This window comes from Motacilla alba, chromosome 3 (genome assembly GCF_015832195.1).
Source record: "Motacilla alba alba isolate MOTALB_02 chromosome 3, Motacilla_alba_V1.0_pri, whole genome shotgun sequence".
Lineage (NCBI taxonomy): Eukaryota > Metazoa > Chordata > Aves > Passeriformes > Motacillidae > Motacilla > Motacilla alba.
In genome coordinates this window covers 56,549,018-56,671,732 of record NC_052018.1, presented here as the reverse complement: position 1 = coordinate 56,671,732, position 122,715 = coordinate 56,549,018, and the positions used below count along the sequence as shown (strand labels likewise).

Here is a 122,715-nt window from a genome sequence, read left to right as displayed (position 1 = left end):
AAAGCATGGGCAGACTCCTGTCAAGTCCATTGTCTCTAAAATTCATTAATTTCTCCTATTACTGGAAGATATGTAAAGGAGATTTATCTCCCTCTATGATTCTAACTCACTGGTTTCAGTCATTTCTTACATATTTTCTTTTAGATGTTAACCCATTATTAATTTTAGATTTGTGATGGACACTTAGCTTCTCATACAAAGCCCTATTTCCTGTGTAGTCTTTTATTATCTTATTAAAATATTTTGTATTTTATATGCTTATAACCTTGCCCCTTTCAGGCCTTCTCCCAGAATTTAACTGACTGAATATTGTGAAATGGAATCAATCTCTTCTTTTTCCACTCTCCTACACACTTACTCTATTGCTGTGGTGGACTACTGTAGGCTAGCTACCAGAGCTTTTCATTTTCATCATATCTGTTTTACATCTTCAGGCCCTATGTCACTCCTTTCTGTATTAGTCAGTAGGAGGTGCCAAAATATTGGCAAGAAAAGTAATTTTTTCAGGCCAAACAGAATTAATCGCCTCCATTTCTGTGTCTTGCAACCCTTGTTACTCACTGCTGTTTAAGAGGTAGTCAAATTATGTTTGCAGTAAAGCTGTGTATACAAATACAGCAGTGCTCCTTCCTCTCTTCCTTGTGCCCACAAGGAAGGCCATTCCTTGTGCTGTCATTTAATTCCATGAAGTTACTCCTACATCACACTGTTAGCTTTTAAAGAAGTTTTCTGAATCTTAGAAACAAGACCTAGTGGTTGAATAGGAGATTACTATCACTTAGAAAACTCTAGGTAAGCCATCACTATGTTATTATGAAGTATTTGTTCCCAACAAAGTTTGGGTAGGAACTTTGAAAATGTGTTCACCAAATATTTTTTAGCAATAATTCTTCAAATTGCATATTTGCTTGCACTGTTTTTTCAGTGCTGGAAATAACTTCTGTGACGTGCAAAAATATTTCCCAAGGTATCTTATAAACGTCAATTGACAACATCAGCCAGCTTGTGGTTTGAGAGTTTAACCAGATAGGAAAAGGATAGTCAAAAATATTGAAAAAGCTTGTGCTCAGCTTCTTGAAGAGAGGGCACCTCAGCAGTACTGGGTGCTTACTTTTCTTTAGGGATTTGAGCCTTTATAGGGTTTACATGGCAAAATTAGCTGGAAAATCATCCTTGGTGGCTAATTGTAAAATGGAGATGGTTTAGTGGACCCATAAAGGAAGTGAGTAGAGCACCAGGTCTGTGGCTAGAGTGATATGCTGGGGGTGCTTGGCTTTGGGTCCTCTGCTGTGCAGTAACTACAAAGATAAATTGTGAAAATGAAATCAGCTTTGAAAGACAGGTGTCAAAGTGGAATTTTCTGTGCTTTCCTTTACTTCTCCCTTTAGTGAAGCCTGGTGAGTTATATAGAAAATGATACTTGGAAGACTCTTTCGTACATTTAGATACCCTGTTCTTTTTCTGTGCACTCTCTCACACGTGTAAAAGAAGCCATTAACTTTCACATTCACCCTTCCAGTGCTTTCATTACAGTCATTACTAATGACTGCACTTTCTGGACATGATGGTGTTTGTATCCCTATTCTTTAATGTTTTATTACTTCTGTTTTGTGCTTCCCATATGTTTCCGGGGAGAATTCCCTTCTTTCTTTTACTTGTCTTGTTTCTGCTTGCTCTTTCTGTGTATGCCAATTAATAATGAAGGCTCTGCCTGTGTTTCCCCTCCCTATGGCACAATGTGGTTTTCTCTAGCTCTCACTTTTTGTGAAAAGTAGGCCATCTACTGTTGCTTTCTAGTATGGATTACGGATTCCCCCAGCAAATGGCCATGCCATGCACATAGCTCCAGACTGGACTTCACAACTGCCTATTCTCCTGTTTATTAGCACTTCTTATTTTGCAGGCAGATTGTGATGTAATAGTTTCAATAGCAAACTGAAATCTTATTTCTTTTTTTCCTTCTTTTGAATAGTAACCAAAATAATTGGTTCATGTTCATCTGCCATAAACCAAGTTTTTTATTTTGTAATCTAGATAGTATTCAGTGTTCTGGTTTGCTAATCTAAAACTTTTCCTCAAATTAACATTTTTCATAGTTATACATCAAGCACCTTTCCTCTTTCCCATTCCACTAAAGTTAGAGGGCAAGAGATGATCACCTATTGATTTAGGCAGCTATTAGTGACAGTTTTTGTCAGTTTGGCACATCTTTGTTGTGGGAATTTTTTTGTTTTAGTTTGGGGTTTTTTTCTTTTCTTTTCCTTTTTTTTTATTTTCAGTGTGGTTTTGAACAGAAAAGTGACTTTAAAAATTGAATCTTGGTAGTACACATTCTCCATATGTCTTCTGAGTCATATCTGGATAGTACACTAATGAAAACAAGCTCCAGTGTTGTCAGCACTGTAAAACAAAAAGAGCCTTGAAAGGGGAGCTGGCCCATCATCTGCCTGTTGTACCATCAGGTCTGCATTTTGGTTCTGCATCTGATTCCTCAGCTATTTTTGGAGATGCTACAGAAACTGAGCATTGACAGTGCTCAACTTTTTATCAAACGTGAACTTGCTGTGGGGGCTATTGTTTGGACTTGATTTTGATGGGGATATTGTTGCTTGATTAGAATCACATGCAGCCAAATACAGCTTTTCTGGTCTGTACTTTTAGGTCAAAGTTGAATATTTCTTCCTTTCCTTCCTATGAAAACTGACCGAGGGGCTTATCATACAACATTAATTTTGTGAAAAAAATTTCCTTTATTTAGTGACCTATTAGTCTTAGGTCTGCAATAAAATATTTACTGCTTGGTTCATTAAGAATAAAGCATGAGCATAATAATTTTATTATGGTCAGTTAATTTTTTGTTCACTTGCAATTAAATATTATTTATCAGTGTCTTGTCTCTTTTAACATTAAACTGTCATTAATTTTTTTTAATTTTAGTTTTAGATAAGTTGCAGTTTTCAGGGATGTTCCCTTTTATCAATTAGAAATATAAGGGATTGCAGTTCCTCTGGGGAGTGATTTTTTAAAAATCGACCTACTTTACATAAGCAAAATTACAGAACCATTTCATCTTCTTGAGTATCTGACTCTTTAAACTGGTCACTAACAGAGAGGCAACCTTCCGCTGGGTACAATTGCTGTGCAAAAGAAAAGGAAAAATAAAGTAGGTAAAGGCACCTTTAGTGCTTTGTGGTAGAAATATAAGACAAGTGGAGACAACTCACTTTTCTTTAACAAGACATTTAGGGAACCTGCTAAATTGCTGAGGGGTTCATATGAATAAATAAAGCATCTGTCCTTACTGATCCATCACTTGTCAGATGTTGTTTTAATTTGATGAAGAGGCCAATATCTGCTTATGGCCCTGCTCTCTGCTCAAATATAACTGCAGAGCAGGACTCAGCTCTTAGGGTGAGGCACTAGAACTCAGCAATGGCAACACACCAGCTAAGTGCCACCATGGCCATGCTGTGACAAATGACATTTCCATAGACGCGTAGGAGCTATCTGATTACACTGGAAGGGCCATTAAAATTAACCTCAGGTGCCCTAAATCTCAGTGTGGTAAGCTAACACACAGGCACAAATTTTCTCCTCCCAGGAGCCAGTGCCTTCTAGAGGTTGAGAATGAAGTTGAAGAAATTTACTCTGGGATAGAGGAAATCTAAGTCTAGAGGAATTTGGACAGAAATAAGAAACATTTTTAATATTTCCAGTAGAAATGGTTAAGTATTCAATGGCAATGCCTAAATGTTCCATCTCTAGTTTTCAGACTTAGTCAAGTGAACGTCATGAGCTTATCACAGGAGCTGCTTCTTCAGACTGCTTTGAACAGAGGCATAAATCCCATACTAGTTCATGCTGTTCAAATTAAATATATTTGACTGAAGCAAATATGTATTAAATCTATTTTTACTCTATCAGAGGTTGCTTTGGTGTCAAATCATGTGATTTTTTTTAACCTCAGATACCTCTTTGCAAGAAATACAGGTACTGTTTCTGTTTCTGTTAAATACACAGTTTCAGGTACTCCTGATAATAACAGACTTCAGCATTTTTTGTAGAAAAGTACTCACATGATTTCGCTGAAACATACTGTTTTTGCTCCTCACATAAATTCTCATCTAAATGTTTCAGAAACAGCTGGACATTGTCGACATGGTCTGTACAGCCTCTGTCTTCTGTAAGTAGGTAGGTCAATATATAGAGTTTCTTCTAGTGTCAGTCACTGGGATGGCAAGTGCTTCACTGTGAAGTCTGTTTTATTTAGCTGACATAACAGGAGCTGATCTGTACAGAACTGTGCCAAGGAAGGATCATCTTGTCTGCACATTTCTTCCAGTCTCTGCCTTTGCTTCAGGACATTGAGGGCTGGTGATAATGCACTAGAAATTATATCTTGCCAAAAAAGCTTTGAAACCTTGCCCTATAAACCCTGGCCTTCTTTTTGCCTTTTTTTTTTTTTTTTTTTTCTTTTCCAGTAATAGTTCCTCTGGAATTCCCCAGTAAGAAAACATACTCTTAACCTTCCTAGTGACATTTTAGTTGTACTTGACAATCACACAGTTCATAAGTGTTTTGGCTAATATTCTAGCCCAGCTGGCTATTTCTCTCCCTCTAGCGCACAAAGATTGATATCCACTCTGCTAGTCTCCCTCAGACAAAGCTGGTATTATCAGAAAATCACCTGGGTTTTTTTTACTGCCTTACTAAAGTGTCAGAATTCAGAGATTCTCATGCTTTTTTAATGTGCTGTAGGCCACTCTAGAAATAGTGAGGTTTTCAGCAGTTTCTGAAGGCCTCAGGGCCATCCTGTCTTCTATTTTCAGCTTCCTCTCCAGGTTTTAGGGATTACCCTAAACCTACAAAAAAAACATGCTTTTTTTGCTTGTAGCTAGCAATTCACTACTGTTTGAAAAGGCAGGCATGACTGTTTACTCTACTCTGCAAGGTACTGGTCAGGCAAATGTAATTCTGTTGTTTTTTGACTTTTTCAAAGTTCAATGGCGTGTAGAATTCCCTGACCCTCTTGTGTCTGTGCTTTCTTCCACACCATAAATATGTTAACATTTTTGTTTCTGTAACTGAATGACAGGTAGGGATATCCATAGTTATCAAATCTTTCCACAAGAATAGCTTTGGAGTAATTGACCCCAATACTGTATTAACAGAAATTTTTGTGTAAGGAACAAGTCACAAAAGCTTTGCATGATTTCGTATAAGAGAAGGAAGGAAGGAAGGAAGGAAGGAAGGAAGGAAGGAAGGAAGGAAGGAAGGAAGGAAGGAAGGAAGGAAGGAAGGAAGGAAGGAAGGAAGGAAGGAAGGAAGGAAGGAAGGAAGGAAGGAAGGGAGGGAGGGAAAGAAAGAAGGAAGGGAAAGAAAGAAAGAAAGAAAGAAAGAAAGAAAGAAAGAAAGAAAGAAAGAAAGAAAGAAAGAAAGAAAGAAAGAAAGAAAGAAAGAAAGAAAGAAAGAAAGAAAGAAAGAAAGAAAGAGAAGAGGACCATTTTACTTTTACATGGAAAGGACCAATACCATTCTTTCTGTTACAAAAAACATTTTCAGGCAACTTGCTACTCTACACAATTTTTTTAAAATGGGTATTGGAAAGGCCCCATCATTCTGTATTCCTTTCCTTTCTGATACAGATAAGTTGTCTGTGCAGAATGACCTCAGGGTTACTGTAGTCAGCAGTGAAACTCACAAAAGATTCATTTGTAGAGTAAGTGACTTCCACTGGTCTCATACCACACAACAGCACAAAGCCCACCAGCTACTTCCCTTTGGAGGAGGAAAATCCTCTCTACTTGCAGTTATCTTCTCCATGTTGAGAAATGAGATATGATCACTGCACCAGTGCTGCATCACTCTCCAGTTTTTCATCCTTCTTGACACTTTCAAGAGATCCACATTCTTCAGATGTTCCCTTTACTTTTGGATCAGCTGCATTGGTATGACACTACAGCTTAACAGACTGCAAACCTCTGTCAGTCCTGTGCGTGGGGTCTCAACCAACAGCCCCAGTGTGTTGTCTCCTCTGTAAACTGCCCTTTCCCTTCCAGTTTTCCTGCTGAGCTTCTGAGGGCAACACTGGCTTATTTTAGCTTGGACTGGTGATGAAGGTAATTGTATACTGGCTCTGACAATAGAAATACCAAGCCTGTTTTAAAGCTCCTGTGCTTGCCATGAAGTAGGAAACCTGCTTTCCAGGGTTCATCACACTTAGAGGCACAAGCAATAGAGCCTGAGAAAATGGCTCTGCATGCTCCTCCTGGGTGCCTTTTGTTCAGCACACAACTGAAAAATTACCCTTCTGTTATTACGATATATTTATGAAAATTTTTTTCTTAGGATTTTTTTGAGAAGTTGAGAGAGCTTTAGGAATAAATGTAGATAAATTATTATTTGCTGTGGTGGAATGCAACAGGTGCTTTCTTGATGGGTCGATGTTAGATGTTTCTACTTAATGACCAATCAAGGAAGCAGCTAGTTGAGACTTTTTGGGAATCACAATCTTTTGTAATATATTCTTTTCTATTTTTGTTTCACCTTCTGATGCATTTTTAAAATTTTTTTACTATAGCTTTAGTGTAGTTTTTTTAAATATAATATATATATCGTAATATAATAAACCAGCCTTCTGAAACATGGAGTCAAAATTTCTCAGTCTCTTCACAAGTCCTGCATGTCCAAAAAGACCACACCCTTCTTCTGTCATTTCCTACCTTTTGCATTTCTAGCACATCTGTGATCAAGATCATTCTCTAAGTACTGCCTATTGTTTTGATCATATGTGCTTGCTACACTTTTCTGTGTCCTTTTAGTAGCTGCAAATACTATACCTTGTTAAATGGCCAACTTCCTATTTCTTAGGATCATCTCAGTGGTGTTCCTTGAGTGCCAGTGGCATGTGACTAGAAAGCCATCCACCAATCCTTTTCAGAAATAACAATTACTAGGTTAGTCTAAAATTAAATTACTTTCACAGAGTTACATCTTAGCAAGCACTTTGCACTATCCTTTTGGCTCTGTTACCATCTCATAAAGCTTTATTTAGACATCAAGCTATAGCTAAGTTTCTTGGTACTTTCAAGGCTTTCATATTTTATTTTCTTTTTTTTCTTTCCTCCCTCCTTGATTAGGAAAGCTATGACTGGCAAACCAATATCCTCTTCCTACACTATTGCAAGCTGATATATCTTTTCCCTATATCTAACTCTCAGTATAAAAACTTGGTAGCTGCCTGGGAGAACTCATTCTATTTTGGCTATTCTGTAACTCCATCAGCATTTTAGTATTTCAGAGTACTAAGGCCAGACTTAGATTTTCATCTTTAGCAAAGTTAAGGTTGTTCAACTTGAAATCACACTATAAAGCAAGTGAAAACAGGGTAAAATGTGGCATAAAGCATGTTCTTTTTGTTCAGCCTGACTCATATTAATTTAGCTCTTACTATCCATTTGGAATAAAATTTATATGAATGGCACATTTCAATTATTTGTACTTCATCAGTTAAACTGAAAATGTTGTTTTAAAACTATATAGTTGTTCATACAGACAAATCTCACTTGAGATACACAAATAATACTATTTACTTTCATTTAAATTTCCTAGCTCCATACACTTCTTGATGTACTGAGTTAGTAAAACCTACAATCTGAAGCTCTTGGAGAAGTTACTAGATGATTATTAGAGATAATACATGTCTGACCTCAGGGTTTATTGATTAGCTGCTTCATTCCTGTATTGAGGTTTGGGCATACAAACAACAGTTTTTGTCCAGCTCTCTTAGACTGGCAAAGATGGAAAGTGAGGGTAAGAAATCAGTGAGAGGAAGTAAAAGTGTAAAGTAGTCTAAGGAACAGGTTGTTAGATATCAGTAGAAAAAGATGTGTACAAATATAAGTATATTCATCAATTTAGACAGAATTCAGACTTACTCAGATGCAACCCTGAATCTGGCTCTTGAACAGGCTCCTTGCATGTCATATTCCTGCTCCTGTTCATAGCAGAGTCAGGAGGACTTTTCTGTTCATCTACATGAGAAAAGGACAAAGCCCAGAACATAACCCATGAAGGTAGTCCCAGATGTAATGACTGCAAGAGCAATGGCCAGCAGAAATTCACACAGGTACAATTCCTCAGGTGCTCAGGTGTAATCATGGGGCTGCTGAGCTCACTTGCCAGAGCTTCAGAGAAAAGGACTGCACGCTGCAATTGATGTGCTGCATGATCCAAAGCATATAATCTATCTTCAGCAGGTCCAGCTTAAGGATGCTTACAAGGGTTAATAACATCTCTATTGTTTAGAGGACATTACAAAAGATAATCCATTAAAGTTCATCACAGTGACTAAAATTATTGTGATGTAAATCAAAGGGAAAGTTACTGAAGCAAAAGAACTCTGAGAGATATCCCTCTTTTAAAACACTTTTTTCCTGCTCCACTTCTTTTTTTTTTCCACGCTGTGGAAGTCAACAGAGACATTAATTTTTCTGATATTTACGATTTTTTATTACACAGTATTTAGGCAATTTTCTAAAAGGAAAGCAGTATTTATGCCTTTTTTTAAGGTCTTCCACATCTCTGGCCTGAGAAAGTTCAGCTTGGCTTCTTCTGTCAGATGCTAAGGTGTTTCATTCTGGAACACAATGCAACATGAAGGGTAATGGTACCACGGTCACCCATACAAGTGAGACCTGATTAAATGTTGTGGGACTTCTTCTTTCATCTGGATTATTCCAAACTATTTTTTTCCTTTAAATCTTAATCACCACAAATGCCTAAACTATTTGTGAGAAAAACTTCCTTGTTGATTTTTAATATTCTTATCTTTCTGTGGAGGCTTGAGAGATTTCAAAACACGGGGAGGACCTCTAACAAGGGCACATCTGATACATAAAAACAGCAAAGAAAACAAAGCAAACATGGAAATTTGCATGGAAATAATGTTCTTTTGAAACAGCAGAGACAAACATGCAGTGCCATAGTTGTCTCCTACTCTTACAAAACATCAGTGCTCAGAGCCTCCGTTACAAATGATAGTGGCAATATTAATGTGGGTCCTTATCTGAGACCTGCTGAAGTCAGTTAAAGGCCTTCCATTGATTGCAGGGTATATTAGATCAGGCCCTTTCAGGACATATTTTGGTCAACTCTTGTCCAACCGTTATTTCACATAGGAGAAACGGGGTTTATCTCTCTTCTGCACTCTGGGCTTCTATCAGCAGAGTGACATCCAAGTGAGGGATCCAAGCACCAGAAAAGTCCAGGCTGTCCCGGTGGTGAAGTTCAGAGGGTGTGGAAGTTTTTAAAGAGTCTCAACACGATGACACGTAAGAGAGAAAGGGACAGTGAAAATAAATCATAGAGCAAGACTGGAAGGCAAAGATGTAGAAAAGTATAAAAGCAGTTTTTTCTTCAGTTTTTTTACCAAAAATAGTCCAGTCATGTTAAGACGTGAACAGGTGGGAAAGTACAGCTTTGCAGCTTTAAAATTGTACATTGTTTTTCATCTGTAACACAAAAGGGAGGTTGAAAAAAGTGAAAAAACGTTCCAGCAGGTTTTGGAGCAGGAAGGAAATCATGCCAAATTATTGCTGATGTTCAGTCTTTACAGGTGTGCTTTCTTCTTCACCTTGATGGGAAATCCCCTCATTTAATCTCATACAATGTAGCAGAATGTCTGTAAGCAACTTCCTACCTGGTGTCCTTTTCTTCTGCTTTTCAAACCACAGAGAGGCAACAGGAATTAAGACCCTGCAGGTTATGGCATATGGATGAAATCGTATCAGCTTGCACAGCATCTCTGGCAGTGGGGCTCTCGAGGGATGGTGGCAGCTCTGTGCAAGCAAACACTTAGCAGAGCAGGAGCCAGCTTGAGCTATTTGCTATGGTTTGGTCTTCTTGCTCCCATACTTTCCCACTAAATTTTCTTTACAGGGTGCTGCATTTCAATAGGGAAGTGTTTGCCGTAGGTGTGACGAACATTTATTTTATATTATTTCAAAATAAAGACAATTCATGGGGAAAAAGACCTTTGAAATAGTATCCTACCATATCTTGTCACCATTATGTAAACAGAACTAGGTACTAATACCACTGCTGCACATTTTATAGTTCAAAAACCAAAATGACTAAAAATAAAAGGAAAGGACAAGCATGACCCAAATGTGTAATTTCTTTAAGATTGTCAGATTCTTTTAAAATATTGAAAAATCAGAAGACACTGTTAAAATACAAATATTTCCCAACATTTTAATTAATTTTTAAGTAGTTTGAATCTTATGACCATTATCTGCTTCCATATGTTATTTTTCTCATGGTATTTAATTTTTATTTAATTTGTATTTTAAGTTTTCAAAAACTTCTACATTAGTGCTACTATGATGTCTGTATTCTTTTAAACATTAGAGAGAAAAATAACATTTTGTGCTTCTGACATCATGTAGCAGAACCATTTCAATGTATACTCTTTTGATACAGTTGCTTTGATGTTTTTCCAGAAACCTTTTGGAAGTTTGGTTTTTTGTTTTTAATGAAACATATTGCAATATTTTGACACTTTGCCCTGAATTTGGAAATGCAGTTTCTTCTTACCTGGCACTAAGCTGATCATCAGCAGCATTCTTCTCAGTTTTCATGGAGTGCATATGAAATCAGATATTCTCAGATATTCTTCATGCTCATTCCCACCCTGACTGTAGAGCCATAAAACCAAGACTAGTTCTCTTCCCTGTTCACTCATCCAACCACCTGGGACTAGAGCTGAGACATTTTTCCCTTCCCGTAGGAGCACAGACTCTGGGACCCTGATAAACCTAGAGAGCTGGAAAAAAACCCCACAAAAACAACAGGGCCACATCTTATTCCACATCTCTTTTAGTAAGATACTGTCTTTTATTCTGGGTTTTTTGGTGATTTATTAGTACAAAGCACAGAATGGGCGATGAAAACATCTTGTATTAATTTTGCAAACATACCACAAGAAAATGTATACCTCAGAATATTTGAGGACAGTTCACATATTCATTGCTACTTCTGTATGTGCAACGAAAACATAAAGAATGGCACTGTAATTTAGAAAATGTGAATTGTTGAAGATATTATTATAAATAGAGATAAATATTCCATTAATTTTATTTTTAATCATTATTGGTTTTCACTGTTTTTTGCACTCAATAAAGTGTTATAAATTAAATATTTGAGTAAAGAAAATTAGGCAACAAGTTAGAGCAAGCCTTGAGGAAAGAAGTTTATTCATTACTTTTGATCAATTTCCATATCTTTAGATTTTTAGTGTGATGAGAGATATAATTAAACAATTTTCAACAAAGGCCTCATCCAAAACTTGTGAAAGGTACCAGCACAATTTCATTAGGATTAATTGGCAAGTTTCCTTCATTAGAAGGAGCAAGATTTTGAGCATGGTAACTTGCCTGAGTTTTGAAAATTCAAGCTACATGTTTCAAGATTAAAATTCCTGTTCACACAGGTACAGCCTGTAAAAAGTAATGAATGGAAAGTAGGGTGGAAATCTTGAAGTGCTTGTTCAATTAAACAAGGAAGAAATAATGTGAATCACTGACTTTTGTAATACTTTGGCAAGAAATTACAAAAATTATTTATAATTTCAATCTACACATTCTGTATATTGATATACTAAACTGATGTTCAGATTGAATATTATAAAAATAATTTTTCACTGAAAAAGTGGTCAGGCACTGGAATAAATTGCCCAGGGAGGTGGTGGAGTCACTATTTCTGCAAGTGTTCAAGAGGTGTCTGGATGTGGCACTTGGGGATATGGTGTTGGGGTGATTATGGTAATGCTGGGTTGATAGTTAAACTAGATGGTCTTGAATGTCTCTTCCAACCTTGAGCATTCAGTGACTCTGTAAACTGGCACGGCATTCTATATTTACTATTGCAGCTTTTTCTATTCATAGCATTAGCCAAAACCTCAAAGCCTAAAATAAATCTTGTCACATACTGAAAACAAAGTATATTTCAGAATATAACAGAATATTTCAGTTTGAAAAAAGAATCAAATATTTAAATTGTCCTGCTGATTTGTGATGAATCGAAGTGCTGGTATCTCAAATCTGCTCAGGGAGTGACACTGAGTTGCACATTGGTGGCTGCTTTCTGCAGTCACTTGCATGGCTTGCAAGTCCTTTGTCTTGAAGTCGGTGGAAATTTTGCCATTGAGTAAAATAGGATGACAGCTTAGACTTTTATTTTCTTTTGGATAAATATCTTTCCCAGCATTTCTCTTCAGCTCACCACCACCTTTTTTCTCTTGCATCCCCACATCTATCTCTTATTTTATATGGCTGCAGCCATTTCATCTCTGACAGACCGCTGTGGGCTCAGTCCAGCTGGTTATGTGCCACATGGACTTCTTGTGATCAAAGTGTCTCCATTTCAGCGAGAGCTGTCTAATTGCAATGCCTCTCACAGCCCCATCTCTCTGTAATCAAAATCTCATCTCAAAATGTTATGTGATTTCAAGCTGATTCTGACCAGCCAGGAGGAAGGAGAAAAGAGGAAGGACGTCGGTGCGGTTATGGTGTTAGCCAGAGCCTCTGGGGATGAAGGTGTATTTCCCTGTTCTGCCACAAATGGCTGTCGTGGCTTCAGGCAAATGACTTGAACTACTGCACAGGTCCCTAAAAGGTTGCTTAGGCAGCAGAATAATGCTTTAAAAGGCACAGTCCTGAAACCACTAATGGTGGTGGCCTAAGCTTCTGCATCTCTCTGCCTGTGTGAGAAGTGCCTCAGTGAGAACACGACTGAACAGTTTGGGACCTGGCTCATGCATGAGCTTGCCTGGCCAAAGAACTTTGGTGCTTCTCCACCTGCTCCTCCCACTGGGACAGGGCCTGGCTGGTGGATGTCCTTGCTCACATTCCATCTGAGCCTGCCCTGCGTGAGGGGACATGCAGGGCTTTCACTGCACCTCACAGTCACACCTTCCAAGGAAATGCCCTGCTCATCCCGCCCCACTTGCCGTGTGCTCAGGGAATGCAGAGCCTGGGTTTTCTCTCAGGTGGAAGCAAGCTGGGGATGCCTGGCAGGAGCTTTCAGTACCTGGTGCCAGACTCCAGCTGCTCACAAACTGAAACCTCATGTAACATCCAGCAGGTGGACATTGGGCCATCCACATCAACATGCCATGCAGTACATCCATGCCTTTTGGGCTACCCTACTTGCTCATGGAGATGCAAAAGTGGGAATTAAGAGCAGAGATGCTCCATGGCATCCTTTTTGTACCTTACTTCCCAGGGCTCTGCAACACACATCCCTACCCAGAAGGGAGGATTTCACACTCCTTTTAAGTTGGGTATTATCTTGCTCGAGTAAAAATTTCATTAAAAAAAGACATAAATAAATTCTCTCTTGGAACAAGAAATATTAGGCCAAATCCTCTGGTTAGTTAAAGGCATATAATAACCAAGATCCTGGGAGTTTTCTTCCTCTATCTTTGTAGAAAAGTCAGAGAACCTCTTAATCTGCCCCAATTTCCTTTACTAAAAGGCAGACAAATATTGTCCTCCATTATTTTAACAAAATGGTTTGGGAAGGATGGGAGTTCAACAACCTGTTTTCAGTGTCTTACAGACTTTTACATTTCCCTATTTTTTCTCAAGTGAACTCTTCCCCACACCTACTTTCTCACAGGTGTGAGAAACTGATGCACATTTGACCTCCTTTCTCCCTTCTGTTTGCACTCCACCACTGTCAGGTGATTAGTCTAACTTCTCCAAAACTGTCTTTCTGTCTATATTGTTAAAATCTATTCTTTTCATATCCTGAGACCAGGAGAGCCTGGTGGTAACTTGAAAAAAAAATTAAAATACAGACTTTCTTTCATTAAGTAAAAGGATGCATTTCAAGCCATGTTAATTAATCTTTGACAAAATCTGAAGGAAGCCAAGACAACTGAAGTTTTTAAGCCCCATTAGCCAGTGAGGAGGGGTGAATGATATTATGTGAGCTGGAAACACGCACAAAAAAGGCAAAAATGTTTTCAGTTTTTAAATCTTGTGCAATCAGTCTTTGAAGGAGATGAAAACTGGAGTAGAAATCTAGAATACTCCAATGACTGGTATCCAAGGGACAATGATTTTTCAGAAAGTTTGAGAAAGTTAAAAATCTAGGTACAGTTTCAACATACTAGTCAAAATAAGTACATTATATTCCTTGGGCACTCCTTGACTAGATGAGAAAGATTAAAGATTGGGCTTTTTCCTTGGTTTCAGGATTGTATCATGATGTATTGGATCTTGAATGAAATGAATCAAAACCAACTCTCAGTTTATTTTTCCCTTCTTCATCTTAGAGAAGACAAGGTCTGTATGTGGAGCACGTACCAGGTGCATACAAAAGCAATATATAGTTTCAGTATGAAAACTATCACCCCTGTGCCTCAGAATCCTGTAACATATGCATCACTTAATCTGGTGTATGTTATGATTGCCACTCTCAGGAGCATGACAGCATGAGAGTAATAAAAGCTGACTGTGTCCTTCAGTCAGTTTTGGATTTGGCCCTTGGTTGTCCTTTCTGAATTGAGCACTGGCTCACTCAAAATCCTTGTACAATCCACTTGGGGAAATCTTTTCTAAAAAGTCCCCCACATTTTGAGTTCTTCTTTTTTTTTAATGTAGCCTAAATTAGACACCTGCTGGTAAGTCTCTAAAGCCAGACAACCGTAAACAGAGGCATGCAAAGTCAGTGAATACTTTTCAGTCCCTTCAGCCTTACCTCTGTATGGCTGAATAATTTCTGGTGTGATTTGGGAGGCCCAGATGAGTTGTATCAGGGCTAAATTGTGAAGTTTATGTTTATATGTATAAAATTTGTTACGTTTGTTTGTTGAAGTTTTGGGGGGGTGTTTGGGTTTTTTTGTTGGTTTTGTTTTTGTTTTTGTTTTTTCCCAAAAAGCTGATCAAGATCTTCATACTGTAAAGACTAAAGATAAGTCCTCAGTCTACTTGCATACCTGTCTGTGCAATATGGCCTGCTTGACAAGATGTATCTCTCAACCGAAGATGAAAGCAATGTATATTCCATAACTTTAGGCACTTAAGACTGAGCTGAACCTCTCACTCCAGTGTTATTGCCAACAAGAAGACATGATTTGCAACTTAGTTCAAAAATGCAAAGGAAGGTATGAGGAGAAAGCACATCTGGTGGTGACCTTTTTACTGCTAAACCTATCTCTGTCACAAGGAATTAAAAGGATAATCAATAAACAAAACATTGAAAACTGAGAAATCCACAATAAAAAAGAATATGACTCATGAAAGGTATGATCTTGCTTTCCCTTATTGGTAAAAATGAATCACAACTGTGTGTGACAGCTAAGTGAAAAGAAGAACATCTGTAAATAGTGCTTTTTTTCCTACCTTTTATCCTGTTCTTGTACCTATGAAAAAGGTTGCTATGAAAAAGAAGTTATATTTTCTGAAGCAATATTCACAGAGGCAGAGTCTTCACAACACTCAGCCAGCTAACCTGGAAGTTAACCTAAGTTCACTCATTTTCTTCAGTTGCCCAAGCTTTTGGTCAAAGCAAATGAGATCAGTTTTTAAGGTTCAGCTCATCTGCCATTGAACTTAAAGCCAGTATTTTTGCTTTTTTGGGAAACTTCTGTACTCAGCTAAGATGGAGAGATGGTGTTTTTTCTGAGCAGACTTTTGAATCTTTGATTCTGAAACCTCGTGCTTGCAATTTTAGTTTGCTATGTTTGCATAATTTTTATGTTTGATCACATCTTCTTGTGTCTTAGTGCCTGTGAATAAGCTTGGCCTTTTCTCTGGGCAGTCTGTGACTGAAAAATAAAGAGAAGAAATAAGGGTGATTTGACTTTGAAGTTAACAAAAAGTATAGGTATGATTCAGTAACTAAAAGAAGTCCTGCCCCTGAACTTGACCTTAGCGGTTATTGGCCTTTGATATAAAATCCTGAGCGTATGATATATACCACTGTTCAATAAAAACAAAAGTAAAGCCAGTTCTATTGAATAATTGATTTTTTTTTTACAATAAAAGATGCCTTATAAACCAGAAAAATATATTTTTTTTAAATTCTTATAAACTCCCATAATACTCCCAGGTAAAATATTCAAAAACATGGATGGTTATATTAATATTTGAACAGGTAGAGTCAGATCCATGATCTCTTATAAATCGGACAAGCTTAGTTTTTCCAAGTAGTACTGCAGCCAGTTTTCCTTCACTGAGGATCAGTGCTACTGTAAATTAATGATGAAAATGTGGAGCTACTTCCAGAAGACTACTGCCACTAAAGTAAAAGTTTTACTAAAGTAAAAACAATTGCAGTTGTGAGATTATCGTTCAACCTGATCTTTAAATACTTCAGTCATTCTTCAAGAGAAGTGAGTAAAGTCTTCCAGAATCTGTCCAAAAGGCTTTTATCACCCATCTGCATACCACTACCTCCTGTATTATCTGAAGTGGTCTTTGAATCAGATCCATAGGTCCATTTATCAACTTCACAATACCACATGCCTCTTCAAAACCACCCAGCACAAGCAATATCCTTCCACCTCTGATTTAACAGGAGAACCAGAATGGATCCCAGGCTTGGCAATAGGGTTGAGAAGCAGAATACATCTAAAATGCAATAGAGATGTGACCAGAATGCTTTTAGGGGCCCATAGTATTAGCACAGGTGGTGAAGGCACCATCAGAAGTGTCCCCAGCTCGGAATAAACAAGTATTTCCTTTTTTTCCCTAGCCATGTAATATGTCATCTCTCTTCTGTACTGGGCAATTTCTACTGTGCTGTCCTATCACTATGGAAACATGAAATACAACTGGATTCAGTAGACTCAAGGCAGAATCACAGACACTTGAGATGCTGTTTTTGTTTGGTCAGAAATCTCTGATAAACAGATTTGAAACTAATTCAGCCAGCCTTATCTACCTGCTAAGTGACCACATCAAGATTCTGCTTCTCTCCAAGAACACCACATGGACAATGACAAACATTTACTGTGGTAGAAATACAGCCTTCTGCTTCTTCCTTCTGTGCTTCTTATGTCTATTACCTGTCAAAGAAATTAACTAGTTTGGTGTGAAGTGAGCCGTTCTTGACACACCCTTGTTGCTTTTTTTTTATTACATTATTATCTTTAAGGTTGTTGATGTGGATTGTTCAGTAATTCATTACAGTATTTTTATAGACTGATTGGTTTATGATGCTCGGCATCTTCACATCTTTCCTTCTCCCTTTGTAAAGACTTCTGCCTTTTCTCATTTAATAGAGCTTTCCTTGTCCTCCCCAGGTTCCCACATGCAATCACTAATATTTGGAAAAGTATCTTGGTTAGTTCCAAAATCAGCTAGTTTGGCTACATCAAACTTTTTCTTGTTTTGTCTAGGGTAAATTTCATCTATCTCTGTGGGCTAAAACATTAATTTAAATTTGTTCTTTAACCTGCTTTTTCTGTATTCTGCCTGGTACTCTTCTGTCCTTCTTAAAATATGTTTTTTTCCACATGTCTGATTGCAATGTATCTTTCATGTTTGTCTGCATATGAAGCCATGCTTGCTTGTTTCTTACATTATATAATGGATTTATACATTGTTTTTCTCCTCTCTAATACATTAATAGCTACTTTCTACTTCTTTCCCTTGAATTTTATGCCTCATGATAATTTAAATATATTTTCCATCTGAGATTTTTCTGATTTTTCCCCACTTGATCATACTTGGAAATAAAGCTTATAAAATAATATGCTTTTCAAGAGTGCTTGTTGTAGAAGTAGAAATCCTAATGTAAAGGCCAGGAAATACAAGTTTAAGTACTTAGCTTGCAAAATAAAGTTCCCAAAGAATGAGAATTAAAGCAACTGGGAAACAGACAGCAGTTGTTGTAGAAAGAGAAAATTACTTCTTCCTTTCACTCAAAGCTTAAAACCAGTAGCTGCCTATTATATGACCCCATGAACTAACTCAAATATATTGGATAAAATATTTGTAATATCAGGAAAATATGGAAAACCACGACTGATGTTATTAGGAAAATTGTGTCAGGATTATATAAATATTCTATTTTTAATATAACAATCAATACAGAAATTTTTTTTTCCTATAGAAGATTATATTTTAGGTTTGACGTACAGGTGCTGTAGCTGTATCATGAGATGTGTTGTGCTTATCATGTAACTGACCAAAAATCTTTGAAAAGTATCATATGTACTTCTCAAATAGCTTCTGTGAGTACACATTGTCCCTTGTATGGTCATGTATCTTTCTCTCTTCTGTTTAGAAGCCTAGACTTTTAGAAAGAGTCTGTGTTTTCTTTTAAAAGCTGCTGTGATATGCCTTTGAGCGTGTTTCCCACCTGTCACCACATCCTCTGTCTGTTCTCTGGAGATGCATGCTGACCTTCTTGCCTTTGGCCTCATGGAAATTTTTTTAAGTGTCCTGGAAGAAATAGAAGAGTTGGCTGAAGTAGATGGGTCTCATACAGCTGAGGGCAAAGATTAGCTATGAATTTCTGGGTGGTGTTCTGGCCACATTAACTTGAAATAGAGACTGAGTTTTTAGCATGTTTTTATTCATTACAGAATTTTCAAAACACTGAAGGACAGTTAGTGACTAGTCCCCAGTGAACATCAGTGAGGACTAGACACTCAACTCTCAGCTGCACCTCCCTTCTGCATCACTAACAGGGCTGGCAGAAAGCTAAATCAGGGAAGAGGCAGACTAAGGAGTGTTGGTGGGGTGAGTAGGAATAAGAAAGGGAGAGCAGCAACAGCAGAACGTACCCAGGTCTTCGGGTTAAAGGACTATTATATTGACAAGGATTGGCAATCAGCAATGGAATTATGGATGCAGGACAACACTTCTGTGTGGTTCTGAGAATAGAAGTGATTTTTTAAACAAAAGAGTATTTCATGTAATTGCAGGTTTCATGTGTTGAAATCAGTTGTTGCTTCATTTTGCAGAGGGTTTGCAGTGTGGCTGGTCAATTTGCAGATATATAGATATATAGCGATATATATATATATATATAGCTATATAGCTCTCTCTCTCTCTCTCTCTCTCTCTATATATATATATATATCTATATCTATCTATATATCTATATATCTATATATATATATCTCCTTGGGAATCCAAGTAGCTTTTCTCTGACTTCTAGTGTTATGTTTTAAATAGCACGATGGCTCTTACTATAATACAGCTTTATCATGTGCACTGTTTAAGGCTGCCAAAATAAATGGGGATGTAAAGGAAAGAGAGGGATGGTGGCTGACTGAGTAATGTTCAAACTGTCAAATTTCTCATGAACAAATTAGCTGATCCTAATCTAGTTGACATTGGGAAACCATCCAGGATTTTTTTTTTATTATTTAGGGTTTTTGATATGACTTTTTATTGGAACTGAAACCACTGCTTCCTTGGCTCTGACTACATCCTTCCTCTCCACAGAGTGCTTGGTACGGCAAGCAGAGAAAAGTCTTATTCTTATGCCTCCTGCCTGTGCACCAAGACAAAGGGTTTGAGGAATAGAATAAGAAAAAACTATTTGCTGAAGGCAGCCTGGAGAAGAAAGCCTATGGTAGGCTGATGCAGATGTGAGAATGCTAAAGCTTTGCAAGAAGGTTAGGCTAGAGCTGGGCCATTCCATCATATAAAAATAGTCACCATTTTGTCATGATCCTTCTGAAACTGGGCCTTTCCTTTCCCATCTACTTGGAATGTAGATGGGGATGTAGACTGTGATCCTCTTTTGTCCTTGAACATTTTGGAATAAAAACCCTGACAACAAATGCACAGAAGATAAGTTCTGTTGTAAAAGACTTCTGTTGTTATGCGGGTGAGCTGTGCCAGTTTTAAATTGTCATGGGAAATCTCTGGATGTGCATATGATATGCTTAAATGTGGTGCTTGGGAGAGCTCTTCAGAAGTCTGTTTTTCAAGTTTTGTTCCTGTTCCAGTTCCAGCAGGCTGGTTCACCAGCTCGGCTTTCTGGTTGAAGAATGAACAATTTGTTACTTAAATACCTTTGGGTTACAGATTAAAAGTGAGGTTTGGCTAAGTATCAGTGTGTGGTTGCTAGATGCTGGGGAACTAAAAGACGACAACCAGAGGGAAAAGAAGGAATCTCATGTCTTCTGTTCAGAAACAAAGACAGAGAGAAAAAAAAAACCCTTAAAAGTTGAAAATTAAGAGTTACAGCAACCACATGTTAGAGCTAATTGCCCGGACACTTTACGAAATTTGATTTCAGTGTGGGGGAACTTAATTTGCTCTTGGCAACAGGGTAGAATGCTTAATTCAACTTAACAAAAATACGTTTTTTGAAAGAGGAAACAAGACTGACAGAATTTTGGCATGTCAACAAAAAGCAAGAATACAAAAAGAAAAGGATTAGTGAAAAGAAGATCAAGAAAGGATCAAAAATATATTGGCTGGAGTCCAGGAAGCATTTGTTACATTTTATAAGCAAAGCTATTCTTCCGAAGTGTGTAGAGCAGAGGAACTAGCTGATCTTTACCTAAAGCGATATTGGCCACCCTGTGTGCTAATGAACAGATGTCCCCATAGGAATAAGAAAAGCGTTGATCTCTGTTCGGTAACCGAAATGGCATAAACTGCCAGGTCTACCTGCATTTTCCTAAATGGAAAATTCAGTAGGGACTTGGACATTTAGACTGATCTGTAAGTAAACAACACTGCCCATATGTTTAACATAATACAATAAAATGATTTGACATTTAGTAAAAGATTTCTTGTTTTTTTACTTCTATTTCTTGCAACATAAGGACCTGAGCCACTCCATAAAATGGTCAGCCTAACAGAAGGAGAATATTTTTTCCATGTGATGCTCAAGTGTACTGTGGCAAAATCAGTGCTGCAGGACAGCAAGAAAGTCAAAATATAGATTAATTAAAAGACAACAGTTAAATCAACACAGGATGTATTCATCAGGTGGTTTCAAATTGAGAGACCCCTCATTTGCTACTGGCCAATGCAGGCGTTGAATACCGAGCTAGATCAGTCTTAGGTGTCACCCAAACCAAATATTTTTACAGTCTACCCTTGCACTCCTAAAACCCGATTTTGTATCTGCCATATTTTTCTAACAAATTTGGGAAATTTACTCTTAGCTGCTATTTCCAGGTGAGGGTCGTTAACTAAATAAATAAGCATTTTGTTATGAAGTCAAACAGATTAGCTCAAGACAGGCTCAAATTGGTTCAGTTAGTAGTTAGCCTCTTCAATATTGCACTGAAAGGGACTAGGAGTATTCACAGGGTCAGCAATAATACAAGCAACAAATAATCCCAAACTTGATGTTTTTTTTCCAGTTGGTTGCAATCACTGATGTATGCCTTGAAGTAGAATAAAAATTCAGAGCAGAATTACTGGAAGAATTATCTGACTGTTGGTGCTGCCCACACAAAATTTTTATGTTACCTGTGCGTAATAAGATACAGAATGAACAGAGTAAAAAAATTCTTCCTGCGGTATAAACTAGGAAGGGTATAATTTATTTTATTCAAATAATTTCTCTGCAAAGCAGATTAAACTTGAATGACTTTCTAAAATTATTCAAAGCTATTTCAAGACTGTATTATGTCAATTTTCAGAAGTGCTGCCTGCAAAATTTTCTGAATACCTTGATACTTGTGGGACACATTTTTACCTTGCCTAAATTCAGTCAGCTGGGGAAAAAACACTTAGGACACAAGATTGTGGGAACTGTCAAGAGGACTAGTAATTGTAGTCCAGAGTCTTTCACTTCTAAACTGTGTCCACATGGACACTGCTAAGTGCATCAAATTACTTTGATTTAGCTAAATTCAAACGGCCCACAACTGTCTCTTTCTGCTATGGAAAAACTTTTTTTTGTTTTCAGTTTGTATTACCTCATTTGGAAAGGGATTCATGCTTGACTGGGAAGAACCTTCTCATACCTGACAGAAAGTTCAAGCTATTTTTATCTGAGCAGTGATACTGGTGTAAGCAAGCAACTCAACCTTCCTGTGTAAGTAAGGCAGGAATCACAACTCAAAAGCCATGGAAGTAACCAAGAGTCATTATCTGGTGGCATTCTGGTGGTCTGGTAGCATGGGTTCTGTTCCCTTGGTCCAGTTCCTGGGAGATGACCATCACCACCAGAATTCCAAGTAATTTACTTGGATCAAGTAGAGAGTCTGAGATAGAGCAGTCAAGATCAATTCTCTGCACTAGAAATGCCTTTCCAAGATATGAGGAGCAAGTCATGTAAGCAATCTTACTCTCCAGAGCCCACTGGTATGGCTGTTTAGAGGCTTAAAAAGAAGGAGAAAAATGAATGTTTTTGATATGAAAAGTTGCTCAAACTATTTATTCACAAGAGAAAAAAAAAGTTTTTGAAACAACTAGAGATTGTTATGATTGTTATCAGAATTTTAAAAATGGCAGTGAATCATCAGAAGTCACTTGCAGTGACTCATACTGTGGTCAAAACTTTCATATGTCAAACAGGTATTTTTCTCAAAGAATATCTTTTCATGTTTCTTTGTTTATATTCAGTTATTCAAGATATGTCTTTGTCTTTAGTCTTCCCCATGAGGCCATACTACGAACACATTCACTTCAGTCTGCCAGACTAGCTAATTGTGCAACGTTATGTTCTGTACCTCTTCTGGTTCATCTTTGGATCGGCAAAGACAACTCAACTCACCTTTGGACTATAGTATGTAGGTACACAACAAGAACTCTCTTGCTGATTCCTAGGGGATGGGTTGTTGGTTGTGTGGGCTTCTGCCCAAGTACTGAGAGCAGATTCTCTACCTCCTGCAATCTGGCCCTACATCCAGTGCCTACTGAATCCCACTCATGTTTGACTTCACTGAGCTTTGCACCTGGGTACTTTGCACTGGCTGCTACAGTAGCAGCCATATTGTTATTTGACAGTGCCCTCAATAACATCATCAGGATGATTTGTGTTGTTCGGAGCGATGCCAAGACACTTTTAGGAAGAAGGATGCAGTTGTGCTCCAGACTTCTTTCTGAGCTCCTGCCTTTACTAATCACCTGTGCAATGGCAGTTCTTAGAGATTCAAAAGCAATTGGTGGGTAGGATTTCACTGTCCTGTGATGCACTATTTACCATGCTACCATTCTACAATGCTACCTTCAGGATATACACCTAATCTTCACCCCATTCTCAATAACACCTGTTAATTATTCAGTAGAATTTTTTATTTTGACTGTACTCAGTCTCTGGGGAAGAGTCTTGCTGCTGATTTTAAACATTACTTTCCATTTGGCTTGAGTTTTAGTATTCTTTTCTGTATTGTGTCATGGCTGTCTTTGGAATTTTTCATTATTTTTACTATTAGTGAAGAATTGTACTGAATAAATGTGATATATTAATGTTATTCCTTATAGACACATTTGGAAGATGTGATCATATATAATGAAAGGACCAGAGCTTATCTGAATTCTTCATTAGAAATTAAAAAAAGCAATTTTTAAAAAAGCAATTTTAAAAGTTTTTGTATAAATTTTTAAAGAAATTAATTACTGATTAATTTTAATGGTGTTCATAGTATGGGTTCATGGAGAAAACTAAAGACAAAGAAATATCCTGAATGAATGAATATAAACAAAGAAACACAAGAAGGTATTATTTGAGAAAAATATGTGTTTAACATATGAAAACTCCGACCACAGGTAATGACTTCTTTTTTAGAGAAATTTATTGCTGGTTTGGTGATTTGGGGCGGCATATTCTTTACCAGTACAATACAATCTTTTACATGGGAGGCCCGATCCTTTATAAATGTTCAATTTAAAATCAAAAAATATTAAACCTGTAATGCAGTTTTGCCAGCAGTTGCCCCCACACCTCTCTCTCCAGGCATTTTTGGAGAAATCAAGGATTTGCCACAGGTGGAGTAAACGTGTCTTGGAAACGGTTCCTGGGGCACCCCAATGTTCCAGCTGGGCAGAGGAGTCAGGAGCACTGGCTAATCTGCAGCAGTGACCAGGCTGACTCCCACTGCCCTTGCTAATGCTAGTTTCGTTTACAGCTCTGTCCATTGTTCAACTCCCCAAAGCTTGCATAGAGTAGCACTTGAAGAATTGGCTGGACTTGAGGAAGCAATCATTTTTTTAGACTCCTCTTCTGGTATGGTAGGAAAAAAAACTGTGGAGGCTTGTAACAGTGTGGTCTATGGATGTGTTATCTCTGTTCTGGTGTTTGACAGGCTTTTGATGCTGTGATGACTCATAAAAAAAAAAAAAAAAAAGAGTTGGCAGAGAAGCCACGATGGGCCATGTGCCCCACTGGTGATAGCAATGAAAAAACAATGTCTTGGACTGAAAGTTTGTCTCAGCCTTTGTTTCAGAAGATACCTTTTGTTATCACTCTTTGCTTTGAAACAGATATTCGTACAATTAATTATGCTCAATTTTGGTCTTGTACTAATATATTAAAATACTTCTGTGACAGTTATTCTCTTTTAGTTGGATTTGAGATTTTTGTTAGTAGTCTAGAGAAAATTAATAATGCTAATCAAACTGAAATGATAATCAAACTTTCTGTGTGCTTAAACTACAAGTGCTGTAATTGTACATTGTATTTGTTTATGCAAAAAACATTTGAATGTTTAGAACTGATGCATATACATATAAACATATTCATTAGCTATTTTGTACACATACTAAATTGCATTTAAAGATGCATTTGGGGTATTTATTCATGCATATGGTCATTGAATATCTTGCTGCATGCTGAATATTTCTGATTGCAGGGAGGTTTTGTATTTGTAATTAATAGGTGGTTCCATAAGCAAAGAAATTGATGGCTTCCTACAGATTTGAATCTTTTGTGCCTTAGCCATTTTGACCTGTCTCAACAATAATTTTTTCATGGCTGACCTGTCAGGATTAATGTGCTCTGTGGTCAGACAGTGTGTGTAGGCTCATTAGACAACAAGGCAAATATTTATTGGAACTGCTGAGTTCTTCTTCCTTTTGCTTTTCTGCAGTATTAATGTATGATGGTATTCCACTAAGGAGTTCAATTCCAAGAAGCACTTAGGATCATAATTATCTTTGAGATACTTGCCACATTTTGAAATGTCTAGAAACTGGCTAGTGAAGCCAGAAGGTATGGGGCAGGAGACATGCAAAGGAAGAGATAGACCTCTTCACACAATCAAATGCTTCTCACCTTAGGAATTCAAGTTAAAAAAAAAAAGACGAGTAAAATTTATGATACTTCACTTACAGTATCTACTGTAACTTTTCAACAGCTCCAGGACAGAGTTTGCCCCAGATCTATGGTTACCCTGGAATCCATGTCCTGAAACTAGGTTCAACTGAAAAAGCAACAACTAAAACAACAAAATGTTGTATGGCTTTACTGTTGCAAACAAAACCTTCCAAATAAAGAGCAGTAAATCAAATATATTTTTTCACTTTTTTCTTGTTTCTAGTATTCAGGGTCTCTTAGCACCTGTTGACTGTCTCATTTCCCACAGTTTGTGTCATCATGTGATAACACCAGCTGAAGGGCTGCTTCTAAAACAACAACCACAAAGGCAGACTGTGGTTTTGAGAAAGGCACATTTTGCAGGAGGTGACATCCAACACTGTCATGATGCCACCTGCATCTATATTTGAAGTAGTCTCAAAAGTAATATGAATCATGTCTGACTTTGTGTAAGTGTCAGAGGTCCAGTTCAGAAATTTGAAAAGAAAATTAGCTGCTTTTATAAAGAAGTTGAAGCACTGAAGTCAATTACCTCCACTTGGACAATTTGAGGCCCTAACCATATCATCACATACCATGACTCCTACTCCTTAGCTCTTACCTAAATAAAACATCCCCAAACTCAAACACATCCCCATCCCACCTTGTGATCCCAGTAGCAGCTGTACCCACAGAAGGTCTTTTTGCTTGGAGTTGCCCCTTATTCAAGTAGAGTGAACATCTTCTTTCCTAAGACTTCACTCTCTGTCTTCAGACATATTGAGTGAAGCAGGAAGTGACACCTGCTACCTACCTGAGAAGAAAATTCACCACCCTTAGGGAAGACTTATGATTGGGCAGCAACAGTCAAAAACTCCCTCTTTCCTCCCCAAACAGCCAGACAAAACTAGGATGGTATCAGTAGGTGACTTTCAGTGTTCAAATATTTCAGCTAGAAAGGCTGGGTCTTTAACATCGCTGCTTTCTCCTAGAGGATATGATACCTTTTGAAAGAAAGGTACTGCCAGAAAGGCCCCCCAAGCCATGAGAAATACTAAAAAACAAACCCAACCAAAAGATGCATGATGACTATTTAAAAAATACTTTATATTATCCCCTCACATTAATGGGAACGATGAATGGCCTCCTCTGCCTACCTGAACCTGAGAAGAAATTCAATGCCATAAAACTTAACACTGTACTTGAATCCATACTGAACAGGCACTATGTGGTAGGCTTTGATATCCGCCCCCCCCACCATCACCTCATAGGTCAGAAACAAGTTTGATTCTAAGACAGCTTCAGAAAAAAACTGCACAGAGTTGTGACCAGAATAATTCAGATCAAAAAAATTCATTCTCCTGTAAATGCTCAGGATTTTCTCAAAATTCTCAAAATGCTTCTTTGTCATATTTTTACAATTACAGTGATCCTATGCTGAATTGCACCAGTTGTGAGTGTTTCCTCAGATGTTACTTTCCCTGGGATGGACAACACCTGTCCTCTTCCTCAGCAAGGCCAGTCAGGCCAGCTAGCTGCTAGCCTGCTTTTAAGGACAGCTACCACACCCCATATTTACTTGGGAGAATAAAGAGGAAACGAAATACACGAGAATTGGGATGCAGGTTGAAAAAGTGAGAATACACATCTTGGAGATCCTGAGGCTATGGTATATGTGCTATGTTTATTAGACTCAGTAGTTTATTACTCAGTAGTTTATTACTCAGTAATCAAGACAAATAGATGGGAGGAGTGGAGTATGTGGAGAGGTGGTGTTGCACAAATGGCAGAGAAGTAAACTGTAGATGAAGAAACCTAAGAGAGTGGCTGCAAGCTCAGATAAAGGTCACAGAGTTTTTCTTACACATGCAAGTAATACAGGTCAGAGCTCACATTCATGCACCCTTCTGCAGTTTCTGGTACTTCTACAGTTTTAGCACACTTTGATCCTTGACAACTAGCCCTACTGTCCCAGAAAATGTGTGAGTATTGCTAAGTGGACAACATGATATACAGACCTTGCCCATTAATTCTGGATAAAATAAATCTGGTTGGGATGGGGTGGTGGGGATTTTTGGATCTTGATTCAAGCCATGTCATGTGTCTTCCAGTCTGGTTTACCTATAAATGTAGTCCAAAAGACCTGCTGTAGAAAGGGAGCCAGAACAGAGTGGTCGGGGGCTGTTTGCTGCAGGCCTTGACCTCTTTTTCTGTCTTTCAAACATTTACTCAAGAGATCAGGATAAAACAGTACATCTAAAAGCCATGAATCAATTCAAATAAGAATTTCTTCAGGTAGTTTATGTAGGAAGCCAGGTTATGTGATAACATTAGACAATTCTTGATTTATAATCTTTAAAATTATCTGTATTCCTGGACAAGACAGGAAAGAATGTTTGTCAGAAAGGAACAATAAACTTGACAGAAACCAGGTAAATAATTTGTGTGAAGATGAAACCTGTCTCAAGGTTAAAGGTAGTTAGTTCCATTATTACTGAATGCTAGAACGAAGTTGTAAATCAGCAGGAACTTGTGTGTGGGTTATAAATGAACATAAAGTATTGTCTTCCAGCTCTCACTGCTGATACCAGGAAAAGCCTTACAGTCTTCTCTGGCTGTTGAAAGAAGCATAATGAAGTTCAGTATTTCTAGTTAAAACAAATCACTTTTTTTTTTTTTTTGTCATTATTTGTTGTCTTTTGCACATAGGCTGGAGGTTTCATTCACCTTCTTGTAAATGTTTTCTTGTCTTTGCAGAGATAAATGTTTCATTTTGGGATTTTTTAAGGGGAGACATTTTGATTTTTCAGAACCAGGTGGGGTTTTGAGAGCAGAGATGGAAATACTGAAATCAACTCATTTTTGTTTCTTAGTGGGAGGCCCACAGGAAAGAGCAAAAACTAGTTTCCTCAGCCCAGACAAGTTTAGCAAGATAGTGTGAGCTGAGAGCTCAGACACAGACACTGATCATCTGCAGGCCATGTATTTGATGAGCATAGAGCCCTTATTGTTGATAGTGTATAAATCCCCCCAGGAACTGTCACACTAATATTGCATAACCAACCACTTCATGCTCAGTAGAAAAAATTTACACTGATGAATGGGGGCACTCTTTGAGAAATATCATCATGTGAATTCTCATGTCCATGAATAAAACAATGAAAAAAAATATTGCATGTAGCTTTAAACAAACAAACAAACAAAATTATTTACTGATGGTGGCTTAGCTATAATCCTTTATCAGAAGGGACTGTCCTAATCATCCCTAAGGATGACTGCACCGTTAAGGTGATGGTGTTACACAGCTGCCTGCAGATCACCCACATTTGTGTGTGTGTGTCCCTGACAAACAGATCCCTGAAAGCCACACTTGCTTCTTCCCGTGATCCCTCTCCTATCACTGAGTCATGTCAACATTGTTGTTTTACCTCCAACCACTTTGCCACTTGAAAGGCTAAGTGTGGGCTTCACTTCTTGCTTTTCTGGGCTAAGTTTAGTTCATGAGAGGCTGCTGAAGTACAAACAGGTACCATGGAACTGGAGCTCACTGCAGTTGTTAAGGGTGAAGCCAAGGTTACTGACAAACAGCAGGAAATTGACAGCTGAAGTCACAAACACCATTAATATAAGAGCTTTGCAACATATGGGAATGTACCTGTAGCTGGTTGTACTCACAGAGGATGGATGGATGGATGGATGGATGGATGGATGGATGGATGGATGTACAACACGATCCCCAGAATAAGCGTGGCAGTACAGATTCCCTTGCTGCTCATGCCTTCCTTAACTCCTACCATCAAAAAGCCTAATAAAGAGTAGTTATAATCGAGCATTTGCACACTCTGGCAACTGAGAGCCACATTTTTAAGCACAAGCTTACTTTTCTTCACTCATCTGCTGATCTGTGGTTATACAAGTCTCTCCATACTTTGTTTTTCATTAGACATTTATCCCTCAAGTAAAGAGGACAAACAGAGTAAGCAACTATGTCTGTGCTGCAAAGAACTGGTAGAAATGATTAATTTTTTTAAAGTAATGAGTTAATCAATTTGCTTTTAAAAGGTTTTTAAAGATTTAGATTCTTTATTATTACAATTACCCCTTTTCCTTGAAGATCTGGTTGTGGGGAAAATGTGTACAGAAGAATCCATTATTCCCTTCTTGCCTGGGGCTGCAATTACAATGCTAGGCCAGATAGTACCTATTACCTACCTGCTTCCTGTTATTTTTGGAATGATCTTAAACAAGGTGAAAGTGCTTATTCAGGGTGCGGGAATAGGAAGGTTTTATTTCACTTATCCAAATATAAACTCTGTATTTAGCCAGTATTTTACATGACAAGCTAAGGACCAAAATCAATTCATCTTTATGTGAATCTTACAATAATGTCAAATAAATTGGATGAGACCCTGAAATAACAAAAATTACACATCCTGTGGGAATCTGCAGATGTTGCATTGTCGTTCTCAGCAAATGCTGTACACCATGTGGTAGTGCCTGCAAGCAGCTCTTTTTTTCATTTTCTAACCCTCACAAAGTATTTAGTGTTTACAGTCAAGGGTGTTATGTCTGTATTAGGCTCAGACTATAAATAGTCACATTGCTTATAACTGGAACAGATTGTTTGAGTATATTCATGAAATAAAACTTTTTACATCAAAGCAACACATTCACCTTTTCACCAGCTAAAACTTTCTCCTCAATACTGCTGATGCAGAGATCACATTTAAATTATATTGAAAATCGTCTGTGTTTTGCTTTTTGTTGCTGGTGCAAAGTACTATAAGAGACAAATTAAGCTTCCAGGGAGGAAGGACAAAATTAGAAATCTGTTTGGGTAAAACTGAATGTAGACCTAGTTTTACAGATTTTGCCCATGCTGAAAGAATTATATGCAGTAATTTTGACTTTCCTCCATTATAATTTTCCTTTCTTCATGTGTATATCTTTATTATGGCTATATTTTTGTCCTCCATTCTCAATTGATTGATTTCTCCCTGGCTATTTACAATAGTAAAACATCTCAACAAGATTTCAGTAGCTCACTTTGTGCCTTGGAAGCTTGGAACCAGTGTGGCTAACCATGGGTTCTTTAATTTACATCGGTAAGTAACACAGTTTTCTACTATTTCACATATAGCTTAGGATTCTTTTCAGAATGAGAGCATGATATAAAAGAGAAAAAAATCCTCTGGGTCTATACCTGAACAGAATTTTTTTTACGAAGATATGGTAGTTGCACACAGGTTATAAAGTGAAAGTTTTAAATCCTGTAAACCTAATGTTTAGTCACATTAAAGGTGTCTGCAGAGTAAAGCAATGATGCTCATTTGGACAACATTAATTTATTTCAGGAGCCTAAGAAGTCATGTAATGTGTACAATTGCAACTCTGTTGTAAGATTTACAAGTGGACTTCCAATTCCTTGACAGTGTTTTGACTGATCATAAATACATGTGTGTTTATTTTCATCTTTGAGATACCAATGTTTTACTGCTATTGCTCTTGTGTGTCATTTCTGGAGAAGAATCATGCTGTTCTCAGTTGGGTAAAAATACAGGAAAAAATACAGAAAATTGTTTTTCCAAACAGCCTACAGCCTGAGACAAACTTTTTTTTTTTTTTCTGGTTGAAGAACAGTGACTTTTCAACAAACAAGAAGTTTTCTTTAAAATTTCTAATCAATTGATTGCAAAATATCTCTTTTTCCCTCTTTGTTTTGAGAAGTGATGTTTTCTTGATGTACACTCAAATATAATATGTCAAGTCTGCTTTAAAATCCTGGAAATGGTCATGTCTTTATTGCAAGGTGAAGCGCTTATACAAGCACACAGTAGTTGCTAAGTCCCAGTATTTTTGTAAACTGGCAGGTTTCCTCACCTGCCAAGGAAAAAAACAAAAAACAGTACCATGCCCAGGCCTCTTTAATGCCCTTCCCTCCTGCACAGTTCATTACCTGAAATGCAAACCCTACCAAGCAGCAAAACACAAGATATTTCCCCTGACTAAGGTCCTTACAATCAGGAGTCCATGGACACAGCTCTGTTTCTTGGTCCTTAGCAGAACTCACTTGATGCCTTCCCCTTTGGTCAAATAAAGGCTCAGGACTGGCTGGTTCCAGTGCTCCTCTCCCACCTCCTCAGGCTCAAAGGGGCCCTTGGTTATTTGCCTCCTCTTTGTTATATTTCACTTTTTTAAAAATACAATCTTGTGTTTCCACAGATAACATCCATTGACATTTTCTCACTGCCTGAGAACATAGAGAAGAAATTTGCTATATCTATTATTATTATATTTTGTTGCTCAGCTCATGGTTTCCCTAGCAGTAATAGGATGTCTAATACAATTTATTCCACAGGAACCCAATGTAAAATTTCACGCTTTTGTTCTACCAAAATTCTCTTACTTGTATATTTTGTTGGCCTGGTTAGTGTCAATTTGATTCATGAAAGCAAATCCAATTATCTCTATTGACTTCCTAAAGGTTTGGACCAGGCCCCAAATGAACTTTTATAAAAAGATGACCAGTTTCTTGTAGTTATACAGTATTAGTAGTATTCTGCTGTAGCTTTTATTGGGAATGAAGTGTGGATTTCCTCATGACCACAGATGAACTGAAGTGAAGTAGGAATATTTTTCTGTTACTATTGCTAAGGATGCCCTTACTCATCCTGATAATAACATTTCCAATAATTCTAAACTTTCCTTTAACAGAATTATGTGATCAATACAGAGGGTTGGCATTGCTTCACAGCTGTAAATTATAATCTCAAATTTTTGAAATCCAGGAAATTACTGATGCATTTATCTAATGCTTCACCAGAATAAGGGTTTTGAGTGGCAGGTAGACATTTTGTTACTAAATTTACTGCTACAGGATTAAAATGTATTCTTAATTACATTTCACTTAATACACTTTTATACCTTGCAAAGTAGATGATAGTGACTTAATTCATTCACTCTAAATCCTGCAGAGTGTCAATTATTAAACACTGAATAGAAGAATTTCAGTAAGTCCTGAATATCCTACCATCAACTGAAGAAATGTGGATCTCCTTTGATGATTTCTATTAAATACTCCAGACTACAGGAATAGTTTATATCAAATAAAAGAGCTATTCCACAAGCTTTGAAGGGATGCAACGTGGATTCTTTTGCACTGTATCTCTTGTCCCCTAACTAATCTTCACAGCTGTAACCAGAATTGTCTCTATATCTCTGACCCATCACTGGGCCCACACTGTGAGTAATGCGAAATTCTGCATACACACAGAGCATGTAACATTCACTGGTTTACATGGTTTTTCATCTGAGGGAGCACTAATTTGAGTCCCCCTCTTGCATCTTGCCACTGAATTTATGATGATTAAATAGATGAGAATTGTTTTTTTAATAAACTTGGCTTCTATAAAAGTTTGCAAACCCCTCCCCCCCAAAAGCCTCCACAAAAATTACTAACGTAGAAGGGAAATAAAGTTCCAGCTTTATTTCCATGACTGAAGGGCAAAGAGAGACTCTATTGCTGCAGGATTTCCTCCATTCCAAGATGATGTAGTTGATATTGTAAGAGGTGTTAGACTGTGGTGTTAGACAGGTATTGTCTGCAGGAATGATTGGTGCAAGGTACCAGTATGAAGTATTGTGGGAAAATATTTTATCCATAGCAGAGAGACAGAAAGAACCACTGTGTCCTTGCATGGTTTAGGAAAAAAAAAAAACCAAACAAAAAACAACAACAACAACAAAAAAAACCCAAACAAAAAACCAACTGAATTTGGCTTACACCGCAATGCTGATGTGTCTTTCAGGGAATTCATTCAATGGATACAAACATAAAACACACATGGACTTCAACACAAAGATGAAGTCCACCACATCTGCAATCAGCAACAAAATGACATAAAACAATTATAATTTTAAGCACACTAAGCAAATATTTACATAGTTAGCCTGTCCCCAGAGACAGTTTAGAAAGTGAGAAAATATTCTTTTCTGATGAGGTTATTTTAGCGGTAGCATGATGTTTAATTAGAACAGCCACATCAGTTCAGCTTTGGACACCACTATTAAAATATTGATTCATAAGGCCTAAGCCATGTTTGCTTTTATAAAGCATAGATATGAAAATTGGGGAGATGAGTAAGAAATCTGTTAAACTGAAATCATGCTGTCACCCATGAGGTAGATGCTGCAGCACCCTAAGACCAAAAGCTGCTGTTCATAATGCTGCTGATCATAAAAGATGGTGTACAAACTTGGAAACTTTGGACTGGAAATTTTACTTTTTAATTGGTGTTTCTCCTTTACACTTTGTGGCTAATGTTTTCCTATTATCGAGGTCTTGCATATTTTAAGCACCCACCCAATTCTGTGGTATTATGTATTTTTTTTAAGGTCTGAGTGACAAGTACATTGATATAAGTGAATCATCATTTTGCAGGCATAAATTTTTATCAGATCGGTTTTCTAATAGATTTATACATTTAAGACAGGGCATCTGCCATTAAAGATTAGCTCCAGGAAGATATGACATTGTTCTAATAGCAAATGATATACTTTTATACTTTAAACATGTGAAACAAACTAGATAGTAAATGAGCATCTTGTTAAATAGTTTCTGGTTATCAGATAAGAAAAAAATGTAACTAAAAGGATATTATTGTGCAAGATTTCCATTCCCTGCTAGAGTCACTGCTTTGTGCTGCAGGACTGCATTTGACTCTAGGATACAACAAATATGATGACAAAGGAAAAATAAAAAGCAAAATAAAAGATCATCTGAAGTGTATTATATCCTGTGATTGCAGGATGAATTAGCAATACCTTCTGTGGGATTCTTCAGTGTGCAGTACATGAGAATCATTTGAGAGATAAAGAGGGACTTGATAATTTCTTGAAGAATCACCCTTTGAAAGTGAAATTTTTGGGGGGAGAGGAAACAAAAGACTTTAGTCAAAGACTGACATATAGTATCAGTCTGAATGAAGCCACATTTCTTATTCATCAAATTATGCTCCCTGACACACTTAATAACCCCATATAAATCTCCAACCTGATGCATCCCAGTTTTACAGATTCAATACTGAGTCTCATGTGGGAAGAAATGTGACTCAGAATAACCACGGAAGTAGTAGATTTCTGAGAGATGCAAGTACAGGGGGGTTCCCTGACTCAGTGGCCCAAAATATGTAGCTGGGTTTGTCAAAGGCAGGTCCCAAAAATGTAAAAGTGCAGAACACAGAAAAAATCAGAATAATTCTAACATAATTCTTAGATTTTAACAAGCTGTCTTCTTAACAATCTAAGTTAAGTTCTGTGCCTCCCAGAAGCATACATGTGTCAGCATTTGTTTTTTTATTTAAAGTCTATAAGAAGAGATCAGTAGTGGAATGTCCCAGTCAGATCTGTGTCATCATGAATTACTCTATACAGGAAAGCTATGGATTTCTCAAACTGTATGTAACTTCTTTACCCTGCTTTGATTTGCAGACTTGTGTAATGTCTCTCAAAAGACATGTTCCAAGATCTAAGTTCACTTTGGTGTTTTTTTTCCGACAGATGCAGTTAAAAAAGGTCTCACTGCTATTACTCAAAGCTTGATTGCATCTCTATGTTCAATCATTAAAGACAAATTGATGAAGTCACAGTTTATGGTAATAGCCAGGATCCATGACAAACTTTTGAAAATGATTGATAAATTGATGTATATAATCACACACAACAGAATGCTGCCTATATGCACTATAAATATAGGTATGTGTCATTATAAATTGCATTAGTGTGGACACGTGTATCATATTCAACCAAGTTATAATGACAGCCTTCTGTTTTGCCTCTTCCTTAGGTCTGCAGTTCCCTTAATTTATCCTGTCAATCACTTGAAACAAGAAAAGCAGATGGAATCTCTAACATTAAAATTTTCATAACTTGCATTATTTTATATAGACTTTAAATATTTACTGTGATTATGTTTAAGTACTCTTGTCATCTATACAAGGATGTAAACTGTTTGAATCTTGCCAATTTTTTTAGCCATGATCATTTATTTTGCTTATGAACTTTGTAGTCTAATTCTGTGCTGAATGAGAATTGTCTACTTTTATCAATTTAAAATTTGCCTTCTTTCAGTTTCAAGGAAATTGAGAAAAGCTGCTACTATGAGAAAAAAACCCCCAATGGTTATTTCTGAGCCACTCCTAGTATAAACTTTGGTCATGTTCCATTTTATACATCTTCTTGATAAGACAAACTCTTAATCCTTTTCATCTTTCTTCATATAAGATATTTCCCTGATGATTTTCATCCCTTATCTCTCTCTGTACCAAAAATAAACTCCATAGATCAACTAGAAGTGAATGCCATTCTGTTGTAATAAAATATCAGTTTTATTCAGGGGTAAAACCAATAGAAAATAGGTTTTCATTGAGTGCTTCACAGTGGCTTTAGCTACCATGCTCTTGGCAACCATGCTCGAATTTGAACTCCTGTCCCAGCTGTGTGGTTCAAGGCAGTTCTCCTCCTTGCAGAGACTGAACTTCCCTTTCTGGGCCAATATTTGGGTCGCTGCAGATGAGAAGCAGTCTGAGAGCCAGCAGGAAGGCAGCAGGGTGACAGGGGAATTTGGGATTGAAATCAAAGTGTTACAGAAAGTATAGATTCACTGAAAGCCACTGAAATATTTTATTTCTTATTGTAACAGGAAGTTTACATATTTGTGAGGAACACAAATGTGGTCGACTTGGCAGTGTTAGGTTTATGGTTGGATTGGACTCAATAATCTTAAAGGTCTTTTTTTAAATTTTAATGATTCTATGTTAAGCTATACAAATAAGTCACTTTTCCAGACTGAATTGCCATTACATTACTGTTTCCATCAGCTGCCACCTAACTTAGCTGTTAATAGATCCTGTTGAAACTGTGTAGTCTTGACTTAACATAAATCACTCATATGTGAAACTTGTTTTTCTGCACTGATCCATTCCCAAAGAAATAATAAATATATTTAACAAGCTCATTCATACTGTGTAAAATTGGAGACACTTGCTATTTACCATATGTACAAAATGATAATTTATTAATAGTCTTTGTTTTCTAATTTTTAAATCAGCTTCTGACTGCATGGCATCATTTTAGACAAAAACAGACATGCATTTACTGGCTGCATTTCTTTTGAACTAGTCAGATCATTTAGCAGCTGGAAATGTGTTGACTGACCTTGATAATGTCTATATTTTAGAACTCAACAGCAACACCTGCTAGTGTGGTAAAACATCTGGAATTATGCTGGTTTTTTTTCCTAGACCAGGCCTTGCTTGACTTTAGTTTAAAAGGACAATACAATATTGAAATAGACTGAATGTTTTGTAACCAAGACTACTAAACTACTAAAAAGCTTGGCTTCACTTTAAGAAGAAATAAAGTCATAAGAAAGACTTTCTACTTAGCTAAAATGAAATTATTAAGTATTTTATTAACTGATTCTTACAGTTACAAAAAAAATTCATAGTGCTGGGGCTGGGTGTGCCCAGCAGATTGCTGAAAAAAGAGAATTACCAGAAATGCTGCCACCTGGATTAAGACCAGTGATCTTAGTTCACTTCTTAAGGCACACACCTTAAAGTAATATATAATCTCAGTCGGCAGGAAGGAAATGAATGCCAGAAGTGACCTGGTTAGTCCTTCCTCAGTCAGAGTTGCTGGAGCCAGACTGACGAGGTTCTCTGATGGTGCTTTAATTGCTGCTGAAGGAATAATGTTTAGTTATAGAAGAATGTTTAGTTATTTAGTTCTGCTTTGCTATCAGAATACTTTTCATGAACTTTGCATTCAGACACAAGTAGCACTAACTGAGGTATAGCTAGGGCTTGAGGACTAAAGCTTATTATTTCTTGAACATCTTTCCCTAAACATTTACATATGTCTCAGAATTAAGAAAAGGCAAGGAATAATCACAGTATTTATGACTCTTTGAAGATACTAGTATAATATGAAATAATTTTGGTCCTGTAAAAAATTGTTGTCTTTGGGTTCTTTTTTCCTTATATCTTGTATGATATAACCTATTACACTTTAAATGAAGAAAAATTGCAACCTTTCAAGTTCACTGTTAATGCCATGGAAAGACTACATAGTATATAATCTCCTCCATTTGGCTTACCCTTACATTCACCTTTATATTGTTACAACTGTTATTTATTTTCCTGTTTTGAACTAATTTTGAAATCTTGAAAACAATGTTACATTTGACTATCAAGCAAATGAAATGAGCATCATATCTGTGGAGGTCACAGTCACTGAAAATCAAGAGAAGTAATGAAAAAAATTCAAACATGAAAAAATTATTATTTGATAAGCAGCTGGTAATTTGGTAATTTAGGTAAAAAGCATTAATAAGAATGATAAAAGAAATATCTTAGCAACACAATGATCAGGTGTGAGAAACGAGAACTGTCACTACCTGAAAGAAAAAAAAAAAAAAAAGCTAAATCTACATGATTAATATTTACTGGAGTTTTTAACATTTGAAGAATGGGATCGAAGTAATTTCAGAGGCTGGAAAGTGTGTCTTTTGCAAAGTAAAGCTGTTGGAGGCAGACTGGCAGGATGCTCTATGGTTGTAGTGATACAGTGTCTCAAGTTACTTCTCTGAAGGCTCAGAAAGCAGACGCTGGAATCCGGTTTTGAATTTAGAAGTGTGCTACACTGGCCATAGTAATAATGGGTGATAGCAAGTCCCCACTTTTCTATCTTTGACTCATGTCAAGAGATTGGGACAGATAAGGATTAGCACGACTACTGTCAAACCTCTGCTGCAGAGAACATTTGGGACACTAAAGGTCAACAGGACACCAGTATTGACCAGAAATCTTTGTTTCCAGTTCTGTTTTAATCCTAGCACCGCATGGAAGTCATTATATAGAGCCTAAGCCTGTTCAGCCACATGTGCTTCTCTGTAGAAATTAGTTAGAAATATGCAAATAATGTAAGGAAACAATCTTCAGCTTTGCATACTATTTGTATATGAACACAAACTTCTGGCTTATGGTTAATACTCCCTGCCTCTGGCAGTGACCAGAAAGCATGTGGAGTGGTTGATAGTGACAATTTTGGCACGTGAGCTAGGACAAGACAATAGTTAGGAGGCAGGTACAGAAGCAGGACATGTGTATTTGTAGGGATGTGTGCCTGTGTGCTGGGGTATCAGAGGACAATTGGAGCATGCAGGTATCTGGAAGGGGACTCAATTTCTGGTATTCTCAAGACTGGATGAAAAGATGGTAAATAAATTATTGAAGGTCTTAAAGATGAAGACACCTGACCTCAGAAATATTCAAGGTGTCATCTACCTAGCAGCTCCTGAGCCCACAGATGAATGCAGGTATCTGGGAAACAACTGGCTGGCAGATATGGAAACAGATTCTGTCAGAGCTGGAGTTCACGAACTGGAATCTCTGTCCCAACTCCCTTTCTCACCAGAGCTTAAGGTCTTGCCTGCTTGCCTTTCCCTGTCTGCCCCAGCAAGAGGAGCAGCTGCAGGAACATTCCTTGGTTATCCAAACCCTTGGCAGTGCAACTGCTCCTGCAGGCTGGAACTCAGCATTAGGAAGTGTCACAGTGATGTGCCAATGTAGTCAGATCAAGGCTCCATGGGGCCTTATACTTTGACAGTTTGCTTCTTAACACTGCCAACAGTAATGCTAATTATTACAGCTTGCATTTACCTACAGCAGCTCATTTAAGCCTCGCCACAAGTCAGTCCCTGGATTGCAATGGCTACTCGTCACCAAAGAGCCAAGTCACCTGGAGCTGTTTCCAATCCAGAACTGAGAAAGGCCTTGTACTTAATTTCAAAGCTTTTCAAACCCTGCTCCTGTGGTGCTGCACAGATCACAGACACTTACTTCAAGTGTGTTTAAATAAGCCTACCCTTAGTGAATTTAGGCTTATACAGAATGCTCCCTTTTCATCAATGATGCAACTGTTTTTACATGAGTGCAAGTAAAACTTTCCATTTTTATCTTGAATGAAACAGAATCAAACACTGATGGAAAATGGGCCATGTCCTATCCAGGTTTTCCTCATAACTCACAGTACTAAACAGACAGCTACTACAGACAGACTCCATGCTGCTAGACCCTGCGGAATAACAGCAACGTTTATTCAGCTTGGAAGAGGCCTCCAAGATCACGGACACCAAACTCCAGCGGATCTCCACCACGAGAGCCACACCTCAGCCCCGAGTGCCCCCTCCAAGCTTCCGCCCCCCGGGCCGCCTCAGCCGGGCCCGGCCCGAGGGCGGGGCGCGAGCGCCTCCGGGAGCCGCCCCCCGGCCCCGCGCGACCCGCCGGCCCGAGCCAGGCGGGACGGGCCGTGCGCATGCCCAGCAGCGCACCAGGGCGGAAGCGGCGCCCTGCGCGCCTGCGCGAGGGGGGATTCCGCCGGGCGCCGCCGTACTTCAACATGGCGACCTAGGCCGGCCGCGCCAGCGTCACCGCGGGCGGGCGGGCGAACGAGGCCGCCGTCGTCATGTCCCGGCACAGGAACGTCCGAGGATATAACTACGACGAAGGTAGTGGTTATGGCGAGCAGGCGCTGGTGGCAGAGCTGCGGAGCCCGCCGCAGCTGCCGATTCCTCCGGGCTCCCCCGGCCCGCGCCCCTGCCACCGGCCGGGCCTCCCGTCCCGGCGGCCGCGGGCAGGAGGGTGTGGCGGGGCTCGCGCGGCGGTAGGGGAGGGCCCGGGGGGCTGTCAGGGCCGGTGGGAGGGGAAAAGCCGCCCCCTCACCTCCCCTCGGCGTGGGTTGGACGGGGCTCCGGGCGAGGCCTCTCCCCGCCCCGTTCCCGGCCCGTTTCCCGCCCGAGTGGGGAGGGTCGGGCACACGTGGCCGCTCTGCCATCCAGGACCTCCTGCTGCTGCCGGGGGCTCCTGGGAGCTTCCGCACGGGGAGAAAGCGGCCTTGATACGTGGTCCAAGCCACTGCTGCGTTGCCTTGAGCTGCCCGAATTGACTCCGCTTTTTAGTAGCGGCACTGGCTTGAAAAAAGGCCCAATATGGTTGAGTCCATCCATCTTTCGTCTTGAAAAACTTAAAAATTTGTATTCACGGCCAAACTTTAGCAAAGTGTTAATAGATAGGAGTTAACAGCTGTTACTTGAGAAAGAAATGTAATTCTTAAAGATGGTGCATTTAGGGAATAATCTCTTTTTCAGGCGCCTGTCTCATTTTACTTACGCTTCTTGTCTGGAATGACGGAGTTCTTCCATAAGAACTTGTACCTGCAGTACTGCAGCTTTCTTTGTGCTGTGGCCCCATTAACTTACACAAACTGTAAATCAGGGTATTTCCTTTTTCCCTGAAAGTCCTTATTTTTGTTGGCTTGGGTTGTGGAGAAATGGACACACTTCAGTTCATACCAATATTTTAAAGAGCCCTTTGGTAGGAGAGCAGCAATTTTGTTGCTTCACTTAGTCAAATTATTTAAAAAATGCAAGAAATGCTTCAGCCTGCCCCTGCTCTTCTGTTGAGTGAAGAGACTACACGGTTTTTATGTATTATAGTAGTACAAATTGGGTTTTGCACTTTGATATTGGAATTTCTTGGAAGTTGTAAATTCATGTGAGCTGTGCTGCCTGTGTGTTCCCTCCTTGCAGTTCCTGCTAGTGTAAATTTACCTAATAGAGGCAAAATCCTGAACTGGATTGGGAATTTTGCTGCTTGATTTTTCATCCTCTAGAGACCATTATTCATCATAGATTGGTTAAAATGTTGATTTCAGCTGAGTCACTGGCTTTTGAGAAGTTGAGTGTGCAATCCATAGAGTTAATTCCAGTGTTGATACACTCATCAGACTCTCTTGTAATGAATTTACTGAGATACTCAGTAATTTGCTGTAGCTATTAAGTTGCTTTTTGCTATTGGAAAGATGACTGTGAGGTTAGGTGTCAGGTCTTTACCCTGGTAATGTTTCTTCTGTAGTCACACAGAATCATTTATGGCCCAAATGAAATAGGCTTTGTGTCTTCTTCTCTGTTACATGCAATATGGTTTTTTTATGCTGCATGTGGTTCTGTAATGCCCAAATATGAGTCACATTTCTAAGGTAAATATTTACAGTATTTTTTGGTTTCCTTTCATAGGAAGACTTCTGAGGCCCTGGATCTTCTGGTCTTTATTTGACCATGTTCCATTTTTTCCCCTCTCCTTTCTGAGATATTGTGATCATAACCAAATGTGATATTCCATCTGCAAATATCTTGACAATACAGCTGGAATGCTTCAGTAACTTCTACTCTGTTCTCTGTAATTTATGTAATTTTAAAATACTAATTTTTGTAGTCAGTGCATGCTGTGGTCTGTCTTTTACAATAATAAAGAATAGATGTTACTTGTGAAACTGCCAAGTGCAGTAGTGTTTTAATAATACTTTGTTACTTTTAAAAATGTATTTCATTATTACTTAGTGAAAATTACACTATTTTTATGATTGGCATAATTAAAAAATAAGGATTTGTTTTTGGAGAGAAAGGTGCATAACTTACTCTTTGTATTTCTTGGTACCTTTTTTTTTCCTGAGGAAACAATATTTTTATCTTTAATCAACTGTTTAAGATACTTGCTTTTTACCTAAAACAATTTTGCATATTCAAAGGGAATTGTGAATTGTTTTTCTTTGCCTTGCTTAATTTCATTTCATTTGAAAGGTGGATGGATGTGAGCATAAAATAATGAAGAAAGGTGAGAAATGCATAGGAGTGAGGTAGAAATGCTGATCCTGACTTGTTGGAGTAGAAGTTGTAATTGAACTGCCTCTCTGGGGTGAAGACTGAGAGGTCAAGCAAAAGTGCCATGGATAAAGATTTGTGGAATGTAAAAAGTTAGATTTAGTATGTGAGGGCCAAGGGGATGCTGAAGGAGGGGGTGTGAAGTATGGTAGCTCTTTGAAATTTTCAGCCTAATGAATAGACTATTAAATATTAAAATGTATTATTGTAAGAAAATTCTGAAATTCTGTTATTGGAACTTGGAAGGTTATTTCTCACCTAGGTAAATAAACAGAATCAAACTGTACTTCTGGAATACAGGAAATACATTATTTCATAAAATGTTGTGCCAAACATATGCTTTGAATTATAATATTATTTAGAAATTGTGCAGATTAATCTTGCTGTTTTTGCTTCATAGACTTTGAAGATGATGATGTGTATGGCCAATCAGTAGAAGATGATTATTGCATTTCTCCTTCAACAGGTTAGTTCAAATAATTATCAATTATTGTTCATTGATACCTGTTCTGATACTTATTTCTAAATTAAAACAAATTTTAAAAGCTAGTGGCACTTTTCAAAAGTGCCTAGTGGCCATAATCCTGTTACAGTCAGTTATGTAGTGTTAGGTATTGGCCATTTGAAAGTCCCATTAGACAGCTGGCCACATCTTGAGTCCTACATGTATATTATCCTAGATGGTTGGAACGTACTTGTTAATGTAAAAATCTGCTCTGTGGGAATGTGTTGATAATCTTGAAACATTTGGTGTCTTTTCCTGTGGTTAGTAGGATCTACCTGGGCTTAACAGTTGTTATTGTGCACCTGGTAGTTGATATCTTCTACTCACCTTTGAGTACATGTGGGACAGGGAGTCTCGTTGTGGGTTGCAGTGCTGGTCCTCTCATGCAAGATCCGGTGGAGCTACTCAGCCTTCCAGCATTTGCAGTGTTGCAAAGTAGGTTTAAAAACAGCAGTGGCTGTGTGCTCAGGTAAGGCATAATTGGAGTGGCTCAGCCCAGCTGAATCAGCCTGGCTGTAGAACCATTAAGTTGTGTTCTCCAGTCGAGTCTCTGGCAAGATTATCAATTTAGGGTTTCCCCAGATTTGGTGGCAGTGTTTCTAGAGCTGAGTAGGCCCTGGAAATAGTACAGCTGGTGTTGACATGAAGCTGTTCTACTGCAGGTAACTGGTTTGGATCTAATCCACTGTGACGTAGTGTGTGACCTCTGGCCACAGGAACTTGAGATAATTAGGTCCTTAAAACTCTGGTCCTCTCCCATGCTGTTGATTTCAGCGATGAAAATGTGCAAGGTGTACCTTTTGCTCAAGTATAGACTGATAAATGGCAAAATTAATTCCTGACTGTGCATAGTAATTTTCCTAAGAACTCTTTGTGTGGAAGCTCAATTATACAATCTACATCAGATTATTTTATAACAGTCTTAATAGTTGCTTCAGTTATGGTGATTGAATATGAAGTGGTGTGTATGCATTTGGGAAACAGTTGCTAGGAGTTGCCACTTCTGGATATACACCTGCTTTCAGTATGGATTTCAGAGCTGGGGAGAATATTACATGGCGTAAGGCAATTTGTTTACATTATGCTTTGCACATTTCTGAGGAAGTATAATGACTGGGGCTCTTGTTCAGCAAGGAGTTTTAGCTGTATATGCCTTAATGTTGCTAAATCAGAGTGAAACTATGCACTTGTTTAAAAGTTTTGTGTGAATATGTGTTTTTACTCATGGGCTGTATTTCTAATGAAATTCCAAGAAAGAAAGTATGTGTTCAACTCCATTAAATTCTTATCAGTAATTTAACAGTCACATACTTTAAAAGCCATGCTAATTTCATGCTAACTTTTTGAAACTCAAACTGAAAGTGGTTTAAAATTCAAATTCAAAAATGGTGTAAGGTTCTGAAGACATTAGGCCCTAGATTTGTATAGAAAATACTGTTTCTCAAACCTGGAATATAATCTTTTTTTGTAATGCTGAACTTTGCAGAATTACTGCATTCCATTCATACAAGGATATTGCCCAGCCTGTAGTTTCAATGTGGTGGCAACTTACTTACATTCTAACATGAGCTGGTGTATGCTGTGTGCAGTGCTCAGTTAGTGGTTATTACACAGTAGTGTCTCACCACCCCCTTGAAAGCACTGCAACAGTTCAGCATCCTAACTTATTTTACCTTTAGTTATGTTTTGCTTTTAAAGGAGGAAAAAGTGTGACTTTTTTTAATACTTTGTTTTATACCTAATGCAGCAGCTCAGTTTATTTACTCCAGACGAGACAAACCAGCCACGTTTGCTGAGCCATTAGAGGAAGAATATGGCTATGAAGGTACTGATGCTGCTGCTGATTGTTTTACACCCACTCATCAGTTGACTGAAGTTGATAGAGGTAATTATAGGAAACAGCTATCAGAATAATCTCTTGCATGAATTAAAGATTTACTAGAATAGTCTTAAATTAATGTTTCTTACTTGACTGACATTGCTCACAATTTTGCAATCTTGTTATAAAACAGTACCCTTCAGGGAGCTACCTTCAGTGGTCATTCTTCAAGTTCATAACTGCCTTTTGTGTACTACTTGTAACTTGGTTGCATACATTGAAATGTGTTCTGTTCTTAGTTTCTTACTAGAAATAATGAGATTTTATGTGGAGACATTAGAACAGCTGTACTGACAGCTCAAATCTTGACTCTTGAATATTAAAAACTGAGTATTAGTATTAGAATGATTTCTTTTTGCCGTGCATTCAAAATTTTAGCAATTAGCATTATTTAAGAGGTTTTCAAAGTCTTTCATTTCCTTGAAAGAATAGCCAGTATTCTGTACAATCTTTTCTTACAACCTTTTGAGTTCGTAAGACTTTTGTTTCCATTCAGTCTTGCAGCCATCAATTCCGTGTTACAAGCTGAGTTCTGAACTGAGTGGTTGGGGAAAAATACTTGCTTTTGTTTTTTAAACTTGCTGCCTAATTGCCTAATTACTTGCTTTGTGAAAAAGATTCATAAGTCTCTTTCCTAAGTATTAATAGTTAATATAGTTTTTAATGTTTTGGAAATAATCAGGGTTACTTTTTAAATGTTGAAAAGATCAGACTAAAGTGTCTTGAAATTTGGTACTTGAGAAAGTTGCAGAAAATTCAGAACAGTGAATTAGAAAGAATTTTGATTCCATGTCAAGTAAATTGGTAGAAGTTAAGCTAATGCTTAGAGATATGGTTAAATATGATACATTGGGGAATAATAGACATGTTTTTACAGCAGGAAATAAAGCTGTGGAGGGCCATTTGAAAGGATGAGCCAGTATAATGGTACATGTGATCTAGACAATGCCGTCCTCTGGCTTTGCAGAATGCTTTTGACAGACTCAATCAATTAGGACCTGGTATTGGAGCAGGAAGGAAAGTAACATTTTGGTCTAAAAAAAGAGGGAAAAGAAACCTCAAAAAATCCACTTGAACTGTGAAAACAGCAGAGGCTTTACAAGACCTATTATATTTGATACAGTATGTAGTGTTGGCCATTAATACAAAATTATTGATGTAGCCAGGGTGGCTGCAAAGAGTTTCACAAGGTTGTTCTTGTTGGGTATTAGATGGTAAAATGGCAACCAGCACATTGTGCAGGGCTCTGCCCACTCTTGTTTTGCAGGGCAAAACAAGATGTCTGGGGAAGATTCACTTGCTATTTGAATTACAGGTAAAGGGTGATAATATAAGTAACCTCATGGAGGTAGGAATTCTGTAGCATTGAATTCCCAAACTTCTTTAAATGTCTTCCAGGAAGTGTTCAAATAAAAATATGTAGCTATCTTCCTGTTCTTCAGTTCCTGTTTTCTAAAATCTGAACTGGCAGAAACCAGGATTTCAGGAAGATTTTCTTCTGCTCTTTAGTGTTTGTATGGCTTCCAGTGAGTGGCAACTTGGTGAATTTTCAGTCTCTAGTTGTGCAGCAAGTATCTTAGTAAAGGCTTATAGTAGTTGCAGAAATATACTTCAAAGAAAATTGATTTTATCAGCCAAAAAATATACTACGGTTTCAGAAAAGGTAAAATTACAGGTAGTTTGAAACCTGGCGTGTTGGTCCAAGTTTGATTTAATTCAGTTGTTAAGGCCTGAGGACCCTGAAAATGCTAGTTTACTTTGGGTGTTAATTGTAGCATCTGTAAATACGTAAAATGTGCTGCTCAGTGGGATTCTATGTTGACTTACTCTATTGCTTTGGATAATTTTAAGGTGATTATTTGTATTTCTTCTCTGCAGTGACGATAGTTATTTTACAACATTAACATATTTCAGTACGGAGACTTCCTAGATTAATAAATAGTCAGTAATATGTTCTTTATTACAATATCTGAAGTAGGTCAAATATCATGCAGGGTGTGGGAACAAAGTCTTTCAGGGCAGTAAATGAGATTGAAATTAATTTCTAAAGGTTTTAACCCTTACTGTAATATTTTTCTCTTCTGTTTGATAATTGGAGGTGTGGTGCTAGTGGTTAAGCCATTGAAGACATATTTTTGGGCAGCTTATAACAGTAATGTGTTTCTTTCAGCCCGTCTTAATTCATGCCTTGATCAAATGAGAGAAGTTTTGGCAGAGTCCATACCAGAACAAACAATGGTGCAAGCAGTACTGGATACTAAATTTGATGTACAAAAGGCTTTGGATCTTGTGCTTTCACAAGGCAGTAAGCAAAGTGTGAAGACCAAGAATAAGGATGCTGTGATTTTAGCAAAGACGACAAAAGGTATAATTATATTTAATTGCTTACATTCAAGGTGATTCATTTCTATCTACAGTTTAATTTGGGCTTTACAAACTGTGAAGACACTTATCATTGCAATAGTCATTTCTTGGAAAATGAAAGAAGACTGACTTACTATATGTGTGTTCTAAAACATTTCAAGGAAAGAGCTTTTCTTAAGCAAGAAGTCAAAATAACACCTCAGTGTCAGTTTAAATTCAAGCTGCGACCATCTGCAGTTCATGATAGATTTCTCATTTATAATATATGACTTAACTGAATTAATGCATGTCTTTAAATTTGGAAAGCATCTTTAAATTTGTAGTGCTTCTGTTGTTTATTTGGTTAACTGACATCTCCCATCCCTAGCATCTCCCTTTTTGGGTAGTGTCTATACAGTAACTTCTTAATTCTGCTTTATACTTAAATATTTGTAGTCTTTACTGGCATTCTCTGCTGATTCTTAAAGTTCTTTATGTATTTCAGTAGATACGTGTGATTAACATGTAGAACATTCCTTACCTTTGGATGACACTTAGTAATTAAATGCCTTTTCATGTTTCTTGATTTTTTTTTGTTGCTGCTGTCAACTTTAAAAATGGAATATTTCATTGTGACTGGACTTCCATCTGAAAATTATTGGCTATTGTAAGGTAAGGAGACTTACATTGTTGTCCAGAAATGTGTGATGATACAGACAGTTTCTCTTGTGCATTAGACAGTTTAGCTGACAACACCAGCAAACCTGGGTTTGGAAACTCGACAGCCAAAAGCGATTCAGCTCTTTATTCTTTACCTACAAATTTTGAAAAATCCAGTATACCTTCATGTGAAAGGAAAGGATTGAAATCCTCTTCACTTGTTCTGTCATCTGCATTCAGTGATGATTTGTCTAAAGGATCATTTTGTGCACCTGTGAATAAACAACCAGAGAAGCAGCTACCAGAAAGTACTAATGCAGTAAGTTTGGTTCCTGACAGTCAAGATGTTTACTCTAGCATAGGAAGTAACCCATTGAAGTGCAAGGAAACACAGGACTTGAAATCCTTGCTGATGCAAAATGTGGTTTGTGATTCTCTGAATCCTGAGCACAGCATTCCTCTTTTTTCCTCAAAAACTTCTGATTGTAATAGTAATGCAAATTTTTATAGTTCTCCATGTTTAGCAAGTGCTTTAGGAAACTTGGGTCTTGATAATGAAGTCAGTCATACTATAAATAAAAGGAATGAACTTCTTGAAAATTTTTCTTCACTTGCACAAAGTAGAAAGCAAGAAGGCCTCTCTTCAGACACGGCTGCTTTGCCAGTGTTAAGATCTGGAAGTACATCATTGGCTGACTTGCTTCAGGAGCACCAGGAAAGCAGTGCTAGCCACTGTTATTCTTTGGCTGATCTTTACACCCAGTCAACAGCAAGTCTCACAGATAGGAAGTTGGGAACCTCATCATTATCACAACTAGTAAGTCAACCCCAAACTTCAGGTGGGATGCCAGAGCTAACAGGATCTTTGTCTTCTCTAGCCCTTTCTGAAGTTTGTCCAGTAAAGGAGGTTGCGAATTTATCACTCTCAGATTTAATAGCAGAGACTATTGAAATAGATGAAACTCAGCAAAGGACGGACTTGCCCATGCACAATGTAATTGACTTGAGGCCCTCCCAAGGAACCAACATTGATTTAAGTGTCCTTGTAAAAAATGCAGGTGTATCTACAGAGAAGGGTGTGGTAGGACAGTCAAATATCTTAAGTCCTGAAACGAAACTTGTAAAAGAAAAACAAGGAAAATGTTCTGGTTTTGCCAAAACAAACAGAAAACCCAAAAAAGGGCAAAGTGGTCTTAAGAGGCACGATTTGTCCCTTTCATGGATAAAGGCACTGCGTGCAAGACCTTCAGCTTTTGCTTTAACCTTGTGCCTCCGTTATCCCCCAAAAGGGTACAAGCGGCGTACAGTTGGGATACATAAAACTTTCCTATACAGTAGACAAGTACAAGATGTAAAACCCAAGGAAACTGGTCCTACAATAGCCATAACACCATTTGACTTCACAACAGCATCTCCTGATGATATTGTAAAAGCTAACCAAAGAAAAGCTTTTACAAGACAGTAATGAGAAAAAAAAGGCAATCAGATATTGAATTGTATTTAAAGAATCAATATAGGACCTATTTATGATCCAGAGTTGATTTTTTTTTTATTATTTTTTAAATTGACATATTACAATTCTTGCTGATAGGTAGAAATTTGTATGTGAACTTTTAAAGTGCTGCACTGAATATCCTAATTTTTGCATAATTTTCACTGACAGTTTAACATTTTTAACTATTGGAAAGTCTTGAACTCTACTATACAGATACTGCATGTACAAAATTCTGTGAACACCATTAGACTTCTTGAAATATCACTTCAGGTGTTGAAGATACAGTTCATTGGGAAGAACAGTGAATTATTATTTTGTAAAGTAATTTACTTTTGCTATATTGTGTATAGTTGGGGAAGCAGGAACCTCAGTTTATATTGCAACTGTTTTATTAAATGTTCTTAAAGTTAGATTTTCTGATAATGGTATGTTATTAAACTGCCAGTAATGGATGTTTCCAGTCAATGTCATTATTCTATCTTTAAACTGATCACACTATTACAACAGAAATGCCTTTAGTTTTTAAAAGCCTCAAAAACCTCAGGTTTTGACAGTTCTGGTTGTGGTAGTACATGTGTAGTTTTTGATAGGACCAAATTTGTAGGGGAGCAAGCAATGATATTGTTGTTATGCCCCGTGACTCCAGTTAGCTATCAAAATGCGATATCCAGCATTTTAAACCAGCAATTTTATAGGTATGTACATGCTGCATGTGTTTCATAAGAAGTTTCCCTAGGATTCTATTGTTTATTCTCAAGCCTTTCAGAGAAGTGCTGAAGTTTCAGTACTTTCAGCTGTAGCATGAGAGTCTTTGCTTAATGGAAAAAAAAATAAGGCAAAGTCTAAGTGCTGTTTGTGTCTGCCTCTTGTCTTTTTTGATGAAAACTTCCTTCAGAAATGGAAATGCATTCTCTTCTGCTGTTTGTGCACATTGCTGTTACTTTAAGTCTTTCAATGAAAGATCCAAATCAGAACATTCTGAACTTACTATGGTGCCCTGTTATTCAAATTAGTAGCTGCATGTATATTTTAACTTTCCTTTTAGTACACATTATGACATCTAATACTTCCACTGTCATTGCCAGTATTTTAGATTCAGAACAGCAATAAGCTCAATAGAGATACTGCTGCAACTAGAAAAATGTGTGTTCATAAACTTAGGCTAAACTTGGCAGCTAGGATGAAACAGTAGATATGACTTTCATCTAGTTTTAATCCAATTTTTTTGAGCATGTTAGGTCAAAAAAAAAAAAAAGACAAAACCTTTAGATTTATTCCTGACTTGAGATTCCACTACGATATTGTTTCTAAATAAAATAAAACAAAACATGTTCCAGTTCTCTCAGGTACAAATGTAATGGCCTGTATATTTTGCTTGTTTGTCTAGTTGATGCATCTGTCACTTAGGACTAAGAGCATTGTGATCTTTGACCTTGTGAATGAAATTAATGTTTCTTACCCTAATTAATAAAAGTTTTATATAATGACAATGCTCCAGTGTTTATATTCCAATTGATGTGTTAATCTATCCCAACCTATTTGGAGTTCCTTTAAAGGATTAAATAATACAATCCAGTGTATATACTATGATCTGATAAGTTCATTAGCAGGAGCATAATTGATTTCCTGAGAATACTTTCTATAGAAGTCTGGTGGATACTGATTGTACTACCGATTGTTTTATTGATTAGTCATAATAGCAAATTCTACTGTGTCAAAAATATGAAGTGCTTTTCAGTGATCTCTTTCTCTGCAGTTAATCTGAGCTTTAACTTCCTCCTGCTTAAAAATCCAAGTCTGTTTTTCCTACTGACCAAAAGGTCCTGTTAGCAGAGTTTGTAATTAAAGCTCACTTTTCCCAAAATTGTGTGTATTTTTCTAGTAGAGAAATTCTAATTTTTCAACATAAAATATGAGTGCAAAGTTTGGCATTTTCATGCCTGTTATTTTTGTAGGTGGTTTTGCTTTCCCGCGTTTCAAATACTCCTGAAGACTTCATTAATGTCAGTAGAGATTTCTAATATGTGTGGGTCCTTTAAAATGGAATAGCTTTGCTTTCTCATCTACATATTTTCTTATTTTCTATGTCTAACTTCTCTTTGGTTCTGGTCTGTTTTCTCATTCCCCTCGCTACACTTATTTGAATAAAACTCCTTAGCGTTTGTTATAATTTTAGAGCATGAACTGGACATACAACTAAATATAGGTTCTGTGGATAACATTGGAACAAGTAGTAGGGGGCAAAAGAGCATGAGCATTGTATGTTTATCATGGATCTTACTGTGGGATTGTTACCTTAGTAAACAACTTTGGATCTTGTTAGGCAGCTAGATTTTCATATATAATTACTTTTTCATTGACATTTGATTCTGGTATTAGTGGTCATGAAGGAGCAGTATATGCTGTTCAGTGTGTAAACGGTAGGGGAGGGATTTTTCCTCAGTTTGCAATCCTGAATCCTGAAGTGAGCCTTGAATTAATATAGACCTACAGAATAAACATTGGAGAAGGTACCTAAGTGGTGGATTAACCTGAATTCTAATTAATTTTCAGCAGAGATTTCTTTTCATGCCTAGACATTTTTATAGTTTTGTTTTTCTAAACAAAAAGTATTGTGTCATTATATTTGCTTTTAAAATTAAACAGGTATTTTAATATTTTCCTTAATTATTCCTTTAATTATTTACTGAGAATGAGGTATGTGGTATCAAGGACAGGTTTAATTGTGTTAGAATACGGTATGTGGCATTTTTGTGTGACAACTGTGTTTGGCCTTTGCACTGAAGGATTTGTGCCTAATGAATGTTAGAATGCTAGTGAACTAAATCTTCCTGTTTTATGCTTGACACGACAAGCTTATTTTCTTAATTTATGTATATAATTCCCCCCCTCATTTTGCAGCTACTGTCTATCTTTGGCTAATATGGGTTAATTGTGTTACTTGTTTTGGAATTCACATATTAACATTGCAAAATACTTGTCTGTGTTTGCATATAAACAGAAAAAGATAATATTAAACTGCACAGACATACTACTACTGTGTACTCCTAAGGCATTTAGTACATCAAATCTATTTTGTGCATAATTTTTAAATGGCTGCTGACTATTTTTAATACAAAATTGACTTCTGGATGTTGCTTCATGTATGTAAATAAAATGCATATTATTAAAGGACTGAGTTAATTACAACTTCTTGTTAACTTTCCTGATAGAAATAGAGTTGAATGTTCTGTAATGTATATATCTGTTGTGGAAACAGACTCCAGTTCTTGTCCAGGTTTGCATGGGCATTCTTTTCACAGAAGATTCCTTTGGAGAAAGTAAGACAAAATCTATTTGGACAGTTCTCAAGATCTTGAGTTTCACATGCAGCAAACTGCTTGAATTTCTAGAACTGTTGCACAATAGTATTTCAAAATGTTATTTCTAAGAGACTAATTGGTGCAGGGACATAGTCTTTGTAGTCTTGTGTTTTGCCCTATTTCCTTACTGTGCCATTCAAAACCATTTTTCTCTATTCAACAATTTCTGAAAATCTGCACTTATGCAAATTAATACTGCAAAAATGAATATCTGGACAAAAGATTTGTATGATGATTGGATATGGCTTGTCTTTTTATGAAGCATACATACTTTATTACAGTGCTGTTATACAAGGGCAGTAGTTCATACACAAGCTAGGGTTATACAGACACTCAGTCACATATTTTTCAAATCTAAAGTACTCAACTTCTCAAATTTTTAAAATATTTTTGTATTAGGTTTAATTATGGATCAATATTTCAAGCAAATATTTCATCCAATTGTAATTCATGTAGTAAAGGTAAACTTCCTAAAGTGCTGAAAGGGTATGCTTCTTCATTTTTTGGGTTGTTGTTTTTTTGTTTTGTTTTGGGTTTTTTGGGGGGGGTGGGGGTTGGTTTTTTTTTTGTTTTGAAATAGAATTACATTTTTATGGTTATCTTACTTTTTTGTTTAATTTTATTGAAATGTAGACAGCTGATACACTTCGATTTTATGTTTAATTTATTGCATCCAGACTTCTAATTAGATGATAGGAAATGACATTAGTCCAAGTTACCTATCTGCACTGAAGAGCAGTGTGAGGAAACAAAAAGCCAATGGTGATTGATTGATTGATTGATTTAACCACACTCTTGTCTTTCCAAATTGCTATTTAAATGCAGTTTAATGGGAATGGGTCTCTATTTTAGTACTGCTGTATTATGCAGCAGTTGCTCCTTTGTGTGGTCTATTCAAGTAGACCATATTATCAAAAAGTAAAAGCTAATTGCAGTTCGTGATTTTAGGTAATTCTTGAGATGAACCATCTGTATGAAGCTGCTCATCAGCTTCTAGTGTCATCATGGAAGTGTTCTTTATCTGGTCTGTGGATTCGTTACATTGCATGCTTAAAAATGGCCCATTAGAAACAATCGTCAGTGACTTCTGAGGTATGTCAGTAGTTCATTGCTCAAATAATTGATTAGTATGCTTAGTGTTGGTAGGATTCCTTTAGAAAATAACCCATTGCCTTATAAGTTTCTGGTACTAATAAGACCAGAAGATGAGCCTGTAAAATGGTTGTAGTCTGTAGAGATTAAAATAATACTTGAAAGAGAATCTTTGAACCATTTCTTAAGAATTAGACTTATGAAGCCATAGTGAAAATTATTTTATTCTTTTTATAATGAGATTATGCAGATTTTATAGAAAAGTTGCTCGTGAAATATTTACTCATCATCAGTGAGGTCCCAGCTGACTTGAAGCTGGTGAGCATTGTCCCCGTTTTCAAGATGGGCATTAAGGAAGACCCTAGAAACCACAGGCCCATCAGTATCACTTCAGTGTCTGATAAAGTTATGGAAAAGATTCTTCTGGGAGGTATTGAAAAACACCTTAAAGGCAACACAGTCAGTGGTCACAGCCAGTATGGCTTCATGAAAGTCCTGTCTGATTTTTTTTTATTGCAACGTAACCCGCCTAGTTGGCCAAGGGAATCCAGCTGATGTAATCTTTTTGGATTTCAATAAGGCTTTAGATAACTGTCTCTCACAGGATCCTTCTGAACAAAATGTCCAGCATGCAGCTGGGTAAACAGATCGTGAGATGGGTGAGCACCTGGCTCATGGATCAGGCACAAAGGCTTCTAGTAAGTGAGGTGACATCAGACATCTCTAGTGAGGCTCTATCCTTGGCCCTGTGCTCTTCAACATCTTTGTAAATGACTTGGACACAGGACTGGAAGGGATAATGAGCAAGTTCACAGATGATGGAAAACTGGGAGGGAGCTGTGGACTCCCTTGAGGGCAGGGAAGCCCTGTAGAGAGACCTCAATAAATTGGAGCATTGGGAGTTACCAACCATCAACAAGGGCAAGTGTCAGATTCTACACCTGGGGTAGTACGTACAGACTGGGGAATGGGAGGCTGGAGAGCAGTGACATTTAAAGGGATTTGGGGGTCCTGGTCAGTGGCAAGTTGAACATGAATCAGCAGTGCCCTGGCAGCCCGGAGAGCCAACCCTGTCCTGAGGAGCAACAGGCACCAGCAGCATGGCCAGCCAGGCAAGGGAGGGGATTGTCCTGCTCTGCTCTGCTCTGCACTGGGGCGGGCTCACCTTGAGTGCTGGGGGCTGTTTTGGGTGCCACAACATAACAACATTAAACTACTAGAGAGCATGCAAAGGAGGGCCATGAGAATGGTGAAGGGCTAGGAGGGGAAGCTGTGTAAGGAGCAGCTGAGGTCACTTGGTCTGTTCAGCCTGGAGGAGACTTGAGGGAAGACCTCATCCCAGTCTCCAGCTTCCTCATAAGGGGAAGAGGAGGGGCAGACTCTCATCTCTGTGGTGACCAGTGACAGAACCCAAGCGAATGGCCTGAAGTTGTGTCAAGGTAGGTTTAAGTTGGATATAAGTAAAAGGTTCTTCACCCAGAGGGCGGCTGGGCACTGGAACAGGCTCCCCAGGCAAGTGGTCACAGCACCAGCCTGACAGAGGTGTGTTTGGATGATGCTCTTGGGCACATGGTGTGACTTGGGGCTGATGCTCTGCAGGGGCAGGAGCTGGACTTGGTCCTTGTGGCTCCCTTCCAACTCAGAATATGCTGTAATTTTGTGATTTTGTCAAGGTATGGAGGTAATAGCTGATGAAGATGGATATTATTTTGATATTTTGAGTCTCTTAATCCATAAGATGAAAGAATGAAAGCCTAATACAGATTTCTCTTTTTTAACTGGTGGCATATGTTCTTGACATGTGTAACATTTCTCAGGTGTCCTTTGTTCTGGTATTAGTGATATTCAGAGATTGCAATTTGAAACACAATCTTGTAGTAAGTTGTTCTCACTATAGTCAAGACCAGCAAAGATTTTTGTTTCAGGAAGTGTAGCTGGTATTTACGGGTTCTCTGAGAAATCTTTCTTAAAATTCAAATTTCTAAAAAGTGTTTTTGTGAAAATGGTACCCTCAGTGAAAAACATCTGCATTTTCGTTTAATTTCTGCGTGGTTTTTTTCCTAGCTAAACTACATTTTCATTTCTTTTTCCTTGTGTTACTGTTACAGAACAAACAGATATTGGTGATTGAGCAAGGTTCTATTCCATTTTAGGCACCATTAACGGAATTGTTAACCACTTTATGACATTAAGATTTTTGATTTTAGTGATGCTTGAGCAAGAAAGAGGTCAGATGTCTGTAAATGTGCAGTCCTTGCAGGAAATAAAAAGCACTGCGAACTGAGTCTGTTTGGTTTGGTTGTTGTTGGGGCAGCAAGGAGTCTAGAGTTGAGCTGTCTTTGTGGTGGCACTGGCTATTTTGTTTTATGGTTATTTCTTAAGAATAGCACCAAGAACGGGTCTATTTTTATAAATATTTAATAAGAAACAAACTTCACAGTAGAGAGTCAAAGTTGAAAGTAAGGCACAGGAAGCTGAAAAGCCTTACTCATGACATGCCAGATAATCTAGGAATAGAGCACATGTCTCAAGTCTAAGTTTGTAGATATTGGGCTTTACTACTTTCTTTTTCTTATAGAGAAGCAGTTAATAGATATTAATAGAGAAACAGATATTTCTTCACTGACATGTATCTTTGGTTCGTGTTTTTTATTAATTCTGCATTTATTCAGGATTTTGACATAACTGGTAATACAGTGTGGATAGTTTCAAGAAAAGAACAAATAAAATTGGCAGGTGGTTATCTTGCATTTTGTTGATGTTTCTTTTCATTTTCTGATTTTTTTTGCCTCTCCTGTATAAGTATCTTCCTTTATTTTTGCTTTACATCAGTAGCAGTCAAAACAAACATCACCTCAATGTGACTTGATGTAATTAGCTCTATCTTTTTACTCAGTTGAATGCAGCAAGCTTTGGTTTTGGTTCAGAATGATACATGTTTCTCTTTCCATGGACAAATACTTATTTGTTTTCTGTCTTTTTATGTTGTGATGGTCATTGTGATAGTGGTTACTTCTTAGTGCAAAGTGTCAGAATGCAGATTATTGTGCTTTAACAGATAATATTTATCACTTCTGGTTGTGGTTAATGAACAAATGAAGTTGGGAGCCTTCAATGACCAGAACAACCCAAGCAAAACCAGACAAACTGATACTTCAGTTGGATGTGGTAACTTTTCTGTAACATTACAATTCTCAAATGCCTGCTACAGGGGTGAGAACCTGTTGTACTTAATTATACTCAGATATGTTATGTATTCTGTCTGTGACAAAGAAAATGTGTTCTTTTCTCAATGGAAATGTTTGAAATCTGACATGATATATCTTAAATCATGGAAAGTAAATGAGAATTTAAGACTTCCGTGTTTTGAGTAAGAAAAATATATACACAGACTTTGCAAAGTTACTGAATCTTGACACAGAGGTACTGTGTGGTTTTTAGAAAGGAAGTGGCTTATTTCAGGGAAAAATGTGTCACCAGCAATGAAAAGCTTTTAAAATCCTTTGAAATACATTTTTGAGATTCTCCTCATATACACTCTACACCTACACTGGAAAAAGTGACACTCCAGGCTTTTTCTGAGTTTTCCTTCATGGTCCTCTAACCCTAGTTTGGTTTACTTTTGTTAGGATAAAGTGTAAACCAATGCAGAGTCATTTCCATAGTTGACTATATCCTGTATGAAAATTGGGTGTTTTGCTTGGAAGCGAAGAGAACTTGGATGAAACTAAAAATGATTGTGTCCTTTTTAGAACTTTGGGATTCCAGAAGAACCAGAGATCCTGGGGAAACCATAGCTCCACTTGTTACAATATCCTATCTCAGTCCATTTAGGTCACGGTAAAGATCAACTATCACTTGGTTTTCTCAGTGTCTTTAGAAGGTAAAGTGAAGAATTTACTAAATTCTCAAATGGGATTGCTGGATTGTTGGGAATGTATGATTGGAGTCAGATTTTTTTAAAAAACCTTTTTTAAGGATGAATGAATCACTGCTGCTGTAGTGCTATCATGTATCAATTTAAAGATTGTAAATCCTTCCTGAAGTTGTACTTCAAGTTGTACCAGAGGAGTACTCAAAGCGAGGGAATGCTATTGGGAATAGCTGACATGGTAGTGTTTTGCAGTTGAAAACAAGTGCATTTCAGCTCTAGAAACTAGTAAAACATCTAAACATTAGAAGTGGCATACCCAATCCAAAATAGTGGCAGCAAAAGAAGCAGACTAAAATACATTACCTAATGGTAAAAAGGAGCTTGATTGCTAACAGGAAATCTGGGAAAATGCAGAAAATGAGTTAAAAAGTAAAAGCCAGGATGGTGTAAAAATGCAGGCTTTAAACACAAAATTACTTCACAATGTGTGTTTATGCTAAGGGTCTTTCACTACAAATACTGTTCTTTCCCTAGAAAATTTGTGTCAACAATGCAGACTTCATCTATGTACAGTCTTCTGGATGTGTTTCTTCAGTTTTGTGGATGATTCAGAATTGTACAAAGCACATTAGTTCTGTAGTCTAGTGTATTATGGCACATAAATATCAGACATAACAGAAATGCAACCACTTGTGTCCCTCTATTTACACCTGAACTGTTTTCTTCTTGGGTGACAAGATATCACCCATTTTTCATCATCTCAGCTTCTGTGTTCACAGCCTTTCAGTCTTCAGCGAGGACACTTTCAAATATGTGAAGTGCCAGTTTCCTCCCCTCTGTTATACTTGTGATGATTGAAATGGCCATTAAAATTAAAACTCATGAGTCCACTGTCAGAAATTAATGCTTAAAATGCCAAAAGCTTGGAAAACTAGCTGACTTTATTGTGGAAAATACTTGTGTCTCCAGAAGTTGTAATGCTGTACTGTCAAAGACATGCAAGAGCTTTTACTGGTTGTTGCTTCACTTCTTTTTCTATGTTTTTTTATGCCTACAGAAGCTCACCCTAAGTGGAAATTTTGTATCTAATTAATTCCAAAATATGAGTTGAAATTGTTTTGGGTACCCTTGTTGGAGTCCCTGCTGCAACTTTTTGTGGTTTTAGAATCACATTTTCCTATTTTTAATGTTTTCCTCTTCCCTATTGCTGACCCACATAAACAGGAAAATGACTAACTTTGCTTGTCCACTAGGCAAGATAGTGTAACTGTGCTTGAGTTGGAAAAAAAAGGAAAAAAAGTGCTACCCAAAGATCTTAAATAAACACTTTTCAAGGCAGAAAGGTGCTTTAAATTTTATGCTTTTGATGCTATTTTTGTGATAACATGTATGCAAACAAACTATTGCAGGATTGTAGATGCTCTCTGTGTGCTTACAGGTGCTACTGTAAATGTGAAGTGTAGAGAAAAACATGAAGCAATGAACTTGAGTCCATGTGAGTTCCCTTCTAAAGTCATGACAGAGTGAAATGCACTGCTTCAGGCTGGCAAATGAAATTTTTCTAGTCTTGATCTGCATCTGATAAATCTTCCAAAGCTTGTCTAAAACTATAGGCTGTACTTTACTATATTCAATTTTGCTTCTAAACTCAGATACGCAGCTTTTTAGTGTCTCTGAACTATTTTGGCAACGGAGAATAGAGCCTCTGGTTAGGTTTCACATTACATCTATATATAGGTTGTTATTTTCTAAATATGGATTTATCTTTTTCAGGTTACAGTAATATAATCTGAAAGGTTATAATTTTTAAGGATTTGATTTTTTCTAGTCTTGATTAAACAAGTTCATCTTTGATAATGCTGGAAATCAGATAAGTTTGACACCATATGCGTTCATAGGAAAATGGGGAATAAATAGATTTTCAGAGTAACTATGTATATAAGTATTGCAAGTATAGACAAGTAATGCAGATAATGTAAAATGTGCTGCAGTTAAAAATAGAAAACATTTCTTATGCTGAAGTGTGGTGCAGTTTTTATGATTTTTTCCTAAATTTTAACACAGAACAGGTAGAGTTTTTAAAGTTGAATTTTGTGTTTCTCAAATGTGTGCAGCTGTGCATGTCGTGTAGCTTTTTTGTACATTGTGTACTTCAGTTTAGCCAATATCTGTACTCTTCCTTGCAGTGGTTTCCCTGATACAGTTAGAGCTTAATTCTGGGATTTTGTATCATTTAGCCACTCAAAGGCCTACTGTCAAATAAATCACCAGATTAATGGTAGGTTCTCTAAATCCTTAGCAATGTTCAGTGTTGCTTGTTGCATACATAATATATTCCTCAGGGAAATACATCTTTCTGGTATATAATCTGTTGTAACTAGGTGTTTGTACAAACTGCACAGCTGTAGTCTAGGAAAACTTCATGGCTTTTCAGATAGCTTAAGATTAGTCTCTAAATTTGTAGTAATAGTTGTGTGAGCATTTTTCAGTTATATATTTTCTGGTAATATGTTGATTTTGATACTGTGGTGCTTCTGGACTGCCGATAAATTAAGTACCTTTGATCAGCGTACTTCATTGATGCAACTTGTTTGTTTTGCAAGTTAAATTCAGAGATTTTTTAACAGTTTCACACCTAGCATTCGAATATTCTTTGCATTACCAGTAAGATATTTAAATAAGAAAGAATGCTGAAGTTGTTTGTGGTTTTGTTTTTTTTTTTTTCCTTTGTATTTTTATTAGCCATTGCTTCCTTTTCATTTCTGCCCTTCCTCAAATATACTCTATTTATTAACAGGACAAGATGACAGTGTGGCAAACTAATTCTGTTTATTTAGGAAATGAGTAGGGTGCTTTCCATTAGAATTTAGGGAAGCAGCAAAAGTAGATGTTGAATGAAGCCTATTGATCTTAACAGTGAAGACATACAGAAAATACCACAAAAACGAACTGAAAGAGAATGACATGACCGTAAAGTCCATGTATCCATTTGATGCTACTTAGTAGTATCAAACTTCTTTATCTGAGAGTTTCTAACTCAAGCTTTGAGAATGTGGTCATCTCTCCTGTAGATATATTTGGTTATTACTTGTCTTTTGTTAAAGATAGCTGCTGTTGATTAGGTTTGTGTGTGTGATAATTGAACTTTCATCTATGTAGCACTGAGGACAAAACTGAGATTGCACTTTCTTTCCCAAAGGCTGGAGTTGCTCGAGTTTAGGAGGTACATGAAAAAAAAAAAAAAGTGTCCTTTACAGCACAGGAATATCTGCAAAGTCTATCAGCATGAGATACTAGTGGTGGTGTAGCTGGTTATATCAGAAAAGCTGAGCTTTGAATGCCAGTAGTAAGATAAAATAAAATACTGGTTCACTAGCATCGTTATGAGCAGTCAAGCCAGTTGTGAGCAGTCACATGTGGAATGGCACAACTTCACATACCCCGTTATGTTATGGACAAATTACCAAGAACTAGCAGATGTGAGTTTGACTGGACTTAAAGCCTCATTTCCCTTTGTTTCTCTTCTGATGTTCCACCATGAGTGGCAAATACTATTGAGAGGGGAAGATGTTTAAAGTGGTATCTAATAAAAAATAGGGAAAGCATTCTGCTAAATACTAGCACATTGTGAAATATAATCTCTAGTAATGAATTGTAGGTTGTGACCATATTGTAACATATTGATGGTGCACCTGCAACCTTTGGTATCATGATGTAGGAGCACTGAAAATAAAATTAAGCTGTAAGGAGGAATTCTCAAGTGTTTTCTCCTGGTATTATGTTTTTAAAATTGAAGACCTCTAGAGTACTTAAACTGTGCCATCTACATAGAAATAATTTGTAAATCTAATATTGAAAAAATTACTTTAGGCTGAATCTGGTATAAGAAAAAGTGTTAAAATTTACTTTGCTTTTCTAAAATGTCTAGGGAAGAATTGTGATCCTGCAGTTATTTTTTTAGCCCCCCCACTTAATATGTTGATGTTGACTAATAGTGCAAAATTGAACCAATAGCATGACACATCATCCCTTTATCTTGGAACACTTAAGGTGGGGAAGAGTAGGTTGATCAATATTAGTCTTACTTGGAGAAAAAATGCAAAGGAGAAACAGCACCTTTTTAATTATTTTTCTTGGTTCTCTTAAGTGCTTTTGCTTCATTATTTTATATTTAATCCTAGTACAAGAAGCACTGTCGAAGGGGGCATGTTCACTCAGAATGTTCCCTTTGAACAGATTGTATGAAATGTTTAACTTGACCTAATTTGCATGTGCGAAGATCAATGTATTTTAATTCCTTTTGTGTCTGATTTGTTGTTTCTTAACATTTACTCTTTCTGAATGGTATAAATTTGAATATTTTACATTTTTTGCTTCCGAGTAATTATTCAAGAGGCTTTTAGATGCATGCATTTAACTGCTAAAGATTCAATTTTTAAAAATTGAATCAGTTAATCTATTATTTAACTTTTTACAAGGTTATACATTTTCAGTAGCTGCCTGAATTTTGGATATTAACAGATTAGTTGGAATAAGAGATTTTGGATAAGAGATTAGTTGCAATAGCAAAAGAGGTAGGATTTTCAAGTTACAGTATCTTTGAGCTATTCTGTTTTGTGAAACTGTAAATACTGTCTCTCTTACTCTATTGTATTTGATTACATCTCTGGTAATTAGGAGCCTATCAGCTCCTAGGTCTGGGAGTTGTGTATTGGCACCTGTCACCTATCAGAGGTACCTTTTCCATCATTCATGTGTATTACTAGTTAATGTAAGGTGTTTACAGCTGTTTAGATATTTACCTTATGTAAATTCCCATTGAAAATGAAAATTCTCATTTTCTGGGGGACGTATGGGCAGGCCCTGTTTTGCTAGATTCCTTTAAAATTAAGACCAAGTATTAGGTGTAACATCTTAGCTCCTATTTCACTTCTTATTCTTGGGTTCACTGAGCTAGTGGCCTTGCATAGAACACAGCTGTTTCTGAAGGAGAGCTTGTTAGAATGTCAGTCTTGTGTTTTACTGGGTTTATCTTCACTGGAGCCTGCCTTCCAGCATCATTACTTCCATTCTGATTAATACTGTCGGCTTTTTCCTTGTCAGTTTCCTCAATTTATTAAAATTGCTCCTGATCAAGAAACCCAAGCACTAAACATTCTTTTGGCAGTTTGGAAAATGACTGTGTCTAATTTATTTGGTCAAAGTAATACCTTTTAATGATTTCTTACACACTCGTGTTCACTGTATTAGAAAGAGGTTGTTTGTTGGTGATGATTTCTTTTTTGTGTTCTTATATCTAATTGTCGCTTTCAATATAGGGAACCATAATACTCTTTGGTACATTTTTTTATATTATGACTATTTAGAATATTATTTATGTTTCACAAGAAGAAGTTCTGGAACTTAATTCATCTTCGTTCCTTAGTATCTCTTTCCCCTCTAGCAGTTTTCTTTCTTAGTGAAAGCAGCACAATGCCCCGTAGCAATTCTTCTTGAGTTTGGATCTCCCCTATGGCTATGGACTGTGGAATTCAAGAGGCATTTAAGTATTTGTAGCAAAAATGCAACTTAAGTTTGCTTTGAGTTCTGTATATGAACTGATACTGAACACAAAGGTGATTTTGAACTGAGCTCACACCCAAATCTGGTTAGTATTTCTAATGAAAAGCTTTTTAGTGGGAAGGTTGTCTCTGCCTTAAGTAGAAGAAAAAAGCCCCCCAAAACATCAAGAGTCTGAACATTTACTGTGCTGTGGGTGATACCCATATCATCGACAGTTTCTGTCAGTTATAGTAAAGACTTTGTACTTAGTTTTGCCACATCCCTGAGAAGTACCCTAACTACTGGCTTGGGAAGATGTCTCCATCTATGTTGAGTAGGAGGTGGTGGACATGGCAAGGATGATCAAGAATTCAGTTTCAGCAAACCAAAGTAATACCCCTTGAAATACAAACTGTTCCATATAACGTACTTCCATCTATTCAGTTCCATTTCTGCTGGCAATCCTATACCTCCACTCCTACTCTCTTTACTTTTAGTGAAATTCTAGTAAATACTATTTCTTCCTTTATCTTCATTATAGGTAAAGCTTTCAAAATGGGAGTATTTGGCTGATTTTTATTACATATGTAAGTAGAATATGTCTATTCTTTTTGTCTTTTTAAGGGAAAAAACCCCACAAACTGAAAGGGGATGTCTCTGAGGATTTGCTGTTTGATTACCATAACCTTACAAGCAGAAATGCAAAAGTCAGTGTCAGTCAGTGAGTTTCTCCCTTGTACTCATGGACAACTCCTAGTTTTTTTATTAAATGCATTTGTATTTCAATTTACAGTAGGGGATGGGTGTTTGTGTGCACACAGTATTGTGAGTAATTGCTGTTCTTCTGGACCTTGTTTTCTTCTGTGTTTTTCTTTTAACCTATACTCAACCTGTTGAACACTTGCTTCTTTAAAATCACATCTTACATAAGCCCCTGAACTGCTTTTTTCAGTAACTGAAAAATTTTTGATATGTAATTAGGCTTTTGGCCTTCTGAAGCCACCAGTCTTCCCCTCTGAAGTGTGCCTTGTGCTGTGGCATTGCCTTATGCTGTCTGCATTGCCAGCCCTGAAGTCATGGAGAGGATCTGGTGTGATGATCATGTCACCAACAGAATGAGAGGGTTGAGAATTCAGAGAACCTAAATTTAAATAAGGCTTTAGCTAGTCCTGCCTAGAAGTTCTCACCACGCAAAAATTTTGCGTTTTTCTGGAACTTAAAAATGGTAGAAATATTTACAGCTTAAACAGTCATGTAGGGCTAGTAAATACATTCTCTTCTGCAGCTTTAAAAGGCTATGTCATTAAGTTTCTGGAGAAAATTTGCAGAATGGTTGTGGAAAAGTTGAACAAATGTAAGGTGATTTTACTCTTTAAATACTGTCAGTTTGCTTCTATGTTTTTCGTGTTCACTGTTCTTAAACTTCTGTTTCATACTGAAATAGTTTTAGTGCATAAATAAAAGTTGTGGATCAAGAAAGCTTTCTTTTTGTAAATTGTCTTGCACTCCTTCAATACAATCAACAGGAATGTACTTGCATAAATAATGTCAACATGTAAAGGATATGATGTTTCTGAATTTTCTGAATGATGTGCAAATAGCACCATCCTCTGGCATTATAACATTAGTTATGAATTAAACCTGAAATTGCTATTTGTTATTTTTGGAAATTTGATATAATTGTTATAGAATGTACATTCTGTACTTTCAGTTTTACATACTCATTTTGGGCCAAGGTTTAACAGAAATTCTGGTAATTTGCATGGACTCTGTGTTCTGTTCAATTAAGTGACTGGCTAAAGGGGATATCTTTTTAGGGTTATCCTGCCCATAGTGCTGACTCTGCTCTTTAAATGACCATTTATGGTAGGAAGTTGCACTTCAGAAATATCAGACTGAGCTTTTTGTAAATCTCAGTGAAAGACAACTCACAGTCATTTAAGAAAAATTCGTTGAGTTAGAAAACACCACCAACGACTTGAAGTTGTATATCTGGGGGAGAGTAAAGGTGCTGTTACAGAACAACTGCAAATGTCTAATAAATTATTTTTACAGGAGATCGTAGCTTCAGTTACGGATTGAGAATGGGTATCGTTGGCATTGCTAGAATGCAGAGCAATACACCTCCCACAAATTAGGTTTCAGTAGTTACAGGATGAGTTGTGCTGAGTTACAGTCATGTGAAGGATTGAATTTTAGTCCATTGAACTATAAGCAGTAGGTATGAGAAGTATCACAGGGACATCCTTTTGAAAAACTTGGTGGATGAGAAAGTTGCTGTTTTGGTAGTTGAGTTCCTATTGGACCTTTACGTGTCGGAAACATCAAAAGGAGACAGCTGATGTTTGGGTTCTCTCGAAAGGAAAACACGCACCACCCCCCAGTCTGCCTTTCTGCGCAGGAGATCTCCGCTCTTTTACAGGGGAGGTGTTGGCTTAGTGAAACTGGAAATGTTAAGAGTTTTGCTATAGCATCAGTGCCTGTCTTTCCCCTAACAGATGAACCATGAATGCAAACCCGACTAATTATCCATGTTTCTGGAAAGACTGTACCAATGGTCTACATAAAGAACTGGTCTGTGCATTTCTTTGCTGTCGTGTGTTGCTTAAACATAATTTCATAAAAATTGGAATGATGTTTTAAGCATCCACATACTGAGACATACATGTTTAAGTTGTGAAAATGCTGAAAGCTCCCAGTAGTAATAGACATGAGTAGAATCTTTTATATAAAAATACACACTGTTCTCTGAGATGTATTTCTGGCAACATTAGATATTCTAAATTATAAGTAGACCATTTGATGGAATGATTGCAGTAAGGAGTCACTTGGGAAAAATAGTTTTAATAGGTAACATTAATTTTGTGCGTCTTGCAGGCTTGACCGTGTGTAAATTAAATAAGTCCTGATGGCCAGAAAATTCTCACAGGAAGATGTTTCAGGTGAGAAGAGCAAAAGAATGCAGCTGTAACTGACTGCTGGATTCTGTATCATTTGGCTTCATTCGGGGAGGTAGTATTGATGGCAAGAGACATGGTGAGACTCCAGAAATTTTGGCTATGCTTTGGACAGGAAAGAAAATGTGTTGTTGCCTTGTTATAACAACACATCCCACTCCATCCAGTTCAACCTGATCTAACATCCATGTCTGTGTCCTTCTAATCCTCTAACTTACTCAGTTGCGGTCAATTTTTTTGTTGACTTTGTCTTTGTGCCCTAAACACAATATTTATTTTCTGATGTCATTCCACATTTTTTATTGCAGTTCCATTTTTTGTACTTCATAATTTCAAACTCCTTATCTAGCAATTCCCAGTTTCCTACCTATTTTTCCAATAATTTGCCATTATTATTTTCTGTGTTTGCTCTTTTCCAGACATACTTTGCATTTGCTTTCCGTTCTGCTCATTTTCTGCTTCCTTTGTTCATGTTTAGCTTTTTCATGTAACTTGTCATTGAGTATATGGCCTCTTACTTTCTCCTTATACACAGTTTTTTCTCAAGTTAGGTTGTTCACTAATACTGTCTTTTTTTTTTCATGCTCACTCTGTCACTCTGTTTCATCTTCTCCGCTTGATTGGTTTTCATTCTTCTAGGCTTCATCTGTTCTTGATAATCTGTGTGTCTTACTGCTTGCCAGTTCTCACTATATGGTTTTCTTCTCTTGCCCTCTAGTTTTGTTTGTTTTTGTGGTGTATCCAGGACAGATTTATGCCTCCAGTTTATTGTTGTGGTAGGAAACCATGGAGACCACAGGGGAGGTAGGATTTGAGTTCAGGTGACACTGTTGTGTCCAGCCTGGACAAAACAGTTATAGCAGCTACATACTGAATGTTGATGAAGTGTTTCAGGGATTTAGTTTTTAAAACTTAAGCCATAAGAGTATGTGCAAACTGTTTGCTAAGGCAAAATCAAGTGGGTTTTCAGAATGTGGAAAGATCACTTGATGGATTTAGTTTATGCAAATAATACCTTCCTTAGGTGCCATTTTTAAAAACCTTCTGTTTTATCTTTTATCTTCCAGTTTGTTTGTTCTCCCTGTTTGGAAGTAAAAAAAAAAAAAAAAAGGTCAGCTCCAGGCAGGAGCCTCACTTGAACAAATTAATTTTTGCCCTAGTGATGTCAACTTGCTGAAAACTGCAAACATTGAAAATAAAATCAGAGAGGTGAGGAGTGCCAGCTGGCTGTAGCAGGCTGCCAGCCCTTATGACAGTGGCTGCTGTGCACACAGTTGTTGCAGCTGCATGTAGTGAGGAACTAAACTAAACTTTTCTGGAACTTCATTCTTGGGAAAACAAGTTGTGCTTTTTGTGTGTTGTGGATCCCAGAAAACTGGACAGACTCAGGAATATCACCACTCAAGAACCTGCTGTACCTCTCTTTCCTCTTGTATCAAACTTTAAGAACAAACCAAAAAAATTCTTGTAGTTAGGTGCCAGTGAACATTTTTATTTTCAGCATTTTTCGGTGAAAATGCTTACTCTGAGTTACATGAAAAAAAAATATTCACCGTCTGAAGCTTTGCAGAGAAGGTAATAGTTATAACAATGAGACCAAGTTACCTGGAAAGCCCCTGACTGTGGTTTCTATTAGGAAATAACCTTTCTTTTAAAAAGAAAAAGTTCAGTGTTCTTGTTTGGAGAATTGTTTTCAGTAATATCTTTAGAATGGCTGTGTCTCATCACTGGATGGTGACTTAGCAAGTTGTCTTTTTTATTATTTTGGACTGTTGAATTGTTTTTGGAAGTGCTGTGGATGTTCAGTAGCATCCACTTGTATGTTGCAGTTCATGGTAGCATAATGTCATATGGTTTTCTAAAAGTGGCTGTTTTGAACCAGTTTAATTTAAGTACTAAAGTTTGCATATGGAAGGAATTCTCTACATTGAAGTTCTCACACATGCAGACTTTGTCACTGCTGTTGCATCAAAAGACGTTTAATTGATAACCTATAGGGATGATGCACAGCAAATTACATGCAGGCAGGATGTTTTAAAGGTTAGGAAGCTAAATTTAGGAAATCTAGGATGTTCTGAGTTCTGTAGTCATAATATGTACTGGTACATTGTTGAGAGTCTTGCACTTCTGACAGTGTTCTCAGAGTTGTGATATGTTGATAATACTAATAGACAGCACCAATGCCACTGGTGATACAGTGTACTGCGTCCCAGTGCAAACTTAACTAACTGCAAGTTACCTCTATATCCTACAGCATTTTGTAGAATCCATGAGTGTCAGATTATTCAGTTTAATTATGAAACCAAAACAAATTATTTTCAGTAGCATATCTCTAATTTGACAAGTTGTGATATTTCTTTGTTATTTTTCTCATGTACTGTGACATTTGACAAGATAAAAATAAAATCCTACTGTTTTTAAGGTGAATCAAAAAAAAAATTTAAAGGCTTAAAGCTTAATGAGGTTTGTGGCATAAATAGAAAAATGTAAACAGTTTGAAGTTTTTCAGGTGGGTTATGAGACAGGATGGATTTATTAGATATTAATATAAACCGAGATAAATGTGGGCAAACATGTGATACATTATTCTGAGCATGAAATTGTGTGTAAACGTGTGGGGGTCTACATCTGGATGACTCACTCGTGTAGTCCATATTTGAAGTATTTTCACAATTACTGGATCTTAAAATTAGTTTAAAATCATAGCAGGGCATATATTAAGGGAAGTGTATTATCTTGAGAGGAGCCTTGGTTATTAATTCTGCTTTTCAAACAGAACTGTGTCTTCTCATGGCATGTGCACCAAGGTCATGACATGGTGCACAAAACCAGTGCCCTGTTTTCCTTTATGTAATTGGCGGCTATTGCTGTGTAATGAGCAGACCGAGGTGTAAGTGACTTGTTTGTGGTTATATAGAAAGTCTGTAGCAGAGGAAAGGATGCAAACCCTATCTTGTAGATTAGAAAGCATGGTGTTGCATGTGTGTTTTTTCTCATGGCAGTGCTGGTTTAGACAGCATTAGGAGGACCTGCTTAAGAAACTTTATTCTGTCTATCAAGTGTCAGTTAAATGTAAGATTCTCAGCCCCATTCAGAATTGAAATCGTATGCATCTGCCTTCAAGTGCACATCCAATTTTGAAAAAAGAAGGATCAGTATAACCAATAAAAATGTCAAAAGTACGCAAGTGAAAAGCTAACTGCAAGCTGCCTACAGTTAATTGGAACTTAATTCCCTTGAAGGTGTGATTCTTTGCCAGTGCTTATATATCACTAGTAGTTGGTTTGTGAGTAGACATGGATTTATTTAAATGGAATTGCCATCTGAAAAAGCATAAGCGCAAGACATGCCTGTCTTGACCTTTGTCTTTGTTTTTCAAGCTGAATTCAGGCACATGAAACATTCTGGTTCATTGTATCAGAAACAGGTTTCTCTATGCAGTGGGCTAGTTGAGTGTAGAATTTCAGTGCCAATTTACACTTGGATGAGTGCAAGACTACTTGGGAGGAGAATCTTCTGTGTATAGGAATTGAGAGCAGTGCATTTTGTTACAGCTATTGTAGAGATATGGTCATCTGGATGAAGTCAGCGTGGACTTAAATACCCAGTGCTAGTGTACATTTCTCCAAATATGCCAATATCCCTTTGGTATCAATGCGTCTTTCTTGAGAGAGTGGCTGTTTAACAGATTCCTCTTTTTGTTCACCTCTAAACTGCCTGGGAACAGACTACACTGTCAATCAACTCTTTCATTTACCGAAACCTTCCATACCTCCAACAGAATTAGAGAAAAGATTAATTTTTATCTCACGGTTACTTTCAGTGTTAAGTATCAAAATTGAAAAAAGGACTTATCAAGCCTGTTATGTTTGATAATGTAGCCAGAGTAATCTTTTGATTTGTTTGTACAGATCTTCTACAGGTACTGCTTACAACCAGTTTTAGAAAAGAAATTCAGAGGGAGTTGCTCACAGTAAAAGGAGGTGGTTGACTAAATCTGTATACTTCTGCTGTTCCATCTTGAACATCTAGAAAGACTGTATTAATTTTTAAAGACTCTCCCAATGTTTTATTTCCATCCCTCATATGTATTTGTCTATGTCATCATCATCATCTATGTTTATCAGCCTGCAGGTAGTTTATTGTGCCACCAGATTTTGGGGTTGTATTGCTAACAATTTTGAAGTTATATCAGGTGTCATTAATAATACTTTTTGAATAAGTCTTAAGAGACTTTTGAGTCTCTTAAGTCAGAAGACCAACTGGCAGTCACAGGAAAGGTAAAAACACAGCTAAGAATAATAGAAGAGGACTTTGTCAAGGTGTCATACACTCCAGTTTTATTGGAGCAATGGCAGTGCAGGTCTGTTCCCTTTGGTGTTAGGCTGATCCCTGTTTAATACTGGGACAAGGTTGATCAGACACTTTTAGTTTTGTAGTAATGTTTCACTTGCAGCTACAGTGTGCTTTAGCCTAGGTACTCTGATGTCACTGCAGTCTAAATACCAAATACCTCTCTGGAAGCTACTTTGCTTAAAATAAGCTAGAAGTTTGGTGTTCTGAACATTCTGAATCGTGAGAACTATCATGCTGATGAGCCTTTAAGATTTTCCTTTTTTGTTTTCAGTTTTAATTTTTGATTCATAAATGTATACTATGTGTTTCTGTGGAAGGAAAATTTTAAAATTTTCCAAGTGTTATGTCAATCAGTGCATTTACTTGGAGGGATACACACTTAGATTTATTTCTTGCAATGCTTAGAGTAGTGAAATGTAATGAAGTATTGAGACTTCTTTTGGAGTTTGTGAAAGATGTGTTTGTTCTTATTTTATCTGTACTCTTGATTTAGGAAACGTATTGCCATTGAATTACCTAGGTATGTGTTTGAGAATGTCCAAGTGGCAGTAGGTATGAAGAATTTTATGAAGGCCTTCTTGGTAAAAAGCTGTATATCCCTGTAATACTTTCCCTTCAGAAGCTGATTTTCCACAGCTGCTCTTGTCCTAATCAGATTGGGATTACTGTTTCTATGTTTTTTCTGGGTTTGTAATAGACTTCAGCAGCCAGAGGGTACCCTGCTTTTAGATTAAGAAGTGTTTTAAGAATTGTATCAGCTTTGTGCATTGACTTCCTTTTAGTTCCAAGGTGCAATTTAAGGATTTGCATGCAGTTTGTTAAGTGCCGAATAGCTTTTGCTTTGCCTGCTAGAGCAGATAAGAATTTATCATGCAGTTTTCTCCGGTTCCCTATAGATTAGATAGTAAAGTGTACTCCTTTCCCAGCCTTCTGTCCTTTGTAATGAAGCCATAATTATTAATCTTTAATGGCGCCTGCAATGCATAAAAGACAGACTTGGTCCTTATCTCAAATGTTCTGCTTGATTTTATTGTACTTGGTTATAAAAACATTGAAGGCTGAAAATTGTATTTGATGCTTCTATCAGTAGTGTTACTAATAATTCTTGCCTTGCCTTTTCATCTGTATGAATGTCGCCATTCTTGGATTATTTCTGTGGTTTGATTTGTCTTTATATGATCCCAGTCTGCTTCCTTGCTCCACGTATGCTTTAGTATTTATTTATTTATATAATTATTTATTATTGTATTGTTACTTATAAAACTAAAGTATATATAAATAAATAACTACCCAAACTGTCAGCTTTAATGGACTGTTATTTTACTTTCTCTTGTTCTTTGTGATTTTGGTTTTGTATCTTCTCTCAACTTGAAGTGTTTCCTAAATTGTAGTTTTAAGGTGTTTTTTTTCTGTCTCAAATACTCCATTTGTTGAATGTGTTAAATCTCCTTGCACAATTTAACTTTGAGTCTGTGTCAAACACTACAGCATTATTTGTACAGAGTAAAGCCTAATTTTGGAATTGATTAGAGAAGATATGTTTTGTAAAACCTTTGACTTTTGGACTAATAGATTGCAAGTTATTTCCAAGTTATATAATACTAGTTATTGTCTTTTCTTTCAACTAGTCTCATTTCTATTTAATTGTGTTACTTGTAATTATTAGTTCCTTGTAGCCAGATTTCAAACATGGTATTTTCTGAGAATTCAGCTTTCAAATGACCTGTAAAGCATTCATATTTACCTGTCAGTTTAAAATTATGTCTGCTTAAAAATTGTTAGAATTGATGCAGAAAATATACCAATTTGGCAGCAAAAGTAATGTAATTTTTACTGTAACTGAAGTGTTTAAAAAAATGCTGTAAGCTGTCTATTTAAGAGCTTGAAGATGAAACACAATCTTTGTGCTTAACTTAGAGTCCCTGTCCAGTGAGAATTTTATATTCTGAATATTTATATTTGTTAGTTACATGATTTGAGATTCTTGTGAGCCATGCTTTGTGTTGTTGCTTTTATTTCTCTTAATTTTGTTTCTTATTTGTATGCAACTATTCATAAACCACATACAGACTACTTCTTGCAGAGATCTGCAGGTGGCATATAAATAAAATGAGTTATCAGCAGATAAGACAAATGAAGGAGATGAAGACCAAGTCATCAGATAATTAAGAATGTCTCCATCTGTACTGTGATTGTTTGCTTTTTTGGTTTGCTATTGTAGACATGTCTGTGGTATTCTGCTTCCTTGTCTGAAATCTTCAGCAGCCTTGACCGCAATCATTTATGTAACCTACAAACCAGTTTGATCTTGTGGTTGAAAGGTGTAGCCGTTGTGCTTTAGAAGAAAGTGCAGCATTAACATAAATGAGTAGGGCTAATGGCTCCTGTAGTTCATCCCAATGTAGTGTATCTAAAACACTTGAAAGAGTAACTTGGTATTCACTTGACTCATGCGTATCCAAACTGGTCCAATACCAGAAGAGTAGTGGCATTTTTCTAGTCTTCAGATACACTTGTAGGTAAAACATGTTTAAAAATTGCAGCTTAATTCTGAGTTTGGATTATTTTTTTGCTTTGTCATGTGTGTAACATCCTTCAGAACACAATGTGCAGCAGCTGTCACAAATGCTGTAATACAGGAAGTTTTTTTCCTTGAAGGAAGAAGGGATCCTAAAATAATAAGGGACCTGTGCAAGTTTACTTCTTTTATATAAACCCCTCCTCTGCAGAATAAATAATTTATCTTTTTTTTTTTACAGCCTGATGAGAAACTAATAACACTGTAGTGCTGTTAGTTGTGCAACTAGTTTCACAAAACTAAGAATGAACTTTGTGTTTTCATTTAAGTTATGGTAAAAGTTAATACCTTTAAGTAATTAAGTTACTCAGTTCTGGTAATTACTTCTCAATAACCTTGAAAATAGCTAGCTTTGGAGTATTGCTTGGCTTCTTGAGTGTAATTCAGTACGAGACAACTCTGTTTTCAAGTTTCAGGGAAGGCCTTGCAGCCCATACCATAGCTGGTGGTGCTGCTAGCATTCCTTGAGTTGGACATATTTTTTTGCTTTACAATGTTAACAATATTAAGGCAAAAGAAAAACTCTAAAGGAGTATTAATCCAGTCATCTAGTGAGCAGCTGCAAACTATTTCTTTATCTTGTGTTGCATGAAATGCTTCTGGCACACTGCAGAGCTGCTTCTAGTAAAGCTCTTGCATAGTGTAGGTGTCATGTGAATGCTTTGAGATAGAGGTGAGATTTTCACACTAGATCTAACTGTAGATTACTTTGATTAATTATGTAAAATATGCACATAAGACACTGAAATGTGAGGGTTGGTCTCAAAGGACTGGTATTGTTGGGTTGGAGAGAAGTAGTGGGACTTGTTAAACTTTATATTTAACACCTGTTAGTCACAACCTTAAGTTCAAATTTACTTTTTGTCTGTTACTAGGAAAAACAAGGGATTCCCAGTCAGCCAGAATGGAATCTGAAATTGTGCCAAAAATTGCCAAAATGACAGTGTCTGGAAAGAAACAATCTATGGGATTTGAAGTTCCATGGTAAGCCTAGCCCTCATACATCAAGGTACATCAGCAGCTCTTCTTTCAGACTGATGCACCTGTAGCAAGTTTTCTTATTATTTTTTTCTATTTTTCACAGCAGTTTTAGTGTCACTCTTCAGAACTAACCATCTCAGCTTCTTGTTTGACTCAGAATTACTTTCAGAAGATGGTACCTCACGTTTTGAGTTTAACAAATCCTTTCACTATGAATAGTGTGTAGAGATATCAGGTAGTCAGATTATTTAAACATCCGCTTCATAGAATACTGAACTTTCTTGGTGTTCGTTTATTTTAAATTTAGTTCTCTAAGTGGAATTACGAAATCAATAAATCTTAACTGTAATTGCTTGTTCTTCAAAGGAAGTAATGTATTTAAGAATAGTTGATGGGGAAAACAATCACTTATGGCTAAACCATGCCTTCCTCTGCAGCTTTTATTAACTTTAACAGGTGTCCAGGGTGCAACTGTTGTAGAGTTTGGTCCTACTTGTGCTATAGCTAAATTAGAGTGGTTCTAAATTTATCCTGACTTGGAACTGTTAAGGGGGATGTCTCATGAGAGCAAGAAGACAGACATCTGAATCAGAGTCTACCTACAGCAATAGCCAGCAGTGAATAGTTAAAGAAATATATAAGGACGGGGCATGTATGTTGGGAATATGGTCCATGACATATCATTGTGTAGTGTTCTGTGGTTCCCCACAATTTTAAATTATGTTTTGCTTTTGTATATTTCTATTAAGAATGGTTGATGTATTTTTTTTACTTAGGTACCCTTATTCTGTTTTTGAACCCAGTCTTACAATAGCTATCTAATCTGTGCCAAGAAATTCCACAGTTCATCCTGAGGTCAAAAAATTCTCAAGTGTAAGTGCCAACATCCCAACCTCATCCTGCAGTGTTCGTAATTCTGATCTGGAAAGCATTCTTGGGAGTGAGAGGGCAACATAGCCTTTATCTTACAGAATCTTGTGCATGTTTGATAACTGAGTGGAAAGCAAGCAGTTTCATCTACTTAAGCACATTTAATACAAGGTGTGAAACTGATGTCATTATTCCTTTTTGCTACTAAATGTCATTGCTAAAAGACATAATCTTCATCCAATCTCCTTAGATGCAATAAGCTCCAAATGAAAGATATCTGAGACTTTCAAAATACTTTGTCCGTACTGTTTGAGATTTGCAATAGATAAAGGAAGCATAATTTTTTTTTTCTCTTGTCAGCTAATCAGTGACTCTGGGTTTGACAACTGGACTCATGAAGTTCCAGGCACCTTAATCTTTTATGTTCTTATAAAACATCTTAGAAGTTGGAGTTTTTCATGGGGACTTCTGTGTAGTAATTTAATTTGAATAGAAGTTTAGAAAAAGAAAGGAATATTAAGTGAGTGAAGATCTGCTGGCTAATTTCATGTAATTGTGGGTGATTTTATTTTTTTAAAATCTGTAATAATGGCTGTTTAAAATGTTTGTTTCTAAAAAAGACCAAATACAGAATTTTGTATGTCTGATACTTACTTCTCATGTGTGCCTGCTCCACAGGGAAGGGGAGATAAAAAGAATGCTTCCTCATCTGTAGACTAAAGTAATTCTTGGATGGGCTAATGATGATTTAGTCTCTGATGAAAGGTGGTTGTCTCTAACATGGTTCTCAGCCATTTTGCTTCTTTTTAGGGTCACTGACATAGTTTGTATCACGCTTGCTTACAGTTCAGTGGCAGAAAAAAGATTAAGCCTTCAGGACCTGTGTGTAAATCCTCTAGATAAATCCTTAATATTGCTCTTGTGAGACCTCATCTGGAGTGCTGCATTCAGTTCTGGGGTTTTCAGCACAGGAAAGACATGGATCTGTTGGAGTGGGCCCTGAGGAGGCCACCAAGGTTATTAGAGGGATGAAGCACCTCTCCTGTGAAGACAGCCTGAGAAAGCTGGGGTTGCTCAACCTGAAGAAGGGAATGCTTTGGAGTGACCTCATTGCAGCTTTCCAGTAGCTAAAGGGGGGTGTATAAGAAAGATGGGGACAGACATTTTAGGAGGGCTTGTTCTGACAGGACAAAGGGTGTAGTGGTTTTAGACTGCAAGAGAGTCTAGATTGTATGCAATGAAGTTTTTTACAGTGAGGGTGTTAAAACACGGGAACAGATTCCCCAAAGAGGTGGTGGATGCTCCATCCATAGAAACTTTCAAAATCAGACTGGACCAGGCTCTGAGCAACCTGATATAGTTGAAGATGTTCCTGCTCATTGCAGGGGGGTTGGACTAGATGACCTTGAACGGCCCCTTCTAACCTAAGCTATTCTGTCATTCTGTGATTGTGAAGATGGTTTTTAATTCATCTCAGTTAGTGGTACTGCTGAAATAGTAATTAAAAACAAACTTCTTTTTACTGTTGAAATTGGATATACATTAGGTATTTAGCTTTAAGTGGGAGGAATAGGTAAGAAGTGGAATGATTTGTCAAAGAGCATGAGATTTGGAGCACAGCCAGTCAATGAATGTGAAAAAAGATACAATTTAAGTGGTAAAGTTACCTGCATGTCTTAAATACCCCTTCTTTAAGGGCCTCCTTTCTTCTTTTGTCTAACAGACTGCTGTGGAGGCACTGCCAAGGCCTATGACATTGACTTTATAGAAGCAGAGAATCATCTATTTCTAAACATGAAAAACCAAACATGAACCTCTACCTCAATGAGTATTAGGGTTGGTTTTTTTCTTCTGCAGTTACCTACTGGATTAATGGCAGGATAACAATAACCTGTTAAGGAACAGCAGGAACCTGTGTTTATTAACACCTAAGAAAGACTTGTTCCTTTGACCCTTTTTATGTTCTTGTCTTATTGTTAATTTACTGCCGGGTGTTTATAATAATATAGCTTTTTTAAACTATATAGTTTATGTCACTGACCAAAAGCACCAGAATAAATTATTCAAAGCATTCTAAATGGATTCTAAAACATCTGTAACTGTGCCCCCTGCTTTTACTCCAAAATATTTGTATGGTGCTGGTACCATTAGAAGGAAATTGTACAATACATATGAACTAGTTTTTGTTGCTACCTATATGGGATCTTAAAGGTAATTTTTGGACCATGGTTTTAAAAGCAGCAGCCTTGCATTAGCAAAAAAAACCCTGTTCTTTGACAATTTAGACAATGATTCAGTCTTGTTTTGAGGTATAACCTCATATTTATCAGTGAATCTTATTTGAAATGGATGGGTTATTAGATGTCATTAATTGTTTTGAGCATTGATTGCCTTTGTTATTGGGTATTCTTAGTGGGATTGTCTGCAGAAAATGGAGTTTGCTGGTAAACTGATGCTCTAGCAAAACTGTTTTCTTTCTGTTAAGTAATAAAGGAAGCCAGAAGTTGTGACCAAAAAAGAGTTGATTATTTTAACTAGTCTGACCAATATTTTGTAATTAATAATTTTGAAAGGGGAAATAAATGTAGACGTTTCTGTAATGACTGTAAGTACTCCAAAAGAGTCGGTTGTGTAAAAATAATTCACCCAGCATCGAGACTAGAAGATTGAAAATAATGTTTAAAAGCTAAATTCTGAAGAGTTAATATTGAGCAGATGAGCTTTCAGGTTCCTCTTTGAATGCGTGGTGGTGTGAACCTTTCAGTACTTGTGGGAGATTGAATGCCTTCTAACATGTCTTATAACAACATATGTTGTATTTATTAATATTCCTCACAAAACAGTAATGTAACCATAACATTTTATTCAGTTTACTGTTATGTTCCTTGTTGGCAAGACAGCATAGGAAGTTTCTGGCCTGGCAGTTTTAATTTTTACTGAATGTTGGTCCCTGCCAGGCTTTGGTTTGTCTGCTGATTTCCAAAAGAGCTGTGATAGGCTGTTTTGAGATTTGTGCCTGAATTGCTGATGGTCAAGCTTTATCGAGTACATCATCTCAGTGTGTGTGCAAGGTTCATAATAGTTCTATCCTTTCAAGGAAGTTGAGGTACATAATCAGTCAATGGCTCCGTGTTACCAGATAGCAGTGGTTGGCAAACTGAGACTACTTTTGAGAATTCCATCAACTTCTCAAACAACGATGCAAGCAATGGTTTAGGAGGTGGTCTTCCTCCAATATAAATTTTTCTTCATATAGTAGGTTGTCGTGGCTCAGACCAAGCTGGAACTTTGCTACCAAAGATCCTTTCTAGTGCAGTTGACTTGGTTATATTCTCAACTGCCTGCACTAGTGACACACTAGTACTGCTTTCTGACCGGGGTTTTCAATTCAGTAATTTTGTAAAACCTTGTGGGAAGAGGCTAGCTGAAGAGCAATTTGCAATGTAATTCATTTTTGTTTATTGACTGTCAGAAGTGGAGCTCCTTAGCATTTTTCTGAGCTGTTAACAAGCTTTCAATAAACTACTCATCTGGTTGCCATGAAGTATAACTAACTATCAGGGTCTTATTGTTGCATTTCTCTTCATGTACTTCCATGAGACTGGAATTTAACCTGCCCACTTTCCTGCTTAGGTACCTAGCAATAAACTTGCTCTCCCTTTCCCTGACACTGGTCAGCAAGAAGCTGATTTGTGTTATTAGAGGTACTCTGTAAGTAGATCATACGTTCTCTCGATTCTGATGTTTCTTTTCTGAAATGGCAAGTCTAGGTTTATTGTGGCACAGGTTGTTTCCAGGTTTCCAAAACATGATAATATCTGAAACTTTCAAACTCTAGCTGTGTACTGACTGTTCAAATACTGTACCCTTGAAAAGTAGCAAGGCCTAATGATGGCTGGAGCTTTGTTTCACTAATTTCATTTGTATCTAGCACTTTTTCTTTGCACCACCCAAAATAAAAGCTATTTGGCAGCCTTAAGCAGTGGTGGTTGCAATAAAAGCTACATAGAAATGAGAGAGTGCTTGGTCTCTGGCAATTACCATGGTTCTTTCAGATGCTCTAATTAGTTTGACTTCTACCACACAAAATCCATCCTGTTTTGGGGAATCTTTACTGACATAGGCTTTGGCCTACAGGAAGATTTTAGCATCTGGGATTAGAAAGAGAATCATTACCTAGTTTAATGAAATAAAATTTAGAGGCTTACAAATAACCTCTCTATGAAAATACATTCTTGTCTGTTAATAGACTGATGTGACAATGCTTGAATATATTTTGGAAAGCTATAGAAAAAAATGAGAGTTATGTTTGTAGGTTGCATTACTTTCAGCTTCATCTAAATAACTGCCTTATAATTATTTTTTTTTCACTTTTGAAAATTTGGTTTGGGAAGAAATGCATACACTGAGAAGTAGAGAAAACTATTGCCAGCTGTAAAGGCTGTTTTGATATGACTTCTTATACAAATAGTTTTCTCCAGAACTTCAAATATTAGACTTTCAAGGAAGAAAACTTGATACCAATGTAAAATACCATATTTGCATTTCACTGTGACCTTTGCAGATTGGCACTAGTCCTGGTACTTCAATGTGAACATGCTAGATATTATGCTGAGACTGAAGTTTGCCTGAAGAAAGGGAAAGAGTTGGAAGAGTGTTAATCTTGATAAAAGTTGTCTAATGCAAATTAATTGTAAATATATGAAGCTCTCTTAAATGATTGAGACAAAAATTATTTGTTATACTTTACATCATTCAGATGATTTTTAATACCTTATTACAATATGTAGAAAACTTTGTTATCACAATTCTCTGTATATTTACCCTCTATCAACTTGATTGTTTCCAGTCTGTTTTCATGAAGTAAAATTTCCCTGCAGAGACATTGTAGAAAATAATTGTTTTGCCATTCCTAAGTAGGTTTTCAGATAAAACTTAATGTACTATTTAAGGAATTTTAAAGGCAGAGCTTCTGTTCAGCCTTAAAGAAATGCACTTACCTTTTCCAGTAAAAGAAAGCATAAATAGTTGTAGTGAATTTTTTCACTGTGGAATAATTTGTGTGTGATCAACTTTCTTCATTGCTATATGTAAAGCAATGATGACCAACTGTTGTTTTGGTTTATAGAATCAAGTGTTATCAAGGTTATTCAGCTTGTCAAGCTGCAGTGCTATCTGTTACATGGTGATAGTTGGTGATACAGAACAGTTGGCTTTGTAGTGTGAATTCTAGATTGTGTGACCCAAGTAGTTTGATAGAAACCTGTCCTTCTCCTACAAGTGGTTTGGAATATTTTGATAGAGTAACTTCTTTTCTAAAAAGACTTTAATATGAAAATATAAATAGACTTTGTACATCTATATTTTACTTAATATCAAATAGACTTTATACAGAATTGTCTATCCATTCATTATGCAGAAGCACAGGTACCATCTGTACCCCTGCAACCATCATCATGGCTGGCATAAAAAAGGTTGTTAGCTAATTTGGGAAGCATGCCTGGGTATCCAGCCGTGAGGCAAGAACCTGACCTTGGGTTTTGGAAAAAAACCTTGGGTATTCAGCCTTGAGGCAAGTACCTGACCTTGGGTTTCGTAGCCAAAAAAATGACTGTTGGAATTTTTCCTTTGGTCTCACAAACAAGAGAAAAACTTGGCTTTGGGCCTTATGAAAAGGTGTCAAAATCAATCAGTTGGCTGTAGTACTGATAACACAGGTGGGTTCTGAAACTGTGGGGAAGAAGGGGGAGCCATAAAATGTCCCATGTTACTCAGTGATGTAATGAGAGGCTAAGTTTGCATTTGATCTGAACATTTATAATGTTTAATTTTTTAGATCATAACTCTTTAACAGCTTTCTTTAGTAGACTAACATGTTGAGGCTGTATTGTTCCATGAGATCTCTGTAATGGAAAGCAACTAACGCAGTGCAAATACTCCTACGCAGACAGAAAATGAGAGGTAATGTCAAATAAAAGCTGAGATGTCACAATGTGGGATTCTAAAGTACCAAAACAATAGTTTTGTTTGTAGAAGTTGAAAAGATTAAAACAGGGTAGTTTATTGTGGCATGTAAACAGAACAGTGAAAATTTCACTGTGGATGTGGAAGCACTTGACTGAGAGCCTGCACGAAGCTGTTCCAGAGAAAGCAGTCTGCATCAGGATGGTACGGAACTTGAAAGGATTTCCAGTTTTCCAGGGGAAGAAGCTTCTTCCCCTTGGATAAAATTTCAAGTATAGTGTTTTGTAGGGATTTTCATTTTCTGAATAATCAGTGGTTTGTATATTTGCTGTGATAGAATGTTGGCAGACCTGTAATAACTGCTTCTGTTCCAGTCTTGTTTCTTACCTTAATGCCTCACCATGCAACTCTATCAGGCAGTAAGAAAGCTTTTGCTGTCTTTAAAATGTTACTTAGTGTTTGTTGTTAGTGATCGCCTTTGCTATGACAGATAAAGAATAATATTGTACAGTCTTAGAAAGCTTGTGTCAATCAGGAAAATACTTTCATTTATAAAATGCAGATTAAAAGACACAGTGTAAGAAAAGAATATATTTGAGATTATTTACCATTAGGATTAGTATGGTGATTTGTAGGAGAAGAGGGTGTTAGAAAAATTGAGTTTGAGAATCCAAATCTCTTTAGTCCTGGGTGTCTTGTTTGATGCATGAAACAATTTTTTTTCAATATTGATAAATCCTAACTCATCTGTTACAGTTCTGTATAAGCATTGCACTTTAAATTGCAGCTTGCATGTGCTTAATATTAACTCTTTGTTATTTTGCTGTTCTCAGAATAAAACATGACTATGTTGAACTATAGTAATGGTACTGTACGTGGAAACTTTCACGATCTGTGCTTCAAAGTTGACTTGGGTTCTTAGTTCAGAGGAAACCTGCTCTGTGGTTGTTCTGCATAATTGTCCTTTCCCTTCCTGTTAAAGGAAGGGTCTGTGGAAAGCTTGTTTATCCTTGTTTATCTGTTTCATATATTTTACAAGATTTCATCTTATCTTGCTTTTGTTAACAGTGCTGCTTTTCAGACAAGATGTTCAGAGCTGGTATCTGTGCAGTTTTTATCCAGCTGCTTATCAGTTTCACCTTGATGGGCTTATCACATACTCCTTGGGGCTTACATGATAGTGAATGGAAAACTCAATTTCTCTCCCTTATTTCTGTTTTCTTTGCCATTTGCATTATTTGTGTTTTCTTTTTTCCCCTAGTGCGGCTGCTGAGGAAAATGGCCACCCTAATACACCTCAGAAAGGACTGTTACCTGAAGATGCCAGTGTAGCTTCTGGAGTACTTGAGGCTGTCTCAAAATCTACTCCTTTACCCCAAGTAGTGCAGGATTCAGAAGAGCAGAATATGGTGCCTACTCCAGCAAAAAAGTCTAGCAAGGCAAAACCACAAATAGATGTGAAAGCAGAGTTGGAGAAGAGACAAGGAGGAAAGCAGCTGCTGAATTTGGTGGTAATAGGTAATACTGTTAAATTACATTTCAGACAAACATAAAGTTTAAAAACTGCGTTGATTGAATTTGGAAGTGATACAGAAGCAAAACTGTCCTCACTCCAGGGAAGGGAATCTCATACTGTTTTCACTTGCTTCTGCATCTTTTGGAGGGAGTACATTTGGATGTCTTTGGCTTGGACAGTAAGGTTGACTTAGAGTCCCTTTGAGCATACAGAACATGTTTGGTTTGGTTTCATTGTTGCAGCATGCTCTTTTTAGCATGAATTTGGAGGTGCTCTATGGCTGTCATGCTAACTGGCTGTTATAATAATCTGTCTTGCTGTGTCTCTGTCTCACAGAATTATGAAGTTGTATGGATTACAGAAGAATTATTAGTGCATATGATGTTCATATGTTTAGGATATTTCTTGTGCTATACCTAAATTGCATAAAAGTAAAATTGCTGTAATATTTATTTTCTTCTACAGGACATGTTGATGCAGGCAAAAGTACTTTAATGGGTCATTTGCTCTACCTTTTGGGAAATGTGAACAAAAGAACTATGCACAAATACGAACAGGAATCTAAAAAGGCTGGTAAAGCTTCATTTGCCTATGCATGGGTCTTGGATGAAACTGGTGAAGAAAGAGAAAGGTAAAAATACATTTTGATGGAAGTTATCTTTTTTTCCTGTGAAAGAACAGCATTTGTCAGAAAATGTTAGTCTGATAAACTAAGCATTTGAATGTCAGTTCATCACATATGACTTATATTACTTTTAAAATGAAATCTACAAATTAATTAAATTAACAATATTTGTTTGCTTTATAAAAGGCCTTCATTAATTTGAACTAGGAAATACAAAATTGAAGAAGTGAGTTTTCTGAATTGGTATTTTTGATTGATTGATTTTTTTTTATTCCATTTTCTCTTTGCTCTGAGTTCTTTATTAAAAAAAAACCGAAAAACTTTCTGGAGTCATCTGTAAATGTTTGGGATTTTTGGGGGCTTATTTTGTTGTTGGGATTTTTTTGTGATTGGGAGCAGCATACTAAAAGTATCTTCTATTACAAGATGTTTTGTCCCTTGAAAGTTCCTGTCTGTCTTGATTGTCTGTAAAGGGAGATGCAGAGGACTAACCCAGATGCAGACATGTGCATGGTAGGTGTTTGCATTTGATGAGATGGATCCTATCCTGTGTGTCATGCAGAACATGTGGAGGGTAGCGAGATGTGGAACTGAGTCCAAGTGTGTTGTGATCCTTCCTTGGTAATCAGGAGTTCTGCCTGCATCTTTGCAAATGTATCTCTATAGTCATATACCACCTTTTTTTTTTAAGCTCAGCTATGTTTCTCTTACCTTTAACTGAAGAACTAAATATCAAAAGTATAATTAGTAGTGATTTAAATATGCAGTTCAGTTTTCATGTTTTCGCGGTGCTCGTTGGGCACAGTCTAAGGGTGCATGGGAGTACTGGGAATTCTGGGTATTTTTCTTCACAACTGGATTTACTGAAAGGCAGCTCTAGAGGTCTGCTCTTCCAACACACAGGTATCCCTATGGTGAAGGCTAAATCACTGAAAGGTATGAAGGGTATAATTTCACTGTTGTGTTTTTAATAGCTTACTATGTGTCTCTGAAGTTTTAAAGCAGTTTTAATGGTTTTTAATGTATGTTTTATTTAAGGGGAGTGACAATGGATGTGGGTATGACCAAATTCGAGACACCAACTAAAGTAATTACACTGATGGATGCTCCAGGCCACAAGGACTTCATTCCAAATATGATCACAGGAGCTGCACAGGTAAAGATGGTCTAAAATGAATTTTCCAATATCATTATTATTTGTAACTTCTTCTTAAATTGTTTTTTTTTTCCTTTTAAAATCTCAGATGGAATAGAATGGAATCATTGATGGTGTTAACCTATCTTTGTATTTTCTAAACTTAAGAATGTATGTGTTAAACACTAAAGGTAATTGCTTTTTTAATGCTAATGTTTGGGAGGAGGGTTTTATTATGCAAGTAAGTTAATAGTAAGTTGCAGTTTGATAAAACCACACTTGAGCTTTGAAAGCTATTCAGATATGATATATGGCTACTCAATGAGTAGTTCTGTGGAAATCACATTGTAGGTTAAGATTTTAAATGATTTTGAGCTTAAAGAAAAAGGTTTTATAGGTCAAGCAAAACACATTTTTTTCTGTTTTATAGTGTATTTTGCATGGGATGAGAAAACAGATAACAAAGTTTATACAGAATGCATTTATCTTGTCAAGAATATATTTGCAGAGCCTGCATGCCACTTGTTTTAAGAACAGTAGGTGAAGTCAATAGCATTGGACACTACCCATTGAAATCAGTATGGCACTTATCAGTCTCCTATAGATTATTATTTGTGGAAATAATACCTCAGAGATGAGGAGAAAGTAACATGGTTACATGGTATAAAATTAGTGATTTTTTTTTTTTTTACTTAAAGGCACTCTTATTTAAATAATAAAATTGATTCTCCAGTGTAGAGATTTAATTTTTTTTTTCCCAAAGCTAAGTTGTGTGTAGGTTTTTGCTTTGTCTGTGTCATAACTGTCTGAAATATGGGTTATATCTGAAGATCTTTGAGTACTTGGATGAGTACTGCTAGTATGATCTTAGATAGAGAACTGCAGTGTAGGAAGACTGGTTTGTCCCAAGTTCTGCTTTAGCTCTAAAGCGGAGCCTGGGTGAGAATTCAGGCCTTGTGACCCAGTGGTTGGGCTGCAGAATAGTCAGAAGTTTGTAAATTATGGTGTAGTGCTTATACAGCCATCTATATGGCAGAATATGTGTTGTAGCAATTTTATGAGTTTTAGAATTAGAAATGAATCTTTGGTGCCAGAGCAGTGGAAAATATTGACTCAGATGTGCTATTTTTTTATAAGTGTTGTTTAAAAAGTTTTTTTCTTTTGGGGGAAAAGCAACACAGACAGAAGTATTAAGAGAAGAGTTGTAGATCCCCCAGCAATTGTATCAGTTCAGAAGAAACAGGTCTGACTGAAGAAAGCTTGGTATCTCTGTGTTCCAGCCCTCAGGGTGATGAGGGACTGGTCTGTTCTGGAGCCTGTTAAGGAATCATTGGAACTGTGCAACTTTCTGTTGCCTTTTAGAGTAGGCTCAGTGCTGAAGCAATGTCTGGATATGGCTTTAGTGACTTTTTATTGTGGAGAATGCTGTTAGGAGGTGAACTCCCAACTGCTGTTATACAAAATGCAAATCAGCCTTATCAAGGCCAGCATCTGGCTTTTGATATACATTCAATAAGTCCTTGAGGTACTGTTTTTAGAATTTAGAAAATGCAGAATGTCTTTTTTTTTTTGAAGAAGTTCACTGCAATGCACTTCTGAGGCTGGGAGCTCTGAGGAAATTCATCAGTTATCCTTTTCCAGTTCTCACACTCTTGCTGTCTCTGAGCTCTGGGGATTTCATGCCTAGGATATGGCCAGGGAAGTTCAGAATCAGGACTCTCTCTTCCTTTTCCTGGAATTCTGAAGCATAAGGATTTAAGGAAAGGGAAAAAGTACCACTTTTTAATTATGTCCATCTCCTCAGTCCTCTGAAACTGTCTTACACCTGCCTGTTGACACCAGTACCGTTGTTGTTCACATCTGTTGCCATCACTTAGTACATCATGATGATCTAACTGGCAATTACTTACCAAAGCAGGAAAAGCACAAGAAATATTAGCAGCATTTAGGGCTAACAGCAAGATCTGTGTCTTTCCCAGTGCTTACATGCTGACTTTTATGCAGTGCTATAGACTGTTTGCTCTTAATGCTTTGGCAGAGGATTTGTCTAGCTGATAAAACAGCCTACTTTGTGTTTTGCCACCTTGTGATTTGAGCATGCTCCAGTGTGTTGAGTGGACTGTGAAACATTCACATCCAGCATACAGTCAACTGTACAGTTCAACTGATTGATTATACAGTTGTGTAGTATGGTTGTTTGTAATTTTTGCAGCTTCTCACTGAGAAGATGTACAGACTGAGGCAGAGAGAACTCGACTCGTACATTGTGCTCATACATATAGTGCTCATACATTGTGTTCTAAAGCTTCTGAGCGTAGGCTGCTTTTGCTTAGATCTGTGCCATATCCACAGTGGGTAAATGGAAGGGGACAGGTTCTCCAAACCAGCAATTGTCCTGTGTTTAACCAGGAGGCGCTGGTTTGTGACATAAGATGACATAATGCCATAATATCTCACCAAAGTGGGTATGATACAGATGGGACTGAGCAGTTTTGATTACATTTGGAGCACATCAGGATTCCTTCTGTGTAAAGTATGTTTTGTGTGAAATGTTACCGATTGAGGTATTTACCCATATTATTTCCACCTCTTAACCACTTTTTTTTTTTCTTTATAATGTAGGCTGATGTGGCAATTCTGGTTGTGGATGCCAGCAGAGGAGAGTTTGAGGCAGGGTTTGAGACGGGTGGACAAACTCGAGAACATGGATTATTAGTGCGCTCTCTTGGAGTGACACAGTTGGCTGTTGCAGTCAATAAAATGGACCAGGTACACGTTTAGTTTCTTCATTTAAGTGAAGGGCTTCTGTCTAGATTTGTAGATATTAAGTTTAAGAGTCAGAATTGTGAAGCTTATTATAAAGCATTGTTTCTTTGCTTTCCAGCTCTGTCCCTTATGTTTAGACTTTACAATGCCATTCTTTTTATTTATGGGTGTATTTTCAAATTACACAGAAGGTTAACTTTCCTGCTAAAATGAGCTGGGGTGCCTTTTGTACTTGTGGAAATCTCACATAACAGTTGATCTCAGTGGAATCTCTAAGATCATCTTGGTGGTCATTTAGGTCAAGACCTCAATAGTTTTATTTAAATGTGTAAAATGTTTTAAAAAAATTACTATTTATGTTTTAAGTTACTGCTGTAGTGAATATATCTTACTGAATCTGAATTTTGTGTAAACTTAAAAAAAAAAGTTACTGTTGAAATTAAAAGGGCTTGCAATTTTAGTGGTATTTGTGATCAGTAATTGCTAATGTGTATGCTCTTATATATTCAAGTATGAATGCACCTGGAAATCTCAGTTTGTAAATACACATCTGTTTCTACTACAGAATTGATGACATGCAGCTGTATGTTCGAGTCATGGTTAAAAATCTATAATTTTATTATCATAGCATAATCTGTGCTTTATTTTAGGTCAATTGGCAACAGGAAAGATTTCAGGAAATTACGAGTAAGCTTGGCCAATTTCTTAAGCAAGCTGGCTTTAAGGTAATATATTTGTGAGGCCTTTGTTGCTTTGTTCAAGCATTTGGGTGGGATGAGCTTTTCCTACAGTCAGGTTATTTTGTGTCACTTTCCTGCTACTGCTACAAGCACGTAATGTAGCAGATGCCTTTTCTTCCTGGTAGGATGATACTGAGTCCTGCATAAGGGTAGTCAGTACTTTAATACTCTTTGTGTCATCATCTTTGTTTAGGTCTGTTGAATCTTTGGGGTACTGGGATCACTTGTAGTTTCTTGGTATTGCTGTCTACAAAGCAGAAGAGACCAAGAATTGTCTATCTTAATGTTCAGGATTACATGAATGACAGTAGAGAGTTCTATACTGGAGCAGGTATCAGTGTGGGTTATGAGCTCATGAGAACCCTCCTCTCATGTTTTCTGAGTTCCAATTACTATTCCTTTGGACAGGCTGTGGTCTTCCTGCAATCCTTATGCATAAAACAGCAATTCAAACCAAAGTTTTCCTGTCAAACATGGAGGAGTTTATTGCCTGAACTCAGTTTCTAGTTGTCAGCATTGATGCCATCATATTTAATTATCTCCAACTCTTTGTTGGAGCAGAGCAATTGGGCAAGAGGTGACCACAAAGGAAATTGATCCACTGAGTTACCTACCTTCTCCAGGGGAAATACGAATGGGACAACTGTTCTTTTAAAGTTTAGATGCATAACATTGAAAAAATGCACCTCTCGCTTCTGCTAGGAGTTCCTGTTGTTAATGTATGCTTCACATCTGTTTTTTTTTTCTTTATTAGGAATCAGATGTGGCTTATATCCCAACAAGTGGCCTTGGTGGAGAAAATCTAGTCACAAGGGGTCAGTCAAGTGACCTCACACAATGGTATAAAGGAAAGTGTTTGTTGGAGCAAATTGGTATGTGCAATTTTCCTAATTTAAAATAATACTTCTTAGTCCTGTGTGTGTTAAAACTTTTATTTTGGGGAAAATGTGAGACAAAGTCAATGGAATGCACCATAATTAGTTTCTCTAATGGAGAAGTTGCTGAGATAGTTATTACATACAGATATTCTAAATGATCTTACCAATTTATTTGCAGATTCCTTCAAGCCACCACAGAGATCAGTGGATAAACCATTTAGACTGTGTGTTGCTGATGTTTTTAAAGGTTGGTTGTTTTTATAATGTTTTTATCATCATTTCACCGATATTTAACACAAGTGTTAAAAAATGCTGTCAAAATAAGATTTAAAGTTGGAACTTCATGTGTAGTCCTAGACCGGAATAGGACATTTTCAAGTTCTATTCCTTGCCATATTTTATATAGTACTGCTGAAGGTGAAACACCCAGGAAAAGAAATTAAGGAAGCTAATCTGCATGACCAATTATTTGTCTGTGTAATGAGTTCATGGTTCTGTGGGACAGAATGTGGGACTTTCCCAAACTGGTTCTGCTGGACTAAATCAATATTTCTCAAACTTTTTATGAGTGTGGCTTTGGGCTCTTTTGCTTTCCAATCCTAGATTTTGAACAAGTTTGTCTTGTTCCTTTTCTGTTCATTGTTGTAGTTGTGAATAATGATATGTTCCTTAATTTTTGTATAAAAATTTGGGCAGGTGAGGTGGAAGAAAATGGTGGTGGTGGTTAGACTGTTACAACCAGCCAAGGATTTAAGGCAGTGAGCTATTCCCTTGCATTAATAAAGATAGGAACAGCAAGAACTATAACCAGTTCTTACTTTGATTGTCTGGCAGAAATAGTGCCTTGAGCCTGTAAGATTTTCATGGTAAACTTGATTTTTTTTTCCATTTAGTCATTTACAATTGCAGATAACTTAGAAGAAATAAGGCTTCTAGACTCAGCCCATTTGAAACATTTTGTAGGTCCCTTGAGAAATGTTGCAAACCAAATGACAGCATGATTTGAACTGCTGCAAATATTTGTAATCAAATACGATTATTGAAATTCATATTTTAAGAAATTTTGCTTTCTGTTTAGGATGTTTATAGGGGAAGTACAAAAAAATCAGATCAAAATACTGATTGTAAGTAGTATAAACCTGGAAGTACAAGGTTTGTGCAATTTTCATGTGGGCCTTTGAGAATACACTAGATGTTGTGCATGCCCTTAGTTAGCTGTTTTAACTGAAGCCATAATGCTAAATATTGAAGAGTTGCATGGCAAATTACCTTAGTGTGATATCACTGGTTTTGTCATCTATGCCATCTCTGTGTTTATTTTTTCCTCTTTAATTTCATGAGCTGTGAGAAAGTGTGTTAGGATTATTGAGATCTTTCAAAATAATATATCACAGCTTTTCAGCTGCAGTAATAATTTTTGGGTTGAGAAGAGTTTTGCAAAATTATCAATTTTGACTACATCTATTTTGCTAAAGTATGCAAAAAATATGACTTTGGAAGGGACACAATTTACATATTTATCACTAAATGTGGCCTTTTAGGTGTTTTTTAGACTATTTTTTCTTACGTTATGATCTCAAAACTTAATCAGCTTTGATGCCACCAGAGGAAGTGGCTGCAGATACAAGTACATGAAGCAGCAGTTGTTCTCAGCTCTGTTCCAGTACCAGTGCATGCTCAGGAGGAGCTGTCCATAGAAGTTTGTAAAAAGTGAGAGTGCTGAGTGTACTCCTACATAGTTTGGAAAACCCCTTTCTCTGTTAAGGCTGCTCACATATGATTCACCTGCCTCAGCCAGCTTTTAGCTACTATCCTCCACAGTCCTCCTAATATTCATTCTCTCCAGGCTAACTGTCTCTTGATCTGAGAGGTCCCTGTAAATCCCTTTGCTGCTGCATCAGTCCCCACTTACCATATTCTAATTCTGTCTAGGGTATGACTGGTCTGACCCTAAAATGCCTTGTCCACCAACCAAATCCTGAGTACAAAGAGCATGTCCTGGCAGAACCCAGATACCATGATGCACAGAAATTGGGCCATTTTTTATACCCTGATTCTGTCCCCAACTGTCCATTTTGCACTTGCACCGATTTCAGGGGGAACTGAAGGAACTTGACACTTTTCAGGAAGCAATCATCATGGGAGTTGGTGAAGCTTCAAAGACCACATTGGTTTACCAATCCAAACCTGGTGATGATGTGACAAAAGATAAATGGTTCTCAATTGTGCTTGGAAGTGGCTGAGAACCTGGACTCAGGTCATGTTTCTGGTTGCCACAAGTGCTTGCAAAGCCAACTTCAGGTTGTTTTGTGTACTGTATTGAGGTGGTGTCTGTAATGTGACTTGGGTATTCTTTTTCTAGCCAGTATCAGCTTTGACAGTTTTCTGTTTGTCATCTGTTAATTGTCTGTGTTTCATCTCATTTGCTGGAATGAATAGAGGAAAACTAGCATGCAGACATTCTGGTAATATTTTTCCAGATAGAAAGATGGAAGTGTTCACTACACAGAAGCATTCATCAGTATCTGTGGTAAATGCAAAGAGCAAGTCAGTAGTAAGTGACCTCAAGATTGGAGATCAACTTGTCCTTTTAAATTCAGTTCCAAGTTCAGCTTTTAATTTAATGTGAGACACAAAATACTAAGATGGTTGCGTATATTGCTGAATTCTGATGTTCAGCAAAAGATTATTTGTTGTTTGTGTGGATACTGAAAATGTCATTGTAGAATCAGCTTAGAGAGTTGTTTTTAAAGACACTTGCAAACACATGGTAAGAAGATGAGGCATTTTTTAAGGTGTATGTGCAGAAATGTCCATGTGTACCATATCTTTGGAAAGTAACTGGCATATCATTCAAATGATGAACAGGCTCTTTGGACATTGAAGATGAAAACTTTGCAGATCTTTTATTCAGAAATACTTAATCATCTCCAGTTATAATACTTTCTCATATTAAATAGTACTGAATCATTCTTTCACTTTTCCAGGAGTAAAAGTAATATGCAGACAGAGTGTGTAGGATTCTGACTCAGTTAAACAGTAAATGGCATAGGAATTTGCACCGGTATGCATGAGAATTATTATGAGAAGTCTGTCATACTCCTTTTATCTGTAATTATAGTGAGAAAGTGCTGAATTAAATAATATTGCTGGAAATTAAGGGGCTTAGTCTAATACCGGAAAAACTAAAAAATATTTCTTTATGTACCTACATTTCTTTAAAGAAGAATATTTCTTCCTTAGTTCTGAAAAACATAAGATCTAGAGGTTTTGAATCTAATGTTTCATTTTCATTATGATGCACAGCTGGCTAACTTGCAAGTACTGAACACTGCTGAGAAGGGGAAAAAAAAAAATCTTCATTATATTAAAAACTTGTCTATGCATCTGTGAAGGACTAACTTCTGATGGGAAACTGACTGTATTATGAAGTTTTTTGAAATTGTTGCTGTGTTTATTACAGACCAAGGTTCAGGATTTTGTGTGACTGGTAAAATAGAAGCAGGCTATATTCAGGTTGGAGAACGACTTCTGGCAATGCCTCCCAATGAAACTTGCACTGCAAAAGGTACAGTCCTCAGAAGTGTGTTTACTTTCAGGTCAATACTGGGCTAGAAACAGTTACTGAAATGGTAACAGACTGTCAAACTGATACTAACTGTCAAACAAAAATTGTGAAAGCATAAAACGAATTTCTTTAGATGTGACTGTGTCTGTATAAATATGTCTGTGAAGAGTATGTGAAATCTTGCATGCTTTTTTTTTTTTTTTGCTGTATCAGATAATCCAAATGTTATAGCCTTGTGGCTTTTGACATGGCTGTATGAAGAGCCTGTAAAAGCCTTTGAGTTCCAGCAATGTCTATAAAGATATTCAGTACAGGAATCATTAGTATTCAGCTTTACTGTGGAGTGTTTCTGCTGTTAGGAAGTGTGAGGATGTTGAACAACCTTTAGAAATTAATCTTATGAATTGGTTCTGAAAAAGCTTGAGAATAAAGTCATCGCTCCTGTTTGATGTTGTAAGATTTGTCACTGATCCTTTCATAGTGTCAAACTTTCAGGATATAGTTGTCATGAACAACTAGAAAATAGAAGAAAATAGGATTTAAATTTCAATGTATTTGATTTCTGGAAAGAAATAGCTAGACATTAAGTGCTTAGCTGTTTCCTGATTAAGCTTGCTGTCTTTGTACTGCAGAGTTGGTTTTACTTCATATGCAAATAGAAAGATAAAATTATGATTTTTCTATATTGGCCAGGGAATAAAAAATGAGTCCTTGAGATATGAATAGGTTTTTGTATCTAAGTATTTAGCCTGAATACAGCAATGTGTTGGTTTGGTTGTCTGTTCTGTTCCAAACCCAGCTTGTTCAGTGCTAATTTGGGAAGCTCTTCAGTCTATCAACTTACACAGTTCTATGCACATTATTCACATGCACAGGAACGTTACAATAATGTGGATGAATTTGGGTAGCAGACCACTGTAGTCACTCCTCTGTGTGGGGAGTGGAGGAAGTACCATGGAAACAGATGTATTTTGTCTGAGTATCTCCTGCAGCACGATTCTTTATTTTTTCTTTTGTACTGCCTCTCCTATGACTGAAATGCAAATGAAGGTTGAGCATATAAGTTCATTAAGCATTTACTATTTATATTCGATGTAAAGAAGTCATAATTTAATTTAGCACACAGTATTTACTTAAGGCAATGTGCACATTAGGATTCAAGTTGTTCATTTCAAGAGGCTGAATTTCTTTGTGATGATGACATATATCAATAATTATCAGCACTGCTTAAAAATTGGTACTTAACATGATTATAGTTGAATCATGCTTACTGGCATGTTTTTGGCAAGTGGTTTTGGGAACAAATCTGCAAGTCAAGAGGTAGAATGTGCAGCAAAATAGAACTAGATCCTACAAATATATGCAGTATTTCTAAAAAACTAGTTTTTTTCTTTCTCTCTTGGTGTCCACCAGAAACCTCAGGATGTTCAATCAGAGCTAATTAGTCTTGCCCGCACCCATCAGGCAGGTTGTCTTTTAAAGAAATTAAAATACATAAAAATCAGAATTAAATTGCTTGTAAAGGTGCTTTCTAATAGACACGATGTTGTGAACGGAAGGCTTCAGTTACGCTTTTTTATGAAAGAGTCAGCAAAGCCACTCAAGGTAAATGAAAGTTGACACAGTACCATTAAAGTACATGAAAGATGCGGTCTAGGGTGTGTGTGTGTGCCTCAAAGGATGGGTGGGGCAGATATGGAGATATTAGTACTACAGCATTTTCAGGATTGCGTCATCTGTGCTGGTGACAAGGGCCAGGTCCCCTCCTCTGGCTCAAATAAGGCCATGTTATGGTGCAGGGTGCGGTGAGAGAGAATAGTGAATCCTCACCAAGGGGAAAGAAAGGCTTCCTCAGTCTTCTCAGTTAAAAAGCTTTTACTCTCAACCCATTCATACTGAAAATTGATGAGTAATGGTTGATGAAGCACAAATGGCCCAAACAGAGCTGTTTGTTTGTAGCTCAGAACCTAGGTACTTCACTGTGAGGTTCTGTTCTTACTCATTTCCAGGAATCACACTGCACGATGAACCAGTTGATTGGGCTGCAGCAGGAGATCACGTTAGTCTCACTTTGACCGGCATGGATATCATCAAAATCAAGTGAGCAAAACTGGGTTTCAGTCTAAGTAACGGTTTGTTTTTAATGAAAAGCTGTATAACTATTACACTGGGCTATATTACAGCGGTTTACTTGAAGAATGATGTGGCTACCAGGATATTTAAAACCAAAGTGATGCATATCACCTGGCTTGCATGTACAAACGTTGGAAACATCTGCTGCATGTGCAACGGCAGCCTCAGAAGAATACTGTCAGTTTTCATCCTTTGCTCTAGTGCTGACACCAGTAACCTTCTGAGCCCTTTTCTTTTAGACTACCCCTTGGACATTTTAATTGCCAAATAAATTCAATCTGTGTTGCTAAATAAAACAGAAAATTTTTAAGGACCTTCTCAAATTATCAATCATTCTAACAGGACACATGCAAATAACTGTCATTTTGTACTAATAAGTAAATCTCTACAAGTGGAATTGATGGAACCTGTTTATTCAACACATTTAGCTACTTGTAAGATTTATTTTCCTAAATGTTTTGCTAAGGGGTGGTCTAATAGTGAGGTGCAGCAAATGTCTTTGTGTCTTCTCCAGTCTGTAGGATTCATGCTAAGCATTAGTCTCAAGCTTTTAAGTGTCAGTTGTTGTTCAGGCCACATAATTGGATCCACAATTTGTTCACTTTTTTCACATTTCAGTTGGACTTCAGACAGCAAACTTTCAAGCTACTCTTGGAAAATCTCTTTGCATTGATAGTTTTTCAAATCTATGCTCTGATTTAGGGGAAAAGTACAGGTATCCTGTGTTGCAATTTCATAGTGGGGTGGGATTCTCAGTGGTGAAAATTGAGGGAAGTCTAGTTCTAGTTGTTGAATGAAGTCTTGAGTCAATTTGTTACATTGATGTCTTCATCTTTTGGAAATATGTTAGGGTTGCCCAAAAAAAGCTATGAATTTTCAAGTCCTCTTGATATTGATGAAATTTGATGTATATGTTTAATCATGCTGTTTTTTCTCTTCCGTCATGTTTTCCTATGTGGGATTAATTTTCCTTTCATTTCAGATGGCTAAAGCTAGCCCCTGTCAAAAAGCTGTGTCTAGGCTACTTACCAACTTGTAACAAGCAGCAGCTTTCTTGTGACTCCAAGTAGAATTTTTTGGAAATGAGTGTTGCTGAAAGCTCAGGTTTTGAATCTTGATCATGATGTCCCCTTATTATCCAGAAAATACTTGAGCCACAGGCAGCAGTACTGCAATTTTGGGCACCCTGCAGTATTTTATGCTGTTGAACGGAAACCCTGAATCTCTGAATGAAAGTCTAATTCTTAAAAATATCTACGCACAGGAAACAATGACATTTTCAGAAACTGATTAGCAATGGAGGTAATTGTTCACTGAACTAGACAGAGCCCTTCATGCATACACACAAAATAAGGTAGACATTGTCTAGGAACGCACCTACACCCCCGCCACCACCCTGCTTAAATTGAAGTGGTGTTGCTTTTCCTTTGCTTGTCTTAATCACTGCCCTGGAAAAGGATAATTATTTAACACTTCTATGTAAAGAGATATCTGTTTGATTGATTTTTTTGTTTTTTTGTTCTCTCTTCTAGTGTGGGCTGTGTATTTTGTGATCCCAAGGAGCCCATTAAAGTTTGCACTCGGTTCAGAGCTCGGGTTCTCATCTTCAATATTGAGGTTCCAATCACTAAAGGATTTCCTGTAAGTCTCTGTGAAAACTCTGTTCATGGCAGTTTGCTCAGGGCTTTTCCTCTCCATGTTTGACCTCCTGAATATGAGACACAGTCAGAATCCAGTACTGGTTCTGTCTCTCCGGAGGCAGCAGATTCTTCTGTAATTTGAAGTGGGTGAAAGGGGCTACTGTGGCTGTTTGTGCGTTTTCTTACTGGCTTTTAGTACATAGCTGAGCCATTTCAGAGAATGTGAGTTCCACCACAGCTAGGCTTTAGAAGCTCACATCTTGTGGAAACACAGTCATGCACTTAGGTGTAAGATACCTTTTAAGATACTTTTTTAAATAAATAAAATCCCAGTTCATGCTACAGAACTGCACTGAGGCGGCAAAAGCAAAACACTAAAGGATGAAAAATGTGTTTATGATGACAGAATATGGCCTTTGTGTCATATCAGTTGTGATCACAAAGTTTAGGAGCTAGGAGCAGTCCTGTGAGAGAAGTGTCATAAGTATTTGTTAAAAAAAAAAAAGTCAGTCTTAAAGCAAAGCTGCTATTTTCAACTATTAACCCCTAGGATTACTGATTTTTGTAGGATGTTTAATAACTGCAAAAATATTTTCAGGTGCTTTTACACTATCAAACAGTAAGTGAACCTGCTACTATTACAAGACTGTTGAGTGTCCTGCACAAAAGTACTGGTGAAGTGACAAAGAAAAAACCTAAGTAAGTGTTATGAATGGTTAATAATTACTCAAGAAATGGGTTGATGTTTAATACACAGTATATCAAACAGGTTCTACTATGAATCAATTGTATGTTATAAGAATATGCTTTTATTGTTTTAGTTGGTTTCATGTTTGGATTTCAATGTGCTTTGCAAACTGAAAAACCTCCTGCCCTCTTGATAACTGCAGAGCACCTGAGAAGTACAGTGATTTAGGCCTAAGGTCACTTGCATAATTGGTAATGAATCCTAGATCAGCAGCGCTTAACTTAAAGGATTTTTTTCTTCCCTCTCTCTCTCTTTTTTTTTTTTTAACAATATTTCTTCTTTTACTGTTAAAGCATGGGATCCTTTTGTAATTCTGGAGATGGCTAACTGGCTAAAACACACTTGACTAGACAATGTGTCAGTGCAAAAGAAATTTAGGGAAACTTCCCATACAACTACAGTAACAAGCCTCTAGTTATTTAAAATAAGATTTTAAAAATAATATAGAAATGCTGTTTGAGACATACAACATTTTCAGAATAATCCTTTTCCAGAAATTTTATGGCTGAAATTGTTGCAGACTTCTACAAAGTAATGAATGGGCTCTTTAGCTGTGGGGTTGAAACAGGACTTGATTTCCACTTGACATGAAAAAACAGGTGTTAATGAGATAATTAGCTTCAAAACAATTTGTTAAGTGCTGTGGTGAGTGCCAAGAAGTTTTTGAAGAAAACTTAGTTGCCTTATTAAAATGTATACTCTAGGCAAATGAGTTTTCAGTCTCATGGCTTGGATTATAATTGAACTCAAGCTTGATAATTGTACTCTGGGCTTTCTAAAATGAGTTTTCCCGTTTATTCATTGTTCTTTTCTTCATTTATCCGTGCATACATTTCTAATAGAGTTTTCTGCTTTTTCACCTGCAGGTTCTTGGCTAAAGGCCAGAACGCTCTAATAGAACTACAAACTCAAAGACCTGTTGCTCTAGAGTTGTACAAAGATTTTAAAGAGCTGGGGAGGTTTATGTTACGCTACAGTGGTTCCACTATTGCTGCAGGAGTTGTCACAGAGGTATGGCATTTTTGTAATAGCCTATGGATGTATAATGCTCCTAAAAATCTGTCTGCTCTTAAATAAGATCCAGAAATAGGATGGATTGAACCCATTTTTCATTAAATTGAAGTTGAGGTGAGTGGGATTCTATTTAGATCTGCAATGTTTTGAGCTAGACTAATGTTAGTAGAATTGGGACTAAATAACCCCTTCAATATGTTACTTGGGAATTGCTATTTTAGTACTTGTCTTCTTGTTCCCAGAATTTAAGTGGAAAAGGAATTATTTTTTCCACAACAATATAATACTGAAAAACACTGAGATCATTTTACACTTAGTACTTAATTTTTCACCATAAGGTTTTTTCCATTTGCTTATATTTTTAGATTAAAGAATGACAATGGTGACAGAATTTCCACCGTCCGAGCAAAACTCAATCAGATATCCAAACTTCTATGGAAGAATCCAGTTATTTCAGTTGAAGGAACAAGTGCAATTAACTGGGGAGAAAATGGTGGTGACAAAAGTCAAATTGTGTGAGACATCTGGGGATCCCTTCATCAGTCTCTCCTGCTGCAGGACAAGATGACAACTGACAAGGAACTGCAAGTGTTGCACTTCTTGATCTCAAGAATCTTATAAGTTTCTCCATGTGGAACTTAGCCCTTAGAGAAGTTGATGGAAAAATATTAGAAAGCTGAATTAGAGAAAAAGATGATGAATTATCATGAAACAAACTTCTTACTTCCAGACATAAATTGTTTACATATTTTCTTTGATTGCTTTTTTGCTGCACATTAATTCAGTAAAGTAACTTTATTGGTCTAAAATATTTTTTTGTTTGAGTTGAATGCATATTCAGGGAAAAAAAAAAAAACACAACAAACTATTTACCTTGTTTTCAAAGAGAATGGCATGTAATATTATCATGGGATTGTTTTCCCTGTCCCAAAATTTATTTAAGAAAAAAGAAATTTTCTTTTGCTGTGTAGTGGAAGCTGTGCCAACTTTGGCTAATTTTATTTTTTAAACAGTGAGAGTAATAAAATAAATTTGTCTGAGCATTTTTGTCTCCCTCATTTTTTGTTATTTAAATACTCCTAAATTGTGTTAAATCATTCTTTACTTACCATAACTGAGAAGTTTCAGAGTAAACTAATGACTTAAAATGCGAAACTGGCATCCAATTTGGCTTTCTGAAGAAATAATTTCAGTTTTTCTCATGTTAGTCAGTGCGGCCACTGCGCATAAACATTTCTTTCATCCAGACTTAGTGCTCTTTTGAACAGAGGCTGACAGTTTAATCTTGTGGTGTCTGCTAAAGCCAAATTGTGCTGACTTATGCCTGTAACTCCTTCCTGCTTTTCAGTAATGGGGCTGATGAAAGCTTCCAGCTGAAAGGAGGGTGCTTCTGCCACTGCCAGCTCAGGACAGACACACTTTACTACAACTTGGAAGTTATGTTGGTAGGAATTTTGAGAGGACCTCAGGTATTTCAGGACCTGTATGTGAGTGCAGAGTGGAGACAATTTACCTTTGCCCAGAGTTAGTAGTGGGAGGCAGGAAATGAAGTGCTTGCTCCAGAGCATTGGGCTGTGGGGTTAACTGAAGTAAAGCTGTGTCCAGAGTAGTGAAGAACACAAAAATGCTTTAGTTGTTATTTAGTTCACAGTCCTGTATGATCTGTCCCTACTCTTCCCACATGATTTTTTTTGGTAGATAACTTTTTTTGTACTTAGGTGCTTTAGCCCCAATTCAGCAGCTACCTGCACTTGACCACATTGATGAATTGTACTGTTGACTGATTGCATGGATATTTGTAGAAGTATTAGCAATGCTTTATATGGAAATGACTTTTGTAAAAGCTTATGAGTCTGAAATACCTGAAAACTGTTACTGCCAAGTTTATGAAATACCATTATTTGTTAAGTCTTTTTATAGACCAAAAATTACACTTAAATATTTACCAGTTCCAACATGCCACTGTGAAGGTTTTGGTGCCCTTGGAATCTCTTGGATTCCAGAGATTTATACTGCCAAGCTCCTACATTGAACTGGTTCCACTTGAGCTTGCCTTCAAGCTTTGAAAATGTTTAGGTTGCCCTTGAGTCAGGGGGCAGTTACAGTCTTCAGTTCTAAGACTTGCATAAATTCCTTACTGTTTATGGACAAGGAGGTGTAATACTGGGTGAACCTCCAATAACTCTTCTCATACATGTTTGCATTAAATTTTGAGGCTCACTTTTCTGTGATGACTGAAAAGCTACTGCATGCTTTCCCAGTTTGCAGCTTGGGAGAAGCAGAGGTATTACATAATCCAGTTTCAACGTGACTGCACTACCTTTCAACACAGATTTGAACTCTGCCCAGAGGTGCCACTTGGTTGAAGCATAAATGATCTGTTGTTGTGCAATGGAAGCATATCACCTTTCTGCAATCAAAATATGATTGCATGTTGATCCACGTGAAACTTGATGGCTTGCCAGTTGTCTAGGATGCAAAACCTTCTTAAACTCCTGACTGAGGTATTCACAATCTCCTGGTGAGAACATACTGCTCTCTGGGTGTAGTGTTTTGAATATCTCTGGAGAAGGAGGTGACGTGCGATCTTAAAGCAATTTGATAATCCTCAGCATTATGTTGGAGAAAATGTCTTTTACACAGATCTTACCAGGCAGTTTAGGTTCTTGGGAAGTTAATTATAAGAAAATGAAAAAACTAATTATATCTAACAGGCTTCTTTGTAGTAAGGTGGCTTCCACTGGAATATTTATGGAAGGGAAAGCATGACAGTCAGTGTCTTGCTTTTTTTGGGAGAAAAAACCTGATGAATTTCTGACAACATATAAGAGTGTACCAGGTAGGATTGTGCTTCTCAACTGTTTGAATTGAGCGGTCACTAAGCTGTTTTTATTGTTTGATGTTTGATGATATTGGTGGAAAAGAGTTTCCTTAAAATCTTTTGGTCTGGTAGGTACATTGGTTTTGGGGATACAAGGAAAAGTAGTGATAGAACAGTGAACATGAGCTGCAGACATGCTGGTCTTAAGTGTCTTTTGTCTGCTGACACTTAGAAGCAGGTTCTTGGCCAGATATTTGAGTGTTGAATTATTTTGTTTAGTTGTTGCAAAATGTCTTCAAACTGTAACTTCATAACTGTTACAGGTAGAAATTCCCCTGTCAAACTATTCTTTTTCTCTCTTTTTTTCAGTCCTTAATTTCCTACAGACAAGAGAAAAGCTGGTTTCCAGCAACTGTGCTGTTCTTCCCTCCTTGCTTCAACTCCTAGAAAAGAACCAAGTGTCGCAGTAACACTAATTTTTTCCCCTTTGCTCTTTCCTGCTGTTGTTGCCAGGGTTTGTTCCCACTTGTAAACAAGTGGTGCAGGGAACACAGAGAGACGGGGGAGGAGTTCGGACTCACTGTGCAAATACATACAGACATACTAATCTAAATTGATGCCTCGTTGAAAAAAATTACAGGTGAAGCAAGCAGCCAACAATGGCTCACTCAAAGGCTCTCTTAGTGCTGGAAAACTTCGTAGGTGGCAAATTTGTTCCTTGTTCCTCCTACATAGACTCCTATAATCCATCCACTGGAGATGTCTATTGCAGGGTTCCAGACAGTGGCAAAGAAGAGGTGAGTACTATCCACATGTACAAAAAAATGAAAAATGTTAAGTGCATGTAACAATAACCTTTTGAGTGAGAGAGGCTGGAGGTGAGAGAACAGAAAAATGATGCTTTCAATGCTTAAACAAGTAAATTCTTGATTATATTGTAGTATTGCTAATCCACTGCTGTGGCAGCAAATGCTGTCATTTTTTTTTTTAATTTTGCTATTAGAAAGTTATGGTCTGGATTCTAAGCTGGTGTGAATCAACAAAGCTTCAGTAACTTGCATGGAGCTCCTTCAGCTCACACAGTGGGAGATGCCTTGTGCATAAGTTCACAATAACACCCAGACAGACTGTAAATATAAACAATCTGTGAGAACAGTGTTTATTGATCTCTTCTGTAAATAAATTTAGAGGCACCATATGCAACTGTGTTCTCCCTTAGTGTCTTGATGATTTGCAGTTTTCATTTAAAAGGGTTTTTGGCTTGCTGTCTCTTCTCTGAAAATGGTAAAAAGCTTTCAGACCTCTCTGACTTTGATATTAGCAGTTGGATATTCCGTGGTTGTGATGAGTGTGTTTCCTTATAAGGTGCCCTGTCCTCTGCATCCAGAGGGTTTCCTGGTCTTGTGCTCTCTACTGGGGTGAATGTTTCCTGGAACACTGAACGTATTCAGGTGTGGTTGGGCAGTGATGTTCATCGGGGAGCTGCAGTTTCATTGATGCTGCTTTATAGGGGACCTACAAGTCTGTGTCCAAAATAGTGTTTCAGACTTATTGAAGAGGAAGGTGACTGGACGAGCTTGGATAGCACAGAGGGCTTGGAAAATTTTGTTGAATAGTGAACAGCATTTTGAAAATGTTTTTTTAAAACAGATAACTACAGTGTGTAGCTTTTCCCTTTGCTTGCATTTCAGTCTTACTGACAGCTTCTCTCAGCAGAAACCTTTGCACTGTAATTTCAACTGGGTAAATATTTGTTAGATGCTGATGACCAGGGGTTAAAGAGTAACAGGTTGGATTTGTTGGAATACATCTATGTAAGTTCATTCCATTCCTAATTATGCCTGAAAAGTTTGCTCTTTGATGTGCAGGCGCAAATCTTCCTATCCATTCATTTACAAAATCATTAAAACCAGAGAGATCTGAGAATGCCAGAGGCTGCTGGTCACTCTAGAGATACGGTTCAAGCATCCTAAGAACAATGCTTTTCTCTTTCAGCTTTCTGAGTCAGTGTTTGTGTGTAGCAATGGGAACCCAGTTTAAAGACCTGTAAATTTGGTGAGTGCTTTAGTCCTGCCTTTAGACAGCTGTACAAGAAGGTTGTGCTCTGCAGAGCTGGCATCCGTTGGGGACTGATGGAATATACTGAAGAAAATACAATCACATACTATTTGAGGTTATCTAGAGATATCAAATAAGCATCTAGACAAGAGTTCAGCAAAGGACTCAGGGTGCTGGTTTCTAGCAAGGCTCAATGTCCAGTTGCATATTGTCTTGGTAATTTTTCCTGGGAAGTTAGGTGAAACAAGGGGAGACAGTGAATTTGTTGCTGACCCCAGAGTTTAACACCTGCTCAGTTGCTGTGGCCATTTTAGCCACTTTCTGCCAAAACCACTGAAAGTATTTTTTTCCTGGGGGTTCATTTGTTCCCCAGCTAGATATCTTAAATTCTACATAGCAGTACCACAGCAAGACTAGCAGGTGCCCTGTGTAACCAAAAGACAGACTGATGAGGACTATTTAGTGCTGGTAAATATCTACTTTAAAAACACTTCTCTTTAAAGAACCTGGCTTCTGTGCATCATCCCCTGCAAAAGCAAACATCTTGTCCTGAGGGCAGTTCAGGGTATTTGGGGTATTTTGATAGGAACCTTTTATGATGGGTCTGGATTGTGTGTTGTTTCTCTGTGTCTGTCTCATGCAGAAGAGGAAAGCAGAAGGAAGTGTTTCAGACACAGGAGTTCATAGTTGAATTCTTATGTGTGCTTTCTTTGCGGCTTGACTTTCTTTGCTGGTTTTTGCTAGTCAAACTAAGTAACTGTTTAACCTTTGTATGCTTAGTTCTTCTCTACAGATATCTCTCCTTTTTTCCTCTTATATTTTCTTAGATGAATCTACTGCCACTTAATTCCTTCCTTTGCTAATTTTCTCTTCTGCTGTTTGTGAAAAAGCAATATTTTTGTCCTTCTTCTAAACCCACTGAAGGATTAAAAATGCAGACAGCATTGACTGTCTCCTGTCCTGGCAGCACCTGGTGGAAAAGGCCACAGATCAGCATGAGGACAGATCAGCAGCACAGGATGGGAAGGTGGAAGAACAAGTTAATTAGTGAAGGTGGTATGGTTTCACAGAGGGTGAACTTTTTCAGGGTAGCATGGCATCTGCGCTGGACTCACTCAGGAAGCTGCAGTTCCCCTTTCCCAGGCCTGGTTTGGTCCTGCTTCAGCTGTTCAGTGGCTGACAGCTTGCTGCCATTGGCACTTGAGCAGGAGGTTGTTGAACTACAGTCGAAAGAGAAGAGTCTAGGTTTCTGAGCTTGGCCAGTGATCCATGTGACTCTCTGCACGTTGATTTATTTCCCACCTTACCCCCTGCACCGGTGGTGTTTTGGCTTTCAAACTCTGGGTGGTATTTTTATAGTGCCCATAACTTCTGATGTGTGTGGGAGAGGGAAGGAGAAGGCGTAGATAGATTTTATTTTTTTTTGTTTGCTTGAACTTTTGTGCCCTCGTTAGTAAAAAGTCTTTGGAGTTATCTGTAAATTATTTTGTGATGGCTTTTATAAGACCTGTCACTATCTGAAGGATCAAACTCAGGACTCAGTTTTGTGGAATTGGTGGAAATGAGCCTTCAGTGGCTTCATGGGAACTAGCAATATGGCAGCATTCAGAGACGTCCTAATGGTCTCATCAATATTACATCAGCATTCTCCTAGTTATTGATTTTGGCAGATTTCCAAAACTGAAGAAATTGTATGTTGCAACTCAGCTAAGGCACCTTTGACTAAACCACTCCATGAGAAAAAAATCTTCTGTTTGTTTTGGCTAGAGGCACCTGCTGGTGCCAGATGACCATTCCAGCATTTCTTCCAGGCCTGGAGGGTGGCCCACAAGTTGCTGTAATTTGGAGAAAAACAAGAATTCCAGTGGAAGTTTCTTTTCTAGATATTCAGTTTCAGTAACACTTCTTGAGTTATGGGGTAGTGGACACTGGATGGATACTTAGCACTGGATAAGCTCTAAGGAATTTGCATCTCCCCAGCAATGTGGTCTGGATTATTAGTCTCTGAAATATGAATTTATCTGCTGAGTGTTTAATATTTTCTTCAGCCTTTCATTAGCATTCACCATCCCTCTTTTGCTTTTTTAGGTGGAAGCTGCTGTCAAAGCTGCCAAAGATGCCTTCCCAATTTGGTCCTCAAAAAGTCCATTGGAAAGATCTCAGATCCTGAACAAATTGGCAGACCTGATTGAACATGACCTGGAAGCGTTTGCACAAGCAGAGTCAAAGGATCAGGGTAAGAACTGGAACTGTTGATCTCAAATGAGTGTGCCTTGCTGAATATTGAAATGGAGGATTTGGATGAAATTTTTTTTTTATGGTATGAACTGTTGGAGGAAATTGGAATAGATGTGCATGAACCTTGAGGAGGTTTTGGATTTGGGATTCCTGGGTGGTTCTTGCTTTTTGGAATTACCGACTTTGACTTCAGTTGTCAGATATTTGGAATTACTAGAGGGGAGCTGTTGTCATTGACTATGTTTGTACTGTGCTGGCCATTACTCGGGCAGAGAACAAAAGACATTTCCCAAAAGACACACAAATCAACTTTGAGAGACTATAAAGCATTGTTTCTGTCCATGTTTTTGTTTCAGGAAAAACGATTACATTTGCCAGAACAGTGGACATCCCTCGGGCTGTGCACAACTTCCGATTCTTTGCCTCTTCCATCCTTCATCACGTCACAGAGTGCACCGAAATGCCAACCATGGGCTGTGTGCACTACACCTCGAGGGCACCTGTGGGAGTTGGTATGGTGATCCACACATGCTGAAAAGCTTGGCAGAATGTCTGCCTCCATAGGGGCTCAGCAAAGAGTTTTTTGAAAGCATTTATTATCTCTGAGTCATGTCCTGAACATGGGCTTGCCTGCTAAAGCATCAGCAACTCCATGTAAAATCAGTTAAGTTACTTCATGTCATGGCAAAAAAAAAGAAAAAAGAGTTCATACCTAAAAAGCTTCATCTACTGCTCTCACCTTCACAGTCTCTCTTGTTTTGTCTGTGTGTGTCTGTGGGTGAGCATTACCGCTGTGCATCAGTGCAATGTGCAGAGCACTGAGCTCCTGCTCCGGTGGGGAGAGTGGGATCCCCTCTCCTTTGGGAAAGCTGTAGTAGTCTGTGACCCAAGTGCACGCGGGTGAAGAAACCACTCTAGCTGGGGAATTGCTGAACTCAACCACTAGATGCTGCTGCTGCTGCTTCAGAAAATAAAGTGGTTGTCCTGAGCTAAGTAACAGTGTTCTAATGATTTCATTATTAGGTTATACATATAGTACAAATAACATATAACATTAAATATATGTGAGTTCTCCTCATTTACACTTGAATTACTTAAAATGTAAAATTGGCAAACTTTAACCCTGTTAAAACTTTTCTTTAGCAGTGGAGAACATGACTTTTTCTGGTAAAATTCTTCTCATAAGGAAAAGTCCCTCACTGAATCTGCTCCATCAAACAGAAAGAAATCCCGTGGCTTTTGTAAGGAGTCACATGTGACAATTACAGATTTTTTTTCATAATTTCCTAATAATATGTGAAATGAAAATATTCCTAAAGGCAATTACTGAAAATAATTCTGCTCATTCAACAATTCATGGGAACATCAGTTCATATAGTGATAAATTTTGGCACTCATAAGTTGAACTAAAATTTATCTGGAAAATGCTTACTGTATGTTGTACAGAGTTTGTTTAATATTAAAATTGAAAAATAAAAAACAGCTTTAAAGAGTAAGAGAAAGCAAGAATGTGATCTGAGCTGGCACATTTAGCCTGGAGAAGAGAGAGCTCTTGGGAGACCTGCAAGAGAGCTTAAGAGGGACATTTTACAAGGACATGCAGTGATAGGACAAGGGGTAATGGCTTCAAACTGAATGAGGGTAGGTTTAGATGTTAGGAAGAAATTCTTTACTGTGAGGGTGATGAGGCACTGGTACAGGTTGCCTGAAGAAATGGACAGCGGCCCAACCCTGGCAGTGTTCAAGGCCAGGTTGGATGGGGCTTTGAGCAACATGGTCTAGTGAAAGGTGTCCCTGGGGGGTTGGAACCAGATGATCTTTAAGGACCCTCTCAACCCAAACCATTCTATAATTACTTTCACTTGCTCTTTGCTAACACAAAGTATTACCACAGACAAGTTGTTGCAAATCATTATTATGGCTAACCTTGCATTAATGTTCCTGCAAAACACTAAAAAACTTCTTGAGAATATAAAATTCTGCCCTGAAGAAGCAGCAAAACTTATTCAGAGAGTTCAGCTGATCACTTTTAGAATCATTTGCACAGGTCTTTTAAGAAGTTATCTTCCTGTGAGAAATGCTGCAAATTTATTGTACATATTGGCTGGAAATAAAAGCCATGGCCAAATTCCCTTCATAGATCTGAATTGGTGTATATAATTCTTGAGGTCAGAGAAATTATTTTTATATCCCAGCAGCCTGACCTCCTGTCTTTGTGGTTTTGTTTTGTAGCTGGTTTAATCAGTCCTTGGAATTTGCCACTGTATTTGTTGACTTGGAAAATAGCTCCTGCCATTGCATGTGGAAATACTGTGGTTGCCAAGCCAAGTGAGATGACATCTGTCACAGCCTGGATGATGTGCAAACTCTTGGAGAAAGCAGGTAAGTCCTGCAGCATGCTAAGGAGCAGGAATAGAATGGAAACGCTTGTCTGTGCACCAGGTTTTTTAGTTGCAGAAATCAGAAGGTGTTTAAAGGCTCTGAGAAAGACTGCTGCAGCTGAATGTTGCACTGGAGAACAAAAGGATTTCTCTGCCCTCATACTATCCTGTCTCCCCAATCCAGCTGTTGCTCATTTTTTTTCCACTGTCTTCTGATGAAAATTTTGCCCCTCCTGCACTCCATTTACAGATGTCCTAAGTCTGTGGTGCAAGAAGAGAAGCCATGAGAGAATAAAGGAGTGCCAGTCAGCTCTTGGTAACTCTATCATGGCTGTATTTGGTGCACTAATAATTAAAACTAGAACAGTTGCTTGTTCCCTGAATGACTGTACACTGCATCTATGGTGATGCATGTCAGACAAGCTTGATTAGTGGGACTGCTTTTATCATTTAACCCATGACCTACAGAGTTGTCTAATATTGTGCATTTCAGCTACTACTGAAGCGAAGGGTTAGTATTTTTCACTCTCAAGCTGCTGGTAACTTTCTAACTTCAGGGACAAAACCAAGTGAGGTGACAGCCTTGGAGCGACAGGAGGGTACAGTGACCGTGTGCCTTTGTTCCCATCAGGGGTGCCTCCTGGGGTGGTGAACATCGTGTTTGGAACAGGGGCCAAGGCAGGAGAAGCCCTGGTGTGCCACCCCGACGTGCCTCTGATCTCCTTCACGGGCAGCACGCTGACGGCCCAGCGGATCACGGAGAGAAGCGCTCCACACTGCAAGCGGCTCTCGCTGGAGCTGGGGGGCAAAAACCCCGCCATCATCTTCGATGATGCTGACTTGAGCCAGTGCATCCCCACCACAGTGAGGTCCAGCTTTGCCAACCAGGTACCTCCCGCCCCTATAATGCATAAACCCCGATGGCAGCAGTGCCTGAGGGTTTGCGTGCATGCTGCACCTACCTTTGGATCTGAATCTCAAATTGTCAAGGTCTATTTCAAGAGAAGATTTGTTTGAGAAGATCCTAAGTAGAAAAATATGAAAAAGGTTTCATTATTCCACAAACAGGGACACAGAGTAATAAAAGGCTCTTCTTCGTGCTCTCCCTCAGAAGATAACAAGGTGTTATTACTCCTCTCAAAGTACATACATTTCTTATCTCTCAGGGAAGCAGCTGCTATAAGTTCTACTGAGTAAGAAAGTGGGAAGCTTTTTGATTTGTTAGAATTAAATTAGGGGACTTCCCCCAAAATTTTACCAACACTATTCTTCCCTCATCACCACCCTCAGGAGAGATTACCAAAACCAGGAAATTGTATCTGGACAGGTGTTAGAAAAATAGCTTGGTATCAGAGAGAGATTATCAGGAAATGGAGAGAGATCATTCAGAGTTGGAAATCATGTTTCCTATAAAAAATGTTGGAGAAGAAAATATGTAATTTATAAAATTAAATTTGCTTATGGTAGTGATTGCATGATACTGATACAGTTTTGCCTTTTTCTTCTCCTTTTGTTTTTTATCTGGAAAAAAATCCCACTTTGCAGTGCTGGTTAATGTAGTTTGCACTCCTGAGGATGCAGGGACACAAGTGAACTGTGTTGCAATTCCTAATACATGTCAATAGTGCAATGTAATATCAACGAATATTGTTGATTTCTAGTTTGTTTCTTTCTTTTTGATAGGGTGAGATCTGTCTCTGCACTTCCAGGATCTTTGTTCAGAGGGGAATATACAGTGAGTTTTTGAAGAGGTTTGTGGCAGAGGCCAAGAAGTGGAAGACTGGGAATCCCTCAGATCCTACAATTGATGTGGGAGCACTAATAAGTAAAGAGCATCTAGAAAAGGTGATGCTACATGGAGTTTATGTGATTTCACCTCATCTTTTAGAGGGCTAAAAGGTAGTTTCAGGACTATGTGGGAAAGGATTTTGTCGTCTCCAAGATCAGCTCTGAGGGATGATAACTCAAAGCCATTATAAGGTATCTTTTTAATGAGGTTTCTGTTGCCTGTAGCTTGGGATCATGTGATTACTCTGAGAAAAAAATCAAACTCCCTGGGGAAAATAATTTAAAATGGCAAAAGAATATTTCCTCCTGTTTGAATGAGATAACTACAATGTCTTCTAAGTCCTGAATTTATACTCACAAATCTTAGAGTTCAACAACATTTTCTTGGATTTTAATAGTGCATTTGCTAAGATCACTAATTTACCTAATAAGTTAGTTGACAAGGTAAAAGTTTTATTTTTATATCACTCTGGGAAATCCTGGCTTGTACAAAACCGTTTCCTAGAACTGCTTGCAGTAATTTGTAGTGGTCTGTGTGTGGAGAGCAGCTGAGATGGTGCACAGTTAGACACAGTCTGCTTTAGTGGCTTCTATGAAATGAAAGGTGTCAGAGTTCAGGGAGAGCAGATGCTTATATCCCAGAACTCTTTGACGCAAGAAGCAGACCAAAAAACCACAAAGTGAGAGAAAGCCAGACCTTTGATGCTTCCCTGATGCCTCAGAAGGTTCTCCAGGTTATCTTCTTCTAGAATGGTAGTAACACCCACGTCCTGAGGTCTTTAGTCTGTAGCGCCACAGAGAACTTCCAAGTTTTACCTGCCAAGGTAGAAAGCTAAAAGAAGAAAAAGATAAGGAAGTCCCTATCTCTGTGGTCTTTCTGCAAGGAGAGAAGCCAGGCAATGATTGCAGAACAGCAGAATCAGATCAACAGTACATCCTATGTGTTCAAGGTAGCAAGCATATGGTCGCAGCAGCCACAGAAACATCTTTAATCATTTATTGATGAGATTTTCTGTAGCATTCATGGCTTCATCATCCTAGTGGCATGTAAACATTCAAAAGCCTTGCCTTGAGGCAGGACAATACTACTGATTCCTTGGAGTAAATGAGTGAACCATGGCATGGGATACATGGCAAACTGCTCCTGGGAGAAGGGAGGGAGGCTCTGGAACCACTTGTATTTTTACCAAGAGTCCTACCCTTTTGACAATACTTGGTGGGAACGGCCAGCAGTGTTGTCTGCTAGGCTAGTAAGTGTTAGGAAAGAGAAAACATTTGCTTTTTTTCAGCAAGAAATACACAGCTTTGCTTACAAAGAAGCATAACAAGAAAATTTAGGGAATGCTGCCCTCTACTGTAAAAGGCAGCATGTTCCAGCTGGAGTTCTTCAGGGGCTCCTGCTGATGTGTGAACCCTTGGAATTTGGTGTCCTTTAGCAGTGATGTTTTTCTGCTGCTTCCCCAGGTAAGGACCTACGTGAAGAAAGCCCAGGCTGAAGGAGCCAGAGTCCTCTGCGGAGAGGGAGTAGATCCTTTGGCCCTCCCACCTGGCAACCAGAAAGGCTATTTCATGTTGCCCACAGTTATTGCTGAAGTCAAGGATGAATCTTGTTGCATGCAAGAAGAGATCTTTGGTCCTGTGACATGTGTGGTAGCATTTGATACAGAAGAGGAGGTGATCAGAAGAGCCAATGGTGTGAAATACGGCTTGGCAGCCACAGTGTGGTCCAGCAATGTGGGACGTGTTCACAGGGTGGCACACAGGCTGCAGGCTGGATTGGTGTGGACCAACTGCTGGCTTGTGAGAGATCTGAACTTGCCATTTGGTGGGATGAAAGCCTCAGGCATAGGCAGGGAGGGAGCAAAGGATTCCTACGAGTTCTTCACTGAGGTCAAAACCATCACGATAAAGCACTGACATATGTTAACAGAAGTATTTTAGAGTGAAATAAATGACAGCAATTTGAATTATCAAAAATGGCTCCTTAGAATACAGGCTGCTATTGTGGTCATTCCTTTCTTGAACTTTGGTCAAGTAGCATCAATGACCGCTGAAAACGATCATCCCAAATGCTAATGTTAAAGTCAGTTTTTCGTGTTGGATGAGAAGTCAGTTTCTTGTGTTGTGATGAACAATCAACCCATCCCAAGCCAGATGACTTCCCTGTCTTACAGATCCTAAATCTTTTTGATATTTTTGATAATCCTGCCTCAAAAATCTGTCCCTTTAAGGCAAATTGGAAAAAGAGTATATGACAGTATCTCTGGTTTGTGAATTACCTTGAGGGACAAAGTAGCAAGCACATGGTGAGACTGATATTGTAAAGCAGAATCAACTCATTTGCACTCTAAACAGTGTGGTCCACGCATCCACACATATTGCACTTCGCTGATATCAGACAAGGATTGATACTACACTACGCTGAGAGCCTAAGGAACTACCTTTAACCAAGTAGCTTTAAACCGTGGGGTCATAACATTTTCTTGATATTCATGGAGACAATAAATGTTTTAATTATAACCTTCTTTATGGTAGGGAGCTGAATCATCCTAATACCTGCTCTCTGACTATTTTGAAATTAAAGCCTTTTGCCACTTCAGGACCTCAGTGATGGTGGTTTTTACATCCCTGCACAGAAATATTGGCTGCATCACAAACAGCGTCACTCTTCATTAAGAGAACCCAGAATTTACTCCTGAGAGAATGAACTGTTGGACATGTTTCTCACCAAAATATAAAACTACTTCCAACTCTTCCTCATTTGTTTGCAGAGATTTTTTTAATCAGGTAACTCACAAACTTATTTGCTTTCAACAAAAAGAGAAACAGAGTTGGATACACCTCCACATCTCTGGATGCCACCTGTTTGGAGGGCAGACCTAGCAGCCAGGATGGAACTGTGGGCATTTGATGGATTTGGTACAAGAAACTCCAGTTGAAGGCATGTTAAGGAAATATGTAAAAATGATAGGCTTAGTGAATTGATGCATTCTGAGGAAGCATTTTATTTTAAAAATGCTGAAGTCTATTCATGACCATGTGGTGGCAGCAGAACACCTGCTTTGGTATGTTTAATCCCCAGTCACTCAGCTGGGAGGGGAATAAACAGCTATATCAGTGCATGTTTCATTCTGCCCATTTCTTTTCTATTTACACATCCTGTTTGGAAGAGCACAAGAACCCAAAAGCTGTGGAACAGTTCATTAGTTGGGGGTGACAGGGACATGTGGGGGGCAGACGTTTTCAGCAACAGTAGATGGGATATTGCACAATTAGTAGAAATGAATGGATGTCTTCCCCCCTGTGGATCTGGTCCAGGTTCAGGTTTAATGAGATTAATTTATTTTCAGGGGTTGATTTTATCTTTGCGTTAAATGTGATGGGAGATTTCCAGATGTATTTCACCTGCTGGAGACAAAGGTCTGTGTGTCATCATCATATGTGATTCTGGCCCAAGACATCAGAGGTGGAGTAGTGGGTGGGGTGGGGACAGAACTCTGCAGGACTCCCAGGTGTGGGATGTGGAGGTGGTGGCCCTCTGTCCAGCATGGCTGTGAAGATTTCTCAGAAGTGAACTTCTGGGAAGCCCCATTCTGTCATCCCTGTGTCCAGCACCTCAGAGAGGTAAGGGAAGTCTGCTGGTGCTAATGATGCTGCTGACTTTTGGGCAGGAGGGAGAGACCACGTGAAAATGCAAAATGTTGTCCCTTTCTGCATTTTCCATCTCTAATGGGTGAGCTCCTTCCTTCTACAGTTAATGTGCAGTTCAAGTTCCTTGCTTATTCTGCTATTTCTTGCCCTTTTAGATTACTATACATTTGCACATGTACAGATGTGAGTGTGTTACCCAGTGGGGACATTTCCTGCCAGTAGTAATGGGTAATTCTTGCATTTCCTATGGCTACCTCCAGCCTCAGTCCTAGCCCCAAGGGGAGCTGCTGGTGCTTGTGGCAGTGAAGCAGGTGCCATGGGACAGGTTACCTGCTTGTACCAGGAGCTCTCTGTGGGCACACTGAATTTTCCTATATACCAAGAGCTATGAGCTTTCCTATGTTTTTTATAAAGACTGAATTCCAGTGTAGCTACATGTATGGATAACTGTTTCATCTTACAGATGAAGCAGTCCAAAGACTTCTTCCTACAGATAATGAAGGTGTCTATTACAGCTGCTTTGTATCTGAGTTTTCTGCTCTCCCTCTAAGTGGACAGTGAAGAGGATATCCTGGAGGATGAGGCAGGCTGATCCAAGTTATGAGGCTGATGGCTCTTGCAGAGCTCTTCAGGCTACGTGTTGGAATTTTCCAACATGACAGTAAAGCTTTTTTCTTTTTTTGTAGACTGCCCTGGCTTGAGCATGAAATCATGTGGCCATTGTGAGGATTTGTTTAATTACTGTTACGTAAATCTCAAAGAGTTGCTCCATCTGTTAATTCTTACTGATGGAGTGAGTACAGTTCAGTTTAACACTAGAAGATTATCTCACTGGTGTGAGATGATTACTTTACATGGGGAGCTATTAATATATTTGCCATCCTTTACAGGTCTCAATTAGCATAGGGTTTTTTCTGTTCTATTTCAGATCTTTTCTCAGCCTGTTAATGTCTGTACCCAGTTATTGTATAATGCCTGAAAGCAGCTTTGCTTAGGGAGACTCTGCCTGTAGTTTGGAAAGGGGACACACCAGCTGTAATATTTATATTCAAATCAAGCTATGTCCATGTTCCCACAGTGTTTGTAACTTAGGCAAAGCAAGACATTTGTAAAACTCTCAGGGATGAAAACAGACTTGACTTTTTGGGTCCGAGAAAGTTTCACATGTAACTTAAATGTGCAGAACAAGAATAGTAAGCTAGACTGGTTTTAAAACCCAAGCTTTGAATTTCTGAACTTCAGAAAGTTATACCTTAAGAGTCAACTTCACAGGTAGAGTCAGATACTTAAGACTTTCCTCTTATGAACAACAACAAATAAAGGAAAAAGGGGAAAAAAAGGCAGTGGGATTGTGAGGGAACAGTGAGGAGTTTCTTTCCAGGCTTGTCTTCAGGGCTTAGATTTAAATTTTTGCTCAGACTTGAAGCCTGAGCTCAATACCTGTCTCAGCTCTAGAAAGGATACTGGCTGAAGTGTCCAAGTACTTGTCCTCAAATTTCTTATTAAATTAGAGGATTTTCTGTGTGGTAGGAGAGTGAAGAATGGAAATGGAATTAAATGTTCTTAGTCTTAGAGTAAGACCAGGGTCTCACTTTCCACCCTTTATGGTAATTAAATATGCTATAGAAAGCTAAATATAATAAATAAAGGAAACTAACAACAGTTGCAGGAAATTCTGGGACATTTTCTTCATTGAATTCCATTCCCCTCCTTTCCAAGCATTTGTTTTTGTGCTTGGAGGGTGATGTTTGTTCTTAAGGGACAACAATGCACAAGGTTTTTTCCTAGAATACATCAAGTCTCTGTTGGTAACAGTTGTAATTTAGGTGAAGATTGGGGTATAATGAGAAAAAGAGGGAAGCCCTGCAATCTTATAACTGGTTAAGCAGGATGCATCTTAATGCAGCTGAAGGCTGGTTATGCAGCCAGAAACTATGTGTATGGTGCTGCCTCCTGGAAAGGAGCAGCTTAAATGGATTCGGAGATTATGAAGGAAAGTGGAATCAGTGTGAGAATATCAGTTCAGCCAAAGCAGCCCAAGAGTGTAGAACTCAGCCTGAGCTCTGCACATCATTGCAATTAACAGGAGAGCCAGCATCATGCTGGAGAGAGGAAGCAGAACCGTGCTAAATCTGCATATAGTCTTTACCTTTGTATATAATATTACTGTCATGTTGTGCATCTACTTCTGTTCTCTTCAACTAAGAGATTTGGAGGGAGGAAAATTACTTTAAATTCTGGAAAAAAAGTCCTTCTAGTGTGGGACTTAGATGATGTGTAACACCTTTTGGCTTCACAAACACCTGTTTTACCAAGACAACTGGTGTGTGTGTGTGTGTGTTCATATGCAAGGAGGAAATTGCAGGGGTCAGTGATGAGTCTAGAGGGGCAGATGCACACTCCTGGGCTTCTGTGTTGAAGAGCAAGTTTTGTCTCTTAAAACACAGGAGGTGGTGGAGCACACCTGACTGGTGTGTTCTCTGGTGTGTGACGAGTTAACCACGGTACAGTCTGCCTAGTGGCATTTCTCTCTGGCACCAGGTGTCCTTAATAATATCCTAGAAAATGCAGATGCTCCCACAGAAGGGAGCAGAAGGGTCTGGGATGTACAGTTGTTCAAGGTGGAAAGAGGAAGATGGAAGCTGTGACCTGTCAGGTGGACCAGGCCAAGGTTTCTCACCTCCATGCTACCACTCTGTTTTTGTCCTGTGCTTTGGGGAGGTGTGCTGGACCTTGCAGCTTGGCAAGGAGTGCCTGGTCCAAGGAGCCCCCTGGGACAGGAGGAGGTGACAGACATGCTGGGCTGCAGTGGAGGCTGAGGCAAAAGCACGTGTGCAGCTTCCCCATAGGCATGTGGGGCCTTTGTGCAGTTACATGAAAGACGAAATAAGAACATTTCTCTGTGTGTAAGAGCTTCTGTGGGGTGCCCAGATATGATAATGATGGGGTTTGTAATATTACTCAAACCCACAAAAGGCTTCTTCCAGGGTATTGCTAATGAGGGCTATCTCCTGGTTTCAGAGAAATGGAAGTAATTACAGACTATTTATTGTGAAATGAGGACACATAGGGTGCTAAACTTGTCCAATTAACTCTGAGCTCCTGAAATAATAATGAAAAGATTATGCTACCATTTTAGTAATTGGATTTTCTCTTCCTTTGGGAACAGTGCCTATTAAAGTAGCATTATATCCTTGGTTACTGAGAGATTTCATGTTTTTCTTCAAGTTTGGCTGACCCAACAAAAAAGGCAAAGTCACATTTTCTGCAGCTGTAAAATGGCATTTTCAAGGGTTGACTTATTTAAAAAAAAAAAAAAAAAGGAAAGGAAAAAAAAGAAGAGGAACCTTTCCTAATGTTGCCTTAATTTTTTAAAACTGATTTGTTTACACTTACTTGGCTGCAGTGAATTGACTGTGTTTCACTGATGAAAATAGGAGCTCTTGTCCAGGATGAATGCCAAAATGTTTTTTGGTGGAAACAGCAGAATGTCTGTCTGGGATTCTCTTTGGCATTCTTGTGGTGAAATATCCATGTTTTCACATGAGCACTTATTAGCTGAAAGTAGGTAATTTCAGTCCTGCTGAACGTCTATATTTCAGTCACTCTTTTCCAAGGAGACACTGGAGCCAGTTTTCCAAGTAGAGGACATTTAGTAGGTTTGATAAGATGACCTTAGAAGTTTGATTAGGAAATTACCTCCTTCCTGTGCTGGTTTGCTTCCAGAACTGCACTAAGCTTTTTGAGGGTGGAAAGGATACTTTTGTAACCTATAATTACATCCCTACAATTAATCACTTTTTTCCGAGTTGTCAGTTTTGCCTATTCAAATGCGTAGCATGAAGAGAGGTTTTTTGGATGGTCAAATGTATCTCTGGCCTTTGTGGCTTTGAGTCATATGGGAGAGGGGTGAAAACCAAAATTCTACATGAGCCACATGCACCACAGTTTGTTGGTGATTCAGAGAGAAATTTGCTGTTACAGCGCTGTGAGATTCTTCTAATCAGTTGACCCCTGCAAGGAGCTTCAGGCTGCTTCCTCTGTTGGTGATATGTTTTGAAACCTTTGCTTTATGTTTAAAAAATAAGTATGTGTATGTGCGTAACTGTTTAGATATGCAGTTTCCACCGTGTGGTGCTTCAGTTAGAAGGGCAAGCTGAGGTATTGATCCAAGTGCTTCCAAAGAAACTCTCACTCTGGTCTGAGACCTTACTTCCCTGTTCAGTTTCTTTCCATGAGCAGCCTGAAAGAAAACAAGTTCTTTAGATTCCTGATCTCTCTATAGCACAACATGCTATGTATTTGTTTTACTTAACACCATCCACTCATCTAAATAATAAAACTACCTTGTTTTGAGAACAAGGGTTCACGGGAGGTCACATTGCTCTCAGCTGATACAAATCAATGTCTACCTTTGATAGTCAGCTGGTGGTTTGGTTCTGGTTTTGCTGTCATCCCGCCTAAGACTCACTTTTCCTCCCAGGTTCTGACTAATGCCTCTTTTCCACAGTGGAATTAGAGCATTGTTTACCCAAGCAAATTGTTCTTCTTTGCCTGAGAGATATAGCTGTTCACCATTGGGGAGGAAAGTAATTCCTCCCATTATTCTTCCTGAGGTTTGGCTAAGTTGTTACAGTTCATGCAGTTTGGATGTAAGGATGATAATGTTCTGTCTAAAGACAAAATACAGCAAGAGGTACATTTCAGTTTGATTTTTAAATATTTTCATTCTTTCCTTCCTAATTAATATTTAGAAATGTGCTGTCCTGTACTCAGATTCACTTGTTTTGCTACAACATACCACTTCTCACCAGTGTTAGTCAGTGATATGAGTTATTTAATGGGCACACTGTGTGACAGAAACAGCATTTTTAGCTGGGCTGTTATGTATTTGGACAGACACAGAAAAAATTACTTTTTGAGGGAGCTGTCAGAAATCTGCTTTTTAAAACTATGAGCCCTGAAGAAAATGTTATAATGTTCCAGCCATATTGACACCAATATCCCATTTGGGTTACCTGTCAAAAATAGGCAGTGAAATCAGAGCTTTGACTGAGATACAGCTGGGAAACATCAGTTTCTAAGCAACCCCTTAGGCTCTATGTAAAACTTAGATGAATAATCCTACAATTGGACAATTTCTCTGTTGTACACATTCTATGCAGCATTGATCTGCTTTTTATGAGGTTGGAAAAGATGGGTTCTGGTTATCTGCTCTTAACACTTCCTTTGAAGGTCTTTCCACCTTCAAAACACTATATGAACTTTAGTTAATTAACCTTCTTTGCACATCTTACATCTGGAAATGTGAACCACTTTTCTTCTTGCTGCTGAGGCTATTTAAGGACAGACCACACTGTAATGCCTGCAAGACACTTCTTCAAAGTGAGCTGAGGGTAGTTTTTTTCCCTCGTGCAGTCATGTTCTGAATGGTTTGACTAATCTCAGCAGAGAAGAAAGTTGCTTTGTACAGAAAAGGCAGAATATTCCTGGCTGAACTTCTCTTGCTTATTCCTTTCTTTGGTGGTAATATGATTTGTGTTGTCTTCAGGCATCCTGGAAAACTAACTGCTGGAACTCAAGGAAAAAGGTGTCAGCTGGTGTGTACTCTGGCTGCTGGGTCTGGTAGGGATGAGTTAGAGCAGAGCTGAGGTAGAAGGAGTGAAAGATTTCAGTGTGCATCACTGGGAGGCCAGACACTAATTCAGGAAGGCTGGTTAGTTCTTGTTTCACTGTAGATGAATACTGTAAATCAATTTATATGCCTCCAAATAATAAAGATACTTAAAGTAACAGCAGATGTAAAGAAGCAGAATAAGTGAGGGCTGGACTCAGGTGAAGCTCAGAAAAGAAAAAATTAAATTACTTTTATAGGGGGGTGTTGGTTTTTGCCTTTGAGTTTATTCAAATCATGTAGAAAGAGAAAAAGCAACTGCTGGCACTTGTCTGTGCCCAGGAAAATAATAAATCTATGGCAATGTTCTGAACAATACAAAATTTTCTTTTGGATTTCACTGCCATGAAATAATGCAAGAGCTTAACTTATTTTGGTTTTAGGAAACAGCCATTAAGGGCTGGATTTGTACTACATGGAGTTGTCACTGGGATGCTGTCAGATTTTGAGTGCTCTTGAGAGAGCTCTGTTCCTTGAAGCTAAGTCAGGTAATTTCTAAGATTAATTCATAGCACTTGTTCACTTTCCACATGTGGCTACTTAGCTATCCTCTGAGTTAATTTAAGAAATGTGAACACTCAAAGTAGTGATTGTGCATGGACTAAGCCCTGCATGATCAGAGCAGCAGGTGCATTAGGTGTGCCAAATCCGGGTTGTTTAGTTCTTAACTAAACTGGAAGTTTCCTGGGGTTCCACAAATGAAATTCATGTGATATTTGGTTTGGTTTTATTCTATGTGGCCCTGAACAATTTTTTGGGCTTTGAATAGATATGATTTGTGGTCCTGTAGTTCTCCATGCAGAACATTTGGTATCCGAAACATCAGAATGGTAATAACTCTTATTTCTCTGTAGGGGAGACTGATACACACTTTGTGGATAGAAAAATGTGAATAAGGAAAGTGCTCTCTAGTCCTAGGAAAGATGCTGAATGCAGCATTTTGTTCTTCCAACATCAATGGATGCCTTTTTCCCATTAGAGACAGTTTTGCTCTGGATGGGTAAGTGTGGGGGTGAGCTCAGACCAGCCCTGCAGACCTAGGCGGACTCAGCCCATTCTCAATACTTGGCTTCTGGTCATCACAATAGGAAGTTTGGCCAAGCACAGCTCCAGCTCTTAACTTTCCACTTAGAGCAGCACTTCTCCCTGGAGTGGGATGGAGCAACGTTAAAGAGACGGTCAGACTGTGTGACCAAAGTATTGTTTAAAGGTGACTGTATATCTCAGAGCAGGGGCAGTCTCGTTTTCTCCCTTTCCCTCCAGAAGGTTATTACAGCTCATGGTCTCAGGCAGCAGTCACGCAGAGTGGCACTGCACCCTTTCCTCAGGATGCATCCCGTGCAGTCCAGTCTTTGTAAAGACCACATCCTGAACTGAGAGGTGAGGGTCACGTTGCCGCACCTGGAAATGAGAAACCTTTTCTTACAGTTCTTGTAAACGTCAAGACTAAGTGATGAGCCCTGGAAAGAGGTGAAGGGAATCTTCCCACCCTGTCCATGGGCCTTTTGGCACAGCATTGTGCATTGTGAAACCCTGGGTGATAAAAGGAGTGCTGCTATTTCTGTCCTTGGGCACTGCTGGCTCCCCGCTACAGGTTCACAGTGATAAACTGGCTGTGAACTGCTTCTATGGAATAGTTATGATGGGGCTGTGCTTTGTCCCTTGGTGGCAAGACAGAGCTTGCCATGCAGGAATGAGGAGTTTTTCAGGTTGGTAACAGCAATTCGTGATGTGACATATCCCCACCTATTCAGGAGGATAAATATGGGCAGGGTCACACAGTCTTTCCTCAACATCCTCATTACCTTGAAATTACACTTTCCAAAGGGGCATTGCTCTTGCCCTGAGTAATTTAAAATGATGGCTCTGTGCCATTTTTAGGGTGGTGCATTTTCTACTGTAAAATGTTTGCATTGTGGTTATTTAGAGTTGTTTCCTCCACCACCCATAATTCTGAGAAAACCATAGGTGAAATACGGAGAAATGCCGGTAGAATTTACAGCCCAAGAGACTGACATTCGCTCCTTCCCAAATGAAGGCAGACCAAGCGATGTCTTCTGCAGTAGTGCCTCAGCTCTGCCGTGCTAGGACTAAGAAGAAGAAACTCATTCTGTGCACCCAGAAGCTACCAGCAAAGGTGCTGGCTGCCATGTTAATGCCAAGGCTAGGGTCAAACTCAGTCACTTTGTGCTGCTCCTCAAAGAGGCACTGGGCAGCACAGGCTTTGAGCTACAGCACTGACTTGAATCAGGACTGCAATGATAGCCCAGCTAACAAAAAGCTCTGCAATTTATAGCTGCTCTAGGGTCCCTGGGAACATTCAAGGCCAGGTTGAAAGGGGTTCTGAGCAACCTGATCTAAGGCAGGTATTCCTGCTCGCGGCGGCTGGGTTGGACTAGATTACCCTTAAAGGTCACCTCCAATCCAAACTGCTCTATGGTTCTTTGGTTTTGTTATCAGGGGAAGTGAATAAAAATATTGTTGCTGCGAGCAGAAGGAGGTGTGTGCACACTCACCACCCTCCTCCTTGTCCTGCACAGCAGGGTTACACCATGGTCTTGTAGTCTCCCTTCTAATTATGAATCTGTTTTAACCCTTTAAGTGGCAGCATGTCTTTTGCTTGATACAGTGGTTAACTGCTGAGGGATGTGCATAAACATGTTTACTCTTCCATAAATCCCATTATCTGGCAATTCTTCACAGTAGCTGAGGCCTCATTTCATGCTGCTTTTGCTCCTATTAGAGGTCAGAGAGAGTGACTGAGCATGTAAATAAACTTCCCAACAATTTTACACCCTGCTGTGGACCACCCTGAGAGCACAAGCCTGCCATTTGAGCACTCTTTTCTTGTAAGGCAGCTGGAAAGCAGTAAAAATCCCAGTTCCCTCCCTATAAGCCCATCACATGTTTTTGCTCGTCTGTCCCTGTACACCTGCAGTCACGTGTCTGCAAGTTCTTGTGAAGCTGAGTAGACTGACAGAGCCAGCTTTGGATGGCCAAGGCAAGACATTGAGTAACTCCCATTGCAGTTTCCCAGGCCTCTGCTTAGCCACCATACAAACTTGCTGTCCTCCCTGCATTTATCATCTGAATGTTCCAGGCTTCTCAATCCTTCCCCATGAGTGTCTAGAAGCATTATGACTTCTGCCTCATGCCAACCTCGCTTGCAGCTGGCAGAGAGGGGGCATGGAAGTCCCTGATAAAGATTTTTTTTTCACACATTCCCTAAAGGTAAACTGTGTCACAGCTGGAGAGCTAGGTACACAAAATTCCTGTTTTCTTGCTCTCAGGACACCATGTCAAACTTATTTCATGAAACATAAAACTAGTTTTTAATAAAAATGCCTGTAGTTGGTGGAGTAATAACCCAGAATGGCTCTTCCATGGAGCTATTGGTTACATTCACCTTCTCTGGCCTAAAATCTATACCCAGCACTGTGGATTTTCTCTGGCATCCAAAATGTTTGAATTATTATGTCTAGATTGCATTGAGGCTGTGAGTTTTCACATGGTTTCTTGAATGTTTTTAAAAGGTTAAAGCTGAGGGAGAAAATGGTGTCACCATGGAGGGAAAGGAAGGTCACACTTTTCCTATCGCTCTGTATCTGATTGCCTGCTCTCCCCTTCCTCTGCCCTTCCCAGACTATGAATAGGGAACCTCGGGGGTGTTTCCTGCAGGCCAGCTGCGGTATCGCTGCTGGAAAGTCTCAGTCACAAGTGAAGAGCACGGGCTGGATGAGAAGTGATGAGTTACTGGTGACTGATCTCAGCTGATGGGGGAAAAAATGACTCCTCGGTGAACTGGGCTTGTTCCCAAAAAAAGAAATCCATCACTTGGAGAAAGAGATGGAATACATCCAGCAGCTCTGCTGGCCCCTGGACAGCGGCTTGCACTGAAGGCACCGGATGAGGCGTTTCGTTGTGTCATCATGCGGTTATTTATACCTTCCGTTGACTAGCACATTTGTTTCCCCACAGCAGAGTGGGTGTATAATTTTGCTATTTTTTATTCTTTATTAATTTCTAAATATAAACCAGCCCTGAAGGGTGTGTAGAGCTGTCCTGCTGATTGATTTGGATGGGATGGGAGGAGGCTGAGGAACTACCCCTGCCCACAGAGGTCTTCTCTCCTTCTCAGCATTCACAAACTTCTGAGCCAAGAAAGGAATTTTCCTTTCTGCCTGGTGGCTCTTTACTGGATGAATACTTTGGCTTAGTCTGCAAGATTAAGGTGGTTTTATATCTCTTACCTTAAGCACAACAAAAATTTTATGAAAATAATAATTTGCAGAGAGTGGTGGTGCTGTATGTGTTTTCATGATTTTTTGCTTGAGCAAGACTAAATTCTGACAGTTGTAAGCTTCTGTGGAAATACATAGCAAGGGGGACTGAGCTTAGGAGCATTTTAATAGTGATGAACTGCAAATAAAATGTTCCTGAAGCAAATTTGTTGCTAGCTGTAGAAAGCTTATCTGACTGATCATATATATCAGGAAAGTATTCTCAGTTCTTTCCCTCCTGCTTTTGTTATGTTATTTTCAAGTATTGTATGAAGTTACATTTCAGGTTTGTAGAAATTTAAATTTTAGAAGTGCAAAGAGATTTTCTATGTATTTACAAATCTAGTATTTATATAAATTGAAAAGAGAATGAATGAAACTGCTCTGCTATTCCTGCAAAAGCTGATTAATGTTTAATCAAAAGGAACAGCAAGTTCTCATACTGGGTCACACATATTCATTTCAAACTGTGGAAAGTGTATGGCTGGAGGGCCTCCCTACTTCTGAGTTTGTGAAGAACATTTTCACAAGGCTTTCCTATGTCCCTGTCACAGCTGATTCCCAGCAAGTAGTTCTCAGGCATTTCTCTGG

General features: G+C 38.0%; 2 protein-coding genes across 7 annotated transcripts; both read left to right on the top strand.

Moving 5' to 3' along the window:
- Positions 1-39,616: 39,616 nt before the first annotated feature.
- HBS1L (HBS1 like translational GTPase) lies at positions 39,617-98,276 on the top strand. 5 transcript variants are annotated; one of them, XM_038130689.1, is made up of 18 exons: positions 39,618-39,802; positions 42,414-42,479; positions 44,266-44,343; positions 46,568-46,762; positions 73,531-73,639; positions 81,732-81,988; positions 82,452-82,617; positions 83,650-83,767; positions 86,369-86,515; positions 87,163-87,237; positions 88,007-88,124; positions 88,309-88,377; positions 91,594-91,698; positions 93,708-93,798; positions 95,364-95,472; positions 96,070-96,170; positions 97,086-97,230; positions 97,599-98,276. In XM_038130689.1, exons 1-18 carry the CDS (start codon positions 39,760-39,762, stop codon positions 97,608-97,610), a joined length of 2,004 nt encoding a protein of 667 aa, XP_037986617.1. In that variant the 5' UTR covers positions 39,618-39,759; the 3' UTR covers positions 97,611-98,276. The 5 variants fall into 5 exon arrangements, with proteins under 5 accessions (XP_037986618.1, XP_037986617.1, XP_037986616.1 ...); XM_038130688.1 differs by having other exon boundaries at positions 39,620-39,802; positions 44,266-44,403; XM_038130690.1 differs by lacking the exon at positions 44,266-44,343 and having other exon boundaries at positions 39,617-39,802.
- Positions 98,277-98,418: 142 nt separating this feature from the next.
- Positions 98,419-111,639, top strand: ALDH8A1 (aldehyde dehydrogenase 8 family member A1). Of its 2 annotated transcripts, XM_038130695.1 has the most exons (8): positions 98,419-99,737; positions 100,695-100,851; positions 104,201-104,348; positions 104,707-104,862; positions 106,583-106,732; positions 107,363-107,619; positions 108,415-108,576; positions 109,984-111,639. In XM_038130695.1, the coding sequence occupies exons 2-8, from the start codon at positions 100,714-100,716 to the stop codon at positions 110,434-110,436; spliced, it is 1,464 nt and encodes a 487-aa protein (XP_037986623.1). In that variant the 5' UTR covers positions 98,419-99,737; positions 100,695-100,713; the 3' UTR covers positions 110,437-111,639. The 2 variants fall into 2 exon arrangements, with proteins under 2 accessions (XP_037986623.1, XP_037986622.1); XM_038130694.1 differs by lacking the exon at positions 98,419-99,737 and having other exon boundaries at positions 99,852-100,851.
- Positions 111,640-122,715: the final 11,076 nt, after the last annotated feature.

Bases quoted from the DNA above. Each gene is read 5' to 3' on its own strand.
- HBS1L (XM_038130688.1), top strand. From the start codon at position 39,760: ATGTCCCGGCACAGGAACGTCCGAGGATATAACTACGACGAAG. The intron at 81,989-82,451 runs GTAATACTGTTA...TTTCTTCTACAG, and splicing joins GCTGAATTTGGTGGTAATAG to GACATGTTGATGCAGGCAAA. The intron at 86,516-87,162 runs GTACACGTTTAG...GCTTTATTTTAG, and splicing joins CAGTCAATAAAATGGACCAG to GTCAATTGGCAACAGGAAAG.
- ALDH8A1 (XM_038130695.1), top strand. From the start codon at position 100,714: ATGGCTCACTCAAAGGCTCTCTTAGTGCTGGAAAACTTCGTAGGTGGC. The intron at 106,733-107,362 runs GTAAGTCCTGCA...TGTTCCCATCAG, and splicing joins CAAACTCTTGGAGAAAGCAG to GGGTGCCTCCTGGGGTGGTG. The intron at 107,620-108,414 runs GTACCTCCCGCC...TCTTTTTGATAG, and splicing joins GGTCCAGCTTTGCCAACCAG to GGTGAGATCTGTCTCTGCAC.